At 39.1% G+C, this 144,179-nt stretch overlaps 5 protein-coding genes, 1 long non-coding RNA gene and 1 pseudogene across 8 annotated transcripts; 6 read left to right on the top strand and 1 right to left on the bottom strand.

The window, feature by feature from the left end:
- Positions 1 to 32,525: 32,525 nt before the first annotated feature.
- LOC121744888 lies at positions 32,526 to 35,531 on the top strand. 3 transcript variants are annotated; one of them, XM_042138571.1, is made up of 2 exons: positions 32,526 to 34,818; positions 35,136 to 35,531. In XM_042138571.1, the coding sequence occupies exons 1-2, from the start codon at positions 32,784 to 32,786 to the stop codon at positions 35,168 to 35,170; spliced, it is 2,070 nt and encodes a 689-aa protein (XP_041994505.1). In that variant the 5' UTR covers positions 32,526 to 32,783; the 3' UTR covers positions 35,171 to 35,531. The 3 variants fall into 3 exon arrangements, with proteins under 3 accessions (XP_041994505.1, XP_041994504.1, XP_041994503.1); XM_042138570.1 differs by having other exon boundaries at positions 32,526 to 34,864; positions 35,139 to 35,531; XM_042138569.1 differs by having other exon boundaries at positions 32,526 to 34,864.
- A 14,448-nt stretch (positions 35,532 to 49,979) lies between these two features.
- LOC121744931 (peroxisome biogenesis protein 19-2-like) lies at positions 49,980 to 53,938 on the top strand. Its single transcript, XM_042138644.1, has 5 exons — positions 49,980 to 50,154; positions 50,272 to 50,320; positions 50,469 to 50,790; positions 52,490 to 52,806; positions 53,392 to 53,938. The coding sequence occupies exons 1-5, from the start codon at positions 50,115 to 50,117 to the stop codon at positions 53,435 to 53,437; spliced, it is 774 nt and encodes a 257-aa protein (XP_041994578.1). The 5' UTR covers positions 49,980 to 50,114; the 3' UTR covers positions 53,438 to 53,938.
- A 3,043-nt stretch (positions 53,939 to 56,981) lies between these two features.
- LOC121745982 lies at positions 56,982 to 79,892 on the top strand (annotated as a pseudogene).
- Positions 79,893 to 86,765: 6,873 nt separating this feature from the next.
- Positions 86,766 to 89,138, top strand: LOC121745981 (protein FAR1-RELATED SEQUENCE 5-like). Its single transcript, XM_042139928.1, has 2 exons — positions 86,766 to 87,499; positions 87,683 to 89,138. The coding sequence occupies exons 1-2, from the start codon at positions 86,766 to 86,768 to the stop codon at positions 89,136 to 89,138; spliced, it is 2,190 nt and encodes a 729-aa protein (XP_041995862.1).
- A 26,999-nt stretch (positions 89,139 to 116,137) lies between these two features.
- LOC121744954 lies at positions 116,138 to 117,224 on the top strand. Its single transcript, XR_006038728.1, has 3 exons — positions 116,138 to 116,441; positions 116,521 to 116,577; positions 116,932 to 117,224. It is a non-coding gene; the product is annotated as an uncharacterized LOC121744954 (long non-coding RNA).
- A 3,247-nt stretch (positions 117,225 to 120,471) lies between these two features.
- Positions 120,472 to 123,170, top strand: LOC121744898 (putative pentatricopeptide repeat-containing protein At5g43820). Its single transcript, XM_042138587.1, has 2 exons — positions 120,472 to 120,613; positions 121,326 to 123,170. Exon 2 carries the CDS (start codon positions 121,378 to 121,380, stop codon positions 123,082 to 123,084), a length of 1,707 nt encoding a protein of 568 aa, XP_041994521.1. The 5' UTR covers positions 120,472 to 120,613; positions 121,326 to 121,377; the 3' UTR covers positions 123,085 to 123,170.
- Positions 123,133 to 125,668, bottom strand: LOC121744892 (probable leucine-rich repeat receptor-like protein kinase At5g63930). Its single transcript, XM_042138578.1, has 4 exons — positions 125,140 to 125,668; positions 124,803 to 125,063; positions 123,926 to 124,708; positions 123,133 to 123,715 (listed from the first exon to the last, which is right to left on the bottom strand). The coding sequence occupies exons 1-4, from the start codon at positions 125,555 to 125,557 to the stop codon at positions 123,222 to 123,224; spliced, it is 1,956 nt and encodes a 651-aa protein (XP_041994512.1). The 5' UTR covers positions 125,558 to 125,668; the 3' UTR covers positions 123,133 to 123,221.
- Positions 125,669 to 144,179: the final 18,511 nt, after the last annotated feature.

The following is a 144,179-nucleotide window of genomic DNA, read 5'->3' as shown; positions in this document are numbered from 1 at the left end:
CATATCTTATGTGATGTAATAACAAATGAAATGTAGCCGGGTTTTTTAGTTGGTGGAAAAAATTCAACAACTATTTAAATTTGTGATATTATATGCCAAGTTTAATATTTGTAGAAAAAACAAATTTTTGGGAAATTTCAAAATACTTAGGTACCAATATCCCAATTTTTTTTGTAACATCCTAAGTTTTACAAATGTAAAAATAATTTGAATATGAATATGAATATTAATATTGAAAATTTTAATTATAAAATCAAAATTAGAAGAAATTAAGAAGTATTTATTTTATATTTATTGAAGTATGTGTTTAAGTTAAATAAAATGATATATTGATATATAAAAAATAAATTTAACCTTAAATGAAATTATTAGATGAGACATATTTTCTAAAGAACTAATACAAATAAAGAAAGAAAAATTCAAAGCCTATTTTACAATCAAATACACATAATTCAAGTTATTTAATCTATTAGTAGGAGTATTAATTTTAATCAAATACAGGTAATTCTATATGCTATAGTATTCAATTATATATAGCTTGCTAGGAGTAAATAATAATACAGGGAATAGAAATCAATAATGAGCAGAAAGACTTTTTGTATTCACCATCTTCAACTTGTCTCCTCAACCACTGCGCTAAACCCATTTCCGTTTCACTTTCTCAAACCTCTCCATCTCTTCCTTCTCGGCAACCGCCTCCCACTGCCTCACTTCTTTTCTCTATGCTAGTCTCCTCACAATCTCACTGCGTTGGGTCGGAGGCTGATGAAAGGAGCTTTCCAGCGGAACTCCGAGGCCGATGGTGGGGTCGGCCGACCCCGCCCGACCCCACCTGGATCCGCCGATGGTATTGAGTCATAGTAGTACTCTATTTTTTAGATTATTACTCCTTCCATCCCAGTTAAAATGACTCTTTTATTTTTTACGTGTATTAAGAAAATGATAATAAATAATTAAAGTGAAGAGAAAACAAAGTAGGAGAGAAAATAATATAGAGGAGAGTCTCTTCTATATTATTCTCTCTCGTACTTTAATTTCTCTCCACTTTAACTATTTATTATTATTTTTCCAAAACAAGTGCAAAGAAAGGGTCATCTTAATTGGGACAAATGAAATATATTATAAATGAGTTATTTTATATTTAGCAAAATTTAGCATAGTTAAGAAAACAAACTAAACTAAGTGTAATACCTTAATAACACAACACAAAAAAAAAACTAAATGCGTCGTTTGCATATTTATTATATTGAAAAAATAAATCAAATTTCTATTTTTCAGCATTGAAATCTGTTTCTTAATAATTCAAATATAATGACAGAAATATCAGAGCATCCGCCCAATGCCTCGGGGGCGGGTGACACGGACGATGCAATACGTTTTTTATCATAATTAAATTAAAAATGCGTTTGTCGGGAGTCGAACCCAGGTCTATTGCTTGAAAGGCGCTAGTTGAGATATCTTGAAAACTAAGTTGTTTTATTCGTATGAGAATGATATGACAAAAATAAAAATTCACATCACTTATGATTGAATATGGTGTGATAATTTATGATTAAAAAATAGAATTTGGTGAAACAAGAATTTGCTTCTTCGAGTTATTAAGATGATTATGTTGTGTGATTGAAATGAAATTTTTTCCAATTTTTGTAGTGTTTTACTAATTCAAATAAAGAAATGCTTAGGGCGGCCTATAGTGCCCCCCACTGCAGGTGGAAGGGTAGGAGGATAAAATGATGATGTGGCGGTGCATAGGGCGCCTTATAGGGCGCCCCATTGCTAATGCTCTCATGATGAATATACTCTTGTAATGCTTTAAATTCGAAAAGAAATATCACCTATACAAAGTAAATATAAATAAATAATGTTCCAATGAATTAAATTTGATCTTTAATTATACACTATATGAACAATTTGTCATATTACAACCTTATACATATAACTTAGATCCTAATTTACCATTTCAAAAAGAAATATCCTAGTATATTAATTATTATTATTATTATTATTATTATTATTATTATTATTACAAATAATTACAACCTTATACATATAACTTAGATCCTAATTTACCATTTCAAAAAGAAATATCCTAGTATATTAATTATTATTATTATTATTATTATTATTATTATTATTATTATTATTACAAATAAAGAGTACAATTAAATATCTACTGGTACTAGCTGGTAGTACTAGTATTATTTAGTCTTCCAATAACATGAATAGAAAGTGATTTCCAGGTTGTCATGTTAGAAAGGGGAAAAGATTGGCATATTTCACGTGTTATCTCTAGTTTAGTGTTTTTAATTAAAGCAAATGTCACAATAAACAACGCAACAAAAACAATGATATACTATTGCACTGTATTGCTTCTATATGAGACTAGTATATAATATGGTGTATTATACGCAAGAGATTGGAGTACTATTTTTATGATAACATACTGAAATTGAAAATCATGAAAATGTGAAAGAGACTAGTAGATTCGGACAGCTATATTTATTATAGCGTACTCATTAGCCCATTTACTTTTAAGAAAAGTGATTAATTATTTAAATGACTTTCTCATAATTTCATCATATAGACTTTATAGGTTTCCTTTTCCAGAGCATCTTGTGGAAAATTATTGACATCTAAATCCATACCATACCCTTAACCTATATTCTGGCACCCGTCCTTCAGTGGATACTATCTAAATACTAAGCATACGAATTATATACTACTCATTCTATCCCATAAGAATATCCACTCTTTTCTTTTTAATCCGTCCCACAAGAACATGCACTTTCCAATTTAGAAACTCTTTTCTCTCTAATGAGGTGAGACTCATTCCCCACTGACAATACTTTAATTGATTTTTCTCTCTACTTCTCTCTTATTTTACTAATTTTGCATTAAAACTCGTGTCGAACCCAAAATGCATATTCTTTGGGGACGGAGGGAGTATAAACGTATTTTACAAGATTCACATTTCATAGGGATATTATGTTAAATTTGAAACTCCAGCCTTTAACTATTTTTGTGATTAATAGATAAGTTCTTATTTGTATTCTATATAGATTCTAGCAAATATAACAAATCAAAGTGAGCATAATATCATTTCATTAAAGCTTTTGAGTTAAATAGTACTCCCTCCGTCCCAACTAAGTAGAGCCGTATTCCTTTTTTGGATGTCCCAACAAAGTTGAGTCATTTTCTTTTTTGACAAAAACAAAACATCCAATTTCTCTTACTTTATTCTATCACCTACTTTACTTTCTCTTTATCTTTCCTACTTTATTTTCCTCTCTAACTTTTTAACACAATTTCTTAATCTCCGCGCCCAAAATTTTTGTATCAACTTAGTTGGACAGAGGGAGGGAGTACTCCATTTGCCAAGTTCTAGTGCCTAAGGACAAATGCAACCGAGAGAGAAAAGAGACGCCAGACTGCAGTCTGTGGCACCCCATGTTGCATGGGAGGTTTGGGACGGGGTGGGGTGAGAGACTGGACCCGAAGAAGGGTCTGATAACAATAAGGGTCTGTGTTGCGGAGGAGAGGAGAGGACCACTAAGGGGTGGGGGATGGTATTTTTGGGGGAGATAGGGGTATTATTGGGAAAAGGTAAAGGACTAATTAATAGTGTATTAACACTATTAACTATCCCAGAGAAGAGACAACCTTATTAAACTAGTAATATTTAATAGGAAGAGTTATTACATGTAATAATTTGGACTAAGATGGGTTGTACAGTCCATACACCCGCCCCGCCTCGTCTAGGCCGCGGACGCGAGCCTCACGCGCCACGGGCCACGCACTCCATGCTTTGCGCATCGTTCCCCGTGTGTCGTGTGCCTTGGCCTTAGATTTTGGCAATTGGTCTATAGATTGTTCTTTGGTCTAGTCGTTGGGCTTGTCCCAAGGCCAGTGCAATTCTTTTAAACCACTTGCGCACTCCAATTGAGTGAACCAAGTAGCCAGCGACGTCGTCAACATTACGCGACGAAGCCAACGTGGCTAACACGTGGCGAAATCCATGTCATGAACGAACCTAGTGTTAGCGTTTTGTATACTAGAAATCACCTTTCGAGTGATTGGATACTGTAAAACTCTACTTGTTATTTTCCAATGAATAAAACAGATTATTTTTGTCATAATGTTGTTATGTTTTACATTTAATGGTTGTTTATTGCATATTTAAATGTATAAGAACGTAACAAAGTCTAAGTCTTTGTTCTAGTAGACCGGTTGTAGGCGTCGTCCACTTTAAGGTAACACGGTCAGTTCTGAACAAAGAAAAAGAAGAATTTCACAACCCTGATAGGCCTAGACTACCTATCGTGAAAGGTTGCAATGTCAGTCCGATTCTTTCTAAGCCTTATTGAAATAAGATGACGTTGGTGTGGTATAGCACTGAATGGATCTAACAACAAGACGAGTCTTTATACTATCTACTGAAAGACGAGGTCTTGATAATAATGTCTTAATCAATGTACGTTAGCCTTCAGCATACGATATTGAGTATCTACTACTTTGACTTACCAAAGGTGCGGGTTTTTCGTAACCCAACGATCCAGGTATATTGGGTAGTGGTGATCATTATCTAGCGGTGCTAGGATTGCTATTACGTTGAATCGTGCGCGAGGAGAGTCTCGTTTGATAACATCCACAAGAGGAGCTCGAAACAAGGTTTTATTATTCGGAACCTAGCTAGTTGGAATTTGATTACTCTATGAATAATAAATAAGAGTTTCTTGCTAAGTCCACTCTTGGAGATTAAATATGTTGATTAATTAAGTCCATAGCAGGCATTAATTAATTAATTGATGTTTCTATCTTAAGCGCGGGAAATGAATTGAACGCAAATAAAGGAAACCCGGAATACTTGTAATTTCGGATTTGGAAAGGCAGTGCAATATTACTTCTGTAGTGGCTACTTGTAATATTCCAATATAAGCTTATATTAAATTGTGGGTTCAATTTAATTAGTAAAAAACTAATTGGGTGAGGCCTGATCCAATTATTCCTTAGATCCCTGACTGGGCCCAATTTGTGACTTAATATAAATAGGAGAATAAAGGAGACAGAAAACACTTTTTTCTACATAAAAAATTTCGTCCCCCTCTAGTGAGAGAGTTCGAAATTTATGCCTTCTCCGTGAGCAGTTTCTGTCTTCCATTATTCGAGTCCTAGTACGTTAGTGAGATTTGCCCACACAAATATCAGCGTATAGTCTGGGATACCAGTCAGAAGATCCGAGGTCTTGTATTGAAGATCTTCACGTGGAGACGGAGCAAGCCATCATCGATTCTTGATTGAATCAACGAGATAAATTGGCTAATTCCGTAGTAAGCATATTTTAGGGATTTTATATGCTAAAGCATGTTTTAATTCAAGTTATGAGCATCATACATGTGATAATTGCGTGAATAAAATTTGTCTGAATAATCTACTAAATAGATCAAATTCATGTGATCGGATTTTTACGCACGCTTCCGCTGCCAACCCCTTCAATTTGTATCAGAGCCAGTCTTTGGCTCTGATTATTTGGATTTAAATTTTGCGAAATTCATGTATGCATGACCAATTTGATTGTGAAGAATGTTCTTGTATTTTTGTTTAAATTTTTATGCATGTTGAACTCAAGAACTGTCGAATCAATGAACTTGAATTGCTCGAATGTACGAGACGTGCGATCCGTTGGTGCTCACACCGAGACGGATCGCACCACGCGCGATCGAGGTAGGGTTGTCGATTTAGTGGGCGCCGAGGGATCGCGGTCATAAGGCGACGCGCAGACGAGCGTGGGCTCGTGCACGTCGCCGGCCGAGACCGCAAACCCAGGCGGAACCCGCGTCGAGATCGAAACGGCGGATGGAGTGGCACGGGAGTTCGACCGAGAACGAGGTGCCGAGACGCCAGGCCGAACCCTAGGCGGAAGGTCCGGCGCCACCCGACAAAACACCTAGCCGAGAGCGTCGCGCCTGTTGGCGTGTCGCTGGTTGGGGCAGTGGAAAGAGCTGGAGTGAGATGGACCGAGATGGGCGGTCCGAGCTGGCCGAGAGCAGTCGCGCCACCGTGCGCACTGCTGGCCTAGAGCTCGAGCCACCCGACGGAACACGGAGCCAAGACGGGCGCTCGCCGCTGGCCGAGAGGAGTCGCGCATCCGAGCGCGCTCCTGGCCGAGACGGAGGCGACACCCGATGAGCCGCTTGCCGAGATGCTGGCGCGCCACCTGCGTGCCGGTGGCCGAGACGCTGCATGCGTCGTGGTCCGACGAAGAACTCGTCGGATTTTCATCGTTCATCGTTCGTGCGAACCTCGTACGATGAGATAACGATGAAGGATTATTTTAATGATTATTTAATTATTTTATTAAAAGATATCATTAAAATATTATTATTTAATGGAAATAAAATCTTCATGGAAGATTTGCCTAGATTTTAGGAATATTTTTATTATCATCTATATCTATGGAAATAAATAATATTATTTTGATTACTAGATGATATGGATGAGAATAATTTAATACTTTCCTAATATTAATCTAGATTTAAGTAATATTTTTATTATTTTCTATATCTATGGAAATAAATAATGTTATTTTGATTCCTAGATGATATGGATAAGAATAATTTAATAGTTTCCTAATATTTATATATCTAAGATCCTAATAAGGATAGATATGTATGAATACATTAAATAATAAAATATATCTTCCTAATCTTGAACAAGGAAATAATTTGAATTTATTTTTCATGTCTTATTAAGGATTAAATAATTTGTTTATTTTAGATATACCTTATAGTAGACATTAATAAGAATTAAATTCTAGAACAAAAATTTCCTAAAGGAAGATAACAACATTAATCTAAAGATTTAATTATCCAGCAAATTAAATACCAACAGAATTTAATCAAGCCTTTCTCTGCCCTAAGGCTAAGGATAATTAAAGAAAAACCATAACCCAAATATCTAAGCTATAATTACGAACTCAACGTTTGTATATGGTCTCCATCAATTGGTCTGCAATTTATGAAGCCTTTTTCTAATATTATCGCCACCTGCTCTGTGGGGACAATAATCCTAAGAAAATAGGAAATTCATGAGGGCGGACTTCTCAAATATAAATAGTATGAACTAGAATGTAGTTTCCAATATTATTGCCACCTGCTCTATGGGGATAATAATCCTAAGAAACTACGAGATTCAGAAGTTCACACAAGATTTATGAGATAGCTTGATCTTGTTAGCAGCACATGAACATTGTTATAGGAGTGTGTTGTAGAAATGAGACTCTGTAATGCTAAAGAGGTGGTCTTGCTTAGGCAACATTAGGCGGCCATGCCACTCTGTGGTCTCTGGACTATTCGTCGGTATTGTGACCAGTAAAATTGTAAGATTTTAATGCGTATTGACTTCCTCTGGAGGGTACAAAATTTTAATTTTACAGTTATAAGATTTGGAAAAGTTTTATGGTTAATCTAATCAAACTTCTTACATAAGTTTATGACAATAGTAGAATACTCTGTTTTATAGTGCAAATCAAATCATCAATATGTCGTTCAATCCTCTTTCTGCAATACTCAAAGAAAACAAACTCGAGGGCTAAAATTACATAGAATGGAAACAAAATTTGGACATCGTTCTTACGGCTGAAGAGTACAACTTTGTACTCACAACCCCGCGACCTCCAGTGCCAGCGGCTACCGCTGCGGCAGGAGTCAGAGATGCACACAGACGGTGGCATAAGGCGAATAAGATGGCTAAGTGCTACATGTTGACATCTATGTCATCAGTACTCAAGCATCAACATTCTGCTATGGAAACTGCCGCTGAGATTATGCAGAATCTCAAGAATCTTTTTGGTACTCAGAATCGAACGGCTAAGTCTCAAGCCTTTCGGAGTATCATCTCGAATACAATGAAGGAATGCTCGTCTGTGAGGGACCATTTCCTCGAGATGATGGGCCACCTCAACCAGATTGAGGTGTTGGGAGGGACGATCGATCCCGAGTCCCAGGTAACAATCATCCTTCAAAGTCTTCCCCCTAGCTTGCAGTAGTTCAAGCTCAACTTCGAGATGAACAAAAGGAATTACACCTTGGCAGAACTGTTGACTGAACTTCAGTCAGCAGAGGACCTTATGGTTCAGGCTAAGGCTGCCATGATGACTTCGGCACCTCGTTCCTCTGGCTTCAAGCCTAGCAAAGGATAAAGGCAGGCACCGAACTCAGAATCGGGCAAAATAGCTAAGGGAAAGAAGAAGAAGAGGGCAAACAAGAAGCCCACGAGGAAGTGTTTCAAGTGCGGAGAAAGGGGGCATTGGAAGCCAGACTGTCCTAAAAGGGGCAAGGCTACAGGTATGCACCAAGCTTTAGTAGTTGAGTCATGTTTGACTTTGACATATACTTGCACTTGGGTTATTGACACAGGAGCCACTGATCATATTTGTTTTGATCCTGACTTAATGCAGGTGACAAGACGGTTACATGATAGTGAGATCGAAGTCCAGCTGGACGACGCTACAAAAGTGGCGGCTGTTGCAGTAGGAGACATTTATTTGCGTTTTAGTAGTGACAGATTTTTGAATTTGAAGAATGTTTTGTTGATACCTTCTTTTAGAAGAAATTTAATTTCAGTTTCTAAATTGGTTTTTGATAGATATTCGATTTCTTTTAATGACAATTGTGTTATTAAGAAAGATGGTTCTTATATCTGTCGTGGTATCATGGAAAACAATCTATACACAATCACATCTACACAGTTTAATAATCGCAAATCAGAACTCAATACAACATCGAAAATTTCAAAGAAACGAAAGGAACCTTCAAGTTCAATGAACGAAACGTACTTATGGCACCTTAGACTTGGTCATGCCAATGAAAGGAGGATCCATTCTCTTATTCAATAAGATCTTATTAAAGGTCTAGAGGAGGAAACTTTTCATAAGTGTGAGTCATGCTTAGAAGGCAGATGACCAAGAGACCTTTTAAGGCTAAGGGCAATAGGGCCAAGGAAGTACTTGAGCTCGTTCATTCCGATGTATGTGGACCAATGTCTATAGAGGCAATGGGTGGTTTTCGATACTTCATCACTTTTATTGATGACTTCTCGAAAATTGGATATGTCTATTTGATGCGTCACAAGTCAGAGTCTTTTGACAAGTTTAAAGAGTTTAAGACTCTTGTGGAGAAGTATCATGGAAAGAATATCAAATGCCTACGATCTGATCGTGGAGGCGAATACCTCAGTGCCGAATTTTTAGACTACTTATCGGAGTCGGGAATTGAATCCCAACTGACTGCGCCGGGCACGCCCCAGCAGAACGGCATGGATGAAAGAAGGAACAAGACCTTGTTAAACATGGTTTGATCGATGATGAGTTATGCACGTCTGCCTATTTCGTTTTGGGGACATGCCTTGCTTTCTGCAAGCCATATTTTAGACAATTTACCATCGAAATCCGTACCTACTACTCCTTATGAGTTGTGGACTGGGCGTAAGCCCAATCTAGCACATCTCAAGATTTGGGGTTGCCCGGCTCATGTATTGGAAAATGATCCAACTAAGCTAGGATCAAGGACGGAGGTATGTTTATTTATAGGATACCCCAAAGGCACGAAAGGTTATGAATTCTTTAGTCTCCGAGACAAGAAAGTCATTGTGAGTACTCACGCGACATTCTTAGAGGAAGACTATGTAATGAATCATAAACCCAACAGTGAAGTGGCTCTCGATGAACTGACTTCTGTCACAAGTTCCATTAACCAAGAACAAGTACCAAGTGTACAATCAATTCCCGAAACTTCAACTTCTACTCAAAATATTGTAGTGCCGCGCCGTAGTGGGAGGGTCTTGCATGAGCCCGACAGATACATTGGTTTGGGGGAATCTATAGATCACTCTTCGGACAGCAATGTATTAGATCCCTGGAACTTTGCGGAGGCGCTGACAAATGTCGATCATTGCGAATGGGTGAAAGCAATGGTTTTGGAACTACAATCTATGATAGACAAAGACGTCTACGATTTGTCCGTCCTACCCGAAGGCTATACTCCTATTGGGAGCAAGTGGATATATAAACGTAAACGTGGACCCGATGGACGAGTTAAAGTCTTTAAGGCAAGACTAGTGGCCAAGGGGTATACCCAAAGGAAGGCGTCGATTATGACTAGACCTTCTCCCCAGTGGCCATGCTCAAATCGATCCGGATACTATTGTCTATTGCAGCATATATGGATTGGGATGTATGGCAGATGGACGTTAAGACTGCGTTTCTAAACGGCGGTCTTGAGGAGACCATCTACATGGAACAACCCGAAGGATATGCCATAAAGGGCAAAGAACACATGGTTTGGAAGCTTAAGAAGGCCATTTATGGCCTCAAGCAAGCATCTAGATCGTGGAACCAATGTTTCGATCAAACTGTTCGCAAGTTTGGATTCGAAAAGTGCCCAAGTGAAAGCTGTGTGTATAAGAAAGTTGATAAGGGGAATGTGGTGTTCTTAGTTTTATATGTAGATGACATTCTTCTAATTGGAAACAATAAAAATATGTTGTCATCAGTACGAACTTGGTTGTCGAACCAGTTCGAGATGATGGATATGGGAGACGCGGGACACATCCTCGGGATCAAGGTTCTTCGGTATCGAGAAAAGAAGATGTTGTGCTTATCTCAAGAACCTTACATTGACACAGTACTTAGTCGTTTTAGCATGCAGGACGCCAAGAAAGGTTTCTTACCTTTTAGACATGGCATTCATTTATCTCAAGAGATGTGCCCTAAAACGCCATCTGAGATACAGGAAATGAGAATGATTCCATATGCTTCGGCAGTTGGAAGTCTCATGTATGATATGCTTTGTACTAGACCTGATATTTGCTTTGCTGTTGGCATGGTGGCAAGATATCAGTCGAATCTGGGCTAAGGACATTGGATTGTCGTAAAGAACGTACTCAAGTACCTTAAACGGACTAAGGACTATGCTCTAGTTTACAATGCAGTCGAGCTCTGTCCTTTGGGATATACTGACTCAAACTTTCAAGCTGATCAGGACTCGAGAAAATCTACTTCAGGATATGTGTTCCCCTTAGGAGGTGGAGCCGTAATTTGGAAGAGTGTGAAGCAGAAATGCATCGCGGACTCGACCATGGAAGCCGAGTATGTGGCCGCTTCGGAGGCTGCAAAAGAGGCAGTATGGTTCAAGAACTTCCTTATGGATTTAGGTGTGGTTTGGAATCTGCTCAAGAGCATCACCATTTATTGTGACAATTCTGGTGCTGTGGCAAACTCGAAAGAACCAAGAGCTCACAAAGCGAGCAAACACATAGAGTGGAAGTATCATATCATTAGAGTTATAGTGCAGAGAGGAGACATACAAGTGGTCAAGATTGCGTCAGAAAACAACCTGGCAGATCCTTTTACAAAGGCTTTGGCGGTGAAACCGTTCGAATGCCACGTTGAAGGGATGTGAGTTCGACTCATTCAAGACCTCAACTCGCTTTTAGTATAAATGGGAGAAATTTAGACGTGTGCACTTTTTTTTGTATACTCGAAAGCTGTTTTGAGTATAAGTGGGAGATTGTTAGGGTTTTGTATACTAGAAATCACCTTTCGAGTGATTGGATACTGTAAAACTCTACTTGTTATTTTCCAATGAATAAAACAGATTATTTTTGTCATAATGTTGTTATGTTTTACATTTAATGGTTGTTTATTGCATATTTAAATGTATAAGAACGTAACAAAGTCTAAGTCTTTGTTCTAGTAGACCGGTTGTGGGCGTCGTCCACTTTAAGGTAACACGGTCAGTTCTGAACAAAGAAAAAGAAGAATTTCCCAACCCAGATAGGCCTAGACTACCTATCGTGAAAGGTTGCAATGTCAGTCCGATTATTTCTAATCCTTATTGAAATAAGATGACGTTGGTGTGGTATAGAACTGAATGGATCTAACAACAAGACGAGTCTTTATGCTATCTACTGAAAGACGAGGTCTTGATAATAATTTCTTAATCAATGTACGTTAGCCTTGAGCATACGATATTGAGTATCTACTACTTTGACTTACCAAAGGTGCGGGTTTTTCGTAACCCAACGATCCAGGTATATTGGGTAGTGGTGATCATTATCTAGCGATGCTAGGATTGCTATTACGTTGAATCGTGCGCGAGGAGAGTCTCGTTTGATAACATCCACAAGAGGAGCTCGAAACAAGGTTTTATTATTCGGAACCTAGCTAGTTGGAGTTTGATTACTCTATGAATAATAAATAAGAGTTTCTTGCTAAGTCCAGTCTTGAAGATTAAATATGTTGATTAATTAAGTCCATAGCAGACATTAATTAATTATTGGATGTTTCTATCTTAAGCGCGGGAAATGAATTGAACGCAAATAAAGGAAACTCGGAATACTTGTAATTTCGGATTTGGAAAGGCAGTGCAATATTACTTCTGTAGTGGCTGCTTGTAATATTCCAATATAAGCTTATATTAAATTGTGGGTTCAATTTAATTAGTAAAAAGCTAATTGGGTGAGGTCTGATCCAATTATTCCTTAGATCCCTGACTGGGCCCAATTTGTGACTTAATATAAATAGGAGAATAAAGGAAACAGAAAACCCTTTTTTCTACATAAAAAATTTCGTCCCTCTCTAGAGAGAGAGTTCGAAATTTGTGCCTTCTCCGTGAGCAGTTTCTGTCTTCCATTATTCGAGTCCTAGTACGTTGGTGAGATTTGCCCACACAAATATCAGCGTATAGTCTGGGACACCAGTCAGAAGATCCGAGGTCTTGTATTGAAGATCTTCACGTGGAGACGGAGCAAGCCATCATCGATTCTTGATTGAATCAACCAGGTAAATTGGCTAATTCCGTCGTAAACATGTTTTAGGGACTTTATATGCTAAAGCATGTTTTAATTCAAGTTATGAGCATCATACATGTGATAATTGCGCGAATAGAATTTATCTAAATAATCTGTTAAATAGATCAAATTCATGTGATCGGATTTTTACGCACGCTTCCACTGCCAACCCCTTCACCTAGACGCGCAGCGTGTCCAGATACATCCGTCCAGGTTTAGCCTCCAACTTATTCACTGGCACTCGTAACGGTTTGTAACCCTCGGCGATTACAACCCAGCCATCATGACAGACCTATTCTGTGTTGACCCCTGCAGTGAACTGAGCATATAAACAAGCTAGTTATTTCATGCATTCCACACAACTCTGTTTGCTTAAGCTCTCTCTCTCTCTCTGTGCATTGTTCTTCTATTGAAGCCCTTCCCTCGACTACATCCAGTTCGTCGGAGCTCTGCTGATAGCAGTGTTGCTACATCAGAGACGAAAAGCCGTTTGTCTTTGGAAACGACGTGCCAAACCGAGAGCACTCTTTGGACGTATCTTGTCTTGTCTCCTCGACTCGGCTTATTACTACTTTACGGTTTTATTCTTTCGAGTTTGTTATTGTATTTCCATTTCGGTCTTTTATGTATTCTTTCTTCTGGGTTGTATTACGCCCGGTTAGTTTTCTTGTATCCAGAATCAAGAATATCGACATATCGGAAGACATAATCCTAGAGAACAACCAAAAGGTCAAAATCTGTTGGGATAAGATTGTCATGGAGTACCACAAGACTGATTCGACTCATTCATCCTGACGTGATTATGATCACCTGCATAATCACTGGATCTGAGTGCAAAAGTGGTGAGGTCGAGATCGACGGATTGGAATTGGATCAAGTTATATGGAAGATAACCGAACCGTTCGGATCAGTTAGCAAATTACCATTGCCACTTAATCAAATCAATCCTCAAACCGACTCACGCAAGACAAATATTTATAACTCCCAATTTTGCACAACTTTAACAGTAAAGCGGCAAGTTCGGTCGATCCCACATAGAAGATGGTGTGTCGAGCGTGTGAGTAGTGAAAAGGTGGGGTTGGCTGATGCCATGCTTTAACTTGGGAGTTTTTAATTACTATTTTTAATCTAGGCAGAATTAAACTAGCTAGCTTGATCAATGGAACTTTAACTACTGGGTCAAGTAAATTGCAGGTAACAGCGGAAAAGTAAATGCGACGATGTAAACGAAAAATAACTTCGATTAAACTAAAAACTGAGTACAGCGTGAATTTAAACTAAGCTAACACTTCGGAAACTAAGAAAGCGGTAAAAACTGAGAAGAATCTCAGCGGGAAACTTAAGATAACGCTAACAGAAATCAATATTCTGCAGCGCTCCCTTCGGTCGCCATTTTAACTAAGCTATCTAAACTAAGCTAGAGAACTGAACTAAACTAAGCTAGAGAGCTGAACTAAACTAGATAACTAAGCTAAGCTAAACTAGATGGAAAGTAAATTGTCGGATCTCTATTTTCTTGTGGTGGCACACCCTCTATTTATAAGCTCGATTTGGCCTCCAGCTGGATAACAATCTTGACAGGGAATATTCGCTAATGCTAATAATGAGCGACTCATTTATTGCTACGTGCCCTTTCTTCTAGAATGATGACACTTTTGAGTAACAGATTCCTGACTCAGCTCCGTCACGTGTCCCCTTCTAGAACGTCATCCTTGATAATAGAATGGTGCGCCAAATCCAGCTCATTTCCTCACGTGTTCTTCTTCTAGAAGCCAGCAGTCCCCGCCTAACTACTTGATCACTCCCCCTTGATCAACTCCCCCGATTCCTGTCCTTTTATCGCCTTTTGTACTTGCTTGATCAGTTCGGCCTTGCTGCCTTGGTCAAGTGGCATTTCTGCACATTTAACACTTGTTTTGCGTGATAAACCGATCAAGTAGCATACATTTTACCCTTAAACTGATGCATGAAATGAGCCTTATCAAACTGCTCACACTTAAAACATACTTGTCCTCAAGTATAAAGAAAAAGAAAAGAAAAAGATAAGGCAAATTTTAGGCATGGTTTACTTATTTCTCAAGTAAAGAAAAACGAAAAGAAAAAACAAGAAATCAAGATAAAAAAACATGTATTCACATGTATCCATTAGACCGAATAATTTTCCAACAATCATACCCGAGGTCGAGGTCAATCCAATCTTCAGTAGCTTATGTTTCTTCCCTTTTGCCTTCGCTTGATCAAGGTGTCAGCTTGTCAAGATTGCTCAATTCAAAAACCACTGTTGGATTCACTCAGTCACTCATTTCTCACCAGAGATGTTAGGACTGTTCACTCGGTGTTGCCACAAATTTAATACTTTGAATCGGACTGCACAAGATAGTTCCTTAAGGTCTTTATTTTGGGTTGTAACGGGGCTCAAGGGTAGTAACATATTAGGGTAGGGTCCTAGGGGTTCTAAGTTCAAATATAAAATTTTAAAGAAAAATCACATGAGTCGAAAAGCCAAAGATTTGACTAAACTCGCTGGATTAGAATTGGGATATTTATTTCTTCCTCTTCTTGATGCTCCTTCTCGATCAAATTTTGACCTTTAGCCTTGTAACTTTCGGCTTATTTGTTTACTTTAGATTTTCTGGGTCAGGTTACAACCATTTCCTGCCCTTTTCTTTTTTTTCTCAAACCTTTTCATCATTTTTTATATGATCAACCCGATTGTCTAACTTGATCAACCTGGTTACCCTTATTTCGATAATTCTACTGTTATTCCCTTTTGTTTCCCTTGACAAACTTCATCTCTTCGATCTTCTTTTCTCATGTGATATGAAACTTGTATTTGGTCTTAAGGCTTCAAAGAATGGGTAAGGGTGTCTGGGCTCAAAGTGGTTAACTAAGGGGTGTCTTGATTAATGAGGCGGGGTTGTGGAATCGAAGGAAGAAAACGGCTCAAAAGGCTAAGTCCTAATGCCTTTAGTCCTTACTGCTTGTGCAATTTTCATCTCAATATTAAAAGTCAGCCTCTCGTAAAAAAAATTTCTTTTGTAAAAAATAGTAGAAAGTGTTCTACTTTTGGCTTATAACTCACATATAGAGAGGCTTCACAATTGGTTTAGAAATTGAGCGTTTCCATCATACTTGCGTTGTTCAAATTGATCAAGTTTTTGCAATCAAGTTCTTCATGTGAGCATACTGAATCCTTTTTCCAACTCTCCCAAAAAGTAATCAAGTCTTCCATTTATCTAATTTCACGCATACTGCTTATTTAATTACTAACTGGAATTTTGAAAATTTTTAGCATTGAAAATTTTTAGCATGTATGATTCTACTGTAACTAACCCGTCCCCCCTCCCCACTGCATATGAACTCGTCCTCGAGGGACTGAATGCAATGGAAAAAAGGGTTAGGCACAAGCGACGGCACCACAACAAGAGAAACTTCTCACACTTAGACCAGATACTGGGCTAAGTGTGAGACAGTGCACACATGCTAATATAGAAAAAAAACATAACACATAGACAAAACAAAACACAACTCCCATAAACTTCTCACACTTAGTCCAGACACAGGACTAAGTGTGAGAACGGAGTCAAAAACACAATTTACACAAAGAAACAAGGTTAAGGTTGATACCACTGCATTCTAGATTTTTGAATCAGGATAATGTTGCGCGTCTTCCTTATCGCCTCCATTACACGGGCCTTCCTTATTGCCTCTAAGGCGTTCGCATTTATTGGAGCTCCTCCTCCTTGGTATTTTTTATTCTTTTTCTCTTTCGGGGGGGGGGGAAGAAGCATGCTGGCAGCGTTAGTAAGCCCCATACCTTGGTCGGTATGGTGGCCCATATTAGGGGGAGGAAGGATACTTTCTTCCCCCTTCCTCTTGCTCTCTTCCTTTGCTCTCACCTAGTTGCTCTCCATAGTCTTGGTTGCTTCAATGACTGCTCTGATCCCTTGGTTTTCTCCTCTTCCGCTTGCTGCCTTGAACCCTCAGCTTCAGAAAGCAGCTGGTTCATTGTCTGGTGGTGCGTCCTTCTCGGGATGGAGTCTTCCACTGTAGTTGAAGAAAGGTTAAATTCTTCCTCCTTTCGTCGTAGAAGGAGATATCTGGGAAGAGGCAGCCGTTCTGTTGGTGGTGGCGAAGCAGGGTCCTCAGACCGAGAAATTCTTAGGCGAGCTTTTAGGGCGGTGTAAATCTCCACGGGGTCAGCGATGGCGGGAAAACTTCTGAGTAAGGAGTTCACACGCCTTATGTCAGCCGGGTCCACATATTGGAGTGGGCCGATGAATCTAGGAGGCAATAATGGGGCTGTGGTGGTTGGTGGTCTTGGTGGTAACAAGGACCTCTGGTTATCACTGTTGATGCCGGCTCCTGGAGAAAACGAGGAAGTATTGGAAGTCTTGAGTTGATTGCCCTGCATTTCTTTCTGATTATGTTTGCTGGTGATTTGAATTTAGATGAGGATAGCACAAAGGTTCTGAACGTAGTTGATGGAAGGTGAGATCCGGAAGACCCCCTTTTATACTCAAACTCCGACTGTTGAGATTTCCGCCTGTTGAGATCTTTACGACTTTTTGCGTACCGGCGCGCCTTTTCAGAATGCCAGATGGCAAAGCTTTTCTGATACGCTTCATTCCTCTCTCCAGGACGTCCTTTCATTTCAATCAGTCGGCGCCGCCTGACACCTCTCTAACTACTGCGCACGTCTTATTATCACCTGCTCTTATCAACTCACTCACTGCACCACCAATTAAATTCAAATTGCACTTATCACGTGGACCATTAAATCCCGATGACAACTCACATAATTCCACTTGATCAGTCTCTTTCCTCCACTTCCGTCTTTTTAATTATCTAAAAAGAAAACTAAAATATTTACACTACGCTATCTAGGGAGTGATTGGTGTCCTTAGGATGTCACTTGATCAGACCGAAGATTAGATTTATGTTACTTGATCAAGCAGACACCCAAGAATACGCAGTTGCTCCCTATACCTGTTTACTGGATAAGATTGGGCAGGGTCAGTGGAGTTTCTTCCACTATACCTGCTTCGGCCTTGTCTCTATAGGGATTGACCCTATTACCTTTTATCACAAAAGAGAACGAATTGGAAGGGTCTCCCTTGTACATGTTTGCCTCCATTGTGTGTGTCGTCGTGGTGATATGGGGGTCTGCCCATGCAGAATCCTGCTCCCTGGATATCAGTTTGATTTGACTCTGGAATGATAGCTCTTTCTGTTCACCGATGGGTTCTTCCTTTCTCGAGGAGAAGTTGGTCACTCTTTTTTTGTGGCTGGGTGCTTGCACAGATTTGGATTTATTTCCATCGGGTTTGTCGTTTTCCACTTTACGCCTCCTTCACCCAGCCTCAGTTTTTTTCATGATTGTCTCCTGTGTCCATGCAGACTTGGTTCAACTGGATTGTGATACGCCTGGTCAGGCATGTCCTTGAGGGTACTTGGCGATTCAGGTAGTTACCTTGTTGGCGTGGGATTATTCTCCCGCACCCTTCTCAGTAGGGCAGCTTGGTCAGGTGGTTTTTCATTCCGATCCAGTTGAGTGATCTCTCTTGACTTGGCTGGTTGTGATGGCTGGCAGAATTCCATAATTGCCTTTTCAGTGGCTTCATAATCCATTTCCCCAGTCATTGTTGTATCAAACCATTCTGTTGCCTCTCTCTTGAGCTGTTCACCTTCAGCGGAACCAGAGGGTGGCTCTTCGAAGGATTCCTTTTTCGGATACTTTTGTTTCCGAGGGCTGATAGCGTCTACTGTTTGTATGCTCTCTTTGTCCTGTGGCCTTCTTGCAGCTTTATTAATGCCGGCTGTAAATCGCTCTCCTTTAAACTCCAGATTAATTGTCTCATGGCGGACGTCAATGACTGTGTTGGCGGTGGATAGGAAAGGTCTCCCCAAAATGATTCCAATAGACTCCTCCGCTCCTGGTTCCATCATTTTTATAACAAAGAAGTCGGCGGGATACATAAATTTGTTCACCTTGACGATTTCATCTTCCAGAACTCCCTCGGGATAAATGCAAGACTCGTCTGCTAGTTGTATCTCCATATTGGTTTTGACGAGCTTAGCATTCCCCAGCTTCTCGTATATAGAATATGGCATAATATTGATGGAAGCCCCTAGGTCGCACATTGCGTGCTCCATTTGAACGTCTCTGATGGAAATCGGGAGCGTAAATACCCCTGGGTCAGTTCTCTTGGGGGGGAGATCACCAGGTTGGATCATACCGGTCACTTTTTCTGCTTCGACCTTCCTGCTCTTTTCAGCAACCTGTTCACGGATGTTAGACTCTTCTTTCGCTGTAACTTGATCAAGGGCGCTGGGTTCAAAGTTTTTATTATGACTGGTCCTGGGTGCTGGAAAACTTGCTGTTGAGCTTTGATAAACTCCTTCTGATTTCAGAGAGACTGTGTTGACATTCTCTCGCCCCGCAGGTGGTTGTACTGTAGCTGGAATCTTTCCTTCATTACCTCTCAGCTCGCCCAGTGACATGGCGACCTGAGATAACTGCTTCGTAAGCATTTCTAATGCAGCTCTCTGTTCCCTCTGGGCTTCCTGTATTTCTCGCACAACATCATGAGGCTGATGCGGGATCATCGCATCTCCTGGGCCTTCATTTTGCTGCCTGTTATTCCTCTGATTAAATCGGTCTCCTCCATGACCTTGCTGGTAGTAGTCGGAAGATCCATACTGCTCTGGCTGGTTTTGGGGGAAATAATTTTGCTGGTTCCCTTAGAAATACTGTGAGTTCCCTTGTTGGTTTCCTCTTTGGTACTGCGGGACATAACTCACCATTTGATTACTTGGTTGTCTCCCCTGGTTGCTATACTGAGGGCCTTGGTGTTGGTACTCCCATTCTTCTTCCTGTTGTCGGCTTGACCAGTTAGACTGTCCTCCACTTGACCAGTTCCCTTGAGGTCCACTTGACCACCCTGCTTGACCTCCATGCATTCTATTCCCTCCAGTGTTTGGTCTATCCAAGATTCGAGCAGGCTAGTTGGACTGCCCGTCAGAGGATTGTACATGATGTGTCGCGGTTAGTTGTGGTTGGCTTTGATTCTGATCAGTCCATCTGAAGTTGGGGTGGTCCCTCCATGGAGCATCTCTCTGTCTCCCTTGGATCCAGTTGCCATTTGTGTTCCAATGGCCTACGACATTTACTTGTTCTACCTCAGGGGGAAACTCACAATAATAGTAGTGATGCTCTTCTGGTGGTGGCGGCTGCGGCGCATACTGTGTCTCCTTCGGTGTAGGTGGTGGTAGCGGCCTGGTCTTTTCTACTGCCTCAAGCAGCTTCTTCTCCATCTGCTCGAATCGAGCCTCCAACTTTTAATCGTTGCACGCCTCTGCTGCGTGCACTGCTCCTCTCCTGTACTGCCCTTGAGATGTTTCGTACGAATGCTTAGCCTCAATCAGCCTCTCCAAAATATTCTTAGCTTGGCTAAAAAGGGTTTTTGAGAAATCCCCTTGTGCTGCGAGGTTTAGGTCGTTCTTGCTCTCCACAGTGAGTCCGCCATAGAAGATCGAGTAGATCTCCTTCTCTCCCAGCTTGTGGTTAGGGCATGCTTGAAGCAGCCCTTGGAACCTATCCCAATACTGGCCGAGGGGCTCGTCATACTCCTGTCTGGCTTCTGTAATTTCCCTTTTCAGGGCACTTATTTTTTATGCTGGAAAAAAATGATCGAGGAATATCATGCGGAATTCGGCCCAAGTCCTGATGGATCCTTCTGGCAGCCTAGACAGCCAGACACCCGCGTCGCCCTTCAAAACGAAGGGAATAGCCTTAAGCCTGTAATCTTCGGATGTGGATCCAGCTGGCACGGGCTGAATATCACAGTATCGGCAGAATTCCTCCAGAAAAGCATACGGACATTCCTTCGAAAGCCCGTAGAAGTGGGACAAAACGGCCAGTACTACTGATTTGATTGTGATGGTCCGCATCCCAGGAGTAGCGGCGATGGCATGTGTGGGCTCTCTCTCATCATGAGCGTGTAGAGAGCCGATTCCCGAGTCGTCAGGGACAAGGGCCATTTTTACTTCTGCTTGCTCAGGCGGTAGTGGGTTTGTGTTCTGCTCAGTGGCTGTTGCTGCTTGTGCGGCTCTGTAACGAGTGGTAACTACGCCGGCTTCCTGGATTCTCCACTGAGTGTTAGTTCTTCTGTATATCAAGGGATGATTCCAGTACTCGCCTTGGTGGTACATTCTCATCAACAGCAGGAAAAACAAATGGGAAAAGAAAGAAATAAAACTATTTACTCCTACACACTACACACAAACATAAAATAACACCATGCTTCCCCGGAAACGGCGCCATTTTGGTGAGGTCGAGATCGACGGATTGGAATTGGATCCAGTTATATGGAAGATAACCGAACCATTCAGATCAACTAGCAAATTATCGTTGCCACTTAATCAAATCAATCCTCAAACCGACTCACGCAAGAAAAATATTTATAACTCCCAATTTTGCACAACTTTAATAGTAAAGCGGCAAGTTCGAGGTCGATCCCACAGAGAAGATGGTGTGTCGAGTGTGTGAATAGTGAACAGGGGGGTTTGGCTGCTGCCACGCTTTAACTTAGGAGTTTTTAACTACTGTTTTTAATCTAGGCAGAATTAAACTAGCTAGCTTGATCAATGGAACTTTAACTATTGGGTCAAGTAAATTGCAGGTAACAGCGGAAAAGTAAATGCGATGATGTAAACGAAAAATAACTTCGATTAAACTAAAAACTGAGTACAGCTTGAATTTAAACTAAGCTAACACATCGGAAACTAAGAAAGCGGTAAAAACTGAGAAGAATCTCAGCGGGAAACTTAAGATAACGCTAACAGAAATAAGTATTCTGCAGCGCTCCCTTCAGTCGCCCTTTTAACTAAGCTAGAGAACTGAACTAAACTAAGCTAGAGAGCTGAACTAAACTAGATAACTAAACTAAGCTAAACTAGACGGAAAGTAAAGTGTCGGATCTCTCTTTTCTTGTGGTGGCACACCCTCTACTTATAAGCTCGATTCGACCTCCAGCTGGATAACGATCCTGACAGGGAATATTCGCTAATGCTGAGAATGAGCGACTCATTGATTGCTACGTGCCCTTTCTTCTAGAATGACGACACTTTTGAGTAACAGATTCCTGACTCAGCTCCGTCCTTGAGTCTCATAAGCTAGCACATGTCCCCTTCTAAAACGTCGTCCTTGATAACAGAATGGTGCGCCATATCCAGCTCATTTCCTCACGTGTTCTTCTTCTAGAAGCCAGCGGTCCCCGCCTAACTGCTTGATCACTCCCCCTTGATCAACTCCCCCGATTCTTGGCCTTTTATCGCCTTTTGTACTTGCTTGATCAGTTCGGCCTTGCTGTCTTGGTCAAGTGGCATTTCTGCACATTTAACACTTGTTTTGCGTGATAAACCGATCAAATAGCATACATTTTACCCTTAAACCGATGCATGAAATGAACCTTATAAAAAGGATATGGCCAAGTACACCGGACCAAATAAAATAGGATCTTCAAGTTAGAGGATATCTCGTTGATTCCCTAAAATATATAGCCCCAAATTGTGAGAGGGTTCCAATGTTTCAACTTGCGCTGCGCCACCTCAAAGAGATCCAAAGTCCCTGCATTAGGCCAATTCCACAAACACGGATAAGTCTATTGAACTGAATATGACGATGGAGGAAAATCTGAATTCCTCCTAGTCCCCTCCCCGAGCACTAAAAGCCATCCCACGGGGACTAAAGCAGCAAAGAGAAAAACGAAATGGAAGAGCCCGATGGCACAAGATGAAAGATGAAAGAGTTTCGAGAAAAACGAAATGGAAGTAAAACCCCAACTCCTCCTAGTCCCCCGCACACGCACAAGATGAAAGAGTTTCCCACGATGGCCGCCCGATATATGTCATCGATGTCCAGGGAGAATCGTTAGATGTATGAAGCTCTTACTACTTAATTTTAAGATAAGTACTGTCGAAGTAATTTAAGATTTTAATTTTTAAATTTAGGAACATAAATTAACGTAATTTTGATGAACTTTATACGAGTAATTTTTTGTTTATGATATGATTTTTTTTTATTTTACAAAGTGGATGATTATTATAAAAATAAATAAATAATAAGTTGTAGTATGAGTAGATATAGGAGGAGAGATTAGGGGTGGAAAATTCGATACAAGAAAAAATCATACCTATACATTACCAAAAATTTTGGTATAACGAATTTCGATATACCTTACTTTTGATATGACGAATTTTAATACCGATACCGTGTCTCATTTTCGATGTCTTATACCGAAATTTGGTATACCGTACTTTTGAGTTATACCTAACTTTCAACATCAATGAAAATAGAATATTTGAGTTTTAGAATATTCCCTTCGTCCCATCAAAATATGTGCACTTTCCATTTTCGTCTGTCCCACAAAAATATGTGCATTACATTTTTGGAAAGTTATATCAATTAAATAATGTAGGTCTCACTATCCACTAACTCTACTTTAACTACCATTTTTCTCATCTCTCCTACTTACCATATCATTCTCCTCCTCTCTCTTAATTTACCAATTTTATCCTAATTCTCGTGTCATACCCAATGCCCATATTTTTATGGGACGGAGGGAGTATTATTTATATTTTAAAATTTTAAAAATATATTAAATATATTTTTATATAATTATATTTATATTTTACAATAGATTTATAATTTATATATATAAAAAAGTATATTTTATACATAATTATATTTGTATTTTACGGTTTATACCGAATTTTGGCATGCCGTGGTATACTGCGATATATGAAAATTCATACAGTTACCTTACCAAAAAGTATCATACTATACTAAAAATTACGTGTATACCGAAAAATCGGTATTTTTTATATGATAAATGTTGGTATTTCGGTATTTTTTCCGAGCCCTAGGAGAGATATGTGATTGGAGGAGTTTTGGCTGCAAAAATTGAGAGGAATTATATATGATAGAGTTAGGGTATAAATTGAGGTATGAAATCATGATGTGTAGGTTGTGGTTGGCCAATCTTCCATGTCAACTTTGGTACGGTGATACATGTGAATACCTAGTGCATCCATTTTAATTAAATTGTAATTATGAAGACACCCCAGTGTTACGAAGAGTTAGATGTACAGATTTCTATCTTACCTTAATATCAAATTCTAGACGTTTGAGTTCTTGCTTAATTGCTTTTAAATGTTGTACATGAATTGAAGTCTAGCTAATCCAATTTTATGCTGGTATGTTTGGTTTTATAATCATATGTTAATTTTTCAACTCGTGATGTTATTTGTATTATTCTTGTAAATGTTTAAGAAGACAAACACACTGGAAATTAGAATTTAAATGAATATGGACAAATATAGGAAAAAAAGGGAATAAATTAGAGTTCAAATAGCTAGAGCCATGACAATGTATTACTTTTTTTTTTGCAATGTGAAATAATTACCGTAACCAAATACGACTTGAAATTTATAACAAATGTATAAATTCTAATAACTAATTACCTAAACAAATAAGTACAATAGGAAAGATTATTGAGAATTGCAAAAAGGGAAAGAGAATTGCTAACCTTAAAATCAAAACAACTACCCCTTCCTCTATAATTAATACGGTGCAATCCACAAATTTAATTTCATTATAGGATATTCACACTTTAATCAATTACATAAAAATCATATACAATTATATTATTTAGGGTTTTTGCTATAAATATATGGACTTTCAACATTTTGATTTTTCCCCTAAACTTTTATTTTTTAATGTAAATACATGAACTATGGATGTTTTTGATTCCCCTCCCCCTCCAAATATTCCGGCCAAATCAAAGCTTTTCGGCATGAGACTTTATGTAGTGTTATTTTGTGAGTTAATAAGGAGAGTATAAAGTAAGAGAGATGAAAATGTAGAAATAATGTTTTTATTTTAAGAAACGTTTTATTTTTAATGAGACTATCAAAGAGAAAAATATTTCATTTTTAATGGGATAGAGAAAATATTTGACTGATACGATACGATTTGGTTAGGTTTATGCGGACGGTGCACTACAAAAAAAACGCATATTAGTGACGGAATTAGTGACGGCAGCTGAAATTTCAAGAATTAGTGACGGATAACTGACTGAAAATCTTCAGTCACTAATTGGTGACAGAATCATCCGTCACTAATCCGAATTTTCCATGGAAGCCGCCTTATATTTCCGTCATTGTATAAATCCGTCACTAATATATCCATCACTAATACTTTTTACTAACATGCTAAATTCGTCACTAATACTTTTTACTAACATGCTTTTTATTGACGGATCTGTCAATAATTAATCTGTCACGAAATTTGTTAAGTGCCTAAATTTCACTGATTAGTGACGGATAATTCTGTCACTAAATTGCAATGTTTTTTTTTTGTAGTGGTGCAAGGCATTTATGTTTTATAGTTCGGTCAACACTGCAGTGCATAGCAACAGATGCACTCATTAAATTCCCAGGATGCCCTTTTTCTCAAATAAGATTAATCATATTCCATATTTGTGTATGACTTGAAACGGAAAAATACACAAATAGGTTCTTTAAGTATACTCCTTCGGAAGATATCATCAAAGAAGGGTAATTTGCCTGTACATTTCTAATATTTTATCAAATTATGGATTTTACATAGTAACTTTAAAATCTATATGTAAATTATTAAACTAGTTATTATTCTGAATTTGCAACCAAAATTAATTAAGATAAGTTTATTGTACTTATTGCTTGTGTAATTATTATTATATAAATAATCTGTATGTGTCTATATTGTCCTATATGTATGTAGGGACGTAATCAAATGGAGTACTATTTAATTTAATGTGTTATTTGCTAACTATTCAATATTCTCTTCAATAGGAGTCTCATTTCATTCTGACACGAGTTTAAAGAAATGTTAAGGAAAGCGGTTGGAATAAAGTTAGTGGAATATGTGTCTCACTTGTATATATTAGTTTTGAATGATATGTGAGTAGAATGAGTTGTTGGAATGTGAGGTCTCTTAACCATTTATAATAATCAACCGGGACTCCTATTCGCGGACGGACCAAAATGCAAAAAATGGTACCCCTATTCGCGTACGGAGTGAGTACATTGTATTAAAAAATATCAACATAAAATTTGTATTGACATACTCATTTCATTGTGTTGACATTTTTAATACAATGGGTTGATTAATTAGCAAGTAGTAGTACATTAAGTTAGTTAACATTCTATCGCGACCCTAGGTATGTATAAGTATAACTTTACATTACTATATCGATTGTGTATTTAGGGCATGTTTGATAAGTGATGTTAGATATACCTAGGTTAGTTAGTGATCAAGATTTAGAGCATCCCCAACGGTGCTCGTTAGGGAGGACGTCGTCCGTGCCGATGGCGCGGCACGCTGTTGTCCGCCGCTGCACTCTTGCCGACGGCACGGCGCTGCTCGATGTATCGAGCACGTCCGTGCCGCTGAACAGGGCGACGTGGCGCCCTCTCATTCGCCAACGGCTTAGCCGTTGCAATTTTTATTTTTATTTTTTTTTAAATCAAAAATAATATTAAAAAAAAATCGGATTCCCAAAAATATAGTCGTTTTATTACTGTATTTTTGAAATTTTTTTATTTTTTTAAATTTTTTTAATCCCAAAATCATCTATAAATACACACATTCATCATCCATTTTTCACATCAAATTATATCTCATTCATATTTTTTATACAACTCATCTACATCTTCCTCTCTCACTCATACCCTCTCTAAATTCAAAAATGGATTTCAGCGACATCATGGCGGAAGCGGAGCGCGAAGAACAAGAATATTATGAACAATATCATGTCGCCTATGAAGCCTATGTCACCGCCGCTACCCCCGCCCCTACTCCTCGACCAACTAGATCAAATCGCCGCTACATCCCTCGTGACCGGGAGGGAGCCCACGAAAGGCTCGTTGCCGACTATTTTTCCGACGAGACGCGGTTTCCGAAAGATTACTTCCAGCGCCGGTTTCGCATGTCAAAACGGTTGTTTATGCGTATTGTCAACACATTGTCCGCCCGTGTTGAATACTTTCAATCACGTAGAGACGCAACCGGTCGACAAAGTCTCTTGGCGTTGCAGAAGTGTACTTGTGCCATCCGACAACTTGCTACTGGGCAAACGGCTGACCTCTTCGATGAGTATTTGCATGTGGGTGAGTCAACTGGAATCGAATGCCTCAAAATTTTTTGCGACGACGTTCGTTCTGCTTTCGGTGATGAATTCCTTCGGGCACCTACCACCGAAGATTGTCAACGGTTGCTTCATCTTCACGAAACAATCCACGGATTTCCCGGTATGCTTGGCAACATTGACTGCATGCATTGGAAGTGGAAGAATTATCTGAATGCTTGGAGGGGCCAACACTTAAGCGGCCACAAAGGCGGTGGCCCAACGCTTATCCTTAAAGCAGTCGCCGACTACCGCCTATGGTTAGCATGCATATTTTGGTATGGCCGGATCCAACAACGATTTGAACGTGCTCTATTCTTCACCACTCTTCAATGATGTTTTGAATGATGTAGCACCGACGATCGACTTCACCGTCAACGGAAATCCTAACCACTGGGTTACTATCTCGCCGATGGTATCTACCCAAGGTGGTCGACTTTCGTGAAGACGCTCAACAATCCGCAAGACCCGAGATGGGTTCTTTATGCGCAGTGTCAAGAGGCTTCTCGGAAAGACGTCCAAAGAGCTTTTGGGGTCCTTCAAGGCCGATTCAACATTGTGAGGGCCCCGTCTCGGCTGTGGTACGTTAAGAATATTGCCGACATCATGTACACGTGTATTATCTTGCACAACATGATTATAGCTGACGAAGGACCGATGACGGCTAACTTTAATGACGAGGATGAAGCCGGAAGCTCAACCGCAAGGTCTCCCCCAAGCCGAGGTATGCATACGACGGTGCTCGAGAGGATCCAAACAAGACACACAATACGCGATACCAAGACCCACACTGAGCTACAAGATGACTTAATCAAACACATTTGGGCTAAATTCGGCAATGAGTTGTAGGTTTTTTAATTTTTATGAATTTAATTATGTAATTTTTTTATTTTTAGGATTTAAATTATGTAATTTTTAATTTTTAGGATTTAAATTATGTAATTTTTATTTCTAGTCTTTAATTATGAAATTTTTTATTTTTAGTAATTAGTAACAATATTTTGGATATTTTTAATGCATTTTAATGTTGTGGAAATATTTTTATTTAAATTGAATAATAGAATGGTGGGACCCTTGAGCATGTCCTTGCGGAAGATCATGGATGGGGTGTTGCGCTCTTGGGGAAGAGTAGGGAGTAAAAAATTAATAAATGTGGGGTCGGGCCCACAACCATGCTCTTTGGCATGAGCATGGTTGGGGATGCTCTTAGAGCATCGTTAACGCGGATGGTCGGGCCGCAAATCGCGATGCCCGGCCCGTCCCAAGCGTTGGAGGAGGTGGAGTCACGGCCCAGGCCGGTCCCGGGGCTGCATCTGCGGCTCGGTGATGGTCCCGCGGCCCGGCCTGGCCGGCGATGGAGATGAGGGCCGGAGGGGGTTGGGCCGCTACTGTAGGAGAATTTTCTGAATTTTTATGCATTTTTTTGAGGAAGAAGAGGGAGGGGGAGAGGAAGAAGAGGGAGGAAATGTAGAAGAGGGGAGTCGGATGCAATTTTCTAATTTTTAAATTTTTTTTTGCATTTTTTATGTTATAATTTTTAGTTTTTTTTAGTGTATAATTTATTATTTTTGAATTAAAAATGAATTTCTTGTGTTATAATTGTTCGTCGTTTTTAATTTTTACAAGTATGAATTTCTCGTGTTATAATTGTTCAACGATTTCTATGTTGTAATTTTCAATAATCGATCGAAAATTAACTTTTCCGTGTTATAAATTTCCGGTGTTTTTTATTTTATGTGTAAAATAGGTTGAAGTTGTGAATAGTGTCATTTATTAGTTGCGGCCCGGGTTGTGGCCTGCAGGGTTAGAGCAGTTGGGACCTGGGCCGCAACTGTAGAGGAACGATGACGTGGAGGGGACTTGTGGCCTGAAACCGAGCCGGTGTTATTGATGCCCTTAGGGCCAAGTTAGGGAAATATATGATTTTAATAACACATGTTTGCTACCCTAGTTAATTTTTTTTAATAAGCCAACTTTGTTTGAAGGGAACTTATGAAATCATAAATAAATATACAATGATGAATTTGAGATAATTAAATTGATTTAATTCTTAAATTGTCTTGGTTTATTTACCTAATCAAATCTTTTAAATTCCTATATACTACACTACGTGGTATGCAAAAAGAATTAGTATCTCTTCTTTTCCCTCTTATTTCTCACGGCAGATTGTTTGCTCCAAATTTCGCTCTCTTTTTCTCCCCTTAATACTCACGGCGGCTCCTTGTTCTTTTCCATTGTTCTTTGAAAGGTAAACAAACTTCAGTTACTGTCGTAAATCAGTATACACTTGTTATTGAACTATGTCTTGTAATCGTAAATCAGTTACTCTTGTTATTGAATTATGTTATATAAATAATTTTAAAAAGAAGGTTATGTACACACTTCATACATCAAATCTTCCTTAAATCTTCAAATTTTGGGTTTTTCACTATATGTGTGATTGTCGTGTCCAAACATGACGTCGTTGGTTTTTCTAGGCAACATGGATGATTTTCAAGATATTTGTAATCGACTTATTTGGAATGATAGAGAAGAAGAGGTTCTACTAGCGACAGATAATGGATTTCTCATTGGATACCTTCTTAAACTAGTAGAAGCATTGCATCGTGAGTTTCCGACAACCGATCTGAAGGTTAATCCTAATATCACATCAAAGGTTTCTGCTTGGAGAAATGGTTATAACTCTCTCAAACATATCCTTAAGCTCAGTGGTGTCAGTTTTAATCTGAATGGAGACCACAAAACTGACTGTGATGACCAGCAGTGGGCAGTAATTGTGAAGGTATGCTTGTGTTTAATGATCTAGTTTGTAGTACATGTATGACGTCTTTGTTGGAGGGAAGAAGTTAAATATATTTGGCCAATTGTTTATTCACTACAACTAGAATGTGACTTATTTTATTTCTTTTCTTTGAGAAAAATGTGATTCTATTATTCTCAATTCTTCTTTACTTCTTTACTTTTGTTTTATTACTGATAAAAACTCTTCTTAATTATTGTAAAGTCTTAATTATTGTACAGGTATGAAAAGATATGCAATGTATTAGCAGAGCCAACTACTAATATGACCTATATCCACAATAAATTTTAGATGTGGACTTAACGAGTTTTAATGCAAAATTGGTAAAATAAGAAATAAAAAGTTGAAATGGTGTTAGTGCGGAAAATGGGACCCACCTTGTCGAATAGAAAAAATACTTACAAAATAGATAGATACTCCCCCTGTCCCATAATAAATGTCACACTTTCCATTTTAGTTTGTTCCACAAAAGATATCATATTTCATTTTTTGGTAAAAGTTCTCTTTGACATTAATATAAATATAATATTTTCTATCTTCACTTAATACACAAAACAATATCTCCTAAAATCTCGTGTCAATTCTCAAGTGTGCCATCTATTATGGGACGGAGGGAGTACTAGTTTTGGTGGACGAACAATGAAAAAGCATAAATGTTTTTCATCGACGAATGTATTATACTTACTTATTAATACTCTTTCCATCCCATAAAAATATGTGCATTTGAAATGACACGGGATTTAATACACAATTGGTAAAGTAAGAGAAATGAAGAGAAGAATAGTTAAAGTAGTGTTAGTGGATAATGAGACCAACATTATTATCAGTGTTTAATGAGTTGAAATGGTGGGTTGTAGTGATATAAGTTGTAAATAAATTGATGTGTATGAGTTTGGGATAACTTTCCATAAATAGAAATGCCCATATTTTTATGAAATATACGAAAATGGAAAGTGCATATATTTTTATGGAATAGAGGGAGTCCTTTCTATTTTCCTGTAAATTAGTACTCCATTCGTCCCATGTAAGTAGAGTCAAGACTTTTGGGCAAACATATTAAGAAATTGTATTGAAAAATAAAAGAGATGAATAAAATAAGAAAAAAGAATAGAGAATAAAGTAGGAGATGAAATAACATACTCCCTTTGTTCCGCTTTAGCAGTCCCAGTTACTTTTGAGCAGTCGTTTTATAAAAATGATAATAAGTAGTTAAAATGGAGAAATGGTAAAGTAAGAGAGAGAATAATATAGAGAAGAGTCTTATCTACATTATTCTCTTTCTTGCTTTACCATTTCTCCACTTTAACTATTTATTATTATTTTTACAAAACGAGTGTTCAAAAGTAACTGGGACTGCTAGGAGTAATAGTGATTTGATGTTATGCTTTTTGTATAAAAAAATTTACTCAATTTAGTTTGGACTGAGAGAGTACAAAACTATTGTATTGATTTATTCACGTGTTGCAATCAATTTATATTTCAGCAATGACATGGCTTATTCCGGCGATGACATGACATTTTTAGTGAAATTTCGAGGAATCTTGTAAAAGAAATAACATCGTAACGTGGATTTTTTTACAAAATACTCGTTTTGTCCCTGAATAAAAGTCTTACACAGTTATAGTACGTGTTTTAATAAATGTTAAAAAAAGTGAATTGAATAAATTAGTGAAATATGAGTTTCATTTAAACATACTCTCTTTGTCCCCAAAGAATATGCACTTTGGGTTCGGCATAAATTTTAATGCAAAATGAGTAAGTAAAAGAGAGGTAGAGAAAAAGTAATAAAAGTATTGTTAGTGGAGAATGAGTCTCACCTGAGAAATGAGTTCCCAAAATTAGAAGTGTATATTCTTGTAGGACGGACTAAAAATGAAAGAGTGCATATTTTTATGGAATGAATGAAGTATTAATTTTATAATAATTTGAGTTTAATAATTTGATGGAATGTTGCTATTTCTCATTTATGGAAATATGAAATAAAACTCTTATTTCCTCCGTCCACAAAAAATAGAGCACATTTAAAAAATGAAAGTTTTCAACAACTTCTCTCTTACTAATAATATGAACCCCACATTTCACTAATACTACTTCTCTCTTACTTTACAAATTTCACATTAAAACAAGTATCATTCACAATGTATCCTATTTTTCGTGGATGGAGTGAGTATTCAGGAACATACACAAATAACAAAACATAACTCTTATTCAGAGACGAGGGAGTAACAAATTCCACTAAATTTCCTCAAAATGTCACACGATCAGCTGAGTAAATCACAAAATTATGCCATCCCTGAAAGTTAATGATTATAGTTCCCTCTTTATTCATATCCAGATTATTTGGAAACTTGGCCTGACTTAAAGAGACAAAAGATATATAGAGAACTCTGACATTTGGAGTACTATAGGCATTTCATATTTTCCATAATATCTTATTCCTATTCTACAGTAATAAGTATATTCAAGAGTCATAAGAAAAATATGATAGGAACATTAAATTAGTGTTTTGGGTTGTTAGCTCAATAATAAAAAAGAATATTAAATGAAATGGATTGAGATTCATACAAAACGTAGTTATTGTAATTTAAGAACCAAAATCGTCCATGAATAGTAGCAGGGCGCGTGTTTGCAATAATATGTTATACACTGCTTCGGTTTAGATCAAACGAAACTCAACTACACATCACACCATTTTCTTTTCTCTCTCTACAGTAACTCCATTGATCTCTCTCTCTCTCTCCCTGCAGTTGGCTATAAATTCGAAACCTCAAAACTAAGCTGAATTTCCTCACAATCATTCCTCAAACGCCGCGGCGCCACCTTCCCCGCCGCCGCCGTCCGCCATGGACCCCACTCAAAGTTAGAAGTCTAGAGCAGCTGCATTGACGATTAATCCCACACCAGCAATGGCGGCGAGCAACAACAACAACTCCGCCGCCGTCACGGCGGCGGAATCCGCTTCCTCGGACGAGCTGGCGGCGAAGCTCGCCCACAAGCGGTTCGAAGGGCTGGTGACGGTACGGACGAAGGCGATTAAGGGGAAAGGCGCCTGGTACTGGGCCCACCTCGAGCCGATCCTCGTCCACAACTCCGACACCGGCCTCCCCAAGTCCGTCAAGCTCCGCTGCTCCCTCTGCGACTCCGTCTTCTCCGCCTCCAACCCCTCCCGCACCGCCTCCGAGCACCTCAAGCGCGGCACCTGCCCTAATTTCTCCTCCAAGCGCACCTCCATTGACCACCACTCCCCTCCGTTGACCATCGTTGACCCGTCAAAATTTACGGTAGACTTATCCTACCCGCCTGCAGTGCAGCAACATCAACAGCAGCTGGTGCTGTCAGGCGGGCGGGAGGATTTGGGGGCCCTGGCAATGCTGGAGGCCAGCGTGAAGCGCCTCAAGAGCCCCAAGCCATGGCCCGCCCCAAGCCTCACCAAGGCCCAATCCGACTCCGCCTTGGATCTCCTCGCCGACTGGGTGTACGACAACTGCGGCTCCGTCGCCCTCTCCAGCATCGATCACCCCAAATTCGAGTCCTTCCTCAGCCACGTGGGCCTCCCTGCGGTCTCAAGGAAGGACCTGATCGGGCCCAGACTGGACGCCAGGTACGCCCAGGCAAAGGCCCAATCCGAGGCCAAAATCCGCGACGCCATGTTCTTCCAGATTGCAGCTGACGGCTGGAAATCCGACGACTATCCCGTCCATTTAGCGCTCAATCTCCCAAACGGCACCAACGTCTTCCGCAAGGCCGTCTTTACCGCGCCCTCCGTCTCCGCCCACGCCGAGGAGATTCTCTGGGACACCGTCGTTGAGATTTGCGGCAGCACCGTGCAGCAGTGTGTCGGGATAGTCTCCGACAGGTTCAAGACGGCTCTCAAGAATCTGGAAGATCGCCACCGTTGGATGGTCAACATCACCTGCCAGCATCACGCCTTCACCGCCTTGATCAAGGATTTCGGCAACGAGCTTCCCCTGTTCAAGACCGTCGCCGGCAATTGCCTCCAACTCGCCTCCTTCATCAACAACAACTCCCGAATCCGCCGCAGTTTCCACAAATACCAGCTCCAGGAATACGGGCACGCCGCCCTCTTCAGAGTGGAGGCCTCGGATTTGATAGAAGACATTATCGCCTCCGCAGGAGCTCTCCAGCTCCTCTTCTCCGACGAATCGTATAAAGAGGAGCCGGCAACAAGAGAAATAGAAGAAATGAGGAGAAATCCACACTTTTGGAATGAAGTAGAGGCAGTCCATTCTCTAGTGAAGATGATCAAATCAATGGCGCAAGAGATCGAAGCGGAAAAGCCGAGAATCGGGCAATGCCTCCCTCTCTGGGAGGAGCTCCGGGTGAAGCTAAAGGAATGGTGCTCCAAATTCCACATTCCTCAACCTCCCTTGGAGAGGATCGTAGAAAAAAGATTCAAGAAAAACTACCACCCATCATGGGCTGCAGCGTTCGTCCTTGATCCCCTCTACCTGATCAGAGACGCCACCGGAAAATACTTGCCACCGTTCAAATGCCTGACGAGTGACCAGGAGAAGGACGTGGACAGGCTGATCACGCGCCTGGTGTCGCGGGAGGAGGCCCACGTGGCTGTGATGGAGCTCATGAAGTGGAGGAGTCAAGGCCTGGACCCGGTGTACGCACAGGCGGTGCAGCTGAAGCAGAGGGATCCGAGTTCGGGGAAGATGAGGGTTGCCAACCCGCAGAGCAGCAGGCTCGTGTGGGAGACGTACCTCAGCGAGTTCAAGTCGCTAGGGAAGGTCGCGGTCAGGCTCATCTTCCTGCACGCGACCTCGTGCGCCCTGAAGCTCAACCGGCCCCTCGTGAGATGGGCGGGGCCGAGGGATAGGCTGCAGAAGATGATATTCATTGCTGCTCATTCCAAGATGGAGAGAATTCCCAATGAGGATGACAAGGATGGGGAGATCTTCGCCTTGGAAAATGGTGAGGATGATGTGCTCAATGAGGTTTTTGTTGATACTTCCTCTGTGTAAGATTCCCTCCTTTTGCTTATCAATATTAGTTTGAACTCAAATTAGTCATATGATTTATTAACTAACCATTTACATAATACTACTAGCTTGTGATGAGATGGGCTTAATCTGCTATAAAATCTTGCTTTATTCAAATGAGTACTCTTTGTAATGTTTAGCTTCTAATTTCTCTACCATTGGATTGAATGTTCTAGTTTCATACATGACAAAAATTCTTGTATTGTTATCAAGAGAATTATGATTGAAGTTGGATTTTTGTGGTGATAGGAGCATTTGATCCTTACATGGTGAGAACTTCATGACAGACTGATCGCCAGCTCGACGTCGTTCACTCTCTATTAGCAGAGGGCCTGATCCAATTACTATCGTCTCCAAATTCCCGTAGAGCTAGAGCCCTACCCGATCGAACAACTTAACTCAAGCCAAGCTATGATTTGGGGGTTTCAGAGATGGAAATTACCAGTAGTACATCTTTTTATTTTTGTGGTAACTGTTGTAGTTTGATCTCAAAACAAAACACAACAAAACAAATCTTATTGTTGTAGAGTTTTTACCTTAGCTTTTTTGCTTCATGTGTTACGTTTAAATTTTGTCTAGCGTATATGGATTTTATGTTACGAAAATATTTAATCAATGTTATTCGCAATGCAGGCTTAATGTCTACTAATAGTAGTATATCAATCATATTTGATATGACATATATTAAATATAAATCATTAGTAGTATTTGATATTAGGATGCATAATTACATGAACATTTTTGAACTTGAGTTATAAAAACAGTGCATTTTATATTGTTATAATTATATTATACCACATCATAATCATACACACTAGTATTAAAATACAAGAAGAATATAGAATTTGGAAAACAAGGAAAAAGAAACCATGTAATCCATCAGAGCATTCGCAGTTGGGCGGACGATAGGCCGCCCGATGCCTCGGGCGCGCCATCGTCAACCCACTGTGGGTGCGCGGACGATGCCCGATGCATCGTCCGCGCCCTATAGATCGTCCGCGGACGATAGGGCATTGCCCGCCCTATCGTCCGCCCATTGTGGGCGACGCGGACGATGCAACGCGTTTTCATTTTTTTTTTGAATTTTTGTCTATTTAAACCTCGTTTGTCATTCTATTTTTCATACGAACATTTCTCTCATCTCTCACATTACATACGAATATTTCGATAATCTCTCACAAACAAAAATGAACCACGACGACGACTGCAGTACCTCGGAGGGCGTTAGTCGGACCTTGACGCGAGCCTTATTCGATGTTGTCAATGACGCAATGGCGGATTGCTTAGCCAAAATGCAGCGCGAGGAGGAGGAGGCGGCGGCGTCGGAGCAGATCCCCAGGCCTATTCGATGTCGGACAGTTGTCCACCGCGAACATGCCGTAACTCACGAACGTCTATTTGCAGACTATTTTGCCGAGCAACCACGGTGGGGCCCGACTGTTTTTCACCGCCGGTTTAGAATGCATCGTTATCTTTTTCTCAGCATTGTCCAGACGTTGGAGTCACGTGATGAATACTTCCAGATGGTTGAAGAAGTTTGGGCACGTAACCGTCGTCGTTGAGAATGCGTATTTTTTTAATTTGTATTGTAATGTATTAATTTTAAATGAAATGAAGGTTTTTTTCCAATTTTTGTAGTTATTTAAATATTCAAATAAAGAAAATGCTTAGGGCGGCCTTTAGGGCGGCTTATAGGGCGCCCCACTGCATGTGGAATGGTAGAAAGATAAAATGCTGACGTGGCGGTGTATAGGGCGGGCTTTAGGGCGTGGCTTAGAGCAACATATTGCTAATGCTCTCATGAGCCCATGCACATAGGTAAAATTATCAGAGTATAGGTGTTTGATGATTTATGATGATGCTACTTTAGCTTTCCAATAATGGAAAGGCAAATCCTTTTCCATATTTTTGAAAAATTCCCCCCAACACCCCAACCTACTCTCCCCTTTCAATGATGGATTGTCATAACATTTTCATCCACTCACTATCTGTCACGAAAAGGGGAAATTTTGAATATCCAAAGAAATTAATTAGTAATTAGTACTTTATGGTGAGCAGAAAAAAAGTATTCGAAAATGGAGTAGAATAATATGCTTCATTTGTCTTTTCCCATCTACTAATTGCTGTTTTAGTGGAAAGACAGAAATTCTTGTCGGCAAGATTAGTACATTGGTAGTTCTGCAAACACACAAATTAAAAGATGACTATGTAAAATGACAACTTACCAACTGCAATTGACACACATAAAAAGATTAGAACATTTAGTAGTATTATTTAATTAGGTAAATAATGAGATATATTACCCTTGATCAGTGTGTTCAATTTCATGACAACCCACTTTGCAATATTGCAAAGAAAAAGATAAAGATAGAGATGTATAATGACTAATGTAGGAGGATAGATTTATCTTTTTCTTGGAGAATCTTTCTCTATTCAAGCAATGTATTTGTTCAGGTAAATTATATATGGTGCATATATAGAAGTTTTTATGTAGTGTAAGAATATACCCAAAGCCAATAAGATATTCATTGTTTATTTTAGGGAAAATAACATATATTTATTGCAATTTAAAATAGAGAAGGATGATATGCTTACCGTCAAAGTAAAGTGTCTACAAACAGACTAAAAAATTTATAGTTAAACGGTAAAAATGAGTTTCCTAGTGGGAAACAAGAGAACTATGAGGTGACATAATTCGGCCATATGCTCAACGGCTTGTTGCAATGATGTTATCTTCAACTCATTATTTTATATGTTCAAGCATGGTTTTATTTTAGTTGATAGTACTTAAGTTTAATGCTTCCAATTAACTGATTATTATTTTGATGATTTATGCATGAATACTAAATTCGAGAGATGAGTATAAATTAATTAAGTGAGAATATGATCAATTGACACATTAATTTAATAAAATTGAGATTAATGGTAAGGACTTAGGATAGTAGAATTATGAGAAGTTGCATGTTGTTAATCAAACGAATTAGTCAATTAGTTACTTAGAATCCAAGGTTTAGTAAGACTTGACTCGATAATGAACAATTGGACATGGTTTTAAGTAGTTAGACCTTAGATAGGTGGATTGATTAATGAAACCTTATCCCTATAGTGGTTTTATTCTTATTTAGTCTTCGTAGCTCCTCCAAAGTTAAAAGCTTAGTTACTACTATTTGTTTTCCTTTTCGTTAAAATAACACCATTAGAGCATCCACAACGGCGAACAGGACGACGTCCGTCCGTCCGTGCCAGCGGCACGGAGATGCTGTCCGCCGCTGGCACGACGTTGCTCGATGCATCGAGCACGTCCGTGCCAGCGAGCAGGCGACGTGGCAGCATGTGATTGGCCAACGGCATAACCGTTGGCAATTAATTTTTTTTAAAATCGGATTTTAATTAAAAAATCTGATTAAAAATAAAAAAAAATATTTTCCCACTTCCCATAAAATCATATCCGTTTTCTACCCACTTTTAATTTATTTTTCAATTTTTTTCCCTAAAAATACACATTTTCATCTATAAATACCCACACTTTCACACCAAAAATTCACAACACACTACACAATTATCATCCAAATTCTCTCATTTCCATTCTCAATTCTCATCCAATCTTTCATTCACTCTTACTCTTACAACAAAACAATGTCCGGCCACAGCGATCACCCCCGGGGCTCCCACGGTTGGAACCTCGATTTGTTCGGTTCACAACCGTTTCCTAGTCTGGAAATGGAATATTCGGCCCCTCCTCAAACCCAAGGTTCGGAAGTTCTGGGTGGCTACCGGCCTTACCCGATCGACGACCAAGATGCCCCCGAAGGGCAATACGGGTGGACACCCGAGCCTAGAGCGAGGTCGAGCGGCCCCTCCCAAACTCGGACTTCTCCTACTCGCGGTGTCCGCACACCGTATACTCCGGCGGAGATGGAGCAATTATTCAAAACGTTCTTGTCAGTCTCCGAAGATCCGGAGATTGGCACGAACTAATCCGACGATCATTATTGGTGGCGCATCTGTCGCCGGTACAATGAAAACCGGCCAGCTGGAACAATTGAGCGCAACGAGAGTATGGTGCGCGACGCCATATACAGAGCCAACGAAGAAATCCAAAAGTTCCAGGGGTATTACCTCCAGGAAGAGCGGCCGGAGCGAGGTCGACATCATCAGTTCTGCCTTGTCGACCTACCAATCCATGAACTACAAGACGTTCAAGTACCTCAACATTTGGCAGGAGACGCGGTCGCATCCGAAGTATAGGGGAGGCGTAACATCCTCCTCTAGCGGCTTGATACGGTCCCACAGCCAAGGGAACCGTCTTTACCTGCAGAACGGAGGCCGACGGAGATGGCGGAGGCAAGGCCAAGGGAAGAGGAGTCGATTGCGACAACGAAACCTAAAAGGAATGCGAGACCGCCGAAGAGGTTGGGCGACTTCGTCGCCAAATAGTTTATTCCCTTAGTTAGTTTATTTCCTTTATTTTTTCGGTCATTTAGTTTTGCCTTTTTTGAACTATTAGTTTTATTATTTATTTTGCGTCGGGTTTTCTTTGTTGATTCTTTCCCGATGAGAATAGGATTAGGTCGAATCAACCCTAGGGTCCTTAGTCTATAAATAGGGCGAATTGTTCATAAACTTGAGAGAAATAAAAACATTAACAATTGGCCGCATATTTTGTGTTGTCTTGAGAAGCAAGTTATCGAGCTTGATTGCTGACGGGAAAGACTCCCGCACACAATCCGCTCGCCGACATCGTCCGACCCTAACGCAGGGCGCCGGAGAATTAGAATCGCCGAGGCTAAGCTTGGCGCGGTTGAGAGAAAAGATCTTAACAACTGGTGCTTTCATCCAGTACTCATGAAGCGATACAACAATAACGGCAAGGCCGTGTGTGGCTCAAGCCGTCAAGAATCGTATCCACCGAACAGGTTCGGTGGCCGTGTTCCACCTTTGGGGGGCCGCCGCGATCAAGCAGGATTTTCGCGGCCTGGTCTGGAGGCTGGCGATTTCGAAGCAAGATTTAGGGAGGATACGCCCCCGGAGGATCCGGTGAGTCTCAAACTAGATCGTCTACTCGAACGTTTTGACAAATTGGATGTATGGCGGGACGAAACGGACCGTCGGTTTGACAATATAGAACCACACCTATCGCGCGACGCAGAGCCGCCGGTGGGAACCGTGGACGGTGACGACTGGGAGGATGATGGGTCCCGTTGGCGCCATTCGGGGGACAGGGCCCCGCGCTATCGGACCATGCCCACAGGTAGTCGCGAGTGCGGCTACGACAATCGCCGTCATAGAGAGGGGAGGCACCGCGCAGGGGTCGGGGGGGACCCGTACGGTGGGTTCGCACAATCAGGGGATCGGCCACCGACGTGCTGGGACCCGCCCCAACATTTTCAGACTACGGGCTATGACAAGCCGGAGCGAGTTAAGATGCAAACCCCTCGCTTTGATTGGACAGACGCGGCGACATGGATCTCGAAGGTCCAATATTATTTCAATCATCTGATGACGCCCGAGGCCCATCGCTTACACTATGCGGTCATGTTGTTCGACCAGCCAGCGGCGGAATGGGTGTTCAACTACTGCTCGAATAATGAGTTCGTGACGTGGCGGGAGTTCCTCGAGGATGTACGGCACCGCTTCAATCGACAGAGCTTCAAGAATTTCTATGGTTTGATAGCTAAATTGACGCAGACCGGGACGGTATTGGAGTATCATGACACGTTTGAACGATACTTGAATCGTGTTAAGGGCGTGCCGGAATCGGATCTATTTACGTTGTTTGTCGCGGGCCTTAAACCCGATCTGCGGGAGAGGCTGGAATTACACAGACCCTCATCATTGGCGGGAGAGGCTGGAATTACACAGACCCTCATCATTAACGGCACCGCCACTGCCACCCCAGGCGCCGGGGACTACAGTTCCGCACCAAGGGGGCTCGGGCCGCCCAGCTGTTCAATTACGGTCCCCGATGGTCCGGGTATCGCAGGCAGAGAAGGCGGAACGCGCACGATTGGGGCTCTGCTATTACTGCCCGGACAAATGGGTCATGGGTCATGTTTGCAAACAACGTTTATTGTGCTACGCCGAGGAAGAGGAGGGGCCGACCTCGGACGGCGACTTGTTGATGGAGGATAATGTGGCGATGGACATCTCCCACATCCAGGCCATGAATGGGGGACAGCGGTCAAGACCCCTCAAGGTGACCGGCTTAATTGGAGGCAAAGAGGTCTGCATTTTGATCGACACCGGCAGTGACAGGGACTTCTTACATCCAAGGATTGCGGAGGGGCTTCATCTACCCTTATCGCCAATTCGACCCTTTCGGGTGGTAGTCGGGAACGGAGAGGCACTACTCTGCACACACGTGTCGAAACAAACCAAGTTGGAAGTTCAGGGAACCGTCTTTATGGTGGACTTGCATATTCTGCCGATACACGGCCCAGATGTTATCTTGGGAATGGATTGGTTGGAATCCTTGGGGAAGGTAACAGCAGATTTCGTGGGGAAGACACTGGAGTTTGATCAAGGGGACACGATGGTCCTTTTGAGGGGTATTCAGCCCCAACCGAGACGCCTTAGCCTGCACTCGCTGCTTGCCTTGTCATCTTCGCGCACAGCGTGTGAATTCTATGAGGTCCTGCTGTTAGAACCGGAGGACCCCTCCCTGGCCGTGACCGCGAGTGATGAGTTTCCGCCAAACCTGGATCCAGGAGTGACGGCAGTTCTAGAGCGGTTTCGCCCGGTGTTTAGCATTCCGGAGGGCCTCCCCCCGGTCAGACCGTTCGATCACCACGTCCACCTACTTCCTGGGACAAAACCCGTTAATGTGCGACCCTACCGCTACCCATACTTCCAGAAAAATGAAATAGAGCGGCAGGTCAAGGAGATGTTGGAGCAGGGAATTATCCAAAGGAGCAGCAGCCCCTTTTCATCACCGGTCCTTCTAATCCTCAAGAAAGACGGCACGTTCCGTTTTTGCATTGACTATCGGGCTCTCAACAATGCCACGGTGCCGGACCATTTTCCCATTCCGACGGCTGATGAGCTCTTCGATGAGTTGGGAAAGGCAAGGGTATTCACTAAATTGGATCTGCACTCAGGATACCACCAAATTCGGATGCACGACATGGACATATTCAAGACGGCCTTTCGCACTCACGACGGCCATTTTGAATTCCTGGTCATGCCGTTCGGATTGACGAACGCACCATCGACATTCCAAGCGGCAATGAATGCGATTTTCCAACCAATGCTGCGAAAATTTGTTATTGTCTTCTTTGACGACATCTTGGTGTACAGCCCATCAATAGAATCCCATGGGGAACATTTGGCGGAGGTTTTGAAGGTGTTGCAGAGCAACAGCTTCTTTGTTAAGCTCTCGAAGTGCTCTTTCTGCAGCACAACGGTGGAGTACTTGGGCCACTTGATCGGTGAGGGCCTCCTCAAGGCGGACCCGACCAAGATCGAGGCAATGACGGCGTGGCCCCAGCCGAAATCCGTCAAACAGCTCCGCGGGTTCCTTGGCTTAACAGGATACTATCGGCGGTTTATTGCAGGGTACGCAATGATTGCTGCCCCATTGACGGAGCTGCTAAAAAAAGACGGTTTTGAGTGGTCGGTCGAGGCAGGGACAAGTTTTCTTAACCTCAAGCACGCAATGACGACGGCTCCGGTTTTACGCCTCCCGGACTTCGACCGCCCCTTTGCATAGAGACGGATGCTTCTGATCTAGGAATAGGGGCGGTCCTCCTGTAGGACAATCACCCGATAGCTTATTTTAGTAACAAGTTGGGCCCTCGACGTCGAGTGGCGTCCACTTACCACAAGGAGCTCTACGCGATAGTTGAGGCAGTCCAGAAGTGGCGGCAAAACCTATTAGGCCGCGAGTTCATCATTCGGAGTGATCAGAAAAGTTTAAAGGAACTACTACAACAAGTGGTTCAGACCCCGGATCAGCAGTTGTATGTGCGGAAACTCATGGGGTACAAATTCGCTATCGAATACAAGAAGGGGAGCGCGAACAAAGTGGCGGATGCCTTATCACGGCGCGAGGAATCATCATCGGGTGCGGAAAACCTCACCGCGACCCCGTCGACCGGGACGGAGGACGAGGCCATTCACGCCGGCGCCTTGCTGTCGGCGGCAGTACAACCGATACCCAACCTGCTCGACCTTTTGCGCAATGAGACGTCGTCCTCCCCGGAGATGAGGGAGATAACGCAGAAAATCAGAGAAGGGGCGGCGCCGCCCCATCTCACTTGGGCGGACGGGCTGGTCTATCACGGGCGCCGGATCTTTGTGGGATTGCGCTCATCAGCAAGGACACCCATCCTTACCGAATACCACAGTTCCCCGTCTGCAGGACATCCGGGGTTTGAGAGGACTCTGCGGCGTCTCAGTGGGGACTTCTATTGGCCTAACATGAAAAAGGAAGTAAAACGATTCGTGGAGGCTTGCGTCGTGTGTCAGACTACGAAGTATTCCACACAGAAACCTGCGGGACTGTTGCAGCCCTTACCTATTCCATCACAGGTTTGGGAGGACGTATCCATGGACTTCATCACGGGACTCCCACCGTCGCGGGGGTACACGGTGATAATGGTGGCCGTTGACAGACTATCAAAATACGCGCATTTCGCGCCCCTGCACACAAAGTTTGACGCTATGAGGGTGGCCCACCTTTTCGTCAATACCGTGGTACGACATCATGGTTTTCCTAAAACGTTGGTCTCCGACCGGGATTCGGTGTTCTTGAACAAGGTGTGGGAGGAGGCAATGCGGCTTAGTGGAACTAAGCTTAATTTCACTACGGCTTACCACCCGCAGTCAGATGGCCAGACGGAGGTCCGGAATCGCGGCCTGGAGCAGTATCTGCGTGCCTTCACGGCTGATCGACCCGCGAAATGGACCAATTTTCTTCCGTGGGCGGAGCTGGCCCTCAACTGTTTCCACCATGCAGGGTTGGGCGTATCTCCGTTCAAAGCTTTGTATGGCCGAGAGCCGCCGAACTTGGTGTTCACAGCGCCCTCGGCGGCTACCCCGCCATCCGTGGCAGAGATGATAGTCCAGCGGAGCGAGCTGCTCGTGGAGCTCCGGCGCACTCTCGAACGGGCTCAGCAGCGAATGCGGGACTCCGCGAATAGGCATCGCCGGCATATGGAGTACGCGGTCGGCGATAGGGTCTGCAACCTTATAGGCAACACTCTGTAGCTAGGCCATTGTCGGCAAAATTGGCACGCCGCTACTATGGTCCCTTTGAGGTAATGGAGCGCATTGGGCAGGTAGCGTATAGGTTGAAGCTACCAGAGGGAAGTCGAATCCATAATGTGTTTCACGTGAGCTTATTGCGCCCGTTTATATCGAGCGACGGCGAAGGCGGGAGCACCGATTTGCCTACAGAGTTCTTTGGGGATAGACCGTTAGTTTATCCGGTGAGAGTGTTAGACAGGAAGATGCTTTGGCTCGATGGACATCCGCAGGATCACGTGCTCGTCCGGTGGTCCGACGGGTCGGAATCGCCAACTTGGGAGCCGCTAGAGGTGATCAAACGAAAGTTTCCAAATGTGCTCCTTGAGGACAAGGATGTAGCTATCGAGGGGGGAGTTGATACGGTCCCACAGCCAAGGGAACCGTCTATACCTGCAGAACGGAGGCCGACGGAGATTGCGGAGGCAAGGCCAAGGGAAGAGGAGTCGATTGCGACAACGAAACCAAAAAGGAACGCGAGACCGCCGAAGAGGTTGGGAGACTTCGTCGCCAAATAGTTTATTCCCTTAGTTAGTTTATTTCCTTTATTTTTTCGGTCATTTAGTTTTGCCTTTTTTGAACTATTAGTTTTATTATTTATTTTGCGTCGGGTTTTCTTTGTTGATTCTTTCCCGATGAGAATAGGATTAGGTCGAATCAACCCTAGGGTCCTTAGTCTATAAATAGGGTGAATTGTTCATAAACTTGAGAGAAATAAAAACACTAACAATTGGCCGCATATTTTGTGTTGTCTTGAGAAGCAAGTTATCGAGCTTGATTGCCTGACGGGAAAGACTCCCGCACACAATCCGCTCGCCGACATCCGCCGACCCTAACGCAGGGCGCCGGAGAATTAGAATCGCCGAGGCTAATCTTGGCGCGGTTGAGAGAAAAGATCTTAACACGGCTCCTCCAAACGGTTAAGGTCGGTATCCCTATCCGACGCCGACTCCGAAGATGTGGCTAGCCAACTTGCCGGAGCTAACTTGGGTAGCCCCGACGCTAGCCCGAGCGGTTCCCAACGCCGACCACAAGGAAGGAAGAAGGCGGCGGCCAACCGCCGTCGCGCTGCGACTCCATCCGCCCCCGATCCCGAACCCGCTCCCGCTCCCGCTCCCTATGTGCCACCTCAACCCCCCACCAACTCATTGTGGGGGGTTTTGGCCCAACTCAATTTGGCCGATGGGTCAAATATGACCCCCGAGCAACTTCGATCGCATGTTGCGATGATACGGGGTCTCCAAAGAACGTTGGGGGTATTACCGGATGATGATTAGTCTTCACCGGGGGCATTTAATTTATATTTTTTAGTAGTTTAATTATGTAATTTTCATTTTTTAGGATTTTAATTATGTAATTTTTATTTTTTAGGATTTTAATTATGTCATTTTTATTTTTTAGGAATTTAATTATGTAATTTTTAATTTTATTGTAATTTGTAATATTATTCCGGGTATTTTTAATGAATTTTAATTTTGTGAAAATGTTTTTATTTAAATTGAATAATAGAATGGTGGGACCCTTGTGCTCATCCTTGCGGAAGAACACGGATGTGGGTGTTGTGCTCTTGCCTAAGAGCAGACAGAAAAAGTGGGGCCGGGCCCACATCGAGGCTCGCTGGCAAGAGTACGAATGTGAATGCTCTTATCTTAATTAATTAGTCTACATAGTACTACTACAAATTAATTAATGCCGTAGTAGTTAGGATTAGTCAACTAGTCCTTGTAGAAATTATAACCTTGCTCAAAAAGTTCATCAATAATATACACAATGTACAATACACACACAAATACAATATTGCACACGACATACTGCACAATACACACGAATAACAAAAAATACGGTGTATGTAACAATAATATAGAGATATACAATGCATATATATAAAATATATGTATATAAAAATCAATATCAAATTTAAATTATATTTTAACTATCCAAATTAAAACAATTGAAATTATAATATATAATTTTATATCAATTACCTCAATAGTAGATCATAGGAAGAAACAAGAATTGAATTAAATATTATAACTTTAAATTCAAATACAATTCAAGGGAGATGATCAATGTTTACCTAATTTTAAATGTATAACTAGAAAACAAATTTCAGCCACACATTATCTTAATCCAATGACTAAAATAAGTAAACATTTTTAGTTAATAAAAATTGCATAGGGGTATTTTAGGAAATCAACTTTGTTCTCATATTTTCACATACACACACCATTCACGCTCACACACAAACACACACTCTCTCCATCTCTCACGAAGGAGGTGGCGGAGCAGCTTGCACCTCCTCTCCGGTGACACCCTCCTCTGGCCTGCCTGCCTCTCACGGCTGTCTCCCCATCTGTGGCCCCCTCCTCCGGTCTGCCTCTCGCGGAGTACGGATCACCTCCGCGGGCACCAACAATATCTCTATCACCAGTGCCCTCGTCGCCTCTTGCTCCCGGACTCATTTGTTGTAATCTCCATCGCACATACTCATGCTCAGCAATCTCCATCGCACATACTCATGCTCAGCAATCTCCATCGCCAATTGAAGAATCTTCATCTCAAGAACTAATTTTATCCATCGTCAATTATCGATTTCACAATCTGCAAATTCACCATACTCACGCAGGTTCTATAGATTTTTATCGCTAACGCTGAGATCTCCATCACTCACGTTGATTTGTTGTGATCTCCCTAGCCAATTATACCATATACATAGCTCGCGCTCATGCTCAACAATCTCCATCATCAATTGCATATTCTTCATCACAAGAACAGATTTCTCCATTGTCAACTGTCAATTTCACGATCTGCAAATTTGCTATTTCACATGGACCACATGTCTTCAATCGATCAAACAAATCACGAATAAAATGCATCACAAACACTTCACTCTAACCATGGAATACATCACTCTAAGCATGTTTTTACTTCACTGTGATGAAAAAATAGTGCACTATAAGCAAGGATCACAGACACTTCACTCTAACCATGGAATACATCACTCTAAGCATGTTTTTACTTCATTGAGATGAAAAAACAGATCACTATAAGCATGCATCACAGACACTTCACTCTAACCATGTAATACTTCACTATAAGTATGTTTTTACTTCACTGTGATGAAAAAACAGATCACTATAAGCATGCATCACAGACACTTCATTCTAGCCATGGAATACATCACTCTAAGCATGTTTTTACTTCACTGTGATGAAAAAACAGTGCACTATAAGCAAGGATCACAGACACTTCACTCTAACCATGGAATACACCACTCTAAGCACGTTTTACTTGATATCTCACACAAATTTCTTGAATTGCAACATTTCACACCGTTTTCTTCTTTTCCAATGTAAATCATGTTCTGGCAAAAAAATTCCGCATCTCCAGCTTCATTTTCCCTTAGTCGTCGGATGGAGCAGCTGAGTGACACGATCATCGCCTTTTTCTCCTCTGTCGCTCTCCGCCTTCCCAGTTTGAAGCCATTGGTCGGAGGAAACGGTGCTGGAATGAGGAAAGCACGACAAGGAATGGAGGACACAGCGCCGGAAATTAATGGAGGAAAGCACGGTGATGAGCCCTAACTATGCGACGACGAGGAATGAAGGAAATGACGGCTGGAATGGAGGAAACATGACGAAAAATGGAGGTCACGGTGGCGGAATCCTATGTATTCGACGGAGAGAGTATGAGATTTAGAGAAGAGACAGACGTAAGTGAATTGTTCAAATGAGGGAAAGAGAAGACCCACCTCATTTTAATTCAGCAAAATGACCAATATACCGAGTGAACTAAATTATTCATATAGTGAATCAAAACCTCAATATAATACTAAAATTCTAAAAGTAATCTTAGCCCTTGATTTCTTGATCTTATGACTGAAATTTGTTCTCTAATTATATACTTAAGAGGTATTTGCCCCATATCACTACTCATTCAATTCAAATTCTATTATAATGAAATTTCATAAAAATGGTGATTTGCATTACCAATTATTGAAATGATAATTAAAAAATAGTCATTCAATTTCTTTTTCGTACCAATAACCTTGATGCTTTTCCACCCAATCCCAGCTATCTCTATATATGTATATATAATTATCAGTATTATCATCGAACATCATGCATATGTAAATAAAGATTTCTTAAAGCGTATTATTTTATTTCAAGTTGAATATTATAATCAAGATTTGATTCTTTTATACTTATGCGGCAAGATCAAGATGATGCATATATTTTATTTGCGTGTGTGCATGAAATAAACATGATGTTTTGAAAATATGGAAGCAGGAGGACTATTGCCTGCTCCAATATAAAGAAAATAATATACATTATATAAATACTTGTTTATATAAAGAGGAAACGTTTTTCATGGGCATGATTCCTATTTAGCCTGGTAGTATTTTTTATACATTTATTTTGATAATATTTTTATACGATTATTAATTTACAAATATAAAATTTTGTAAATTCAAGCAGTTCTAACTATTCACATAAATGAGTAAAACTAATGAATAAGCTTTGATTTCTATGCTAGTTATAATTTTTTAAACAATTCACTACAAAAAAATTAGCAGTTTACCAACAGAATTACCGGTAATCCCGCATGATTACCGACGGAATTACCGAGGGAATTTTAAGTCGGTAATATTTTTCCCTTTTCTATGAGTATTTGTTGTTATATGACGAATACATATTGTAAATAATCAATTTATCGTTTTTTATTGTTAATATTTTACTGACCGAATAGGATTCGTCGGGAATCATAGGAATTTAATTTAATATAACTATTAAAAAAATCGCAACGAAGGCAGAAGCCCTAATGCACAAAAAATCTTTCTTCACCGCCGTCGCCCAGCTACTCCTCCGTCGGTAAATTTGATGTTTTTTGTAGTGCAATAACAAATTTTGGAATATTATTATACAAAAAAAGTGCTAACATAGCTAAATGTGACATTCATATCATACTATATACTTAATGCTGTTTGACAATGAGGATATATATATAATAATGTGATAATGCGGCATCCAATACAAGATTTTATACACTAATTAATCAACCTTTTTAATTTACTTGCATTTTCATGGTATGGAAAAGAGAGATTACTTTGTAGCACGTGGATACATGAAAAGCTGCAGCTGGAGTCTCTCTCACTTAAATAATTAACCTTGTTTAGTACTTTGTTGGGTCCTAGCTTAAATAATTAACCTTGTTTAGTTACAACTTAGCTTTCACAACAACTCATTCTAAAAAAAGGAAACAATTTAATATAAAATAAAAATACTTTGCTTTCAAAATAGGTGCAATATAATTAGTTCACTTTCTTTTTTTTTTCTTTTCCTGCTTAAACGAATGAATGCATTTAATCAGTTGATACGAAATATTAATACTGCTTCACCTAGTAATAAACAAGTGGAATCTCAGCTATGTAGATGGTATAGTAATATTTAATTTAGAGAATTTGGATTGAACTAAGTCGTGTTTAATTTAATAGAATAATTAGAGACTCTCCTAATACTTCAAGTAGTTCCTATATTATTATTAGCCTACAATATCTAGAATCACAAATAGTCAATTCATTTTATCAACGTTAAATTTGAAGGCTATGTTCGTATTCTTCTTTCTTCTGATTTGTGGAGGCAGATAAAGTTGGTATTTTATTAAAAATGTAAATTCAAATTGAGGATATTATTTTATGAAAAGTAGGAATTAAGAATACAAACTAAAGCCCAATCCATTTAATTATTTGAGGCCCAACAAAAGACTTATGACGCAGAATTTGAAGGCCCAACTAACTTCTTCTTATCTCTAAACTGATGCTCATCAGCTCTGACAAAAATTGAAGTAAACCCTTTAATTCATTTCGTCATTTTTTTCCCTATACCCATTGCTTAATCCCCAACTCAATAGTATAGAAGATATTTTCCGCTGTTGTGTAACGCAATCGATAAAAAGGGGAGATATTAAAGTTGGAGAAAACAAGAAATGGCTGACCACTACGACGATTTAGACGAGCTTCTTGACAGTAAGAGGAATAACCCCTTTTATTTGTTCTCTTTGATTTTGTGTTTATTTTGATGAATATGGAGAGGGGCAGAATATCAGCGAGTTGATTTTGTATACTTTTTCAAACAATTTTCAGCCGCTTTGGATGATTTTCAGAGCCTTAATCTCGCATCTTCTGCTCAAAGGTACAAACTTTATCTATTTTATGTAGTATTTTTCTTTCTTGTGTGATTGGATTGTAGAGAAACAATTGGATTGAGCTTCAATTTTTGGTTCTGGGTAGTGATTGATTAAGGATTATAGGTATATTGATATTTGTTTGTGGGATTATAGATTTGAAGATGATAATGGTAATAATGGAGGGAGCAAGCTAGAGGGTTGTACATTGACTAGTGGGAATGTTCAAGGGTTAGGAATGGGGTTGCCTGATTTGAAGGCCAAGAAAAAGGGTAAACAAAAGGTGCCACTACCACCGCCGAAGCAAGAATCACACATCACGGATGCACTTGATCAGTTGAGGGAGCAAACTAGGGAGGCGGTGAAAGGCTTGGAATCGGTGTCTGGGCCTCGACCCCCGGTGGCTGGAGATGGCTTTGGTGCAGACCCAATGATGGAGGATTGGGTCAAGCAGTTCGAGGAGCTTACGGGCACACAGGTTAGTGTGGCTTGCTAAATTTGATCTGGTTTGTGGTTTTTAGTTGATGCACTTTGCCGTTTCATAAATGGAGTGTTTTTTTAATTCTCGAGTTGAATTTGGCTGCAGTCTGCTAATGGTTTATGGTGATAGAAAGAACTTAGTCCTTCACTTGAGTTGCATTGAAATTAAGAACATTTTATTGTTTAAATCAGGATATGCGTAGGTATTAGTTCTTACATTATTTCAAAATTTTCATATTTCCTACCATCAGAGCTCCCAACCTTTTAGGTAACATTTGATATCTCCTTCACGATAATTGGAAAATGCTGTAAGTAAGTTGGCACATTTATGGTTTCACACCTTGCCCTCTTAATAATGTCAATAATTTGGCAGAAGCATGCTGTTAACTTAATAAATAACTTCTACTAGGACCGATGGTGTGACCTTATTTGATGAATTCAAGCTTTTATGGTTTGTATCTTCTCCCTTTTAGACATGGATATCGACTGTGCAAGACATGAATGTTACTATAACCTTGTGATGGGAACTGTTGTTCCTAAGGTCATTGGATGGGCTTGGGAAATATGTTTAGTCGTGTAATTCTTACCTCTAGTATGCATAATCATTCACATGATGCCAATTAATTGGGTAAACATAATCATATGCACTTGGTATTCCTTGGTATGTTGGGTTAGACTATGCAGGGAGGATCTTTTGATGTTCCTTTTCCCATCAATTAAAGAATTCTATTGTTGACTTTTATAAACATTACTGGAAAAAAAACCCCAACCCAACTTAAGAGTTTTGCAGGGCTGGCTATTTGTGATCTTGTTGTGTTTTGTGTTGATACGATAACAACACAAACACAATAAAGATAGTGTTAGCAGTACAACAGTTTATATGTTAAACAATTAAAGTAAACTCAAGTACATGGCAATATATCATAACAGCCTCCAAAATCATAAAATATACAAATATTTTATTGAAAATAATTGAAATTTACTATCATGTAAAACGATAGTGACACAAACACAATAAGCCTAAGCACTAATACATTAATTTTGTGCCTTTCGGAGTTGTAGTATAGATGTATTATACTGTGTTAAGATGTGACTTCTAGAGTAGTAGAGTGACAGGGTATTGATTTTACCTGTATGGTTAAAAGAACCATACATGTCAATGAATAAATGCATAACATGTAGATAAGGTATCAACTAGTACATGTTTTAAGTAGAGCATAAAGTGTGTCCCTCAGTGTCCATCGCCACAGACTTCCGATGTATCTTGTTGTAATATTGACTCAATATTTATGCACCTGATGGACATTATGATCAATTTTTTCAAATAGCGGCCATGGCACTATGTCGTGGCAGTTTGAAATGAAAACGCCACCGCCGCGCCGGTTTATGGCATTTTTCTGTGGCGGCCGCCATGGGTGTGTGCCATGTGATATGCATAGGGCATTGTATACTGATGTGATCATTTCCTGCATAAGTTGCATTAGTTCAGTAGTTTGTTATGATTTTACTAATTATTAATTGTTAGTTTTTTATTTTGTCAAGGAGTCTATTAGTTTGTTAGAGATAAGTACTCCCTCCGTCCCACTCAAGATGGCCACTTGTATAAATACTTGATATTTCTTTTTAAACTTTCCTTCTCATTTATGTTTTAGTTCATCTAAGAGTGACACACAGTGACTTTGGCCTCTTATTTGCAGGATATGGAGTCAATTGTAGAAACCATGATGCAACAGCTCCTATCCAAGGAGATCCTTTACGAACCTATGAAAGAAATTGGTGAACGCTACCCAACATGGTTGGAAAAGAATAAATCGAAACTGACAGATGAAGAGTACGCCCGATATTCGAATCAATTCCAGTTTATCAAAGATCTGAATCAAGTGTATGAAGCCGAGCCTGAAAACTTCAACAAGATTGTTGAGCTTATGCAGAAAATGCAAGACTGTGGTCAACCACCCAATGATATCGTGCAAGAGCTTGCCCCAGACTTTGATCTATCGAATCTCGGTCAATTGTAAGTATATATTAATTTCCTGTTTGTATTCTAAATATTTTTAGGAGGAACTCATTAGTTTAGTGTAGCACTTCAAGAACATAATATTTCCTCGGTCAGCTATGTTAAATTGTTAATCATTACACTTTGAGTTAGAGTTGGCATTTCCATTTCCATACTACTGAAGTTGTAGTTTGAGTTAAGATTCTAGCTTTAATTTTGTGAAAAAAATGTTGAAGCGAATTCACGATATTTGGTATGTACCAACTACCAAAAAGCATATCATAGTGCTAGAGAGTAGAGATTTGAGACGACATGTCGAGCAAATTCAGCTGCACATAATCTGTGCAGTTGTTGCAATTAATTCTTAAACAGATAATGGGAAAAATTAGGTGTTCAACTCCTTGTTTACATTTTAGCTGGTGGATAACAGTATAGAGTTGCGAATGCACGGGCTTGTTGGTCCATACATCTGATGAAATTCCTGAAAAATTTAAATTTCTGCTCGTATCTAGTTTTTGGCTGTTGTAAAATTCTTTACCTTCACTTGGCAAATGTTTCTTGATTTTACTTAGGTGATTGAGTTATTGTGTTTTGGCATTGCAGGTCGCCAGAAATGTTCGAGTCTCAACAGAATTGTCGCATCATGTGAGAGAAGATACAAGTGTTGAGAAGTTCCAAGTTATCAAATATAGGCATGTCCTCACATTAATGTTCTTCTACACAAACTCCTTTTAAAGCGTGGCGACAACACCAACCCGAGACCTATGTTACCGTGCAGTATCTACCTGCCATTCTATGTGGGATCGACTCTGCTTGCCTTGTACACTTCAGTAATTGTGCGAGTGGGATAAATGTTTTTGACCAAAAGTTGTCTGATCAGGCAGTCACAAAGACACTGAAAACATAGAGCAATGCAATTGCCTTGGACATCCAAATCGCATCGAGTCACCTAACACTCATTTATGCTCAACCTCAAAATGAAAAGTTTCTTGGAACTGCAGTAGTTACTCGTGCCGAGTGGAATTTGTGTCGAAACTCACTCGACCTCCAAAGTGAGGTTCTTTGTATCATTAGGACTCGGCTTGCACCATAATATGCCTACAAAGTGATTAGCAAAGAATTAAATAACACATGCCAAATACTCCCTAAATGGCCGGATCCATTTTCCAATGCTCTCTTGCTTAGGGTTGCTTATGGTGTGGTAGTATGGTATACCGTATATCGTGTCAAAAATTGGTACTGCCTCCTTTTCAAGGAAAATGACCCATTCATTGGGGGCACGGGAATTTATGCAAGTTTGTTTTGTTTGTGAAGTGGAAAAAGTAAAGTAAGAGAGAGAATAAAATAAAGATAAAAGTGTTTTCATTTTTAGTAATGAGTCATCTTGGTTGGGACAAACAAAAAAGGAAAGTGGGTCATCTTTAGTGGGACGGAGGGAGTATTAAGTAAAAACCATAACCAAAATTTTTGATAATTTCAATGTGGTCAAACTCAATATTGATACTGTATTGCTTTTTCTTTTTGGTACTCCCTTCGTCTCATGTTACTCATACTTTTCATTTTAGGCCGTAAATTTGGGATTAATTTTTTAGTATAATTAAATTAGAATTTTAAGTATAATGAGACCTAACTTAATAAAGGGGCTTTTAACTTAATCTAACATATTAATTAAATACATTAATTATAAATTAAACTAAAAATAATGTAAGTAGTTTGAGACGAACCAAAATGGAATAGTGCAAGTAACATGAAACAGAAGGAGTATATCATACTGAAATTCAGTGTATCGGACATATATAGCTTACCGAATTTTGATACTATATATTGCTATATCAAATACTCCCTCCGTTCCAAGGTAGTGAGGGCACTTCTTTTGGATACGAGATTTAAAAGATTGATGTGTTAAAGGTTAAAGTGAAAAGAGTAAACTAAGAGACATAATAAAGTAAGAGATAAAGGGAGAGTATATATGATAGATGATAAGGTTTTTGCCAAAAAAGGAAATGACTTAACTACCTTGGGATAACCCAAAAAGGAATACAACACAACTACCTTGAGACGGAGGGAGTATAATGTTATAATTATAATTTATGTAATACTCTCTTCGTCCACAAAATATAGACAAGATTGTAATTGTAAATGACACAAGTTTTAATGCATAATTGGTAAAGTAAGAGATATGGTTAGTATTGGTTTAAAATTCTTCATTTTTAGAATTAGTCTAATTTTGGTGGATGACACGAAATATTAAACCTTACCTGTTTTTTTGTGGATATAAGAGTATATAAATATATTCATTAATCAGACTATATATCGTTTTTACATTATATAGCGATGTCAATATATACATAGATGGGCGATGTCAATATATACATAGATGGTATATCTCAAATTATACCATAATTTATGGTATTTAGCAATATTTTGGTATGCCGAATGTTAAAATTCTAATATCTTGTCCCACATCAGCTTGGTGATGATCCTATCTCTTCTATATAAGTGTGGATAACCCTCCCCCTTATGAGGCATTTTAAGGGGTGAGTGGCCCATTTCTAATATGGTATCAAAGCGGGCCAAAGTCGATGATGGAGTTTATTTTCTTTATCTCTTCTCTTGCCTACCCACGTGATGGAAGTCCGATGTGTCATTCCGGCCCACACGTGAGGGGGCGTGTTAAAATTCTAATATCTTGTCCCACATCGGCTTGGTGATGATCCTATCTCTTCTATATAAGTGTGGATAACTCTCCCCCTTATGAGGCATTTTAAGGGGTGAGTGGTCCATTTCTAATACCGAACCTTATATACAAAAATTCATATTGTTACGATACTTATATCTTTGGGTAAAGTATCACACATTAAAAAAATCGATGTTTTTTAGTTTAGAGCATCCACAATAGGACGGATCCCTCACAGACAAGCAATAGGACATCTCAAAAACACCTTCTGCCACGTTACTAGGACATCTCACTGCACTGCCACATCACTAGGACATCCCACTGCACAATAGTGGACAAACACTAGGACAAGTACTAGGACATCCCAACAAACCAATTCACAAATTCACAAATACGGAATTAAAATTTCGACACGAGTACGGGAAAATGCAATCATAATTTTATTAAATTATTTTTTTAAAAAAAATACAATTCAACAACAAAAAAAGAACAACGATTTTCACAAATTACATTATAAATATCAACGTGCACTCCTCCGCGCCCACAACTCTTCAATTATATCCTGCTGGAGTCGAATATGGGCTTCTTGTTGGCGCATGTCGGCAAATGCTTGGACCCATTCGGCGTCTTCATGAGGTATTCTCATTCATACATTGGCGGTGGCCACGTCGTGGCTTGGATCGGCAGCATCTTCATTGGCCCAATCAGTCAGTTCTGCACCTTCTTGTTCGACGATCCGGTTGTGCATGATAATACATGCGTACATGATATCAGCAATGCAATCGTCATACCACAAACGTGTTGGACCCTTCACCGCCGCCCATCGAGCCTTGAGCACACTAAATGCCCGCTCCACATCCTTGCGCGCTGCCTCTTGTCGTTGCGCAAAGTAGATCTTCTTTGGATCTATTAGGCATCTGATCTTCTTCACAAAAACGGGCCACCTAGAGTATATCCCATCCGCCAGATAGTAGCCCATATCATGCTGGTTGTCGTTGGCGACAAAACTGATAGCACACTGCTCGTTGAAAAGGGGCGACAACTGGAGGACGTTGATGTCGTTGTTCGACTTGACTACCCCAAAATATGTATGTCAAATCCACAGCCGGTAGTCAGCTACAACTTCGAGGATCATCGTGGGATCCTTGCCTTTGAAACCGGTCGTGTACATCCCTTTCCAGGCGGTAGAACAGTTCTTCCACTCCCAATGCATACAATCTTTACTGCCAAACATCCCGGGAAACCCGTGCATATCCATTAGATCCAGGCAGTCTTGGGGGGTAGGCTTCTGAAGATACCTCCCTGAGACAATAGCGGGTAGTCGTCTCGCCGATGTGGAGGTACTCGATGAACATGTCGGCCGCGCCTCCGTAGGCCAATTACCTGATTGCGGCAGTGCACTTCTGCATAGGCGAGTGACCGGGTTTGCCACTCGCATCCAACCTGAACCGAAAATACTTGTACCGACGCTCTAAAGCGTTCACGGTACGTATAAATAGATCCCGGTGAAACCAAAATGCCGCCTGAAAAAGTTATCTCCAAACCGCAGCCGCTCAGCGAAATAGTCGTCAAACAACCGTTGGTGGGCAGCGACGTGGTCTCGGGGTACTACAGCTCGATGCTGGATGGGGCGAGGTACCGCCGGTTGTTGCTGCTGCAAGGCCTCCTGTATCAGGCGATTTATCACTGCGGACGTATAGGCCAGCAACTCTTCGTTAATTCGCCGCCTTACGTCATCAGCATCCCCACCACTACCACCCGCACCACTACCACTAGCCATTTCAGGATGTAGAGAAATGTAGAGAGAAAGAAGAGAAACTCGTTAATACAAGAAGTGCAAATGATATGAAGTGCAATAAGCCGTATATATAGAGTTTTGAAAAAGAAAAAAAATGAAAAATGCTCTCGTCCGTCCGCTCGTCTGTCAAGCACCCACAATAGCGGACGAGCGGACGGACGATCGCATTATCCGACGGTCGACCTCTCGTCCGTCTGGCTCGTCCTTCTGTTGGTTGTCGGTCGCAATAGTGGACGAGTGGCTCGCCGATCGCTCGTCGGCGCGCTCATCCACTATTGTGGATACTCTTAGTACTCCTATTTCAGTATTTCCCCTCATTACTCTTGCTTAAACCATACTCTCTCCGTCCACGAAAAATAAGACATATTGTGAATGATACAGGTTTTAATATAGAATTGGTAAAGTAAGAGAGAAGGGAAAAAGTAGGGTAAAGGGATAAAAGTAAGAGAAAAGTAATGTTAGTGGAATGTGAGGTCCATAATATTACCAAGAGAGAAGGGAAAAAAGAAAGAGAGAAGTTGTTGAAAACTTTCAATTTTTAAATGTACTCTATTTTTCATGGACAGCCAAAAATAGTAAATATGCTCTATTTTTCGTGGACGGAGGAAGTATCTTTTATACCCACGCGCAAAGTGTATGCGTTGTTACGGAATTTGAGTATGCGTTGTTACGGAATTTGAGTATGCCTGTACTATTCTTATTTATTTTTATTGTTAGGATTATTTTAATTAATAATTAAATATATATGGGCTTTATATTTGTGATAGAAACTAATAATTCTATTTTATATAAAATTATAATAGATTTATCTATTTTTACACGTATATTTATTATATAAATTTAATATTTCGATCTATATTTTAAATACTCGTGTGAGGTATGCATATATTGTGAGAAAAGAACATGAAAATTGTATCCACAAATAACCTTAGGCCACCCGCAACGCGTTACGCGGGTGGCCCGAATTTCGTTCCTTTGTGACGAAACAGTGGCGGGACGCGTTGCAGCGTCCCGTCCCATCATCATCCCGCCGGAACGCCCGTCACGCCGAGACGCAGCGCGAGACGTCTCGCCACGCGCTCTCGCGACGTGGCGCGCTCCCAGGCCATGCGTGACGCCCACTCGCCGGTCCGCGAGTGGGTTTCGTCACGCTGACGCAATAATTAATTTTTTTAAAAAAATTTCAAATTAAATAAAAAAAATTAAAAATTCAAAAACGGTAATATTACCATTTTCGACCGTTTTTTTTTTTTTATATTTATTTTTATTTTTTACTCTATAAATACTCCTATTTCATCCTCATTTCACACATCTAAACCTCTCAAATCCTCTCTCTTTCCTCTTCAATTTTCATCTCAAATCATCTCTTTTATTTTTTCCCCAAATTTAATCGATCTAATGGATCCATATGAGCAAATGCGTCGAATAATGGAAGAATCACTTGAAGAAGATCGACGCCGGGAGGCGGAGGAAGCCGCGCCGCCCCAAAGACGCTCCCGGACTTACATCCATCGTAACCGGGAGGAAGCCGCCGCAAGGTTAGTCCGCGACTACTTCAGCGATAATCCGGTGCGGGGAGATACCTACTTCCGTCGCCGTTTCCGCATGCGGCGATCGCTATTTCTCCACATCACAAATACATTGGTGGCCCGGGAAGAGTTCTTCCAAGAAAGGTTCGACGCCATCGGCCGTCCTAGCCACACGACGTTGCAGAAATGTACTGCAGCAATCCGTCAGCTTGCGACTAGACAAACGACGGATGTGTTCAACGAATACCTCCACATTGGAGAAAGCACTGGGAGAATGTGCTTGCTCCAATTATGCAAAGGCGTCCGGGCGGCCTTCACCGACGAATTTCTCCGGAAGCCAAGCATGACAGATTGCCAGTTCCTGCTCCGCCTTCACGAAGAAGTGCACGGATTCCCCAGGATGCTTGACAGCGTCGATTGCATGCACTGGCAATGGAAGAATTGCCCAGTGGCGTGCAGGGGGTCGTACACGAGCGGCAACAAAGGCACCCTCCCCACCGTTATACTCGAGGCCGTTGCCGACTACCGGCTATGGATCTGGCATGCGTACTTCGGGGTTCCCGGCTCGAACAACGACATAAACGTGCTCCACCAATCCGACCTCTTCACCGCTAACAATCGGCGCTATAAAATGGGGTACTATCTTGCCGACGACATCTACCCGAAGTGGCCAACCTTCGTGAAGACGTGCGTGAACGCAAAGTAGACGCTTTTTGCGCAGAAGCAGGAGGCTGCTCGGAAGGATGTGGAGCGGGCGTTCGGGGTTCTCCAAGCGCGCTTAAACATTATCAAAGCCCCGGCTCGTACGTGGTTCATGGAGAGCATGGTCGACATCATGTATACGTGCATAATCTTGCACAACATGATTGTCCAAGACAAAGGACCCGAGGCGGGAAATTGGTTCGACCCTGAAGCCCCCGGAAGCTCTACCGCAAGTAGTCCGCCACGCAGTGGAGTGCATCCGTCTATACAAGAACGGTTGTCTATTCGGGCAAGGACACGTGACTCTTTCGCCCACGCCCAACTCTAAGATGATCTAATGGATCACATTTGGGCAAAATTTGGCGGAGGAGATTATTAAATTATGTATTTTTAATTTTTTAGGAAATTATTAAATTATGTTTTTTTTACGAATTTTATGTTGTAAGTTTATTTTATTTAATGAAGTGTGTTTTTATTAATTTAATTTGGTTGGAAATAAAAATAAAAAATGAAATTGAATGAATAGTAATTTAAGGGACGGTTAAGGGACATAGGGTTGCAGTTCCGTCCCTTAGTTAAGAGATAGAGTAAAAAAGTATAGTGAGACCCATGAATAGTAATTTAAGGGACGGTTAAAAGATGAATAAGTGACAGTGACTACATATGACTAATTAAAATAGATATGCTCAAAGCAGTACAATTTTTACACCTTAGAGCATCTCCAGTGGTCGGATGTCCCACTCGGACATCCACTAGGACATCCCAAAAACACCTCCTGCCACGTCACTAGGACTTCCCATCCCACTGCCACGTCACTAGGACATCCCCTTCACAATCCGCCCTTCCCATCGCCCTTCCCACTAGGACTTCCCGCAATAAAAAAAATCACAAATTCACAAATATACGTAACGGAATTATAATTTTGACACGGAATACGAGAAAATTGCAAATGCTTCATTAAAAAAAATTACATAAAAAAAGAAAAAAATTACATAATAAAAAAGAAAAAATTACATAATAAATTTTTTGACTCGGCTCACTCCTCGTCGTCCGTGCCGACATCATCATATTTGGGGTCATGCCCCCCATCCCTGCAGCCCTGGGCATCATACCACCCATCCCACCCATCCAATTGTACATATAAGGGGACATCATCCCACCCATTCCACCCATCCCCGACATTGTCGGAACTGTTGTCGCATTTCTGCTAACGTTTCCCTCCAGGTCGATGGGAAACGCCGGAGTCTGCGACTCGCTCGTGGCAGGGGAGTTCCTATCGTTCTCCATTAAATAGAAATGAAATATGTAGTAAAAGAAGAGAGAAACTTGTTAACACAAGTGGTGCGAATGAAATGAAGTTCAACGAGCCGTCTATATAGAGTTTAAAAAAAAAATTAATTACCGGACGTCCGACCCAATCCACAGTGGCGGAGATAACGTCTTACTGCTTTTATCAATTTCTGTAGCATTTACGTTCTCTTTTCAGGTAGGCATAGGATTTTTGGCACATTACATCATCAAGCCAATGTTGGGCTTTTTAGTTGCAATGGTATGTCTTGTTTTCTTACATGTCCTTAATAAACTCTATTATGGTTGTTGTTACTGGTAAGTAGTAACAGGAATTCGAGTCAGAAATTTCTCTTAATAACAATATTGTAGATATGTTTGCTATACTTATGTCTGTACTTGTCTTAATTGGCCACAAGATGTGGTGTTATTGTAACCCAGTTGCAATACATTTACGAGGAACTTGATTGTGAATCATGATTTTCTTTCACCAACTGATGCTTATCCAATTAATAATGTTATATAGACGCTGAAATTGTCTGCTCCTCTGGCCACTGGACTTATTTTGGTTTCTTGCTGCCCTGGAGGCCAGGCATCGAATGTTGCTACATACATATCTAAGGGCAACGTTGCACTCTCAGTTCTCATGACAACGTAAGCTTTAATTATGATTCTTCTACATTTTCCTATTACAATGCAATTAGGGATGCCCTTTAGCTGCCATTGTTGGTTTGTTGGGCTGTTAATTTTGGTGGACATCATTTGTGTTGTTAATAATCTGGGCCCAAGTGTTACTGGGCTTGTTACTTGCCCTAACCCGCTTACCTGTTAGGCTATATGCTTTCCTCTCCTATGCGCCGTTTCATTATCTCTCTTTTCACTCTCTCTCTTCACTCTCTGGCGATTTCCTTCCTCCGAGTGTTTTCTTCATCTTTGTGATGATTTCTTGAGTTCTTCTCTGAGATCCTTCATGTTTTAGTGGTGTTTGATCTTTGGTGAGAAGTGTGGAGGGTAACCATTTCGGTTTCCTGAGTTCTAGAAACTTAGGGTTTCCTTGTGTGAGAGTTGTAGTGAGATCCTTTCGGATAGATTGACAGATCTGGTGTGTAGGAGAGGATAGAGGCTGGTTTCTGGTGTGTGTGAGGTGATTCACGGTTGAAACCTCCTGTGCTCCCTTGGATCTGTGTTCTTGTGAATAGATCTTCGCTATTGGCGGGTGTCTGAGCCATAGTCTTCGATCTATAGTTCTTTGCAATCTATTTCTGTATTTCTTAATCTTTTTGCACTTGATCCGAGTGGATCTGTTTCCTTGTGTTTCTAACGAGGGTTTTGAATGTGCAGGTTCTTTGAAGCTTATCTTGGAGTGATTAAGTTCGAGGACTTAGTCTATAATAGCTGTTGTGTTCATTGACTGTAATAGCTAGGCTCTTTGTATATATCAGTCGCTTGGTTGTGGTTTGACTGAGCCATCTTGTAACAAGACCAAAGAGGTCTCGGTAAATAGTGAATCCAGAATTCGTCTGATCCCTACAGTGGTATCAGAGCCACGGGGGACAATTCCGGCACGCCGAGTCGCAATAAGGAGGTGGGCAAGTGGAACCTTCCCTCGAGTGAGGGTTTGCTCTGGTAAATTGGCTGTGACTCTTTTTCTGTTTATTTTCCTGTTTAGTGCCACTCTAGGTTTGGGAATTTTGCTGCTGGTAGACAGCCTTGGCAAGGCTTAAGGTTTCTCTGTGTTTCCCTGTGTGTTTTAATTGCTTCCGTGGTTTTCTTGGTGTTCTCTGATCTCTGATCTCATTTCACCTGGCCACCAAACATCTTATACTGCCTAAGTGACCCCCTGTGCCCTCCAAGAGTGAGTGATTGCGAACTGGGATAGCCTTAGCTAATGTTGCTCGTGACAGTCAGGGTATTGAGGTCTGACCTGTGTGGTTCTTGTGCTCTCTGTATTCTTGGGTGACTTCTGTGAGAATCTGTGTTTCTGACCTTGTGTGCATGTCTCTGTTCTCTCTTGTGTGCAAAGTTGTGTGTTCTTATCTTGCTCACTGTGTTCTTGCTGATTTGGTGTCCAAAATGTCTCAGCCTATTGGTTTGGTTCCATTTAATGGAAAAAATGATTTTATGATTTGGAAACAAAAATTGAAATGTATCTTGATTCAGCAAAAGGTTTTCAAATCTGTTGAGGGTACTTTGTCTGATGATGTTTCTCAAGAAAAATAATCTGAAATGAATGAGTTGGCTAGGGCTACTATAATTCTCAATTTGTCTGATTCTGTGATTAGAAAGGTTGATCATGTTGAATCTGCCTCTGAAATGTTGAAATTACTTGATACTTTGTTCACTGAAACTTCCATGTTCTCTAGAATGTATTTGCTTGAAAAGCTGTTCAAATTTAAGCTTGATCTGTCTAGGGATATTGATGACAATGTGGATAGATTTCAGAAGCTTGTTCAGGATATTAAAAGATCTGGTGATAAAACCATTGATGAATATACTAGCATTGCCCTGATGAATGCCATACCTGATTCCTATAGTGATGTAAAGGCTGCCATTAAATATGGCAGAGACTCTGCTCCTCTTGACCTGATAATTAGCTCCCTTAAATCTAAGGAACTTGAACTAAGGGAAAGGGGTTCTGATAAATCTACTGCCAACAAGGTGTTCAATGTTAGGGGTAGGTCTAACTCAAGAGGGGGATATGAATCAAATGGTGGTTCTAGCACTAGATCCAACTCCAGAAAGAAATTTAGGTCCAGATCCAGCAGTAGGGACCCTAAATCCTTCAGAAAATGTTACAACTGTGGAGAAACTGGGCATTACAAAAAAGAATGTACCAAGCCTAAGAAGAATAAGCCTCCTCACCATAATAACAATAACTCTCAGATTGAAAACATTGCCAGTGTGGCCAAATATGAAACTGACAATGAATCTGTGTTTATGGTGCATGATTTGTTGAATATCAATGCCTCCCCTATGTGCCCTTATACTTCAAATGACTGGTTATGTGATTCTGGATGTACTTATCATGCGAGTCCCTTCAAAGAAGTGTTTTCTGAAACAAAGCATGTTTCAAATACTTATGTGTCAATGGTTGATGACAAGAAGTGTGAAATTCTTGGGATTGACACTGTGTGTTTAAAATTTAATAATGGCTATGTGCTGAATTTGAAGGATGTTAGATATGTTCCAGATCTATGCTATAATTTGATGTCTTGTACTGCTCTTGAAACTTCTGGATTGAGTGGCAAGTGGGGGAAAGTTGTATGAAAATCTGTAAAGGCTCAATGTGTCTGTTTAAGGCTCAAAGAAAGTGTGGTTTGTATGTCTGTAATGCAGTTCCTCTTACTTGTGATAAAGCTTCTGCCAATGTTGTAAAATCTGACAAATTATTGTTCTGGCACAATAGGCTAGGTCACATGAGTGAAAATGGGTTGAATATTCTGAAAAAACATGCCATTCTGTCTGATTATGATGTTTGTGGTGAATTGCCTTTTTGTGACACATGTGTGCTTGGCAAACAACATAGAGTGACTTTTCCTACACCTGTTCCTGCTAATGTTAGTAAAAATGTGTTGGAATATCTGCATATGGATGTTTGGGGACCTGCTCCTGTGTCATCTCACTCTGGTTCTGTTTATTTTCTTTCTGTAATTGATGACTTCTCAAGAAAAGTGTGGTGTTTTCTGATGAAACATAAGTATGATGTGTTTGAAAAATTTACTACTTGGAAAACCTTGATTGAAAACCAAACTGGAAAGAAAATTAAAGGAATCAGAATTGACAATGGTCTTGAATTCTGTAATAAACAAATGGATGACTTGTGTGCTGGTTTTGGAATTAAGAGGCATAAAACTGTTCCTTATACTCCTCAACAGAAAGGAGTAGCTGAGAGAATGAATAGGACCTTACTTGAAAAAGTTAGATGCATGCTTTCAAAATCTGGTTTATCAAAGAAATTTTAGGGTGAAGCCTTGTTGACTGCTACTTATCTAGTAAATAGGTCTCCCTCTAAGAATGACAAATTTGATATTAGGTCTAGAAAGGGTGTTTTCTTGGGATATCCTGAGGGTGTTAAAGGATATAGAATCTGGCTAAGAGATGAGCTTGGTTTTAAGGTCATCATCAGCAGGGATGTAATCTTTAATGAGATTGAATTCCCATGTCTGAGATTGACTGATAACTCAGCTCTAGAGAATGTGGACAGTGACCCTCCAAGTGAGGTGGAGTCCACAGAAATACCCACTGATGTGGAGCATCCTGTGAATGCTTTAAGTGAGGTGAAGCAACCATTTTTGAACTCTGTGGTGGCAGACTATACTCCTAGTGGCACACCCAATGAGGGAAACTTACATGATAATGATGAGAACAATGTGGCTTTACCTCATGATAATATGCATGCTAGTCCTATTAGGGGGAATGCTCATTTACCTGCTCAGAATGTGCTAAATAGTCCTTCTGGAATTCAAAATGCTATTGATGCCTCTACTTTGAATGATTATGTGCTATCTAGGGATCGACCTAGAAGGGTGAATGGGAATAAACCTGCTAGGTATGTAGGGCTTATTGCTCTAATAAACTTGGCTTTCAATGTACATGAATCTGATGGGGATGAGCCTCAGACTTACAAACAGGCAACCAAATCTAAATTCTGGGATAAGTGGCATAATGCAATGATGGAAGAGATGAACTCTCTGAAAATAAGTCTTACCTGGATTCTTGTTCCTCTACCTCTGGGTGCTTCTGTGGTTAATTGCAGGTGGTTGTATAAGCTTAAGAATGAGGTGGAGGGCTCAGGTATAAAGCCATATTAGTGGCAAAAGGTTTTACTCAACAAGAGGGGGTAGATTATACTGAAATATTTGCTCTTGTTGTTAAATTTACTACTGTGAGACTTATGCTCACTTTGTGTGCTCATTTTGATTGGGAATTGAAACAAATGGATGTGAAAACTGCCTTCTTGCATGGTGATTTAGATAAACCTATATACATGAGACAGCGTGAAGGTTTTGTGGATCCTAAGTTTCCTAATCATGTTTGCTTGTTGAAAAAAGCTTTGTATGGTTTAAAACAGTCTCCTAGACAATGGAACATTAAGTTCAATACTTGTATGCATAAGTTGGGATTTGTAGGAGTACATTTGATACATGTTTGTATACAAAGAACCTTGGTTTTGTTCCTGTGTTTTTGCTGTTATATGTTGATGACATGCTGATTATGGGACCTTGTTTGAAAACCATAAGTGATGTGCAAGCTGCCTTAAGTGAAAATTTTGACATGAAAGACTTAGGGGATGCTCAGAAAATATTAGGAATCAATATTTTCAGGGATAGAAAGAAGTATGCTCTTGTTTTGCATCAAGAACCCTATGTGTACAAAATTCTGAAAAAATTTAACATGTATGATGCTAAGCCTGCTTCAGTGCCCTTAGCTGCTCATTTTATGTTGAGTAAAGATCTTTGCCCTCAATCTGATCATGATATCAATGCCATGAAAAATGTTCCCTATGCTAATGCTATTGGATCTGTGATGTACTTGATGGTTAGCACCAGGCCTGATATTGCATATGTTGTGTCTTGATTGAGTAGATATATGTCTAATTTTGGTCCTGTGCATTGGGAAACTTTGAAATGGTTATTGAGATACCTTAAGCATACTGCAAAGTATGGTTTATGCTATTCTAGATGTGAAGAAGGTGTAAAACTTGCTGGGTATGTTGATTCTAACTATGCTAATAACAGGGATAAGAGGAAGTCCACCACTTCCTATGTTTTTACTGTGTGTAGGTCTTGCATTAGTTGGAAATCACAGCTGCAGCATATAGTGGCTCTATCTACTACTGAGTCTGAAAACATAGCTATCACTGAAGCCATGAAAGAAGCTGTGTGGTTAAAGGGAGTGCTTTCTGAACTTAATTTTGTGAAAACTCCTCCTGTGGTATTCTCTGACTCTCAATCTGCTATCCAGTTGTGTAAAAATCCTGTTTTCCATGATATAACTAAGCATATTGATGTAAGATTTCATTACATTAGGGATATTGTAGAAAAATGTGAAGTTTTTCTTTCAAAAGTGCATACTGATAAGAACCCAGCTGACATGGGTACTAAATGCTTACCTATTGAAAAACTACTTTTCTGCATCAAATATTTGTACTTTGACCTAGGATCGGTGCATGTCCCGGGGGTAAAAGACCTCAGTCACTTAGTCTACTGTGGTAAGGGTGACTAGTGGCTGGAGGCATTAAGTCCTATAGGCTAATGGGTGTCGGCCCCTCTGGAGCCTATTAGGCAGACCTGGTGGTTTCCCTATGCATGTGAACATTGTTCTTGATGCTGTGGGAACTACCTTGTAGGCTATGATGAATTTTAACCTTAGCTAATAGTGAGATTGGTTTCCTAGAATGATGTCCAAGGTGGAGCATGTTGGTTTGTTGGGCTATGTTTGCTATACTTATGTCTGTACTTGTCATAATTGGCCACAAGATGTGGTGTTATTGTAACCCAGTTGCAATACATTTACGAGGAACTTGATTGTGAATCATGATTTTCTTTCACCAACTGATGCTTATCCAATTAATAATGTTATACAGACGCTGAAATTGTCTGCTCCTCTGGCCACTGGACTTATTTTGGTTTCTTGCTGCCCTGGAGGCCAGGCATCGAATGTTGCTACATACATATCTAAGAGCAACGTTGCACTCTCAGTTCTCATGACAACGTAAGCTTTAATTATGATTCTTCTACATTTTCCTATTACAATGCAATTAGGGATGCCCTTTAGCTGCCCATTGTTGGTTTGTTGGGCTTTTAATTTTGGTGGACATCATTTGGGCTGTTAATAATCTTGGCCCAAGTGTTACTGGGCTTGTTACTTGCCCTAGCCCGCTTACCTGTTACCTGTTAGGCTATATGCTTTCCTCTCCTATGCGCCGTTTCATTATCTCTCTTTTCACTCTCTGGCGATTTCCTTCCTCCGAGTGTTTTCTTCATCTTTGTGATGATTTCTTGAGTTCTTCTCTGAGATCCTTCATGTTTTAGTGGTGCTTGATATTTGGTGAGAAGTGTGGAGGGTAACCATTTTGGTTTCCTGAGTTTTGGAAACTTAGGGTTTCCTTGGGTGAGAGTTGTAGTGAGATCCTTTCGGATAGATTGACAGATCTGGTGTGTAGGAGAGGATAGAGGCTGGTTTCTGGTGTGTGTGAGGTGATTCACGGTTGAAACCTCCTGTGCTCCCTTGGATCTGTGTTCTTGTGAATACATCTTCACTATTGGCGGGTGTTTGAGCCATAGTCTTCGATCTATAGTTCTTTGCAATCTATTTCTGTATTTCTTAATCTTTTTGCACTTGATCCGAGTGGATCTGTTTCCTTGTGTTTCTAACGAGGGTTTTGAATGTGCAGGTTCTTTGAAGCTTATCTTGGAGTGATTAAGTTCGAGGACTTAGTCTATAATAGCTATTGTGTTCATTGACTGTAATAGCTAGGCTCTTTGTATATATCAATCGCTTGGTTGGTGGTTTGACTGAGCCATCTTGTAACAAGACCAAAGAGGTCTCGGTAATTAGTGAATCCGGAATTCGTCTGATCCCTACACCCATGAAATCCAATAACGAGCACAGTAGTTGATTTGTGGCCAGTTATGCACCTCGAGTTCATTATGTGTTTGTGCATACTTATAGGGTAATACTACCACCACCCCAGTGTATAACAAATAACACTCAATATCCATCATATCCTAAAATCAACGGTCAAGATTTCATCTCTTGTATGGCAATAGAAGCCATCTAGAATAGCAATGTAAGGGTAATTTAGTTAACACGAAAGAGTTAATTAAAATTAACCACTTTCTCTCTCTTAAAAATATCTAAAAACTTTGAACTTCACATGACTCTCTCAATTGAAATTATATTTTCACAAAACATATAGTATCAAATTAAATGTAATGTTATAAGGATTCTAATGACATTCAAATTCTATGTTTGGTTGAATAAATTTGATATGTCGTTTGTTTTCTCATAAAGTTACCTTTAATTTTTTATATATATTCGTAATTATTTTTTAAATCGAGAGAGTTATATTAATTTAAAATCCATGAACACAATTGATGATTAAACACATAAAATCTATGAACAACCAGATTAGTTGATTTGTGATTGTGTATGTGTTAGGAGTAAAGGCTACCCACACAGAATTAGCACGAGGTGTGCTAAATCAAACACCGAATTAGAGAGAAAGGAACTGGGACTTTTATTGCTGGAAATAAATGGAAGGAAAACAATCCTCACAAGGAGGCCCTATGACGGAGTCGTCCTAAATATAATCACTTTCAGAGATGATTTCTCTCATTCGGTTCTCTCTATTTATAGACTACTATATCCGCTGCTTGAAATTCAAATTACATGAAATTAGGAAATTGACTAACAACCTAACAAACTGAACAACCAGAGATATTCTTGCTAACACACCAATTCGAAATTCCCTCTACTGTTGTTGCTTGTTGCTCGGCCAGACCACTCCTCTCTCTCCCCTCTTGTAAATCTTCCATTCCTTAACTGTATCAACTGCCCCATCCGTGAAAACAGCCTTGTCCTCAAGGCTGAAAAAAGGAATCTGCCTACAAACATCAGCCTCATCCATCCAAGTCGCCTCTTCAATGTCTAGCCCATCCCATTTTAGCAGGACATGCTTGACCTGCTGCCCCTCCTGGTCAACCACCCGTCTGTCCAGTACCCGCTCCGGTAAGAATGGGGGCTCGTAATCGGTCAGTCCCTCCAACAAAGTTGGTTCAGCCCTCTCCTCCCCAATGGCTCGTTTCAACAAGGAGACATGGAAAACCTGGTGAATTCAAGCTGAGGCGGGAAGCTCCAAGCGATACGCAGAGCCGCCAATGCGCGCGCTGACCCGAAATGGGCCGAAGTAGCGAGGGGCAAGCTTCTATTTCACACCGTAAAGAGTGTGGACTGACGGTGCAGGTTACCTCAAATAGACCATGTCGCCGATATTGAAGTGGATATCGCGACGTCGCTTGTTAGCGGCGACCGTCATCCGATTTTGAGCGCGTGGAAGGTGGTGGCACAGAAGTACCAGGGCGTCGTTGCGAGACTGGAGAGTGTCGACAACTTCCTGAGCTCTGATCTCACCTGGTAGGAAATCATGGATGGTCGGGGGCGGTCGGCCGTAAACTACCTCGAATGACGTCGTCCCTGCGGATAAATGGGCACTAGTGTTATAGCAGTACTCAGCCCAAGACAACCACTTGTGCCACTGCTTCGGTCTGTCGGACGAAAAACAGTGGAGGTAAGTCTGCAGGCACCGATTTAGTACCTCTGTTTGCCCATCTGTTTGGGGGTGGTACGCTGAGCTCATTTTCAGCTTAGTTCCCATAGTGCGGAAGAGTTCTCTCGAGAAAGAGCTTAAGAACAGCGGGTCTCGATCCGACACGATGGAACAAGGGATGCCATGGAGGCGTATAATCTCATTTGTGAACGTATCAGCCACTTGTCGAGCCGGAAATGGGTGCCTCAAGCCCATGAAGTGTGCATATTTGGATAAACGGTCGACAACGAACCCCCCCGCCTTAGGTAACCCGGAGACGAAATCTATGCTGACATCCTCCCAAACACGTTCGAGGCGAGTCGGTGGTAAGTGCGATAGGCCCCGGAGTGGCCACCAGTTGGTGTGATGTGAAACTCGGCAATCAATTTTTGAATCCACGGTGATTGTGGAGGCACCACGATTCGACCCTTGTAGAAAAGAGTCATATGAATCAGCTCATAGTGGAGAGATGAAGGATGCCCTGCCTCCAAGTCAGTTTTGATTTTAGCCAGAGCTGGGTCGGCGGAAATGGTGGACTGGACGGTGGACCATTCCGGCCAGGTTGGTCGTGACACAGCCGAGAGCTCTAGTGTTGTTTCATCGCGATGCGAGAGGGCGTCGGCAGCTTTATTGAGGCGGCCTTCCTTGTAGACGATCGTAAAATCGTAGCCTAAATGTTTCGCAGCCCAGTTCTGCTGAGCCGGAGTAGCCAAGGGATGGGCCAAAAGTTAACGCAGGCTCCGTTGATCCGTGTGGACCACAAAGCGGCGGCCGAGTAAGTAAGGGCGCCAATGATGGATTTAAAAAACTAGAGCCATCAACTCTTTCTCGTAGGCTGAATTAGCGAGCCATCGGGAAGACAGTGTTTTGCTGCAGTAGGCAATTGATTGGCGCTCCTGCATTAGAACCGCGCCCAGCCCCCGACTCGAGGCATCACATTCAATGACGAATTCTTTGGTAAAATCTGGCGTTCGGAGAAGAGGTGCCGACGTCGGTGCCTCCTTAATGGCTTCGAACGCGGCTGCTGCGTCGGTTGGCCATGCCCATGCTCGTTTGGCGGATGGAGCTAGAGGCTTCTTTAGAAGGGCGGTGAGGGGGGCTGCGATCCTTCCATAATTACAAATGAATCGTCGGTAGTATCCGGTTAAACCGAGGAAACCCCTAACACTCTTCAAGTTCGAGGGAGTCGGCCACCGTAAAACTGCCGAGATCTTCGCGGGATCCATCTTCACCCCATCATAGGACACGATATGACTAAGATACTCCACGCTATGGTGTCCCAGCAAACATTTCTTGGGATTGACCACGAGGGAGTGGGCGTGGAGGGTTTGAAAAACGTGTTGTAGATGCTGCAGATGTGCCTCCCATGAGGTGCTATAAATGAGGATGTCATCAAAGAAAACCAGGACGAACTTTCGCAAGGCTGGCCGGAAGATGTCATTCATCAAACCTTGAAACGTGGCCGGGGCGTTGGTGAGGCCGAACGACATTACTAAAAACTCATAATGACCGGATTGCGTGCGAAATGCGGTCTTGTGAACGTCCCTAGCAGCCACCCGATTTGGTGGTATCCTGCCTTCAAATCAATCTTGCTGAACCATCTAGCGCCATGTAATTCGTCGAGAAGCTCATGGATGACCGGAATGGGGTATTTATCAAGGACCGTCCTCTTGTTCAATTCCCTATAATCGACGCAGAAAGCCACGAGTCGTCTTTCTTCCGGACGAGTAGGACTGGGCTGGAGTACGGGCTTGTACTTGGCTGAATCACCCCGGAAGCCAGCATTTCTGCTACTAGCTTCTCCATCTCGTCCTTCTGCAAGTGGTTATAGAGGTAAGGGCGAACCGAGACAGGTTCTGAACCTGGCAGGAGCGGAATTTGATGGTCAACACTGCGAATCGGAGGAAGACCCCCGGCTGATTTTGTAACAGATGGGAAAGCGGTCAAAAGTTGCAGCAGCTGGGACCGTGCTGCCTGCGACAGGTCCGTGCCGATGCCAAAAGAAACCGGAGCTGACTCCTTTTCCACTGATCGAAGGAACCAGCAGCAGTCCCCTTTTTCCCGGGAGCGCCGGTCTTGCGTTGAGAACGCACGCCTCATATGGGTCAGGTCGCCTTTGATTGACACAGGCCGACCATCGACCGAGAAATCCATAGAGGAATGCTGCCAATTGGCCAAGACATACCCGAGGGTCTCGAGCCATGATACCCCCAGTATGACGTCAATGTTGCGAAGAGGAAATACATAGCATTACACCACAAAGCTCTCATTCTCCAAAACCAAAGGCACCTTCTGGCAGAGCCCCTCTGCCCGACGTGACGTTCCATCGCCCAATATTACAGAATAGTGCTTAGTGGGCGTGATCGGTAACTGGAGTAGTTGTGCCAATTGCTCCGAAACAAAGCAGTGGCTAGCGCCACTATCCACAATGACTTTGATCCTGTGCGAACCAATTTCTCCAAATAGCTTCATAGTTTTGATGTGTCCAGACCATTCAGCAATAATTCAGAGAGCTGCAGCTCAACTTCCTGAGCAGGCCCCTCGAACTCCTCATCCTCAAGAACCTCATTGTCATCCTCACAGACCAGAACATTGAGAGTTTTGGGAGGACACCTATGAGTCGGTCCGAATTTCAACCCACATTTGAAACATGTACCAGCCGCGATATGCTTCCTATACTCCTCTTGTGACATGCTACGAAAGCATTTGTTGCCTGGTCCGAGAAGAGCCTGTAGAGGATAAGTGGGAGGCCGCAGGGGAGGGACCTCTGGAAGACGAACGGTTTGATTGGCCGGCCAACGTGGCCGACGGCGTGAATTACTGACCAGCTGCTGGTCTAGGGGAGTGGGCCGTAGCCAATAGGTCGATGTCGAGGGCTAGTTCAACCGCGTCCTCGTAAGTAGTGATCTTTGCTGCTTTCATCTGGAGGCGTACCTCAGGGCGAAGGGCCGCCATAAAGAAACCCAGATACTGATGGCAAGCGATATTCGAAACCTGTGTGAGGCATGCCTCGAATGCCGCGACGTAGTCAGCGAGAGAGCCGGTGTGACGAACCGCGGCAAACGCTTCATATTCATCCAACGCTCCGATTCTGCCGAATCGTTTCATCAACTCCCGCGCGAACCGAGTCCAAGAGAGGTTTGTTGACGCAATAACTGGTACCACGGCAGGGCCTGCCTAAGCTACCATTGCGACGCCCACTCGTTTCTCGGTTGGGGTCTCCGAGATTAAAAAGTACTGCTACGCCCTGGCCAGCCACGCGAGGGCATCTGTCCCGTCGAAGGTCGGCATGGGTGACTGTGATTTGCACCCCGCAACCACCGAATTAGATTCCAGATTCTCAGAAGATCTGTCATCCTCAGGCCCTGCTTGGGACTTGCGTTGGAGGGCCGCAAAACTCGCACGCATCTCCATAACCATAGCGTCGAGTTTGGACCCTAAAACTGTCACCTGCTCGTCAGTCTGCCGGAATTAGGCATTGAGTTCCTCGACTGCTGCTGATAATTTGACCCTGCTCTGTTCAAGGTCCTCGGTAGTCTTCTCCAAACCGTCCAGGCGGGAATCCGCCCGCGAGTTAACCATCGTTCACTACACCAATTGTTAGGAGTAAAGGCTACCCACACAGAATTAGCACGAGGTTTGCTAAATCAAACACTGAATTAGAGAGAAAGGAACTGGGACTTTTATTGCTGGAAATAAATGGAAGAAAAACAATCCTCACAAGGATGCCCTACGACGGAGTCGTCCTAAATATGATCACTTTCAGAGATGATTTCTCACCTTCGGTTCTCTCTATTTATAGACTACTATATCTGCTGCTTGAAATTCAAATTACATGAAAATAGGAAATTGACTAACAACCTAACAACCCAGAGATATTTTTGCTAACAAACTAATTCGAAATTCCCTCTACTGCTGTTGCTTGTTGCTCGGCCAGACCACTCCTCTCTCTCCCCTCTTGTAAATCTTCCATTCCTTAACTGTATCAGTATGTGTTACATTTGTTCATTTATCTCGAGTTCATGGATTTTATGATAGAAATAGTGGGAAGAAATTCCTAAGCCGTGTACAGGCGGTACTCTAACTAATACAACCGAAAGAAAACTTGCTACAAAAAGATGAATGAAAATTACAACGGAAAGAAAGCAAACCAAATTTATAAGTCGAGTCGAGGAAAGCCCTCTTTCCGCAAGACAAATTACGCCTCGGCTAGTGCTCACGGAATGACGTATTGCCCCCAAAGATAAAACGACTTCCTCCTAGCGTGTAGAAGCACCTCAAACCCGCTAGGCACCGGCGAACTTGATGGAGTTCCGAGAATCGAGCTAGACAATGCTCCTAAGATGCACACTATGATGTAGAGACCTTGAGAGAAAAGAGAGAATGTTTGTTGTTGGTGTTCGTATGTTTTCCATCTACCACTCCATGCCTTATATAGGCTAGAGATGGAGACATGAAAGATCAAAGCATAAAGACACTACATAAATTATTTGGGGGTGAAAGGCCAAATGACTTAGCCACATGAAAGGCCAAAAGTCTTGCCTTTATCACACGTGTATCACACGTTTTTTCCAACAATCCCCCACATTGGTTAGAGCGCTGCAAGCTCAAACCAACACCAGACATGTATGCATGTATGCAGACTCTTTGCTCAATTCTCGAGAAACAATATTGCATTTGGAATAGTAGCTTGGGGCTTTGAACTTTCCATAGTCAACACTGTCGGGCATACCGGTGGCCTGGTGGACGTAATGCCTTGAACCATTCCTCCTTGGTGTATACTGAGACAATAATATTGACACAATATTATTTACAAACTCATCAGTTCTCACGTTTGTGTCCTTTACTGGCCATGGAACACCACTATGGACTCATAAGTGATTCACATGTTGAAGCGGCCCATACTTCTTCACTTACATAGGTGATTCTTTTCCAGGTATCCTGCAATACCCACCCCCTTGAGGTTTCCAAGAATCATTAAAAGTCAAAACTTAGCCTCCTACCACATGCAGGTTACAACACTCAATGCTTTCTAAAGAATGGGCGAAGATTAAAAATCTTTCGAGTGTTACAACTAGATTCATATAGCTTCGTTTTCCCATTGAACCAAGCCTATGAGATCTCCAATCGTATGGTTGGGTTACCACTATAATCATCTTTTAAGATGTGGTTTTCAGTCCCATTCCTTTTAGCAATTTATACATTTGATCACGGTTTAAACCTTTTGTTAGCGGATCCGCTAAGTTATCAACTGACCTTACATAGTCAACTGTGATAACACCACTTGTGATCAATTGTCTGACGGTATTATGTCGCCGACGAATATGTCGAGACTTACCGTTGTATAAGCCACTATGTGCTCTCCCTATAGCTGCTTGACTATCACAGTATATCACTACTGTCGGCACTGGCTTCTTCCAATATGGAATACATTCTAGGAAATTTTTGAGCCACTCGGCTTCTTCCTCTGCTTTATCCAATGCGATAAACTCAGATTCCATGGTGGAACGAGCTGTACACGTTTGTTTCGTCGACTTCCACGACACAACACCACCCCCCACAGTGAACACATAACCACTCGTCGAGAACGAGTCTTTTGAATCAGAGATCCAATTTGCATCACAGTACCCTTCAAGTACTTGGGGATATCTTGTGTACTGCAGCTCAAAGTTAAGAGTATACTTCAAGTATCTCAAAACCCTACGCAGAGCTTTCCAATGTTCCTTGCTTGGGTTGTTGCTCGTAAATCGGCTCAGCTTATTCACCGTACACGCAAGATTTGGTCGGGTGCAGTTTGTAATAAACATCAAACTCCCTATGATCTTTGCATATTCTTCTTGAGCTATAGTCTCACCCGTGTGCTTACTCAAATGCATGTTGGGTTCCAATGGAGTCTTAGCTGGCTCACAATCGAACGAGTGAAATTTCTTTAGCACTTTCTCAATATAATGGAATTGTGTCAGAGCAATTCCCTCATGATTCCTTTTAATTTTGATTCTGAGAATCACATCAGCTAAACCCATATCTTTCATGTCGAAATTTCTCTTCAACATATTTTAGGTTTCGTTGATAATGGCACTATTGCTGCCTGTAATCAACATATCATCTATATAAAGACAAACAATAACAAAACCGTTATCTGTGTTCTTAATGTAAACACACTTATCGCACTCATTGATAGTGAATCCATTTGCCAACATCATGTTGTCAAATTTTAAATGCCAATTTAATGGTGCTTGCTTCAACCCATATAATGACTTTACCAGTTTGCATACTTTACGCTCTTGCCCAGGCACAACAAACCCTTCGGGTTGTTCCATATATATTTCTTCTTCCAGATCACCAATCAGAAACGCAGTTTTCACATCCATTTAGTGAATATCGAGATTGTGCAAAGCAGCAATCGCAAGAAGCACCCGAATGGAAGTGATTCTCGTAACAGGTGAATAGGTATAAAAAAAGTCATGCCCTTCTTTCTGCTTAAAGCCTTGGACAACTAGGCGAGCTTTGTACTTATCTATAGTACCATCGGGCTTATATTTCCTTTTCAGAATCCACTTGCACCCTAAAGCCTTACAGCCTTCAGGCAAGTCTACTAACACCCAAGTGTTATTTCTCATGATGGATTCAATTTCACTATTGATAGCTTCTTGCCACCACGCTGCGTCTGGGCCAGACAGAGCTTCCGCCAATGACTTTGGTTCGCCATCCAACATAAAAGTTATGAAGTCGGGACCAAATATTTTAGCAACTTTAACTCTTTTACCACGTCTTGGTTCAATATCCTCAAGACTTGACCTCGTCCTTTTTGGAGGATTAGAACTAGTGGATTCATCCATCATTCTTTCACTAGAACGATCCTCTTGCCTCTTGCAAGGGTAAACATTCTCAAAGAATATAGCATTCCTTGACTCAATCGTTGTTCCTTCAGCCACGCCAGGCACAGCTGATCTATGAACTAGGAAACGATAGGCACTACTATTAAGTGCATGGCCAATAAAGATGCAATCGACTGTTTTAGGGCCTATTGCAACTTGTTTTGGAGGTGGCACTTCTACCTTAGCTAAACACCCCCACACTTTGAGGTATGAATACGAAGGTTTCTTCCCTTTCCACAACTCATAAGGAGTCACATCCCTATTTTTTAGTGGAATTTTGTCCAGGATATAATGCGCTGTTAACACAGCCTCCCCCTACATGTTCTGGGATAAACCAGAATTAATCAACAGAGCGTTCATCATCTCTTTTAGTGTTCGATTTTTGCGTTCAGCAACACCATTTGATTGAGGAGAATATGGAGCTGTGGTTTGGTGAATAATTCCACTTGCATGGCATAATTCTGCAAACGGCGCTACATACTCACCACCTCTATCACTTTGAACACACTTAATTCGACAATTAAGTTGATTTTCAGCTTCATTTTTGAAGTCTTTGACCGCTTCAACTGCCTCATCTTTACTTCTTAATAAGTAAAGGTAACAATACCTTGTGCAATCATCTATAAACGTGATGAAATACTTTTTACCACCTCTTGTTTGCACAAATTTCAAATCACATACGTCTATATGGATCAATTCAAGAGGTTTTGTGCTTCGCTCTACCGAATGGAACGACAGTTTAGCCATTTTGGCTTCAACACACACACTTCCCATCTTTCTTGTGAGTTAAACTTATCTACTTTTAGTAAATTAAGATTTACTAATCTTTTTATAGCATTTAGATTTACATGCCCCAATCTATTATGCCATAAATCAGAGCTTTCAAGCAAATAAGAGGATGTGTCATCTTCCTTATTGCTTATTCCTTTTCCACGGTGAATGACCGTAACATTCAGCTCAAAAAGCCCATTCACTAGGTGACCTTCACCTATGAACTTTTCATACTTGGTCAATATAACCTTTTCACACTCAAATTCTAGTGAAAATCCATGATTTACTAGAAGTGAGCCTGACACCAAATTATTTCGGATGTCTGGGACATGCAGTACATCCCTAAGGGTAAGAACTTTTCCAGACCCTAATTTTAGGAACACATTACCCACACCAACCACCTTAGAAGAGGCTTGGTTTCCCATACGTACTTTTCTACCTCCAACAGATTTGTAGGTAGAAAAAATGCTTCTTTCAGAGCACACATGACATGTGGCACCTGTACCAACAAACCATTCATTTGGATTGTTACCATGGTTCACATCGGAGACCATTGCGACCACCTCGTGATCATTGTAGTTTATAACAACACGTTCAAATAATTTGACAATATTGTCTCCACCAGTAAGTACACAATTATATTGAACCATATGTGCATTGGTATATTCAACAATCCATGCATCTCAATTACTACTACCAAGTCTAAATTGGTCTTGCTTGTTAAATGACAAACGATAAACACAATTCTCAAGAGAGTAGATCTCAAGGAATTAACCATTTCGTAGCCCATGAACATTGGCACTGTTCGTTTCTTCATTCCAGCTTTGAAGCTCATGTTTTCTCCAACTTCGATTGATATAACCCTGTCTTAGAAGAGTACAATAATTTGTCTTGCGATTGTTAGAAATAGTGGGAAGAAATTCCCAAGCCGTGTAACATATAACATATAACTGTCCCACATCGGTGTCAAGAGAAAACTGAAACTAGTATATAAGTCTCATGGGCCCCTCCTCCTATCACCAATTGGTTTTAGGATGGAACCCATGGATTTCTATCAAGACTTTTCAGGTTGTGCTACTACCAACTATTATTGGGGGTAATCTGCTTATGTTAAAATTTTCAGCATCAGTATATGGCAAAATCTGCTTGATCTCTTCACCTTTCTAGATCTCCCCAAAGGTAGGTGTGTTTTTTAAATTGAATGAAACTTGTTCTCTGTTTTGCAGTTCTAGCAAATGAGTTTTTTTCCAAAGTTCACCTCAAAAATAATTACTGTTGCACCTTTAATTGGAGTTATCTTGACCACCCTTCTCTGCGCAAGCCCGGTAAGTTCACAAGTTAAAAACCAATGATAAGACTCTCATATTGCTTGGTAAAAAATCCTTTTGTTTCTGCACTCGTTTATTAGCTTCCTTCTCCTTTTACATGTATCTTTCGTTTTCTTGGTGTGCAACACCTATTTCTTTTGTCAGATCGGGCAAGTTGCAGAAGTCCTGAAAAGTCAGGGAGCACAATTATTATTGGCAGGGGCCTTCTTGCATGCTGCAGCATTTTTCCTTGGTTATTTGGTGTCAAAAATATCGTTTGGTGAATCAACTTCCAGGACCATTTCTATAGAATGTGGAATGCAGGTATGCGTCACATTCAATACGTATAAAGTAATGACAACTTTATTGTATGGGGTGAACTTGCATATTTTGGTCTAGAAATGAAGCTAAAGAGACCATCTTCCTCTAACATGGTCTTGATCATACAATCAGAGTTCTGCACTTGGATTTCTATTGGCCCAGAAGCACTTTACGAACCCCCTCGTCGCCGTTCCTTCAGCCGTGAGCGTTGTTTGCATGGCGGTGGGTCTTGCATTAACTACCTACACTATTTTGGCCATTAAGTGTGTGTTTTAACAGAGCTTGTGTTTTTTGCATATTACAGTTAGGTGGGAGTGCTCTTGCAGTGTATTGGAGGAACCAGCCAATTCCAGTTGATGACAACGACGATTTCAAGGAATAGCAAATTATGATTTGTATCATTCAATTAGGAACTGCAAACGCGTTTTCCTTTTTTTATGATCATCATCCCACTTCATTTTTCTTAATTGGGTGCACCAGTTTTGGCCTACTCTACTTTTATTGTCTTCTTAATTTTAGAAGTATTTGCTTAGGGGTGATGCAATTTTGACATGTTTTAATGGTTAATATAGTTTTGAGTCAGTTTGGTATCCTTCAAATGTATTTTATCTTTTGATGTATAGTTCAAGTCACGCTCTTCCCCTTAGGCCACCCGCAACGCGTCACGCGGGTGGCCGTGTTTCGTTCCGCAGTGACGGAACCGGGGCGGGACGCGTTGCAGCGTCTCGTCCCGTCACCAGCCCGTCACGCAACCCGTCCCGTCCCGCCGCGACGAAACGCGGGACGGCTCGCCACGCGCCGAGGTGACGTGGCGCGCTCCCAGGCCATGCGTGACGCCCACTCGCCTCCCCGCGAGTGGGCATCGTCACGTTGGCGCAATAATTCATTTTTTAAAAATCAGATTAAATAAAAATAAATAAATAAATGTAGGCGAGTGGGCATCGTCACGTTGGCGCAATAATTCATTTTTTAAAAATCAGATTAAATAAAAATAAATAAATAAATGTTAAACGGTAATATTACCGTTAATAGAGCTATTTTTCCTTTTTTTTAACTCTATAAATACTCTTATTTCATCCTCATTTCACACACAACTAAACATCTATTCTTCCCAATTCATCTCCATTTCCTCTCCAATTTTCATCTAACATCTCATCACAAAATATCCGGCGACGGAAACTCCAGCGGTGGCGGCTCCGTCGCGTGGGATCTCAACGCGTTCGGCGACTGGGGGAGCATGTACAACACATTGGGTGGTTCCGGTTCGTCGACACCGGGCTCGACGCCGGGGGTACCAACCACCCAATTTTGATGTTGATGCATACGCCCGTCCCTCCGCCCCGCGGTATTCGCATGGATTATCCCAGATTCGGGAGGATTATCCGGTTCAACCTACTCCGGAAGAAGGCCGAGGTAGGGGAGGAGGCCGAGGCGGGGGAGGAGGAGGAGGACATAGGCCGACATCCGTATGGCCCCAAATAAACGCTAGCGGTGTACAACGCCTGGATCAGCGTCTCGTACGATCCCATCGTCGGGAATCAACAACCCCGGAAGTGCGTCTGGGAAAAGGTCACCGAGGCCTACCACGAGATTAAGCCGAAAAAGACCCGCCGCCGCACATATAAGATGCTCCGCGCTCACTTTGACCGAGTCGACAGAGAGGTCAAATGATTCTGCGACATCTACAAGAATGAAGCGGCTCAGTACCAAAGCGGAGCCACGGGAGCCGACATTCTGAGGTCCGCTTTGCGGGTCTACTACGAAGACACCGCAAACAATTCAAATATGCCGATGTTTGGGAGGTCGCCAGGGACGAGGAAAGGTGGGCCGGCAGTGTGCGGTCCAGCTCGGGCTCGACCTCGAAGCGCACAGCGAGTGGCCAATACTCATCTGGTGAGGGCGGTTCGGGCATCGGGCCACAAGAGTTTGCCTCGCAGGAGGAGGAGACCCCGGCAGACGATGCCGGGGGTCCTCCCGTGGGCGCCGTCGGCCACAAAGGAGAAATGCGGCGAAGGCGGCTAGAGGGAGGAGGGGCTGAGCCGAATCAAGCCAGGCGGGCTCGGGCTCGGGCTCTGGGGGACCCTCGAACTCCCTTATGTCCATGTACATGACCGCCACAATGGCGGACACTTCCCGCTTTACGCCCACCCAATACGAAGTCTGGCTTAACGGAGTCCTGTTTATGGCGGCACAACTTGGTATCCCGCCTCCAAGTGGCCTCAGGGCACCTCCACTGCCTTCGGGGGATGATTCGCTGGCGGAGTAGTTTTTTTTTATTTTCTATAAAATTGTATTTTAAACTATGTCATTTTATTTTTTTAGGATTTTAATTATGTCTTTTTTTATTTTTTTGAATGTTAAGTTGTATTTTTATTTTATTTTTAATGAAGTGTGTTTTTTATTAATTGAATTTGATTGATAAAAATGAAATTGAATGAATAGTAATTTAAGGGACGATTTAAGGGCCGGTTAAGGGACGGAGGGTTGCAGGTTCCGTCCCTTAGTTAAGGGATGGAGTAAAAAAGTACAGTGGAGCTCGCAAATAGTGTTTTAAAGGACGGTATAGTGACAGCGTTGTGGATGACCTTACGTTTCATTAGAGGGTGCAGTGCAGTGGTTCCATGTTAAAGTCTTCGTAGTATTCAACATTTACCCCAGCAACATAAATAAATTGTTGTTGACCTCGTCAACACGGGTATTATTCATCTCCAACTCCCAACTCTACGGTCTATCTACTCGAATCCTAACCTTTTTGCTCAACATAACAATCGAAGCTTAATTACGGCATCCATAGCAGTGAGTATAAGACCACCCCAAAATTTGACACAACTCATTTTTCACTTACTATGCAAGCATTTTAAATTTCAGCCTCAACACCACCAATAGCGTCAGCTCTAAAATCGCCACAACTTATTTCACTATTTTTCATATTTTGTTATTTTAGTTTTTTATTTGGAAAACAAATAACATAGATTAAAGTATTATAATGATAGAAGAATGAAAATATTTATAGATAGAATAATGTATTAAAAAAATATTCCTCCCGAAGGAAACCGCCTGCAATAGCGCCCTGGAATACCCTAATCCGTGGGTGGATCGCCGCATGCGCCCAGTACCCCCTCGTCGCCCCACTTGCAACAGAGCCAATGAAAACCGCTGCACTCGGTGGGTGGGTTTTCAAGCACTATTGTGCCATGCCCTTGTACACCTCCCATCTTAGAAAAATAGAGACATTTGCAACGACACACATTTTAATGTATAATTGGTAAGACTATGTTTATCGGTTATGGAGGTCGACTTCTATATCATTTCATTAATTTAAAAAAATTCAAGTTGGGGACTATTTTTATGGAGGGCCAAAATGGAAAATGTCTCTATTTTTATGGGATGGATGAAATATTTGGATTAAGATGAAGTTCGGAATTGTTGCAATCTATTTGAGATGATAAAATTGGAATAATGTAGATGAGTATGAGTTGAGATAAAATGGAATGTGAATTGTCGATGTATTTATACACAAAATTCGACAAACAACCCCCTCAACCCACCCCATACCCTCGAACATCGGTACGGTCCAGTGGGCTGCAACAGAGCGCCAATCAAGTGCGGGTTCACATTGCCTGTGTGGCCTTGTAACCAGTCCGACCCCTCCGACCTCTCTTCCAATGTGTCGAGCTGGACTGAACCGCCATTTTTCGCGGTCTAGTCCCATTTCGTCTCGCGACGAGGAGGATACTCTGACCCTACCATGACTTTAGCACACAAGGAACTCAACTGAATTTCGACAATTATGCTTATTTGTAAAGTAGAAGCTATTCAACTTTGGTCTTCACGTCGATTATATTTTATTTTTGTGAATAACATTACTCTTTTCAAGCTTTCACCTGTAGCTTTTTGAGTTTGTCATATACTCATTTAAAGTGACACATTTTTTTACATAGCTCACTTTTGCAATGACATATTTGTAAAAGTGGAAACACCACTTTTATGATACATTGTCATCTCCATATATATATATATATATATATATATATACCCCTAAATATCGTAATAACCCTATAATCAAATCTGGACCACACATATTTCTAATCATGCGGTTGAGATTCAAACTTAGATTTACTTCATAAAAAAACGCGGGGTAAAACTGTCATTTCGCCAAATATCGCCAAATATCACGTAAAATGATAAAATAATAGGTTTATTGCATAGAATGATAGTTTTGAGATTCAAACTTAGGTTTACTTCATAAAAAAAGCGCGGGGTAAAACTGTCATTTCCCTCATTTAATTTCTGAATTTCGCCAAATATCACGTAAAATGATAAAATGATAAAATGATAGGTTTATTGCATAGAATGATAGTTTTGCCGGATATAATGATACTTTGCGTTGATAAAATGATACTTTTAACTGACTGATAAAATGATAGGTTTATTGCATAGAATGATAGTTTTGCCGGATAGAATGATACTCTGAGTTGATAAAATGATACTTTTGACTGACTGATAAAATGATAAAATTTTAGGTTTATTGCATAGAATGATAGTTTTGTCGGATAGAATGATACTCTGAGTTGATAAAATTATACTTTTGACTGACTGATAAAATGATAGGTTTATTGCATAGAATGATAGTTTTGCCGGATAGAATGATACTCCTAGTTTATAAAATGATACTTTTGACTGACTGATAAAATGATAGGTTTATTGCATAGAATGATAGTTTTGCCGGATAGAATGATACTCTGAGTTGATAAAATGATACTTTTAGCTTATAAATGTTAGGTTTACTGCATAAAATGATAGTTTTACCGGATAGAATGATAGTTTCAGCCGATAGAATGATAGTTTTGCCGGGTAGAATGATACTTTCAGCCGATAGAATGATAGGTATTTTTGGTGTATAAAATGACATTTTTGTTTAATAAAATGATACTTTTACCTGATAAAATGATAATCTAAGCGGATAAATTACAGAAACCTTATAAAAATGATAGTTTTTCCGGATAGAATGATACTCTGAGTTGATAAAATGATACTTTCAGCTTATAAATATTAGGTTTACTGCATAAAATGATAGTTTTGCCGGATAGAATGATACTTTCAGCCGATAGAATGATAGTTTTACCGGGTAGAATGATACTTTCAGCCGATAGAATGATAGGTATTTTTGGTGTATAAAATGACATTTTTGTTTAATAAAATGATACTTTTATCTGATAAAATGATAATCTAACCGGATAAAATGACAGTAACCTTATAAAAATGATAGTTTAGCTGAAGAAATTGCATATAAGCTGATAAAATGATACTTTAACGTGACAAAATGACATAAAACTGATAAAATGATAGTTTTTCCGGATAGAATGATACTTTCAGCCGATAGAATGATAAGTATTTTTGGTGTATAAAATGACATTTTGTTTAATAAAATGATACTTTTACCTGATAAAAAGATAATCTAAGGAGATAAAATGACAGTAACCTTATAAAAATGATAGTTTAGCTGAAGAAATTGCATATAAGCTGATAAAATGATACTTTAACGTGACAAAATGACATAAAACTGATAAAATGATAGTTTTGCCGCATAGAATGATACTCTGAGTTGATAAAATGATACTTTTGACTGACTGATAAAATGATATATGTTAGGTTTATTGCTTAGAATGATAGTTTTCCCGGATAGAATGATACTCTGAGTTGATAAAATGATACTTTTGACTGACTGATAAAATGATAAAATGAGCGAAATTCAGAAATTAAATGAGCGAAATTTGGATACGTAAATTTTATCATGAGCGAAATGACATATTTACCCCCCGCGCTTTTTTTTATGAAGTAAATCTAAGTTTGAATATCAACCGCGTGATTTTAAAAATGTGTGTTCCAGATTTGGTTATAGGGTTATTACGGAAATTGGGGTTATCATTATAATGCACCCCTATATATATATATATATATATAGGGATGTATTCATTTCCTTTTCACATATTTCCTCCTTTTTCCTTCTTGATCTCAGCCTTTAATTAAATTAATCGGGTGGTTGAAAAAATTCGCTGATACCATTAAATTATATTCCCTAAAAAATCGAGTAAGGGCAGATTTGGTAAATACTTATTTGTTAGTTATGGAAATTCCATGATTCTCTCATTGAGAGATAATGCGGTTTTTTCCTTCTCTCACGTCGAAGAAGGAAGTCTGAGGCGAAGGAGTTTTTGCAGCGACCTGTTTTTCGAAGGTTTCAATTATCAAAAATCTCAATTATCTCGTTAATCAATTTACGGAAGTTCAAGCTTGTCTACTTTGGCGACCGTTTTTGTTCTTAATCAATGGAAGAAGGTAAATCATACATATGCCTGATGTTGTCTATGATGCGGAGGTTTCAGGGATAGTTGTGGTAGTCTGATTATTTGAAATTTAATCAGCATTTTAGTCGTGTATTATGTGGAGCGCTTGCTGTGAAACCTTCCTCCGTCGATTCGCTCTCAGCATATCTAGGGTATTAGGTTGAGACGATACATGTAATGCATATATTGACGAAGCATAATGAACTTATGTTTCTATTTAATGCATAATTCGTGAGCGGCAATGTATAGGGTAAAAAGATTTCGTCTGTTTGTCGATGTTTGGCGCACGTTGCTTAGTATAATGAATTAATTTCGTATACTATAATGCATTAAATTAATATAGGTAATGCACTCTATTGATCGTATAATGCATAATATCTTATTTGCAATGTGTTTGTTGTACGAATTAAGATATGCATGATTTTATGTTTCATTTCCCTAGGGCTTAAATATCGGGTGTTAGCTTTGTTTTTTGGCGCCCGTTTCTTGTTTTCCCCTAAGGGTTGAATGAAGGAAGGGGTAGGGTATAGTATGTACAAATTAAAAACGACGATTAAGAATGCTTTGTGTTTGACCTATAAATAAAGTACGTAAATATCCAATGTACACAGTATACTGAATTAAGTTCGGACAACTAATGCATTAAACCAATATCCGTAATGCACTATATTGACTGTATAATGCATAATATCTTATTCGCTATGTGTGTGTTGTAAGAATTAAGATAAGCATGATTTTATGTTTCGTTTCACTAAGGCTTAAATATCGGTTGTTAGCTTTGTTTTTTGGGACACGTTTCTTGTCTTCTCCTAAGGGTTTAATAAGCCTAGGGGGTAGGGTATAGTATGTACAAATTAAAAACGACGATTTTACTATGGAGTGATATACGTATGCAAAACTCACGTATTTGTCCAACTTAAATATGTGACAGATTGAATTTGTGAAAATCGTGCATTACTTGTCAGCTTATTACATTGCAAAGCTGTTATTTTATGCTGACCCCTCTTTTAATTATGTACAGTGGTCGTTGTACCTGAATGTTCTCCCGATATGAAGCCTGTTGTAGGTCAGAAATTCCAATCCTTGGACTTCGCTTTCGCTTGCTACGAGGTATATGCTCGAGCTGTTGGCTTTGATACGCGCAAACAAGCTATGAGGAAGGTTGACGATGTCACGACGTGGTATCGTGTTGTATGCAATAGGGAAGGAAGGAAGAAGGGTGATGAAGATGACCAGTTGAATGCCCGTTCTGGTTTCACTATAAAGCGTAGGAAGTTATCTAAGCGGTGTGGTTGCACGGCTAGCATATCGTTTAGGTTTTTCTCGGAAGATTGCTTGTCAGGTTACATAATTGAGGAGTTCAACGAGATTCATAACCATCACATGGTTGAAACGGAACATCAGCAATTCATGTCGAGTAATCGCAAGTTGGATGATGTACATCATAAATTCATCCTCGACTGTTCCAAGGCTAATATAGGACCCACGGTCACATTTAAGGTGTTGAAGGAGATTCTTGGTGGGTTTGACCTAGTTGGTTGCACTGTTGGGGATATCAGGAATGCCTCACGGGACATCAAAGCATACGCACAGGGATTTGATGTACAAATGGTGTTGGATGATATGGCTAAGAAGAAGGAGTTGTCTGAGGCGTTCACCTATCACTACGAAGTTAACGAATCCGACCAGTTGGTTGCTCTGTTTTGGTGCGACGGTTTGATGAAGCAAAATTACCACATGTTTGGTGATATTGTCAGCTTCGACTCCGCGTACAACACAAACAGGTTGAACTAACTAATGTGTTGTTTACCTTTTAGTTTAGTGATATGTTCTATATGATATATGATCATACAATATTACTGTACCTCAATGCATTATTCACCACCACACTTTGCATTATTCAATCCGGCACATTGCATTATGATCTGTTTACATTCTCTGATGCCATGTTAATACGATTTATTCAGGTACTGTATGATCTTCACCCCTTTCACTGGAAAGGATAATCATGGTAGTCCTGTGACATTTGCGGCCGGATTGGTGTGCAGCGAGAAAATCGGGGCTTTTGCTTGGTTGTTCAGACATTTTGTAGATTGTATGGGTGTAGCACCCAGGATGATTATGACCGATCAAGATTTGGGTATGAGGTCAGCGATTGAAGAGGTCCTAGTTGGCACACGCCACCGTTGGTGTATGTGGCATATAATGCATAAGCTGGCTGTCAAGGTACCAAACAGATTGTTGCGGGACGGCGAGTTCAAAAAGGAATTTAACGCTTGTGTTTGGTCGGACCTACTTGAGCCGGACGAATTCGAGGAGGAGTGGAATAGATTGGTCGAACATCATCAGCTAGAGGACATCGACTGGTTCAACACATTGTATGCGTATAGGAAGTACTGGATACCGGCGTATTTCAGGGATTTTCCTATGGGATCAATGATTAGGACTACGTCCATATCTGAATCAGAGAACAGTTTTTACAAAAATTTTCTGAAGCCCCGAGCTAACATAGCCGAATTCTACTTGAATTTCAACCATGCCATAGATTTTCAGCGGAACAGTAGAACAGCTTTAGACTACCACGATGCCACTACCATACCCATACTAGCAACTACTCTGCCGTTCGAGAAACATGCTTCTACGTTGTTTACCGATAGTATGTTCAAGAAAATACAACAAGAAATTGTGGAGGGTAATGACAGATGTCGTGTGCTGGGTTTTATGTCCGGAGAAACGGTTGACACATACAAGCTTGGCGATAGCAAGCGTAATGCATACTTTGTTCGTCATGACAAGACTGATGATACTTACTCGTGCGAATGCAAACTATTTGGTCGGCATGGTTATTTGTGCAGTCATATATTTTTCTTGTTTCGGAACAATAAGGTGAAAAAAATCCCGGATAAATACTGTGACAGCCGATGGATGAAGACTCCCTTAGCCAAGGCTGTACATGGGGAGTTGCAGGATCCCGTGCATACCCATTCCTTCTCTGACGATAGGCAAACTGTGTCTAAGCAGGTGATTTCGATGTTTTATGGTTTTCTTAGACGGTTTGAGACCGACATCGATGTATTACGTGCATTTGTAGGTGGCGTTGAAGAACTTGGTAACTCTCTTCAAACTGGTACTCCGGCAACCTCAGCTGCTGAGAAGAGGCGTATGGTTGAAGAGTTTTATGGAATGGTAAGGCCTGAATCTGTTGCGGTTCATTCTCCGGATGTCGTGAAGACGAAAGGTCACGCCAGCAGCTCTGCGAGTCGTCTGATTTCAAAGAGAGAGAAGGCTATAAAGGATGCGACAAGGCCTCTTAGACGGTGTAAGGCGTGCGATGAGATGGGTCATCACGACTCCAGGAACTGTCCACTGCTCAAAGAGATGACAATGGAGAAAGATGTGCGCAAGGGTAAAAGAACAGCTTGAGTTATGTTATTTAAATAGCGCATCACAGCTTTTGTTTGGGCTCTATTAGTATTGATGTTCAAATTTGTAGACGTACTGTTATATGTCGAAACAGGTGGTTGTTGCATTAGTAGAATTTGTTGGTTAATTATTGGATTGTATATAAGTTGAGTACTGTATATATGTGTGTAGTTAACTCAATGACGCCATGGATACATTTGTTCCCTACTGCCTGCAAAATAATGAACATTTGTTGATGCATAATGCACGCTTTTAGTTACATAATGCACAAATAACCCGGATAAATGTAATTTCCCAAATACAAAAGTACGTAAGACAGTAAACAATTAGTCGCCTGTAAAGGACTACACAAAACCAACTTACGCATATAAACAGGATAAGTCTCATAATGCATAATATATTTTAAATAATGGTTTAATAAGTATTCATAATGCACTACATAAACAAACGTACTGCACATAATATATTTCTGAATAAGTGCATTATTTGTGTTATACCGTGCATTATATACTGTGTTATTTTGCATAACGTGGAATACATTAAGGATCCTAGCTTATGGTACTGTATAATGTATTTGTGCGTTGTTTGTTGTACAAGATGCACAATGTATCGTGTCATTTACATTATGTGGGATGTGATATGCATTATTACTAAATAATGCAATCATCTTTAACAATAATGCACAAAGAAATAAAAGTAATGCACGTATTATAAGTTTGAATAATTACTTGTAATCCATTCATACTACTTATTCCCAAAAACATTGTGAACTACTAACACGCATCTTAATGGTGCAACAAAACTTCAGTATCAAATTCACAAGTCAACCACCAAGTAAAGGATTTCGTTAACCCCCAGCAACCTATATGCAAAACCATCACTCGCTACAGACCATAATTTTCAACCCACTTCTCGAAATTGAACTTTGCAGGTTTCTCCTTCCAATACTTTGTCGCTTTATTTTGGTTTGCAGAACCTCGGGTATTGTGCGCACAGGTAAGGAGCGTCCGTGCAATCTTGATTCTACACATCTCTAAGCCTTTTGTTCCTTTTGCACTCAGCCCGCAATCCCAATCCTTTTCTTTCTCCCCAAAGTACGTTTCCATGTGGCGCATTACGTACACACCGTTCTCCATTGTGACCGCGTTGTTCCTCCACGGCATTGAGACCACATTAGTAGTGCAGCTTCGTACGCGATCGGCCATTTTTGTTTCTTTGCATTTGTCCAGTGCAGCACCCACGAACTTCCTCTGCAACAAATAGAAATTGTCTTTTACATTTGCATTATAGAAGTTTTTTGTGATAATATGCATCAAAACCGATTAAGCGCATTACGTACCAGCAGAGAGGGTGTGTGTCCATATTTGTCGCCGAACGATGCATGAGATTCAGCAAGGCTGTGGTCTATTATATTCATCTTTCCATCCGTGACATCAAAACAGACCACGTACTGATGTCATTCACCCCAGATGGGGAAGAATAACTATGTAATGAAGAACACATTAAAATATCTTGTATTGTGTACTATACAACTGAATATCAGCCATAAATTTTTGAAATCAAACTCACCATTTCGAGTTTATCCAACTTGTTGTATCCTGCTCCAAGTGCGTCCTCGAAAAAGATGGTCCAGAAAGAAGCAAATTGCCTCTCCTCATCCCATCCTGTGGGTGTGTCTACCACTGACTGTGTCTGCAATTTTTATTTTTAACGCAATTGCTTACTTTGCAGTTGTACGTATATTGAGTAAATGTTGTACACAAATGATAAACTCACGCATGGCCTTGTGGAGAAAAATATTCATGCAACCGTTTCTGGCGCCTTCAGTTTCTCCAATTTATTCAAATAAGAGCTCCATGTGTCTACAATGCCGGGGCTTACTGATTTGAACGGTGCTAACGACAGGAACTCACTCTGCTCGGTCTGCTTGAAATGGTCATCGTACACAATAGCTTCCCTACATGGCAATAAAACAATGAAACACAATGAAGCTCTTATATAACAAGGGTTGTTTCCCCAAGACTCATATTGTCTAACATAATGCAAAATATACTCCAAATAATGCAACCAACTAACTACGTAATGCGTGGCTCACATCAAATAATGCATTCATATTTTACAGAAATAATATAGTTTGACAGAATACCACTTTTTCCAACATGATACAAAACAAATAAACAAACCTGAAAGACGCATGCGTCTCCGCTGTGCAAAGGACCCAGTAGTAAAGTTCCTTGTCATTGAGGTTGGCCTTTGCTGTTAGTTTAACAGTCCGCTCGTTGAAAGGTGACCGCAAAGGCAGGCTGGCTTTCTTCACGCGGGCTGTGTCCACATTGCTAGCCTCCTTAAAAAAAAAACTTCTTATCTCAAATATTATTCATGACAGATAAAATGAAACACTTTTATTCCCATACCACTGTTCCAGCCTCATCAGGATTGACCTGGTTCTCCTTGGCTTTCCCACGCACAGCAGCATTAAGTACATGCACCTCTTCACCGATCGCACCCGCCCTATTCCCACCCATGACTATCCCCTTCTGCCTAGGCTGGGTAGGTGGCTGATTGTGCCAATCCAATTTAAGAATGCGACATCAATATATTATTACAGGTTATGAACAAGTCAAGACAACGAAGGTAAATCTGTCTATTAAATAATGCATACTTTACAGTAATGAAACATAAACATTGTGTAATCCACGGGATTCATAGATTGTGCACACCTTAGCTCTCTCTTCTGCCACGCCTACATTGCGTTTTGCCTTCACAGCTCTTGGTATTGCCACCTTTCCACTTCCACCTTTCCTGTTCACAGTTGGCACACGAACCGTCTCACCTATTGCAACAGTCTCCTACAGAATAAAGCCAAAAATTACAGCAAATCCGATACGTTAAAAACATGCAGCTTATAAATGGTAAAGTTATTAACTGATACTATAGTCTCGCTACGCAATCCCTCGACCCCTTCCATGTCAGTCACTGCATCTGCAGTGTTGCCTTCCGTTCGGACTTGAAGTCCGGCAGCATCACCTAATGGATTAGGCATGGCTAAGCATCCCTGATTCTCTTCAATTCGCGGCTCACCCAAAGTCGGGTCAAAACTTGCTGTAGCACCAGGTTGGGGAGCGTCACCTCCTTTGCCGCTCAAGCCTTCCACTTGTGTTGGTTGTGTTGCAAAAGGGCCAGGGCATTCAAATCCATCTAAAACAAACGATGGCCTTGTGAATTTTGTAGTTATAGTCTTCTTCTTGTCGTAAGCAGCCATCATCTTTTCCATCTCATCTATCCACTCCTGGCTGTACTCTTCCTCATCAACCCTTGCCTGGGTCAGCCTTGTTGTGATGTCGTCATCTCCAACCTCCTCTTGTTCTGGAATGCCCAATATTTTTCTGCCAATTTGGCTTCCCACGCGTAAGCAATCATCGTCAAGGAGGTCCACGGGTATACTCATGAAATCATCGACCCACGCCGAGACTGCATGGGCCAACAAAGAGCTGGAAGCGACGAACTTGTCTCGAAACCTCTTTGCTCTGTGCATGCTTCTTGAGGAGCCCTCGCCTTGAATCACTGTTACTCCCACACGTAACTCCTCGGCCGCCACCAAACTTTCCTTATCTATTCGGGGTTCTAACCTCCCAGTCCCGAATTGGTCTCGCTCAATGTCCTCCCGATGCTTAAGTGCCTTGCATGTCCACCCTTTTATTGTTGGCCACGCACGGATGACGCGCCGTCGGATGTGTACCACGCGATCAACATAACAGCACTGTCATTATTAGGAAATATAAATTAGTGGTCAGTAATGCAGTGTAGAACACATATAATGCATGATATGTATGGTTATAATGAATAAAAAATCGAACAGATTAGGTAGAGTTTATCCGAGTAGAAGTTGGATTGAATCCAAAAAGAATACAAAGGATCAGGTTTTTTAGTTTCATATTCACTTACCACAAGAAAATGTATTGGGCCGGAGAACAACAAAGATTGTCCATTTTCCCAGCTTGGGTGCGTGGCCTCAAGGACGGACAGAACGTACCCACACCAGTTCAGATTTCTAATGTCATCTACCTTGTCGATGAAATGAAGAATTTTGGGTTTGCAGTGGCCGTCACTCGGAGTCTCTATTAATGCATTTTCTAGAAGGAACATGAAGAGCTTCTTGAACTCTTCTCCCCCATCGACCTCAGCCATCATGAGTTGTGCAATGTCCTTTGGTGTCAGCTTAAAGCGACCCTTTTGACACTTCTCTGCCACGCTGTCGTTGAAGGCAAAATTTGATTGTTTATCCTCGGGCCTTGTGATTTGTTTAGGGCCTCGTGGGAACCCCAACGTCAAGTGGACATCTTCCTCGTCTAGGGTGAGGTATTCCCCGCTTGCCAGCTTAAGTTGGCATCGTGCTAGATGAAGGGCGTTCAACACCCAATAAGCAAGATACCCCGGGATCTCCTTGATGTCAAAGTCAAGAACCCCCGCAAATCCAATTTCAGTCACCGACCTTCTCTGCCTAGGATTCAACTGCTTTAAGCAGTTGAGAAATTCAGACGGCGTATGCCGACAGTAGAGTCGATCACCTTTTCGACCATTAGGTTGTTTCGGCTCTACCTCATTTCTAGACATACTTGGGCCAACATCAGCCAACATATCTCTGAATTTTTTTGCTAACGCTACTGGTATAATGTCGTCCACTGCTTCGTCTACCTCGTCCCTAAGCTGCTTGTCTGATATTACCAAACAAAACAACAAATTAGAAAAGTATCACCAATTTAAAAGTCAGCATCATATGACATGTGTAAGGTTTGAGACGTACATCAATAAAGACTCTGCTTCAGTAAGAACATATAATGCAAAAAGTATTACCTATAATGCGTTGGACAAAGCAAATAATGCACTTATTACCATAATATAACATATTTATCCATTTAATCAACAACCCGGAACTTTGTTTGTAATGTGAGTCAATTAACAAATACAATCAACACCTTTGCTGTGCTTCCTATTCTCCTCATAATACACTTTTATAATGCAAAATGTATTCGACATAATGCAACTCTAATACGACATAATGCATTTTGTACACCGAAAAATGCATACGTATTACAACAAATAACTAGTAACCAGTGTCAACAATACAACACAGCTCCAAAATGCACTACCCAAACGCAGGAGTAAACATATTGAAGCTTGTCTGAGTTTCTTAAACATCTAAGACACTTAACGTATATATGCCTGCTAAAGACCTCATAATGCACAATATATGATAAATAATGCACATTCCTAAATAAATAATGCATAACATAACCATATGCACACTTTGCCAGAGTCACAACTCGTATTAATACATAATATACCCAGAATACTGCAGCTATCATGAAACATAATGCTCTGTCCACAATAGATAATGCACAAAATTAATTGTGCCTAAGTGTAGTGCTTAACAAAAAACCACACTAAATAAAGCATCAGTTACACCACATAATGCCACTTACATGTATACATAATGCATTGAGTTCACCCAATAATGCACATGTAATACACACAAAGACTAGTATACCATATCAACACTAAAACTCAAGGTCAGGCACACACTACACCAAATGCATAAATACGGATTCATAATGCACCTCCCACACCAAACAATAACAATATGTAAACTTTGACAGAGTTGCTTAAACCACAAAATCAGTACCCGTTCAGGTACAACATATCTTGCAAAAAATACTACCTTATAATGCGTTTGATAAAGCTAATAATGCATATATCATGTAACATACTGCATAGACCACAATAAATAATGCATACACATAATTGTGCATACCTGCAACTTGGGATGGTTATGAGCGTGGTCGTCCTCGCTTAGGCATATTCGATCTGTCTGGCAGTAACGAAATCAAAATTAAAAACCCATTCGGATACAGAGCAATGTCAACACAAACTATACAACCCATTCGGTCATCAAAATTCATGCTTTTATACCCAAATCTATAAATCCCGGCTTGAATTTATTGTTCTGCCACATTTGTCACTGTTTCACGGTATAGGTATCGCGCAAACACAATCAATAAAGCACAGAAACGTACCCTGATGCCGGTAGGGTTTCGTTGTTACAAACGACGGCGGATGTGCGATGAAATTGCGGACACTTGCGGTGGATTACTCTAAAGCGTTGCAATTTTTTCACAGATCTAGGGTTTGGGGATAGGCGATAGTGGAGAGAGTGGAGAGTTGGGAGATTTGCTGTTCAGCGTTTAATGACGAGAATGAATAGCTGGAGGTTTCAAATCTCGATAATTACGGCCTTTCCAAATTCTGGCAGTATTGTGCAATTACTATTTTAGCCTTATAATGCACACACACAGGTACCATAATGCAACACGGATACACATTGGAATTGTCAATCTGGACCGTTGGTTTAGTAGATCTAACGCCTAAGAATGAGAAGAAGAAAGGATGTTTTGATTGAAAAGGAGAATAATGCTCCCCTATATATATATATATAGGTTAGTGATCAAGATATAACTAATCTTAAGTGTATAACTAGAGAACAAATCTCAGCCACACATCTTATTAGAATAAATATTATTTATTTTAATAATATAAAATATGCCAAGTGTATATTTGGCAATTACATTATGAAATTTAAATATGAAATTATGCAGTTTCAATTTCCAAATCTCGTTGGAAATTATAGTGATTATTGTCTTTCTGTTTCGTTTCCCGTCGATCGCTGCCGCAAAATCACCCTGAGCCTTGTTCACCTCCGTGTCATTCTCCGATATCTTCTTTTCCACCACCTTCTTCAGCTCCGCCGTCACTTCAGTTTACCCGATCTCGCCGATAGCTCCACGAATTCATCAGATTATGCCCGCTCCGTCGCGTCGAAAAAATTCTCCAGCCACTGCTCCTCGCGCCGGCGCTGTAGCCGAATTCCTCATTTATTCTGCTGAATCGAACTGTAGGATTTCTCGACACTGCAGAATTCATGGCTGCAACCATCTAATTTTAGATCAAATCTGGAATTCAATACAAAAAATGTTAAGGAATTTATATAAATTGGGGGGTTTTGTTGACTTGTATTTATTTTTTTCCAAGTTGGTGGGCGGAATGATAAATACGGTATTAAACTCGATTATGTCACTATAATTTGGTTTTACTAAAATTGGTCAACAAATGAACATTCCGAGAAGAAACATTTTGATATATTCGTTAAAGTCTAGAAGGGTTTCCTTGTAAATTAATTTTATTCAATATTCACACTGTGTTAGTCTTAATCAGTTGATTTTAATCTTGTGTGTAATGATTGTATTTATATAATGAAGCAATATATTGACTATTAACAGTAATTAAAGGTAGCGCTTTTACTTCACTGTTGTTTACAACTGTTGTTTACAAAACATATCACTCTTATTATGATTTTACTTCACTATTGTTTACAAAACACATCACTCTTAGTATGATTTTACTTCACTGTTGTTTACAAAACACATCAATGTTAGCATAATTTTACTTCACTCTTGTTTACAAAACACATCACTCTTAGCATGATTTTACTTCACTCTTGTTTACAAAACACATCACTCTTAGCATGATTTTACTTCACTCTTGTTTACAAAACACATCACTCTTATTATGATTTTACTTCACTGTTGTTTACAAAACACATCACTCTTAGCATGATTTTACTTCACTATTGTTTACAAAACACATCACTCTTAGCATGATTTTAATTCACTCTTGTTCACAAAACACATCACTCTTACTCTGATTTTACTTCACTCTTGTTCACAAAACACATCACTCTTACTCTGATTTTACTTCACTCTTGTTCACAAAACACATCACTCTTGCTCTGATTTTACTTCACTCTTGTTCACAAAACACATCACTCTTATTCTGATCTTACTTCACTATTGTTTACAAAACACATCACTCTTATTATGTTTTTACTTCACTGTTGTTTACAAAACACATCACTCTTAGCATGATTTTACTTCACTATTGTTTACAAAACACATCACTCTTAGCATGATTTTACTTCACTCTTGTTCACAAAACACATCACTCTTATTCTGATTTTACTTCACTCTTGTTCACAAAACACATCACTCTTACTCTGATTTTACTTCACTCTTGTTAACAAAACACATCACTCTTACTCTGATTTTACTTCACTCTTGTTCACAAAACACATCACTCTTACTCCGATTTTACTTCACTCTTGTTCACAAAACACATCACTCTTACTCTGATTTTACTTCACTCTTGTTCACAAAACACATCACTCTTAATCTGATTTTACTTCACACTTGTTCACAAAACACATCACTCTTAATCTGATTTTACTTCACTCTTGTTCACAAAACACATCACTCTTACTCTGATTTTACTTCACTCTTGTTCACAAAACACATCACTCTTATTCTGATTTTACTTCACTCTTGTTCACAAAACACATCACTCTTAATCTGATTTTACTTCACTCTTGTTCACAAAACACATCACTCTTACTCTGATTTTACTTCACTCTTGTTCACAAAACACATCACTCTTATTCTGATTTTACTTCACTCTTGTTCACAAAACACATCACTCTTAATCTGATTTTACTTCACTCTTGTTCACAAAACACATCACTCTTACTCTGATTTTACTTCACTCTTGTTCACAAAACACATCACTCTTATTCTGATTTTACTTCGCTCTTGTTCACAAAACACATCACTCTTACTGTGATTTTACTCCACTCTTGTTCACAAAACAGATCATTCTTATTCTGATTTTACTTAACTCGTGTTCACAAAACACATCACTATTACTCTGATTTTACTTCACTCTTGTTCACAAAACACATCACTGTTACTCTGATTTTAGTTCACTCTTGTTCACAAAACACATCACTCTTAATCTGATTTTACTTTACTCTTGTTTACAAAACACATCACTCTTACTCTGATTTTACTTCACTCTTGTTCACAAAACACATCACTCTTACTCTGATTTTACTTCACTCTTGTTCACAAAACACATCACTCTTAATCTGATTTTACTTCACTCCTGTTCACAAAACACATCACTCTTATTCTGATCTTACTTCACTATTGTTTACAAAACACATCACTCTTATTATGTTTTTACTTCACTGTTGTTTACAAAACACATCACTCTTAGCATGATTTTACTTCACTATTGTTTACAAAACACATCACTCTTAGCATGATTTTACTTCACTCTTGTTCACAAAACACATCACTCTTATTCTGATTTTACTTCACTCTTGTTCACAAAACACATCACTCTTACTCTGATTTTACTTCACTCTTGTTCACAAAACACATCACTCTTACTCTGATTTTACTTCACTCTTGTTCACAAAACACATCACTCTTAATCTGATTTTACTTCACACTTGTTCACAAAACACATCACTCTTACTCTGATTTTACTTCACTCTTGTTCACAAAACACATCACTCTTAATCTGATTTTACTTCACACTTGTTCACAAAACACATCACTCTTACTGTGATTTTACTCCACTCTTGTTCACAAAACAGATCATTCTTATTCTGATTTTACTTAACTCGTGTTCACAAAACACATCACTATTACTCTGATTTTACTTCACTCTTGTTTACAAAACACATCACTCTTACTCTGATTTTACTTCACTCTTGTTCACAAAACACATCACTCTTACTCTGATTTTACTTCACTCTTGTTCACAAAACACATCACTCTTAATCTGATTTTACTTCACTCTTGTTCACAAAATACATCACTCTTGCTCTGATTTTACTTCACTCTTGTTCACAAAACACATCACTCTTACTCTGATTTTACTTCACTCTTGTTAACAAAACACATCACTCTTACTCTGATTTTACTTCACTCTTGTTCACAAAACACATCACTCTTACTCTGATTTTACTTCACTCTTGTTCACAAAACACATCACTGTTACTCTGATTTTACTTCACTCTTGTTCACAATACACATCACTCTTAATCTGATTTTACTTTACTCTTGTTTACAAAACACATCACTCTTACTCTGATTTTACTTCACTCTTGTTCACAAAACACATCACTCTTACTCTGATTTTACTTCACTCTTGTTCACAAAACACATCACTCTTACTCTGATTTTACTTCACACTTGTTCACAAAACACATCACTCTTAATCTGATTTTACTTCACTCTTGTTCACAAAACACATCACTCTTACTCTGATTTTACTTCACTCTTGTTCACAAAACACATCACTCTTATTCTGATTTTACTTCACTCTTGTTCACAAAACACATCACTCTTAATCTGATTTTACTTCACTCTTGTTCACAAAATACATCACTCTTACTCTGATTTTACTTCACTCTTGTTCACAAAACACATCACTCTTATTCTGATTTTACTTCGCTCTTGTTCACAAAACACATCACTCTTACTGTGATTTTACTTCACTCTTGTTCACAAAACACATCACTCTTACTCTGATTTTACTTCACTCTTGATCACAAAACACATCACTCTTACTCTGATTTTACTACACTCTTGTTCACAAAACACATCACTCTTACTCTGATTTTACTTCACTCTTGTTTACAAAACACATCACTCTTACTCTGATTTTACTTCACTCTTGTTCACAAAACACATCACTCTTACTCTGATTTTACTTCACTCTTGTTCACAAAACACATCACTCTTAATCTGATTTTACTTCACTCTTGTTCACAAAATACATCACTCTTACTTTGATTTTACTTCACTCTTGTTCACAAAACACATCACTCTTATTCTGATTTTACTTCGCTCTTGTTCACAAAACACATCACTCTTACTGTGATTTTACTTCACTCTTGTTCACAAAACAGATCATTCTTATTCTGATTTTACTTAACTCGTGTTCACAAAACACATCACTGTTACTCTGATTTTACTTCACTCTTGATCACAAAACACATCACTCTTACTCTGATTTTACTACACTCTTGTTCACAAAACACATCACTCTTACTCTGATTTTACTTCACTCTTGTTTACAAAACACATCACTCTTACTCTGATTTTACTTCACTCTTGTTCACAAAACACATCACTCTTACTCTGATTTTACTTCACTCTTGTTCACAAAACACATCACTCTTAATCTGATTTTACTTCACTCTTGTTCACAAAATACATCACTCTTGCTCTGATTTTACTTCACTCTTGTTCACAAAACACATCACTCTTACTCTGATTTTACTTCACTCTTGTTAACAAAACACATCACTCTTACTCTGATTTTACTTCACTCTTGTTCACAAAACACATCACTCTTACTCTGATTTTACTTCACTCTTGTTCACAAAACACATCACTGTGACTCTGATTTTACTTCACTCTTGTTCACAATACACATCACTCTTAATCTGATTTTACTTTACTCTTGTTTACAAAACACATCACTCTTACTCTGATTTTACTTCACTCTTGTTCGCAAAACACATCACTCTTACTCTGATTTTACTTCACTCTTGTTCACAAAACACATCACTCTTACTCTGATTTTACTTCACACTTGTTCACAAAACACATCACTCTTAATCTGATTTTACTTCACTCTTGTTCACAAAACACATCACTCTTACTCTGATTTTACTTCACTCTTGTTCACAAAACACATCACTCTTATTCTGATTTTACTTCACTCTTGTTCACAAAACACATCACTCTTAATCTGATTTTACTTCACTCTTGTTCACAAAATACATCACTCTTACTCTGATTTTACTTCACTCTTGTTCACAAAACACATCACTCTTATTCTGATTTTACTTCGCTCTTGTTCACAAAACACATCACTCTTACTGTGATTTTACTTCACTCTTGTTCACAAAACACATCACTCTTAATCTGATTTTACTTCACTCTTGTTCACAAAACACATCACTCTTGCTCTGATTTTACTTCACTCTTGTTCACAAAACACATCACTCTTCCTCTGATTTTACTTCACTCTTGTTAACAAAACACATCACTCTTGCTCTGATTTTACTTCACTCTTGTTCACAAAACACATCACTCTTACTCTGATTTTACTTCACTCTTGTTCACAAAACACATCACTCTTACTCTGATTTTACTTCACTCTTGTTCACAAAACACATCACTCTTACTCTGATTTTACTTCACTCTTGTTCACAAAACACATCACTCTTACTCTGATTTTACTTCACTCTTGTTCACAAAACACATCACTCTTACTCTGATTTTACTTCACACTTGTTCACAAAACACATCACTCTTAATCTGATTTTACTTCACTCTTGTTCACAAAACACATCACTCTTACTCTGATTTTACTTCACTCTTGTTCACAAAACACATCACTCTTATTCTGATTTTACTTCACTCTTGTTCACAAAACACATCACTCTTAATCTGATTTTACTTCACTCTTGTTCACAAAATACATCACTCTTACTCTGATTTTACTTCACTCTTGTTCACAAAACACATCACTCTTATTCTGATTTTACTTCGCTCTTGTTCACAAAACACATCACTCTTACCGTGATTTTACTTCACTCTTGTTCACAAAACAGATCATTCTTATTCTGATTTTACTTAACTCGTGTTTACAAAACACATCACTGTTACTCTGATTTTACTTCACTCTTGTTCACAAAACACATCACTGTTACTCTGATTTTACTTCACTCTTGTACACAAAACACATCACTCTTAATCTGATTTTACTTTACTCTTGTTTACAAAACACATCACTCTTACTCTGATTTTACTTCACTCTTGTTCACAAAACACATCACTCTTACTCTGATTTTACTTCACTCTTGTTCACAAAACACATCACTCTTACTCTGATTTTACTTCACACTTGTTCACAAAACACATCACTCTTAATCTGATTTTACTTCACTCTTGTTCACAAAACACATCACTCTTACTCTGATTTTACTTCACTCTTGTTCACAAAACACATCACTCTTATTCTGATTTTACTTCACTCTTGTTCACAAAACACATCACTCTTAATCTGATTTTACTTCACTCTTGTTCACAAAATACATCACTCTTACTCTGATTTTACTTCACTCTTGTTCACAAAACACATCACTCTTATTCTGATTTTACTTCGCTCTTGTTCACAAAACACATCACTCTTACTGTGATTTTACTTCACTCTTGTTCACAAAACACATCACTCTTAATCTGATTTTACTTCACTCTTGTTCACAAAACACATCACTCTTGCTCTGATTTTACTTCACTCTTGTTCACAAAACACATCACTCTTCCTCTGATTTTACTTCACTCTTGTTAACAAAACACATCACTCTTGCTCTGATTTTACTTCACTCTTGTTCACAAAACACATCACTCTTACTCTGATTTTACTTCACTCTTGTTCACAAAACACATCACTCTTACTCTGATTTTACTTCACTCTTGTTCACAAAACACATCACTCTTACTCTGATTTTACTTCACTCTTGTTCACAAAACACATCACTCTTACTCTGATTTTACTTCACTCTTGTTCACAAAACACATCACTCTTACTCTGATTTTACTTCACACTTGTTCACAAAACACATCACTCTTAATCTGATTTTACTTCACTCTTGTTCACAAAACACATCACTCTTACTCTGATTTTACTTCACTCTTGTTCACAAAACACATCACTCTTATTCTGATTTTACTTCACTCTTGTTCACAAAACACATCACTCTTAATCTGATTTTACTTCACTCTTGTTCACAAAATACATCACTCTTACTCTGATTTACTTCACTCTTGTTCACAAAACACATCACTCTTATTCTGATTTTACTTCGCTCTTGTTCACAAAACACATCACTCTTACCGTGATTTTACTTCACTCTTGTTCACAAAACAGATCATTCTTATTCTGATTTTACTTAACTCGTGTTTACAAAACACATCACTGTTACTCTGATTTTACTTCACTCTTGTTCACAAAACACATCACTGTTACTCTGATTTTACTTCACTCTTGTACACAAAACACATCACTCTTAATCTGATTTTACTTTACTCTTGTTTACAAAACACATCACTCTTACTCTGATTTTACTTCACTCTTGTTCACAAAACACATCACTCTTACTCTGATTTTACTTCACTCTTGATCACAAAACACATCACTCTTACTCTGATTTTACTACACTCTTGTTCACAAAACACATCACTCTTACTCTGATTTTACTTCACTCTTGTTTACAAAACACATCACTCTTACTCTGATTTTACTTCACTCTTGTTCACAAAACACATCACTCTTACTCTGATTTTACTTCACTCTTGTTCACAAAACACATCACTCTTAATCTGATTTTACTTCACTCTTGTTCACAAAATACATCACTCTTACTTTGATTTTACTTCACTCTTGTTCACAAAACACATCACTCTTATTCTGATTTTACTTCGCTCTTGTTCACAAAACACATCACTCTTACTGTGATTTTACTTCACTCTTGTTCACAAAACAGATCATTCTTATTCTGATTTTACTTAACTCGTGTTTACAAAACACATCACTGTTACTCTGATTTTACTTCACTCTTGTTCACAAAACACATCACTGTTACTCTGATTTTACTTCACTCTTGTTCACAATACACATCACTCTTAATCTGATTTTACTTTACTCTTGTTTACAAAACACATCACTCTTACTCTGATTTTACTTCACTCTTGTTCACAAAACACATCACTCTTACTCAGATTTTACTTCACTCTTGATCACAAAACACATCACTCTTACTCTGATTTTACTACACTCTTGTTCACAAAACACATCACTCTTACTCTGATTTTACTTCACTCTTGTTTACAAAACACATCACTCTTACTCTGATTTTACTTCACTCTTGTTCACAAAACACATCACTCTTACTCTGATTTTACTTCACTCTTGTTCACAAAACACATCACTCTTAATCTGATTTTACTTCACTCTTGTTCACAAAATACATCACTCTTGCTCTGATTTTACTTCACTCTTGTTCACAAAACACATCACTCTGACTCTGATTTTACTTCACTCTTGTTAACAAAACACATCACTCTTACTCTGATTTTACTTCACTCTTGTTCACAAAACACATCACTCTTACTCTGATTTTACTTCACTCTTGTTCACAAAACACATCACTGTTACTCTGATTTTACTTCACTCTTGTTCACAAAACACATCACTCTTCCTCTGATTTTACTTCACTCTTGTTAACAAAACACATCACTCTTACTCTGATTTTACTTCACTCTTGTTCACAAAACACATCACTCTTACTCTGATTTTACTTCACTCTTGTTCACAAAACACATCACTCTTACTCTGATTTTACTTCACTCTTGTTCACAAAACACATCACTCTTACTCTGATTTTACTTCACACTTGTTCACAAAACACATCACTCTTAATCTGATTTTACTTCACTCTTGTTCACAAAACACATCACTCTTACTCTGATTTTACTTCACTCTTGTTCACAAAACACATCACTCTTATTCTGATTTTACTTCACTCTTGTTCACAAAACACATCACTCTTAATCTGATTTTACTTCACTCTTGTTCACAAAATACATCACTCTTACTCTGATTTTACTTCACTCTTGTTCACAAAACACATCACTCTTATTCTGATTTTACTTCGCTCTTGTTCACAAAACACATCACTCTTACTGTGATTTTACTTCACTCTTGTTCACAAAACAGATCATTCTTATTCTGATTTTACTTAACTCGTGTTTACAAAACACATCACTGTTACTCTGATTTTACTTCACTCTTGTTCACAAAACACATCACTGTTACTCTGATTTTACTTCACTCTTGTTCACAAAACACATCACTCTTACTCTGATTTTACTTTACTCTTGTTTACAAAACACATCACTCTTACTCTGATTTTACTTCACTCTTGTTCACAAAACACATCACTCTTACTCTGATTTTACTTCACTCTTGATCACAAAACACATCACTCTTACTCTGATTTTACTACACTCTTGTTCACAAAACACATCACTCTTACTCTGATTTTACTTCACTCTTGTTCACAAAACACATCACTCTTACTCTGATTTTACTTCACTCTTGTTCACAAAACACATCACTCTTACTCTGATTTTACTTCACTCTTGTTCACAAAACACATCACTCTTAATCTGATTTACTTCACTCTTGTTCACAAAATACATCACTCTTACTCTGATTTTACTTCACTCTTGTTCACAAAACACATCACTCTTATTCTGATTTTACTTCGCTCTTGTTCACAAAACACATCACTCTTACTGTGATTTTACTTCACTCTTGTTCACAAAACAGATCATTCTTATTCTGATTTTACTTAACTCGTGTTTACAAAACACATCACTGTTACTCTGATTTTACTTCACTCTTGTTCACAAAACACATCACTGTTACTCTGATTTTACTTCACTCTTGTTCACAATACACATCACTCTTAATCTGATTTTACTTTACTCTTGTTTACAAAACACATCACTCTTACTCTGATTTTACTTCACTCTTGTTCACAAAATACATCACTCTTACTCTGATTTTACTTCACTCTTGTTCACAAAACACATCACTCTTATTCTGATTTTACTTCGCTCTTGTTCACAAAACACATCACTCTTACTCTGATTTTACTTCACTCTTGTTCACAAAACACATCACTCTTACTCTGATTTTACTTCACACTTGTTCACAAAACACATCACTCTTAATCTGATTTTACTTCACTCTTGTTCACAAAACACATCACTCTTACTCTGATTTTACTTCACTCTTGTTCACAAAACACATCACTCTTATTCTGATTTTACTTCACTCTTGTTCACAAAACACATCACTCTTAATCTGATTTTACTTCACTCTTGTTCACAAAATACATCACTCTTACTCTGATTTTACTTCACTCTTGTTCACAAAACACATCACTCTTATTCTGATTTTACTTCGCTCTTGTTCACAAAACACATCACTCTTACTGTGATTTTACTTCACTCTTGTTCACAAAACAGATCATTCTTATTCTGATTTTACTTAACTCGTGTTTACAAAACACATCACTGTTACTCTGATTTTACTTCACTCTTGTTCACAAAACACATCACTGTTACTCTGATTTTACTTCACTCTTGTTCACAAAACACATCACTCTTAATCTGATTTTACTTTACTCTTGTTTACAAAACACATCACTCTTACTCTGATTTTACTTCACTCTTGTTCACAAAACACATCACTCTTACTCTGATTTTACTTTACTCTTGATCACAAAACACATCACTCTTACTCTGATTTTACTACACTCTTGTTCACAAAACACATCACTCTTACTCTGATTTTACTTCACTCTTGTTTACAAAACACATCACTCTTACTCTGATTTTACTTCACTCTTGTTCACAAAACACATCACTCTTACTCTGATTTTACTTCACTCTTGTTCACAAAACACATCACTCTTAATCTGATTTTACTTCACTCTTGTTCACAAAATACATCACTCTTACTCTGATTTTACTTCACTCTTGTTCACAAAACACATCACTCTTATTCTGATTTTACTTCGCTCTTGTTCACAAAACACATCACTCTTACTGTGATTTTACTTCACTCTTGTTCACAAAACAGATCATTCTTATTCTGATTTTACTTAACTCGTGTTTACAAAACACATCACTGTTACTCTGATTTTACTTCACTCTTGTTCACAAAACACATCACTGTTACTCTGATTTTACTTCACTCTTGTTCACAATACACATCACTCTTAATCTGATTTTACTTTACTCTTGTTTACAAAACACATCACTCTTACTCTGATTTTACTTCACTCTTGTTCACAAAACACATCACTCTTACTCTGATTTTACTTCACTCTTGATCACAAAACACATCACTCTTACTCTGATTTTACTACACTCTTGTTCACAAAACACATCACTCTTACTCTGATTTTACTTCACTCTTGTTTACAAAACACATCACTCTTACTCTGATTTTACTTCACTCTTGTTCACAAAACACATCACTTTTACTCTGATTTTACTTCACTCTTGTTCACAAAACACATCACTCTTAATCTGATTTTACTTCACTCTTGTTCACAAAATACATCACTCTTGCTCTGATTTTACTTCACTCTTGTTCACAAAACACATCACTCTTACTCTGATTTTACTTCACTCTTGTTAACAAAACACATCACTCTTACTCTGATTTTACTTCACTCTTGTTCACAAAACACATCACTCTTACTCTGATTTTACTTCACTCTTGTTCACAAAACACATCACTCTTACTCTGATTTTACTTCACTCTTGTTCACAAAACACATCACTCTTACTCTGATTTTACTTCACTCTTGTTCTCAAAACACATCACTCTTACTCTGATTTTACTTCACACTTTTTCACAAAACACATCACTCTTAATCTGATTTTACTTCACTCTTGTTCACAAAACACATCACTCTTACTCTGATTTTACTTCACTCTTGTTCACAAAACACATCACTCTTATTCTGATTTTACTTCACTCTTGTTCACAAAACACATCACTCTTAATCTGATTTTACTTCACTCTTGTTCACAAAACACATCACTCTTACTCTGATTTTACTTCACTCTTGTTCACAAAACACTTCACTCTTATTCTCATTTTACTTCGCTCTTGTTCACAAAACACATCACTCTTACTGTGATTTTACTTCACTCTTGTTCACAAAACAGATCATTCTTATTCTGATTTTACTTAACTCGTGTTTACAAAACACATCACTGTTACTTTGTTTTTACTTCACTCTTGTTCACAAAACACATCACTGTTACTCTGATTTTACTTCACTCTTGTTCACAAAACACATCACTCTTATTCTGATTTTACTTCGCTCTTGTTCACAAAACACATCACTCTTACTGTGATTTTACTTCACTCTTGTTCACAAAACAGATCATTCTTATTCTGATTTTACTTAACTCGTGTTTACAAAACACATCACTGTTACTTTGTTTTTACTTCACTCTTGTTCACAAAACACATCACTCTTACTCTGATTTTACTTCACTCTTGTTTACAAAACACATCACTCTTACTCTGATTTTACTTCACTCTTGTTCACAAAACACATCACTCTTACTCTGATTTTACTTCACTCTTGTTCACAAAACACATCACTCTTAATCTGATTTTACTTCACTCTTGTTCACAAAATACATCACTCTTACTCTGATTTTACTTCACTCTTGTTCACAAAACACATCACTCTTATTCTGATTTTACTTCGCTCTTGTTCACAAAACACATCACTCTTACTGTGATTTTACTTCACTCTTGTTCACAAAACAGATCATTCTTATTCTGATTTTACTTAACTCGTGTTTACAAAACACATCACTGTTACTCTGATTTTACTTCACTCTTGTTCACAAAACACATCACTGTTACTCTGATTTTACTTCACTCTTGTTCACAATACACATCACTCTTAATCTGATTTTACTTTACTCTTGTTTACAAAACACATCACTCTTACTCTGATTTTACTTCACTCTTGTTCACAAAACACATCACTCTTACTCTGATTTTACTTCACTCTTGATCACAAAACACATCACTCTTACTCTGATTTTACTACACTCTTGTTCACAAAACACATCACTCTTACTCTGATTTTACTTCACTCTTGTTTACAAAACACATCACTCTTACTCTGATTTTACTTCACTCTTGTTCACAAAACACATCACTTTTACTCTGATTTTACTTCACTCTTGTTCACAAAACACATCACTCTTAATCTGATTTTACTTCACTCTTGTTCACAAAATACATCACTCTTGCTCTGATTTTACTTCACTCTTGTTCACAAAACACATCACTCTTACTTTGATTTTACTTCACTCTTGTTAACAAAACACATCACTCTTACTCTGATTTTACTTCACTCTTGTTCACAAAACACATCACTCTTACTCTGATTTTACTTCACTCTTGTTCACAAAACACATCACTCTTACTCTGATTTTACTTCACTCTTGTTCACAAAACACATCACTCTTACTCTGATTTTACTTCACTCTTGTTCTCAAAACACATCACTCTTACTCTGATTTTACTTCACACTTTTTCACAAAACACATCACTCTTAATCTGATTTTACTTCACTCTTGTTCACAAAACACATCACTCTTACTCTGATTTTACTTCACTCTTGTTCACAAAACACATCACTCTTATTCTGATTTTACTTCACTCTTGTTCACAAAACACATCACTCTTAATCTGATTTTACTTCACTCTTGTTCACAAAACACATCACTCTTACTCTGATTTTACTTCACTCTTGTTCACAAAACACTTCACTCTTATTCTCATTTTACTTCGCTCTTGTTCACAAAACACATCACTCTTACTGTGATTTTACTTCACTCTTGTTCACAAAACAGATCATTCTTATTCTGATTTTACTTAACTCGTGTTTACAAAACACATCACTGTTACTTTGTTTTTACTTCACTCTTGTTCACAAAACACATCGCTGTTACTCTGATTTTACTTCACTCTTGTTCACAAAACACATCACTCTTATTCTGATTTTACTTCGCTCTTGTTCACAAAACACATCACTCTTACTGTGATTTTACTTCACTCTTGTTCACAAAACAGATCATTCTTATTCTGATTTTACTTAACTCGTGTTTACAAAACACATCACTGTTACTTTGTTTTTACTTCACTCTTGTTCACAAAACACATCACTCTTACTCTGATTTTACTTCACTCTTGTTTACAAAACACATCACTCTTACTCTGATTTTACTTCACTCTTGTTCACAAAACACATCACTCTTACTCTGATTTTACTTCACTCTTGTTCACAAAACACATCACTCTTAATCTGATTTTACTTCACTCTTGTTCACAAAATACATCACTCTTACTCTGATTTTACTTCACTCTTGTTCACAAAACACATCACTCTTATTCTGATTTTACTTCGCTCTTGTTCACAAAACACATCACTCTTACTGTGATTTTACTTCACTCTTGTTCACAAAACAGATCATTCTTATTCTGATTTTACTTAACTCGTGTTTACAAAACACATCACTGTTACTCTGATTTTACTTCACTCTTGTTCACAAAACACATCACTGTTACTCTGATTTTACTTTACTCTTGTTTACAAAACACATCACTCTTACTCTGATTTTACTTCACTCTTGTTCACAAAACACATCACTCTTACTCTGATTTTACTTCACTCTTGATCACAAAACACATCACTCTTACTCTGATTTTACTACACTCTTGTTCACAAAACACATCACTCTTACTCTGATTTTACTTCACTCTTGTTTACAAAACACATCACTCTTACTCTGATTTTACTTCACTCTTGTTCACAAAACACATCACTTTTACTCTGATTTTACTTCACTCTTGTTCACAAAACACATCACTCTTAATCTGATTTTACTTCACTCTTGTTCACAAAATACATCACTCTTGCTCTGATTTTACTTCACTCTTGTTCACAAAACACATCACTCTTACTCTGATTTTACTTCACTCTTGTTAACAAAACACATCACTCTTACTCTGATTTTACTTCACTCTTGTTCACAAAAACACATCACTCTTACTCTGATTTTACTTCACTCTTGTTCACAAAACACATCACTCTTACTCTGATTTTACTTCACTCTTGTTCACAAAACACATCACTCTTACTCTGATTTTACTTCACTCTTGTTCTCAAAACACATCACTCTTACTCTGATTTTACTTCACACTTGTTCACAAAACACATCACTCTTAATCTGATTTTACTTCACTCTTGTTCACAAAACACATCACTCTTACTCTGATTTTACTTCACTCTTGTTCACAAAACACATCACTCTTATTCTGATTTTACTTCACTCTTGTTCACAAAACACATCACTCTTAATCTGATTTTACTTCACTCTTGTTCACAAAACACATCACTCTTACTCTGATTTTACTTCACTCTTGTTCACAAAACACTTCACTCTTATTCTCATTTTACTTCGCTCTTGTTCACAAAACACATCACTCTTACTGTGATTTTACTTCACTCTTGTTCACAAAACAGATCATTCTTATTCTGATTTTACTTAACTCGTGTTTACAAAACACATCACTGTTACTTTGTTTTTACTTCACTCTTGTTCACAAAACACATCACTGTTACTCTGATTTTACTTCACTCTTGTTCACAAAACACATCACTCTTAATCTGATTTTACTTTACTCTTGTTTACAAAACACATCACTCTTACTCTGATTTTACTTCACTCTTGTTCACAAAACACATCACTCTTACTCTGATTTTACTTCACTCTTGTTCACAAAACACATCACTCTTACTCTGATTTTACTTCACTCTTGTTCACAAAACACATCACTCTTACTCTGATTTACTTCACTCTTGTTCACAAAACACATCACTCTTACTCTGATTTTACTTCACTCTTGTTCACAAAACACATCACTCTTAATCTGATTTTACTTCACTCTTGTTCACAAAACACATCACTCTTACTCTGATTTTACTTCACTCTTGTTCACAAAACACATCACTCTTATTCTGATTTTACTTCACTCTTGTTCACAAAACACATCACTCTTACTCTGATTTTACTTCACTCTTGTTCACAAAACACATCACTCTTACTCTGATTTTACTTCACTCTTGTTCACAAAACACATCACTCTTACTCTGATTTTACTTCACTCTTGTTCACAAAACACATCACTCTTACTCTGATTTTACTTCACTCTTGTTCACAAAACACATCACTCTTACTCTGATTTTACTTCACTCTTGTTCACAAAACACATCACTCTTACTCTGATTTTACTTCACTCTTGTTCACAAAACACATCACTCTTAATCTGATTTTACTTCACTCTTGTTCACAAAACACATCACTCTTACTCTGATTTTACTTCACTCTTGTTCACAAAACACATCACTCTTATTCTGATTTTACTTCACTCTTGTTCACAAAACACATCACTCTTACTCTGATTTTACTTCACTCTTGTTCACAAAACACATCACTCTTACTCTGATTTTACTTCGCTCTTGTTCACAAAACACATCACTCTTACTGTGATTTTACTTCACTCTTGTTCACAAAACAGATCATTCTTATTCTGATTTTACTTAACTCGTGTTTACAAAACACATCACTGTTACTCTGTTTTTATTTCACTCTTGTTCACAAAACACATCACTGTTACTCTGATTTACTTCACTCTTGTTCACAAAACACATCACTCTTAATCTGATTTTACTTTACTCTTGTTTACAAAACACATCACTCTTACTCTGATTTTACTTCACTCTTGTTCACAAAACACATCACTCTTACTCTGATTTTACTTCACTCTTGTTCACAAAACACATCACTCTTACTCTGATTTTACTTCACTCTTGTTCACAAAACACATCACTCTTACTCTGATTTTACTTCACTCTTGTTCACAAAACACATCACTCTTACTCTGATTTTACTTCACTCTTGTTCACAAAATACATCACTCTTAATCTGATTTTACTTCACTCCTGTTCACAAAACACACTCTTACTCTGATTTTACTTCACTCTTGTTCACAAAACACATCACTCTTATTCTGATTTTACTTCACACTTGTTCACAAAACACATCACTCTTAATCTGATTTTACTTCACTCTTGTTCATAAAACACATCACTCTTACTCTGATTTTACTTCACTCTTGTTCACAAAACACATCACTCTTATTCTGATTTTACTTCACTCTTGTTCACAAAACACATCACTCTTATTCATATTTTACTTCACTCTTGTTCACAAAACACTTCACTCTTATTCTCATTTTACTTCGCTCTTGTTCACAAAACACATCACTCTTACTGTGATTTTACTTCACTCTTGTTCACAAAACAGATCATTCTTATTCTGATTTTACTTAACTCGTGTTTACAAAACACATCACTGTTACTTTGTTTTTACTTCACTCTTGTTCACAAAACACATCACTGTTACTCTGATTTTACTTCACTCTTGTTCACAAAACACATCACTCTTAATCTGATTTTACTTTACTCTTGTTTACAAAACACATCACTCTTACTCTGATTTTACTTCACTCTTGTTCACAAAACACATCACTCTTACTCTGATTTTACTTCACTCTTGTTCACAAAACACATCACTCTTACTCTGATTTTACTTCACTCTTGTTCACAAAACACATCACTCTTACTCTGATTTACTTCACTCTTGTTCACAAAACACATCACTCTTACTCTGATTTTACTTCACTCTTGTTCACAAAACACATCACTCTTAATCTGATTTTACTTCACTCTTGTTCACAAAACACATCACTCTTACTCTGATTTTACTTCACTCTTGTTCACAAAACACATCACTCTTATTCTGATTTTACTTCACTCTTGTTCACAAAACACATCACTCTTACTCTGATTTTACTTCACTCTTGTTCACAAAACACATCACTCTTACTCTGATTTTACTTCACTCTTGTTCACAAAACACATCACTCTTACTCTGATTTTACTTCACTCTTGTTCACAAAACACATCACTCTTACTCTGATTTTACTTCACTCTTGTTCACAAAACACATCACTCTTACTCTGATTTTACTTCACTCTTGTTCACAAAACACATCACTCTTACTCTGATTTTACTTCACTCTTGTTCACAAAACACATCACTCTTAATCTGATTTTACTTCACTCTTGTTCACAAAACACATCACTCTTACTCTGATTTTACTTCACTCTTGTTCACAAAACACATCACTCTTATTCTGATTTTACTTCACTCTTGTTCACAAAACACATCACTCTTACTCTGATTTTACTTCACTCTTGTTCACAAAACACATCACTCTTACTCTGATTTTACTTCGCTCTTGTTCACAAAACACATCACTCTTACTGTGATTTTACTTCACTCTTGTTCACAAAACAGATCATTCTTATTCTGATTTTACTTAACTCGTGTTTACAAAACACATCACTGTTACTCTGTTTTTATTTCACTCTTGTTCACAAAACACATCACTGTTACTCTGATTTTACTTCACTCTTGTTCACAAAACACATCACTCTTAATCTGATTTTACTTTACTCTTGTTTACAAAACACATCACTCTTACTCTGATTTTACTTCACTCTTGTTCACAAAACACATCACTCTTACTCTGATTTTACTTCACTCTTGTTCACAAAACACATCACTCTTACTCTGATTTTACTTCACTCTTGTTCACAAAACACATCACTCTTACTCTGATTTTACTTCACTCTTGTTCACAAAACACATCACTCTTACTCTGATTTTACTTCACTCTTGTTCACAAAATACATCACTCTTAATCTGATTTTACTTCACTCCTGTTCACAAAACACACTCTTACTCTGATTTTACTTCACTCTTGTTCACAAAACACATCACTCTTATTCTGATTTTACTTCACACTTGTTCACAAAACACATCACTCTTAATCTGATTTTACTTCACTCTTGTTCATAAAACACATCACTCTTACTCTGATTTTACTTCACTCTTGTTCACAAAACACATCACTCTTATTCTGATTTTACTTCACTCTTGTTCACAAAACACATCACTCTTATTCATATTTTACTTCACTCTTGTTCACAAAACACATCACTCTTATTCTGATTTTACTTCACTTTTGTTCACAAAACACGTCACTCTTATTATGATTTTACTTCACTCTAGTTTACAAAACACTAGTTCCTTATTCAGTGAAGTAAATAGATACAACACAACAGTGATTTAAATAGTAAACAAGATATTAATGTAAAATAAATACTTGCTATTGAATTTAAATGAAGTTTTCTACAATAGTTCTTGAACGCTTGAAGTTTACAACATCAAATTTGTTCTTCTTAGCCTTTACAATTATTACGACGGGCATGATTAAACACGTAATCGGCGACGGCTTGTAGCACGACGTGCTATCGGAGTCTCCCAGCCAGGAACAGGCATTCCTCTGCTATGTCATGGCTGATGTGGACGATCCTGCAATGGGAATCTCAGTAAGTTCATCAAATTTGGCGGAGGAACCTCCGCGGATTTCGATTTTAGCGGCGGCTTTGGTGTGATGGATCAAGGGTTCGACGGGGAGCAATTTGGGGGAAGCATCTTCATGCCATCGCTCCCAATTTTCCCAAACACCAACAGATCCAGCGTTGAGAAGATTGGTTTGGTTCCCAATCCCATTTCTTCAAACACTAATTTTAAATTTCTCCCAAATTTGATGAATTCATCTTCGGTTTCAAACAATTTGGGTGCAACATGTAATATAGGCGACGACTTGAATGCGGTTTAATCGGCGATTTTACGATGGTGAACAGAGAAGAGGAGAAGAGAGAAGAAGACGCATTTTCAAATGAATTCAATTTTCGAATCTAACCTGATTTTGGAGTTAATTCGTTGTGCAATGACCATAATACCCCTAACTTGTTATTATGGAGTAAATTTGTGATTGAGGGAACTAATATCTCATTAAATTCAAAAATTAATACTAGCCCTTGATTTTTTTGATCTTGTGGCTATTATTTGTTCTCTAGTTATATAGTTAAAGGGTATTTGTCATAGATCACAATTAATCTATCAAAAGAAGCCCTTAAGTATAGAAATACAGACCAATTATGGACCGTAAGATATGGAAATGAATGGCCACGATGTGGATTTGTCAACAATTTTTGTGGGTCATAATAGGATTGATCTATGTCAAGAAAGGGCAATTTAGGTATAGAAAATATAAACAACCGCCCTTCCGTTAATTAAGACCAGATTAATTGGGATCATTACTCCACACGTTTTCTAAGTTGATTATTCGGTTCCCTCGCCATTCAATGCATCTCTCTCACCAAAATCTCAACCCCATCCCAACAAACCCTAGAATCTACACGACAAAACACCCAAATCTCAACCCCATCACCAAAATCTCTACCCAATCGCCCAAACCATACAAATCTGTAAACATTAGTCGTCTCCTCCACTATCTCAACCTCGTCTGCACCAAAAATCAAGTTTTCCAAAAAAACTGATTCCTCTACCACAAAACCTTGGCAGAATTCAAAACTTGACGAAGAAGGATAACAAAAAAGCTACTACAACCATGGTCAACACTAGAGCCTCTGGATCCGCACCTCGTGACGGAAAAGGTTAGTACGATGTTGTAACCCATGACTTAAAGTTGACAAAATCAGGTCGATTTGTAATTTAAATCTGTTGTTCACGTAGTGTATGAGAGAACATCCGCGAAGACAAAGCTACAAAAGATCCCAAAGGCTCCGAGAGGTAATACAATTGAATCATGCAAAAACAATTATTAAAAAAATAGATATGCTTTTGGGTCATACTAAACAATTATATATGTCATATCAGAATATGAGTGTATTAGGTCATATATGTAACAGTTTTGTGTCATGTTTACAAACTGTTATTGTTTCTATAGGTTGCATTCAATTTGGAATCACCTAAAATAAATGTATGGTCATTGATTAGCATTGGAATAGTTTTATGGGTTATGTAGTAGCAATATATGAATTAGGCCATGTTTGTATCACTTCTATGTCATAAGTGAAATATATGAATTAGGTCATGTTTGTATCACTTTTATGTCATAAGTGACTGCAATGTTTATTTTCTCAGATGGAAGTCAACATGGGTGAGAGAAGGCCATTGGAATTGTGGACTATCGACTAGATATAAGGGTGCGCTTAAGTATTTAAGAGCTAAAAAGTATTGTGTTGAAGTTGGCCGAAAATAATCACAGCTCCCTTTCCAATAAAACATCGACATCCAAACATTATGCAACGGACAACAAGAAAATGATGATCGACGTTGAAAAGATGATAGCAAGCTACAGAGCTTCTGTAGTGGCCATGTCATAAATTTTGGATTTAAAGTATGTTTTATTGATATAATTATGTGTGTATTTAACATATGGGTTTTCAAATATTTTATTTCATCAATGGGTGATACTTTAAAATGGCTTTGGATTTTATTGTTTCTGCAAATTAGACTTTAATATGAATTATTTTTCTGACTCTATGACCAAGGTAAAAATATAATGGTTGTTTGATCTCTTCTGAAAAGTAAAAACAAAGTATAAGATGACTCTATGTCATACTTCGTACATGTTAGAGTCATTTTGAGCAAAAAAGATAAAAATAAAATCATTAATTTGTTGTGGGAATTTTGTACAATAACCAAGCTAACTTGTGAGAAAAAATTGATTATGTAAATTAGCAGTTCATGTCATAATATATGCATGTACGAGTCATAATAAGCATAATTAGGCAAAAAAACTAATAGTATATGAGAATTCATACATTGGGTCATAATAAATGAATATTTGGGTCATAGCATCATATGCTTAATTTGTGTCATAATAAATGAATATTAGGGTCATAGCATCGTATACTACACCACAATAACTACATCGACAGAGAATTTTTGCATATCTTCAAATGATAAGACTTAGCAGAACTACAGTAAATGGAATAGGGTATGAAAATTCGACGAAAGATTAAAGGAGAAGAAATTATGGGCTGATAACCTACGCTAAAGAGCAGTTAGTGGAGAGATGAAGGAGCACAATCATAGGAAATACTATAACTAACGACAATATGCAATTTACTTAATTAACCTTTTTAGATTATAAGTAATTAAAATAATAATATCTTCCTAATAAATCTAGCCGTTAATTAATGTAATCTAAAGATTAGATTGTCTAATCCAATAGACAAAAACCCGTCGGCAATTCTTGGTTTAAGACCATTTTTGTTTTGATCAAATACCTATATATATATATATATATATATATATATATATAATATTCATTCTTTAGAGCATCCGCAATGGCGGACGTCAACGCGGAATTCTCACGGACGTGCCGGAATTCCGTAGCGGACGTCCGTCATTGTGCATACTGGGCGCGGATACGGAATTCTGAGGAGGACGTCGCAGGTCCGCGGAGTTTAGCGGAATTCCGTCCTGGCGTCCGCCATTGCGTGGACTGACATGGAATTCCCGTGTGTTGCATTAAATGTTTTTTTTATTTTCTATAAATACATCCCGTTGAACTTCATTTCATTCACACCACTTGTGACGGCGGGGACGGCGAGGGAACCGACGGCGGGGAATCCGAGGAGTGAGGAGCCGATTTTTATTTCAAAAATAATGTATTTTTTTTAATCAAGTATGTTTTTTTAAAATAAAGTGGTTGGATTTTCTCCGTATTCGTGTCGAAATTTTTAAATCCGTACATTGTTTAATTCCGGAAAGTGTTTAATTTGTTAATTTGTGAATTTTGTTTGTTGTGGGAATTCCGTCTGGAATTCCACAGGGAATTCCACCACTGTGCAGTGGGAATTCCGTATGACGTGGCAGAGCAGTGGGAAGTCCTTTTGACGTGGCAGGAGGTGTTTTTGGGAATTCCGCGGGGAATTCCGCCGGGACATCTGCACCACTGCGGATGCCCTTAGCTAACACACTCAACAACATCAACGCTTCTTAAAATCTTATAGGAGTATCAAAAAGAAATGTTTCGGATTGAATGATACAATAGAGTAATCACTCCTCGATCCTCGATGAAATGAAAGTTCAGCAACAAGAGGAAAATAATACTCTCTCCGTCTGCCACTAGGAGTCCCGGTTCACTTTACTAAAAATGATAGGTATACCGTATACCCCACTTTCCACCAACTAATTCCACTCACATTCTATTATAAAACTTATATATAAACACGGGCCCCACATTTTTTCTTTCCACTTTCCTTTATACTCACTCCATTCTAGGAAGATGACCCATTCCTTGGACGAACGAGATTTTATATAACTTTATTTTGTGTGTGAAGCGGAAAGAGTATACAAGAGAGAGAATAAAGTAGAGAGAAATGTGTTTCTATTTTTAGTAATGGGCCATCTGAGTTGGGACAAACTAAAAAGTAAAGTGTGTCATCTTCAATGGGACGGATGGAGGATTTCTTAAAGCCTGTGTGCAGTGGCGGATGCACACTGGGACAAGGGGGTACGACTGTACCCCCAAAATATTTAGGTTTAATATAGTATTAGTGGACAAAATTAGATTTGGCATCAGTAGCCTAGCGGTTGAAAGCTTCTTTGCCTCAGCCACAGACCAGGTTCGATCCCTTGTCATAACAATTTTAATATTATGTGTTTTAACTTTTGTGAAAATTCTTTGGCCTATCACGATATTTCATTGATACCCACTTATCTTATTTTTATTATGTAATTTTTATTTTTATAAATTTATTTTCGTTGCTACATAAACTTGACTTCTCCTTTTCGATTTATTTTTGTTTTCAATCATGCACTAATTTCATTTGCCTTTTCAGTTTGAATTTGTTTTCATTGATAAATACTCATATAGCTAAATGAATAATAAATGTAATTTCTTTAATTTTGTTTTCATTTGTATTTTGTTTCATTACTTTGTTTTTAACAGATATTTATGTAGCTATTATTTAATAAATAGTAATAAAGTTTATACTCCCTCCGTCCATGAAAAATAGAGCGCATTTGCCATTTTTAATTGTCCACTAAAAATAAAACATATTAAAAAAGAAAGTTTTTCAACAACTTTCCTATTTTACAATACATGTCATTTAGCATAAGAACATTTCAAAAAAACAAAATTTAATGGAGGAGTATTTATGTGCGATATTCAGATAATTTATTTTATAAAGAGTAAATGCCAAAACTGGTCCTGAATATATGTTCATTTTATGATTTTAGTTATATACTTTATCTTTTGAATTTTTGTATCCTGAACATTTCAACTCGGATCACAATTGGTCATACACTAACAATTCCGTTAATTTTTAAAAGATTTTAACCCAATTTTGAGCAATTTTTAAATGGTTTTAACTCGAATAGGACTGTTAAAACCATCAAAATCGGTCAAAATCGGGTTAAAACCGTTTAAAAATTGACGGAATTGTTAGTGTAGGACCAATTGTGATCCGAGTTGAAATGTTCAGGATGCAAAAATTCAAAAAATAAAATATATGACAAAAATCATAAAATGAGCATATGTGTCCGGCATAAATTGAGCATATGTGTCCGGCACCAGTTTTGGCCTTTCCTTTTTTATAAATTGTGTTGTGATCCGACTTGTAGTTATTCGGCCCATTTTATAAATTGTGTTGTGATCCGACTTGTAGTTATTCGGCCCATTAATAATGGATCTAGTTCCTACAGCCCCCGACTCCATTTAGATGGATTTCTTCCAATTCTCTCCGACCGACCGGCAAGTCAGCTCCCCGCCGCTGCCGCCGTCGACTGTGCTCGCCGCCCTCTTTATCAAGTTAACTTCTCGTTCTTCTTTTACTTAGTTCCATCTTATTTGTTCGAATTTATTTTGACATCTGCAAATTCGTTAACTTTTCTCAAATTGGAACTCAATTTAAAAATTGGGAGAGTAAGATTTGTGAGATGTTGATTTTCAATGTCAAACTGTTTGAGTTTTATTTACTAATAACTGGATGTTGCGTGATGTACAGAATTTGACTAGAACGAACCTATGCTTGTATATATCGAAAAAGGGTAATGCGCATAAATTAGTGAGAGACTTCCGATTTTATACTTGATTAGTTGTTTTTTACATGAGATGAGTAGTTCCAGTTAGTGCTAACTTTCAGCTCAACTGTTTGACAAAATTTGGGATTCCTTCAAAATGAATACGTGCTTGTTGATTTCAATTCATTTTTGTATAATATTCTCCAGCTGTTTGGTGAAATGTCTCAACCAAAACTGACTTCATACTTGATATGTCTCAATCAAAGCTGTAGAGTATTCATTTCTGTTCTTTGCAGTTTTTTATATTTCGTTTTAATGCCCAGATGAAAGAGACATAGTATTATCACAAATGAATTTGTTTCTATGGACAAGTTATTGTCTTCCCTTAGCAATGAATAATTTTTTATAAAGGCTGAGCTGAGCTAAGCTAAGTATTCTTTCACATTATTGCTTGAATTACAATTTATTTACATTTCACTTATTTACTTATTTTTGTTTAGGGATTAGGGTTGCAGGAATCAGATCGAAACATCCGTGCTGCCAATCGAGATAATGTTTATTAGAGGGGTTTCATGGAATAAATTCAGGTGCAGCTCTCTGCTGCTCCACCGTTCCTATCTGGTTTTTGCATCTCATTATTCGACAGATCAACTTGTTGTAAATACCACAAAAAATAATAGTTCTACCAGCAGTGAATGTCATATACTGAACCAGCTCTGTGATATTTTCCCCATATCAATTCGCAGTCCTAGTGATGTAGATTCATCTTGCAATCTATTGGATGTTAGGGCTGCCGATGATATTTCAGTCCGCAGCCCTAGTGATGTGGATTCTTCTTGCAGTGATATTAGGGCTGCCGATGATTTTCTGCCGCCTGAAGATAAGCTGCGGGGAGTTTTTCTGCAGAAGCTCCCCGGCAAAGTTGCGATTCATACCGCCTTGAGCGGGGTTGGTGTAGAATTAAATGATGAAGTATTTTCTAATGTAGTGAACATGGGAGACTTAAGTGGTGAGGCGATGTTAGTGTTCTTCAATTGGGCAATTGAGCAGCCAAATTTGTCTAAAGGTGTTGGTGCCTTCCATATAGTGCTTAAAGCATTGGGTAGGAGGAAATCATTTGTGCATATGATGGAATTAGTGAAAGATATGGGGAAGAGAGGGGTAAGCTTGAATTCTGAGACCCTTTTCATTGTTATGGATAGTTATCTTCGCGCTCACCGTGTTTCTAAAGCTACAACAATTTTTGGGGAGTTGGAGAAGTATGGGTTAGAATGCAATAAGGAAACTCTGAGTGTTGCATTGAATTGCTTGTCGCAGCGATCACATGTAGGAACAGCATGCTTGTTGTTTAATAGAATGAGAGAGAAGGTGCAGTGTGATAGTTCGATGTATAATATTATCATAGGAGGATGGTCAAAGCTTGGTAAAGTTACTGAAATTGAGAAATTTTTGAAGTTGATGGTGGATGATGGAGTTGTGCCTAACTGTGTTACTCATAGCTATGTCATTGAGGGGTTCGGCAGAGCTTGTAGATTCGATGATGCGATCAGAATTTTCAACTACTTGGAGGAGAAAGGGAGTGCACTGAGTAGTGAGGTTTACAATGCTATGATTTTCAACTGTATTGCTAATCACGACATCAGTGGGGCGTTGAAATACCACGAGGGGATGGTGCATGATGGTTTTGAGCCAAGCGTGGATACTTATGTCAGGATAATACTGTATTTCCTCAAAAGAAGAAGAGTTTCAGATGCCATCGAATTGCTCGATGTGATGCTTGGCCGAGGCGTGATTCCTTCAACGGGGGCTTTGACTGAGATCTTGAAACCTTTGTGTAGCTACGGTCCGCCATATGCTGCATTGATGGTGTACAACAAGGCAAGGAAAGCAGGGTGTAGAGTGTCGATGACGGGCTATAAGCTGCTACTGATGAGGCTATCTAGGTTTGGAAAGTGTGGAATGCTGCTGAAAATGTGGGAGGAAATGCAAGAAAGTGGGTATGGTTGTGATATGCAGGCTTATGAGTATCTCGTAAATGGTCTGTGCAACACAGGGAGGCTTGAATCTGCAGTGCTGGTAATGGAGGAATGTATTAGCAAGGGATTATTCCCTAGCAAAATCATTTCTAGCAAATTATATAATAGGTTAATGGATTCAAATAAAGTGGATGTGGCTTACAAGCTATTTCTCAAGTTGAGAAATGCTCGGCTAAATGAAAATGCCCAAAGGTATTGGAGAGCTAAAGGTTGGCATTTTTAATTTATTGTTGTGTAATCTTCTGGATTTGATTGTTCAAGGTAAATAGGATGAAGTAAAAGCTTTGGTGATGCCATATTTAGGAATTATTCTCAATCACATTAGTTCTATATTTCATACTAGCTCCTCTGAAGCATTATTTACACATTAGAGATGCTCTCAACTAACAATGAAGACAGCTCTCTAACAACCCATTCCATTGTTGGTCTACTTTGTGGATCATCATTGGTGCAATCCAAAGCCATTTTTGTGAGCCCAGCGCCCTCAGTCTCACTATACTTCCCCTCAAGTTTCGCGTCCATCAGCTCTCCCACGTTCCCGGATTCCGCTGCCGCTCTTACGGCCGTGGAGAGCACTGTCTTGCCGGAGAGCACCTGGAGGATGATGACACCATAGGCATAGACGTCGCTCTTCTCCGTGAACCGCCCCGTGCTTATGTACTCCGGCGCCATGTACCCGAGCGCCGCGCTCACTTTCAGTGCCGAGTAGACCACGTCGTCGGCCAGCAGCTTCAAGAGGCCGCAGTCCACAATCAAAGGCCTCATCTGCTCGTCCAACACAACTTTCTCCACTGATATGTTCTGATGGATGATGCCACCCTTGTTCCATTCATTTCTATGCAAATACTCCATGCCTGAAATACAAATTTTAAGGTAAAAACAATGAGTAAAATTAACATTATATTTTAGATCAAATCTTGAATATCTTTTCCCTCTAGTATGTGGACCATTATATCTCATCAATGCTACATTTATAGCAACCATTATGATGGTGTGGTGCCCCTCCTCCCAAGCAAGATATGTAATAATATAAGATATACAGTAACAGTATACCAATTAGTTACCTTTTGCAATGCCATGGATGATTGAGACTCTTGTTGGCCAATCAAGGATGGTGTGATCATCTTCCCCATCAAGATAGCGAGACAGGTTCCCTCCCGGCATGAATTCGTATATCAAGAAGCATTCCCCTCTAGCCTTGGAAGAGCAATAGCCCTTCAACTTGACAACATTCTCATGGCTAAGAGAGCTGAGCAAGCTCATCCCCTTGAAGAACTCGTCCTCATCCGTCTTGCAGCTTGTCTTGCTGATGCTCTTGATCGCCACAACCGCTCCATCCTTGAGCGTTCCCCTGTAGACCGCGGAGAACTTGCTCCTCCCCAGCAGATTCGCCTCCGAGAAATGGTGCGTAGCTGATTCCACCTCTTCAAGATTGAACTTGCTACAAGGAGATGATATCTCATCATGGTAATATTCTTGAGGAGAAGGATGGCTCATAGCCTTGTGCAAATGATCTTTAGACTTAACTTCGGAGGTGTCGGATTTATGGCTGACTTTCTGCTTTGCACGACGATACTTGACAGCACAGAGCAATGCCACCACGGTTAACGCCAGGGTCACTGCAATGGCTCCTCCAACAATACCCATCTGTGGGAGACGCGACGAGGAGCCAGAGCAGCGCGAGCAGTTCAACGGGAGAGGCGCTGACCGCGGTATGCTCGCTGTAGGTACCGTGCTCGCCTGGTTCGCGTTGTCCCAAGCAGTGCAAGCTCGAAGAGAAGGGAATCCCGAGCCGCACAAGCCAGGATTGTTTTCGAAACGAAATTCTTCATTCAAATGCCTCAGAGCTTCAGAAATTGTGAAAGAAATTAACAAACACATGATTTTGATACAACAACAACAACAAAAAAAAGGATTTGAAACAGAGCAGCTCATTCTCACCAAGAGGGACAACTCCAGAGAGAGTGTTGTTACGAACATCAAGCACTTGTAACGAGACGAGATTGGCTAATGAGATCGGAACTGAGCCAGAGAGACGATTAGAGTTCAAATACAATCTCTTCAACATCCCTAAATTTCCCAAGCTGGAAGGTATCTGCCCTGTTATCCCGTTATTCTCTAGCGCAAGCACGCTTAACTTTTTCAACAACCCCATCTCCGCGGGTATCCTTCCATTCAGATTGTTGCAGCACAGCTGCACCACTGCAAAATCATCAAAACCTCGTGGCGAAATTAATTCCAAAAAAAATACAAAATTCAAAACTAAAATTTGCCAAACCTTGAAGAGAAGCCATGCTTCCGATCTGAGGCGGAATTTCGCCGGTTAAACGATTGACGTTGAGATAGAGATCGGAGAGCTCGGTGAGATTAGCAATCTCCGGCGGAATTTCGCCGGTCAGGGAATTGTAATGGAGGTAGAGACCGGACAAGCACTTGAGCTCCGACAGAGCCGCCGGCACCTTTCCGGCGAGCTCCTTCCCCTGAAGCGAGATGTTGGCGACCTTGCGGTGCTCGTTGCAGGCGACGCCTTCAAACGCGCCTCCGCAGGGGTCGCCGTCGGCCGTCCACGACGATAGCCGCTTGTTTCCGGGATCCAAGGAGGCCTTTATCTGCATCAGCGCTCTCAGCTCGGCATTTCCGGTAACGGAAACAGAGGTGCTGAGGACAAGGAGAAGGAGAGTGAAGAGCATGTGCATTTTTTTTTGGGGGTTTGATTTTTTTGGTTTGATGAAGAAAATGTGAGGCTAATTTGAGAGAGTGGGGAAAGGGAGAGAGAGATTTGGACTTTTGGAGTATATTCACACATGCATGCACATTCTACACTACAGTTGTATTTTTGAAATATTTGTCTTGATTTCTTATATTTTTGTATTTACCTTTTTTTAGATATGCTAACTATATAGTAAGACAAATATTGATTTTGAAGGAAGACAACAAACAAATCTACTACCCAAGAAAAAGTGTTGAGATTAGGAAATAAAATATGATCTGAGACTGAATTCTTAGACTAATTTAGACCTAACTTCAACAACTCAATAGGATGTAGTTAAAAGTGAAGAGAGGGCAAAGACTCCATTAACATGTACAAAAGTAAAATTTATATTTTTCCATCTAAGATATAGTTAGTAGTAGTATAAGTGTTGATATAAAATTTATATTTTATTTCTATAGACATTCCTTTATAAATGTAATCAAATGCAAAATCTAAATATTGTACAAACTCCAAACTACGATCTGGACCATAGAAAAATGTCAATAGATGATAAAATAATAGCAACAAAATGTCAACACAGTGTCAACGGTTGATGCATGCTGTGTTGACATTTTGTTGTTGCTGTTATTTTGTCATCTGTTGATATTTACTAACGGTCCAGATCATAGTTTGGAGTCCGTAAACTATTTAGAATTTGCATTTTATCACTATCCCTATTTCTATATTAAGGGAGTATCAATTAACCCAATTTAGTAAAATTATACGCTAGTAATCATATATTGATAAAGTTCAGAAGAGAAACTTAATTAAGAGTGCTAGAGCTACAATTTGGCGATTTAGGTCTAATTACTTCGAATTGAACATTTTTAAAAATAGCACATATGATTTCTAAATATTTTTTAATTGCTAAAAATGAAATATTACCAAATTTGGAGAGATATGGGCATCAAATTTTACGACTCCCATTTTTCCAAGTAAAAAAGTAGTAGTAGTACATTGAAGTATGATTTGCTTATGTAATTACGTGGTGTGGGGATGTAAGCAGCTAAAAAGTTCACTTTCATTCTTCAGCTTTAAATTGAACTCTCAAAAATCAAAATGCAAAAGTGCACTTTCATTCTTCAGCTTTAACTCCCAAAATGCAAAAAGTGGAGACCAAGAAGGGGACCTTTTGTATAAAGTCAAATATAATATCAATTCTTCTTCACATAGGTTTGATCATTTCAAGGGGCCATGCCTTTATGAGACATCTATTTTATTCCATTATCAATAAATTTTTGTATATGCGCTTCGAGAAAATGATCGTATTCAATTTCCTTTACCGACAAAAATAGAGATATATATAGGATTGTAATTAAGTGATAACCAATTTTTATTGAAGAACTACTAATCATAAATATTTTATGTATTTGTAATAAACATATAAAGATAATTCTTATAATAAATATTTATATATATAATTTTCAGTGCAAGAGTGTAGTTTATTATATATATATATATATATATATATATATACCTACCGGGTTGCGTTAAACTCCTTTTCTCCCCTTAGATTTAAGTTCCTTCTTAATCTGGACCGTTAGATCTCATTCATCAACGGTCCAGATGATCTGCATTATTACACTATAATGATGCATTATTAGTCGGTGTGCATTATTCAACTGAAAATGTGCATTATTACACTATAACGGTGCATTATTAGTCGGTGTGCATTATTCAATTGAAAATCTGCATTATTAAATGACACGTGACATCAATCTAATCGTCGGATGACAAAATCGTGGGGCTGAGATCAAGAAGGAAATAGGAGAAAATATGAAAAAAGGATTTGAATACAATCCTATACCTATATATATATATATATATATAGTCGTGATCATATGATAACCCCTAAATATCGTAATAACCCTATAACCAAATCTGGACCACACATATTTCTAATCATGCGGTTGAGATTCAAACTTAGATTTACTTCATAAAAAAAAGTGCGGGGTAAAACTGTAATTTCCCTCATTTAATTTCTGAATTTCGCCAAATATCACGTAAAATGATAAAATGATATGTTTATTGCATAGAATGATAGTTTTGCCGGATAAAATGATACTTTTGACTGGCTGATAAAATGATACTTTTGACTGGCTGATAAAATGATAGGTTTATTGCATAGAATGATAGTTTTGCCGGATAGAATGATACTCTGAGTTGATAAAATGATAATTTTGACTAACTTATAAAATGATAAAATGATAGGTTTATTGCATAGAATGATAGTTTTGCCGGATAGAATGATACTCTGAGTTGATAAAATGATACTTTTGACTGACTGATAAAATGATATATGTTAGGTTTATTGCATAGAATGATAGTTTTTCCGGATAGAATGATACTCTGAGTTGATAAAATGATACTTTTAGCTTATAAATGTTAGGTTTACTGCATAAAATGATAGTTTTGCCGGATAGAATGATACTTTCAGCCGATAGAATGATAGTTTTGCCGGGTAGAATGATACTTTCAGCCTATAGAATGATAGGTATTTTTGGTGTATAAAATGACATTTTTGTTTAATAAAATGATACTTTTACCTGATAAAATGATAATCTAAGCGGATAAAATGACAGTAACCTTATAAAAATGATACTCTGAGTTGATAAAATGATACATTTACTGCTTTGTAGGTTTGTATATTATGTATTGTGCCGATTATATTAGGTTTATTGCATAGAATGATAGTTTTGCCGGATAGAATGATAATATGAGTTGATAAAATGATACTTTTGACTGACTGATAAAATGATAGGTTTATTGCATAGAATGATAGTTTTGCCGGATAGAATGATACTCTGAGTTGATAAAATGATACTTTTGACTGACTGATAAAATGATAGGTTTATTGCATAGAATGATAGTTTTGCCGGATAGAATGATACTCTGAGTTGATAAAATGATACTTTTGACTGATTGATAAAATGATATATGTTAGGTTTATTGCATAGAATGATAGTTTTGCCAGATAGAATGATACTCTGAGTTGATAAAATGATACTTTTGACTGACTGATAAAATGATAAAATGATAGGTTTATTGCGTAGAATGATAGTTTTGCCGGATAGAATGATACTCTGAGTTGATAAAATGATACTTTTGACTGACTGATAAAATGATAAAATGAGCGAAATTCAGAAATTAAATAAGCGAAATTTGGATACGAAAATTTTATCATGAGCGAAATGACATATTTACCCCCGCGCTTTTTTTTATGAAGTAAATCTAAGTTTGAATCTAGACCACGTGATTTTAAAAATGTGTGGTCCAGATTTAGTTATAGGGTTATTACGGAAATTGGGGTTATCATTATAATGCACCCCTATATATAGATATATATATAGGGAGGGGGATATGATCAAAACAAAAATGCCTTTAAATCAAGAAATACAGGCCGATTTTGGGCCATAGGATTAGCTGATTTGATCTTAAGATTAAAAGATCTAATGGATCCATTAATTTCTTAAGTATTATTATTTTAAACATAAAAAATCGTATAAGGATAGAAATGATATTTTGTCAACTGTCTTGTTATGGCAATCCCTACAATCTTGCATTATTCTTCTGTCAATTAAGATTCTTTATGCGTGATTAATTAGTTAACTGATTCAATATCATCAACTTCATCTTCTTCACCACTCCTCCATTTCCTACATATCCTCCATCTCCTTCATCGGCAATCCCTTCAATCTTCCATTATACTTATTCAAGAAAAAATATTGAAGATTTGTTTTTGTGATTTACTTATACGCCATAATTTTTGTGTGTTTGATATCCTTTAATACTTCGTCGTCTCATTCGTCTCCTTCATCTGCAAAAATGTTGAGATATGTCACGAGTTCACGTTGCAGCAGAAGAATGACCTAGTTTATATAATGAATGACATGTTTGTATTATTGAATGACCTAGTAGAGTCCCCTCAAGAGTGGAGAAGGCTTTGAAGCTTAAGAGCAAGCCTTTGCGTCAATGCAAGATATGTCAGGAGTGGGGTCACCATGATTCAAGGAATTGCGACAAATTCAAAGAGAAAGAAAAGCATCGGTCTAGAAGAAATTCTGAATTTTGATACCATGTATTCTCTTTTTTGAAGTAACGTCAGTTTAAGTGTTTTTTTGGACTCCATTTTATTTGCAATGTCAGGTTTTTTTAAATTACTTAGTTCGTTCAGATTTGTATGAGGCACTCTGGTACTCAGTAGTTTTATGTCATGACTCGAATATTGGATTATTATGACCCAATTTACCAATAAGTTTCCATGACCCAAATATTCGTTTAGTATGTCACAAAAAATAGATGATATTTGGGTTATTGTTTGTGTATTCTTCGGTCGTATTAATATTGATTTTTTTAATATGTCAAAAACATGAGAATAATTGTGTATTTTACTTCAGTTTGTTTGATACGAACATATCAATCAGAATTGTATGAGGCATTCTGGTACTTAGTAGTTTTATGTCATGACTCGAATGTTGGTTTATTATGACACAAATTAACCATACTATGCTATGACCCAAATATTCATTTATTATGACCCAATGTATCGAGTAATCGGCATTACATGGTATATCGTCTACAAGAAACAAGAGGAAAGCATTACAAGGTCATTGTAAGTGCAGTTTTACTCAAACGACTAATTTTTTATTCTAAAGGCCAATTTTAGGTCATTTTAAGTGCAATTTTCAGTCATAATAATATCGTTAGATAGAGAAAAGATTAGGTATTGTTTGGGTCATTATTGTTGTATTTTTCGGTCATATTAACGTGTGGTTAATCTTTAAATTTGTCGATACCAACAGAATAATTGTACAGGCGAATAGCTCTAATTGGAAATTGCAGCATAAGCTAGATTAATAGTACATATACACTCCAAAAATAAATACAGATGAAATAATATATAGTAACAATAACATCCAGTTGACATATATAAAACATGGTCTAAAAAATGAGAATTACAAGGTCTAAACATCGTTTAATTAAAATAGTGGTAATCTATAAAGAAATGAACAAAAAGTTTCAGTAGTTTTAGGTATGACATAACCACTGATTAAGATCTGTAGTTTGCTATCATCTTTTCTACGTTGATCGGTGTTTTCTTGCTCTCCTTTGCATAATGTTTGGATGCCGCCTCTTTATTCAATAATGCGCAATGATTATTTCTTGCCACCATAGTTTAGTCGAGTTTTGTGTGGAACTTTGACCTTTTGCTTATACAAAAAAAATACAATTAAATACCAGAGTTCCCAAAAAGAATCAAAACTACATTCATTCAAAACCTATAAAATGTAGTCGACATACCTTTTTGTGCTTTTGGTTTTAGCGGTACCTTCTTCTTCACTGTCGATCTTTGATATACTACGTTACATCCAACCAATTCTAGTGAAAATTTGGTTAGATTTGGTCAGATTTCAGTCAATCGGTGTACAAAATCTTACTAACCTTTTCTGTTATATGCCGCCGTTCCAGAAGCTCGCGTGTCGACCATTGTTGAAGAAGGCGTTTGGTTTATCGTCGTCGTCGATTTTAGAATCTTCAAGTAGGATTTCTTCTTCGTTGATTATGTAGATTAGGGGTTTATGTTCAAGCACCAATTTTGTGGATTTGATGGAAAGGGGATGATTTTTTGGTGAAATAGAGTGAAATTGAATGGGGAACCCAAACACCAACTTAGCGTGTGGAGTAATTACTCCCATTTAATCCGCTCTTATAAATCAGAATGACAGTTCTTTATTTTTTCGATTCCCAATTTACCCCTCACATGACACAAATCCATCTTATTATGACCCAAAAAAAATGATGAGTCAATCCAGATCGTGGCCATTAATCTCCAAATCTGACGGTCCATATATGGTCTGTATTTCTATACTTAGGGACTTATTTTGGTAGATGAAAACCCTATAGGGAGGTATTCATATCTTTTTTCCATATTTTGTTCTATTGTCTTTTTCAATCTCGGCCATTCAATATCAAGATCAGATGGCCAAAAATAATGCCACATGAATTTAATTTTATTGATTAAAAAAATCAAAAGGTCAAAATTGGGATACACAAATGAGTTTGTTATGGTAACTTCCTTGATTTTCTCTTCCAAAATCTCAGCGGTTTCTGTCAATGATTTCACGATGCAATCTGGCATTTCTCCCTTAAATTTCAGTGTCTGTTCTCCATTGAACACATGAAGGTCCTAAATTCGTTTCTGTTTTTCATAATCGAAGAAAACCGTGTGTTTATTTATTCGCTAACAACACCGATTTGAGGGAGGCCTCAGTCATCGCTTGCGTTTTACTGAACAATGGAAGAAGGTAAGTACTTTTTTGCCTGTAATGTTTTTCAATGCTAGTTGTTAACTGAAATTACGATTTGCTTGAGTAATCCATCGTATGTTATGTTTTGTTTTGTTACACAAATTCGTGAGTAATATATCGATGCACATTTCTTGTTTTTTCCAAGAGTTTAGCAATCCTTAGGGCTAGGGTGTAGTATGTAGTACGTATTAAAACCGTCGTCGAAGTCCACGAGTTTCAGTCATTCATCTAGGGTTTTGAAATTATATCGGCTAGGTAGTAGTTTTTAACGGATACACATAATGTACATATGCGATTATGTAATGGTTGTTTTATTGTAATAATGGACGATTTGTGAGCTGTAATGTAAATGTTTGTTGACCAGTTTAATTTAAGTTTGGCCGAGATTGATTGTTCGGTGCACGTTTCTTGTTTTCCCCAAGGGTTTAGTAATCCTTGGGGCTAGGGTGTAGTATGTAGTAAGTCCAAGAGTTTCAGTCATTCATCTAGGGTTTAGTATACATTAATTACTTGATTTTGTACATTATACATGTAAAAGGATGTATACACTACATTAGATTAATTACTAACGGGTAGATTTATTTATATTTATTTATTATTATTATTATTATTATTATTATTATTATTTTTTTAATCTTATATGTTCTTCGAAATTTCTCTAGTTGTATTATTAGTCAAACAAATTTTAATGTTTAAATGACATATGAACCTATGGCTACGATTGAAATATATTGTTAATAGACATGATCAAAAGGATATTTATTAAAACAAAGTTAATTCGAATCTGTAGACTCGTTCTAGATGAATTTTTTTGGTAATAAACAATAACAGTTAATCTATTCTAATAATATAAGAGAATGAATTAAACGTATTTTTCTGATCTTTGAGGGAGTAAATCAAGGAAACTACCATAACTGAATTCACTGAGAGTACAAAAAATGACCTTTTCGAAATTTTTAAATATTTTAAGTAAATACATGTGCCACTATTTTCGGCCATTAGATCTTCAAATTGTGGGGTTGAGATTTAGTTGGAAGAATGAATAATAATTAGAAAAAGAATATGAATACGTCCCTACCAGGGAGCACTATGGTGACACCATAGTTAAAATGACAACTTAACACCATTATTAGTCATTCGGTCTGTTAATTAGATGGATGAGGTTGATTTGCAGGATTAGAGTATGAATTGCTTGGCCTATCTGAAGAACATTGCTTGTATGGGTATTTTTGTCATTTTAATAAATGAAACTGATACATGATTTGAAATCACGTTAATTTGGATTGTGATTGAGAAAATTGATTTGAAATCACGTTAATTTGGATTGTGATTGAGAAAATTGTTAGAGTTTGTATACTATAAATCGCTTTTCGAGTGATTGAATACTGTAAAACTCTATAAGCTATTTTCCAATAAATAAAACAGATTATTTTTGTCATAATGTTGTTATGTTTTACATTTAATGGTTGTTTATTGCATATTTAAATGTATAAGAACGTAACAAAGTCTAAGTCTTTGTTCTAGTAGACCGGTTGTGGGCGTCGTCCAATTTAAGGTAACACGGTCAGTTCTGAACAAAGAAAAAACAGAATTTCACAACCCAGATAGGCCTAGACTACCTATCTTGAAAGGTTGCAATGTCAGTCCGATTATTTCTAAGCCCTATTGAAATAAGATGACGTTGGTGTGGTATAGCACTGAATGGATCTAACAGCAAGACATGTCTTTATGCTATCTACTGAAAGACGAGGTCTTGATAATTAATTTCTTAATCAATGTACGTTAGCATTGAGCATACGATATTGAGTATCTACTACTTTGACTTACTAAATGTGCGGGTTTTTCGTCACCCAACAATCCATGTATATTGGGTAGTGGTGATCGTTATCTAGCGGTGCTAGGATTGCTATTACGTTGAATCGTGTGCGAGGAGAGTCTCGTTTGATAACATCCACGAGAGGAGCTCGAAACAAGGTTTTATTATTCGGAACCTAGCTAGTTGGAGTTTAATTACTCTATGAATACTAAATAAGAGTTTCTTGCTGAGTCTACTCTTGGAGATTAAAATATGTTAATTAATTATGTCCATAGGAGACATTAATTAATTAATGGATGTTTCCATTTTAAGCACGGGAAATAAATTACTTACTTAAAAAGGAAACCCGGAATACTCGTAATTTCAGATTTGGAGAGGCAGTGCAATATTACTTCTATAGTGGCTGCTTGTAATATTCCAATATAAGCTTATATTAAATTGTGGGTTCAATTTAATTAGTAAAAAGCTAATTGGGTGAGGTCTGATCCAAATTCTTCCTCCCTGACTGGGCCCAATATCTGACTTAATATAAATAGGAGAATAGAGGAGACAGAAAGGTAGATGAATAATAATTATTACTCAGAATTTCGTCCCCCTCAGAAAGAGAGAGAGTTCAAAAATTGCTTCCTCCGTGAGCAGAGTTCTGTCTTCGTTATTCAAGTCCTAGTACGCTGGTGAGATTTGCCCACACAAATATCAGTGTACAGTCCGGGACACCAGTCAGAAGATCCGAGGTCGAGTACTGAAGATTTTCACGAGGAGACAGAGCAAGCCATCATCGATTCTTGATTGAATCAACGAGGTAAATTGACTAATTCCGTAGTAAGCATGTTTTAGGGATTTAATATGTTAAAGCATGTTTTAATTCAAGTTATGAGCATGATACATGTGATAATTACGCGAATAGAATTTGTCTAAATAATCTGCTAAATAAATCAAATTATGTGATCGGATTTTACGCACGCTTCCGCTGCCAACCCCTTCAAAAATTTCTCTCTCATTCCACCATAACTCTGTCCCACCTTTTTCTCTGCAATTAATTGGCGCCCTCAATCCAGAAACCCTAGGAAGAAATCGTTGCTTTCCACTAGTTCTCTTCGCCTCCATCCTAGCATCGCAGCAGTCCTCGGAATAATGAGTGTCGCTGCTGAACTCTGTCCAACCTTGCTCTCCCATCGTTTATGATTCCGTCTGGTGAAGGGCAGTGCTGTGTGATTTTTATAGCTGCTCGTTCGACGCGACTGGTTGGGTAATTGATGTGTATTCAGTTTTTTGATTTGATATTGCTATTGATGGTTGGGTAATTGATGTGTATGCAATTTTACGAATCGTTTTCAATTTGGTATTTCTCTGTATGCAATTATTTGATCGATGTATGCAAATTTTTTTATTCAACTTATGCATTAGTTGCTTGACGAGGTGTGGTGAATTGCTTGATTAAACAATATGGATTGCTTTATCCACACTTAGGCACAAAAAAGTAGTGAATTGCTTCACTACGCTTGACTAGTTGCTTGTCTACGTAATACAGATTGCTTGCATGAAATCTCATTCCAAAAACCAAAATAAATTGCTTGACTAGTGAGTGATAATTGCTTATGTTGTCCAATTTGTGTGCTTGCTCATGTTTCGGAATTGCAATAGTTGTTAACGTATGATGTGTTGGTGGTTGCCATATTATTCTCCTTGCTTTGCTGGATACAATGAAAGAAATGTGCCTACGAAAGAAGAAACATATATTCTAGACAACAACGCCACTGCTGATAGGATTGATTCTCCTTGTAATGAGTTGTCGAGAACTTCAGTTGGGATTTACAAATAACACTCCAACATTTTTTTCGTATTGTAAAATGTAAATGTGGTTGACTGTACCGGTGACCATGCCTCAGAGTTTTGGAATATTGAAAATTGAGTACAGATCCGTTTAGTATGGTTTGTTTTTTGATTGTGTCGCAATGCGTATTTGATTGCTTAATAAATGGAAAATTTCTTGAGGGGTTGTGGTGCTTTGCTTGATTAAACATTATGGATTGTTTTATCTTCACTTATGCATAAAAATAATAGTAAATTGCTTCACTGCATTTGATTAATTGCTTGTCTACATAATACATATTGCTTGCCTTGAATCTAATTCCCAAAAATCAATTGGAAATATTATCCGTAATCAATCACAAATCGATTTGCAATGTGGTAAAAAAATATATAACCAAGTACAAATTGCCAAGTGATACATTAGTACTTTAAGAGCACTACTATTACATGAGGAAACAATGAATATGAAAGCAGTAAAAACAATGTATCCAAGCAATCTGCTATCAAATCAATATTTAGATTTGATAATAAAGTAATTCCCCTAAAAAGGTAACAAAAACTGTGATATGCAATTCCTGAATCAGAGGCAAGCAACAAAACAATCATAAACAAGCAATCTTGCTCATCTTCTTCTCCACCCACTTGCCATTCTTGGAGTCACGGTGGCCCAATTCCTGAATGTTCCTACACCTATGCAATGGTTTATTTTTCAACTTAATAGCCTTCTATTTTAGCGACACCAAACCGCTGAAAATTCTGTGTGTTGAGACTAGAAGCACGGGCATAAGCGTCATAGAAAGCAATTCCGTTGTCTATGGTTTTGAATTTCTGAGCAACGAATAGTTTGAGATTGTCGGAGTAATCAGGCACACATGCAACTGTATAGCATAAGAAATAATTGACAATTAATTAACAATGAAACGGACTGAAAACACAAATATGGAATGACTATTACGATAAGCATATTATATTACATACACAAGCAACTAGGAAAATATTACTCCCTCGGTCCCGCACTACTCGCACTTATTTCCTTTTTGGGCGTCCCAAGTTACTTGCACTCTTTCCATTTTTAGTAAAAAATTTCACCTACAGCCGTCATTTTTTACTTTCCTATACACTCATTCCTTAATCTCCGAGCCGAAAAGGAAATGAGCGAGTAGCCCGGGACGGAGGGAGTACTACGCAATCAACAATACGAAGTAATGGTTGACTATTACATCACAATAAGCACACCACACCTCAGCATGTATTCATAACATTGGTGGTATAGTGTCATTTTTAAATGGGTTGTCATTTTAATACATCCCTGTCCCTATATATGTGCATTATCCTCCTTATCATCCCCTAGTATAAAACATAGGACTACTATAATCCCTTGGATCTATTAATCTAATGGCTATGGTTAAAAGCATCGCCGTACATTATTATACTATTTGCGTACATTAAAGGGTAATTTGGGTATATTACTGTTACATCATTTATATGAATTAGTACATTAACTTAATGTATACATTAATGTGTTTTAATGTATATTTCCCTTATGCTTAATGTAGATTATAATTTATTGAATGAGTGGCGAAAGTTATATCCATTCCCCAAGGGTTTAGCAATCCATGAGGATAGGGTTTAGTACCGACTCAGTAACACAATGTTTACTAGGGTAATCTTGTGGATACTATACCCTAGCCGTATGGATAAGTTAACCCTAGGGGACTGGATCTAACTTCCTCCGATTAGTGAACGTTATGTTAATATGATGGTACTACACCCTAGCCCCATGGACTACTAAACCCTTGGTGAATGATGTTAACTTTCGACCCTAAGGGAATTAATATGATGCTACATTACTGGATAAGTAATGTACGATATACCCATGATAATGTACGGTAATGTACATTATCGTGGGTATATCGTACATTTTCGTTCGATTCATGCTTTTTTGGATGGAAGCTATACTATATAGCATCTACAAATTCACTAAATCATGAGTCGGATAGTAATGTACGATATACCCATGATAATGTACGGTAATGTACATTATCATGGGTATATCGTACATTATCGTCTGACTCATGCTTTTGTGGATGGAAGCTATACTATATAGCATTTACAAATTCACAAAAGCATGAGTCGGATAGTAATGTACGATATACCTATGATAATGTGTACATTATTCAGTCACATGCGTAAATTAATGTGTGAGACTCGTACATTAAAATACCATTTTCATACATTAACATCATGTACTAATAGAACATGATGTACAAATATAACTACATCATGTAGCGAATTCATGTACGATTGTGCTTTACCATTTTTAGCCTTTTTGATTATTTTATTAATTTTTAAATTCCAAGTGGCTTCCATATCAACCATCAGATCACACATAATCAATGGATGAAATTAGTTTTCCTTTTTAACAGTTTTTTACACGTTAATCTGAATACATCCATATATATATAGGAATATAATCAAATGCAAACTCTAAATATCGTACAAACTCAAAACTGTAATCTGGAGCGTTAGAAAATGTCAACAGATGACAAAATAGTAGCAACAGAAAATATCAACACACGTCAACGGTTGATATTGTGTTGATATTTTCTGTGGCTACAATTTATTCATTTGTTGATGTATTTTAACGGAACACATTATAGTTTAGAGTTTGTACAATATATGAGTTTGCATTTTATCACTACCACATATATATATATATATATAGTTGATATATATATATATATATATATATATATATATATATATGTATATATATAGGGGCGCACTATGGTCAATAAGTGAAATTCTATTAAAAATCAAAGCAAATCTCAGCCATTGGATCTTGTGATGTAACGAGTAGTTCTGCAATAAGAATTATATTTATTTTAACGCATCTTTATATATGATGACTTCGCGCATATGATCATAATATAGAGTTAATCTTATTTATTAGATTAAGATTTTAAGTAATGACATCAAATTAAGAAGAGTTCCATTACAAAGCTTTGCGATCTCCATTATACATGGGGTATTGAAGCTCGATTTGGAAACGTGTATGCTTTTAATGCTAGGTCAAGCTTCTCAGATCCAGAGAATCCGCTAGATCACAAGGTCTAGGAACTTAGAGGATATCAGAAATCTCAGTCGTTGGACACATTGATTCTGCGTTCAAAACCCTCAACCCGCTATACTATGAATTAGTACAGGGAAACAGGGATTGATCCCACGAAGATGGACGCGTAAGAAAGCATTTAGAAGACCTTGGAAATGGTGAATGGCTGCTGCCACACAATTTTGGGTTGAGGTATAACTACTGCTAGACCTAGAAACGAATTAAACACTAGACCTAGGAAACTGAAAACATCATGCTGACATCGAACTTCCTCATAACTGCGAGATATTAAACTAACTTCTTAGACCGAGCAAACAACTTCCTAATATAGCTAGACAGAAAGTGAGTAAACAACGTGGACCATTTTCCAGAAACAGCTAATACGGAATAAAAGCTGCAAATAACAAACTAAGGATTTAACTAACAACTATCTACATTTCATTGCCTGAATCACACATGAACATGTAGAAAACAGAGCATATTTCCATATTCAAACGGAATGTAAAAGTTAGGACGTCGGAAACTTGCAATTAGCTGAAAATAAAACAGATCTACATGTACTAGACAGAATGAAACGAAAACACGAAAACTAGGCATCAACTCCGATCACTCTGTTTCAGATCCAAACATTGGATGCTTATTCCACTCCGGATCCAAGCATTCCGAACCCAATAACCAACAAAATCAACTCCATAACTTCTGATTCAACCGATCTATCCCGATCAGCACAAGCTTTCAACAATTCTGCGCAAACTCAGTAAACCAACGCAAAAATCACAGTAACTACGACAAACTCAAAACCAAATGCATCCATGATCGAAATCAACATCAGCAAAGTAAATTCAGAAATAGAAATTTACATAGAAAATGAGAATTCGACAGAAAACAGAGCCGAGCATCGAACAACGAAGCTCGGTGAAATTCGCGATAACAAACTAAAGCGAAAGCAATAAATTGTATCTTCGCTCTCTTCAAGGACGGTGTTACCCAACTACGTAACAACAATTGAAACCCGTAACCCTCAAGTTTCTGAAAAAACCCCCAGAGTGTGTAGAGTGTGTGAGTGAGCTAAGAGAGCCAAAAGTGCCGAGAGACGAGAACTCCCCCAGCCTCCAAAAAAAGTTTTTTTTTTTCTTTTTTTTCTTCCTACCCTCCTTTTTTTTCTGAAATGCATGCTCTCTTCCTTATATAGGTGCGGGTTTGATCTTCTAGAAGCTTTCGTAGAAATCTCCGTTCTACCCTTCAGCTTCTTGATCTCCTCCGTCTGGTCATTTTTCCACAATGCTCACTTTTATCGCCATTTCCTTGCGCCATGCAAACATCCTTCTCTTTTTCCTGGACCTGGCGAATTCTAAACACCTGGCTTAAAAAGATGTGTTAGACCCGTAAATGCACAAATTTAACCCTTTAACCAATGCATGAAATTAGCCTTATCAAACTGCTCACACTTAAACCATCCTTGTCCTCAAGTATGAAGACAAGAAAAATAGAAATAAGGTGAATTTCAATGCATGGTTATCCTTGACCGACTCCATAGACACAAACGAAACATAAACTCCTAGACCTAGACATAAAACAGACTCAAAGAGAAAACAACACTTAAAGAAAAACACAAAGAAAACACAAAGGCATGAACTAGGTTCAACTTTTAAGCAGTCATCCCCACAAGCTTAAGGTCTATCCGATTCGTCTATAGTCTCCAAATCCTCCCTTTTCCCTTTTCTACCTAATCGGCCTGTCAGTTCGTCAAGATAGCCTATTGACTTCCTAATTGTTGGATTCACTCGATCACTCATTTCTCACCAGGGATGTTAGGATCGAATCACTCTTCAGTCAATATTATACCACTGATGTGTCGGGTTATGAGAGTTTCTCCTTCCTACAGGCCCTTTTTATTTCCTGGGTCAGGTAACTATTGCCTCCAGCCCTTGGAAGTTTGCTATTTCTTCTCCCTTTTTATATTTCCCCTGGACTTCGTCCACCTTATACCTCCGAGTTTTTTTTTCTCTGGACTTCGTCCAGCTTATACCTCCAGAACCCATTTTTTATTTTTTTTTCTCCTTTTGACTCTACTCCCTAAGCATCAAGTGGTGGCCCCTTTTTATTCAAGTTAGCTCAAAGTGTATAGGCTTATAACTCACATTTATAGTGGGGCTTCACAACTAGGTCATCTAAGGCATCCTCTATCGTCCTTACTTCATTCAAACCGACTTCAGCTTATTATGGAAAAAGGCCTCAAAGTTGACATGCATCCTATCTTCAATTGCTCTTACTAAGGGAATCTTGTAGTATTGTATTCACTAGCTCATGCGACACACAAAAACAAAATCCTAGACCTAAGGACACCTATTCACATTAAACACAACTGTACTACTCCCCCCCCCCACTTCACTCAGGCTTGTCCCCAAGCTATCCTAGTGAAGGGGGGAACAGGGAAGTACAAACAGAACACAACAAAACACATAACAACAAACACGCACAAATGATACTAACTTCTCACACTTAGACCGAGCAACGGGCTAAGTGGGAGAAAAGACAATAGAACAAAAACCACAACATGCCCAAAAGAAACACAAACTTCTCACACTTAGATAAAAAATTGGGCTAAGTGGGAGAAGACACATATAGGCGCAGACAAATATATACAACACGCCGCATGCTGGAAAAAACAAATGCATAACACAAACAGCAAGCAAACAAACATAATAATAAAACTGAAAGAAGATAAAAGAAAACCGAAAGTAAAGTTACTTGGTCAAAGGGGGGGGTTCAATTCGGGGTTTGGCCCCCTCGGGAGCCAAACTGGGGTGGTACGTAGGGTCGGATCACTTTTACTTTCTTCCTCGCCGGCGACTCCGGCTTATCCTTCTCCTTCTCACTCGGTCTAGACACTGGCTTCTTAACTAACACGGGCTTCGTAGCAGACGGGGCTGCCAAGGGCTTGGACGTTGGTGGGGGCTACTGGATGGAAGAACTTCCTTGCCCTTGCGGCTTGGACACACCAATGGGTCCTGCGGGCAATTTCATTTGGGGCTCGGGAAATTTCTCCTTCAGCCACTTTGTCATCATCATCATCAAGTTGACGGCCTCCGCCATACGATCGTTCTGTGTAGATGACTTTCCTACCAAAACAGTGATGCGCCCTTTGAGGGCCTGCATCTCCTCCCTGACACTTCCAAGCTTCGTCCTCATCAAACCCATTTCCTTTCTAACTTCACCCAGTTCCTTGTGCATCACACCCACTTCCGTTTTCAACTCCTCGTACTCAACACTGGCAACAGCTTCGACAACATCCTGTTCTGGCTTAACTAGGGGTTCCACTCTACCGACCTCATAAAAGCAAACATCCTTCCCACACATGTATAACAAGCCTTTGTTGAAAAAGTAATCCACACTAAAAAGCTCCGGAGGCTCGCACATCATTACCTCAGGCGCAGACTTGACAATCTTTATAATCGAGTTGCGTTGGAGTTAGGCACCTAGAAGGTGACATGTGTACATGTGACGAGAGGGATTTGCTGCCATCTGATGGTAGGCCTGGGCTAACCAATAACCCAGATGCACTTTCACGCCCTTGGCCATGCACCATGTGAAGTATAGGTCGGCTGTAGTCAAAGCAGAATTGGCGGTCCCCATCAAGTTGTAGCTAATGAACGTCTGAGCAAAGCGCATGATTCGGTTGTCGATAAGGAAGGCTTTCGAGTAGCTAGTCTTGAACTGTCCCACTTTCGGATGCGTAACAAACTCCCAAGCAGATTGCGGCTTGAATCCGGGCGTGTACTTCGGTGGTCCCACCACGCGATCATTCCAAATTCCATTGTCGTCTTCGGCGCGGGTAAACAGGCCCAGCCTGAGGGACCATTCTCGGATACTCATTTCATGTTCTTCTGTAAAAAGGCGAAAAGTGATAGCATCCACATCCAAATCAGTGGTGGGCTTCAAGCGAAAAGTGGAGAAAAACTCTCGGGCAAGGACTGTTGGCACCTCCGCATCGCTATGCTTTAACAGCCACTCAAACCCTATCACGCCAATGTACTGACGAAACTCCTCATCGGAGTCTATCTCCACCAATTCCTCCCGAACATACCATTTTCTGAACTTTGCTAGCTTTCCCGAACTACATCGTTCCTTATAAGTCGCCGTTCTCTTGGGATCCTCGAACCTTCCCATGGCTTCCAACAACCCTTTCGTTATCCAGACTTCCGCTGGCCCAAAGTTCAATTCTTCCTCAGGCTCATCCGCTTCTTCCTCCTCGGATTCACTAGACGAAGGAGGCCCGACTGGTTCCTTGGCGAATGGCACGTTAGTAGGGGCTGGGAGTTGAGCTTCCACAGCTTTGTCCTCCTTTGTCCGCTTGGACTTCTTGACCCGGGAAGTAGCAGCATGTTTGCCCTTCCTTTTTCGCTCTGCCGCCAGGCGGCGCTCCTCTGCTTCGTCTTCTTCCCCTCCAGACCTAGGGGTATCCTCTTCTTGCACGCCCTCAGATCCCGGGGCTAGGCTTCCCACCTCCGTGGGTATAGTGAGATCCTCGATTTCATCCCACAAGTTTCGTCGAGCCTTACGCCTGGCCTCTTTCTTATCCACCGGTGAGTCTGCGCCCACCGGATTTTCTTCCAGATCGATCACCAACTCGAGCCTGCTCTCCTTAGGCTTCGAACCTTCATCAAGAACAGGGGCATGTACCCCCTCAAACAAACTAGGGGTTGTCCCCTCAATGTAAACAGGGGTTTCCCCCTCAATAACAGAACTGTCAGAAATTAGGGCTTCACCGCCCACTAACCTTTCAGGGGTTTCCCCCTCAACAACCTTCTCAGAAATAACAGGGGTTTCCCCCTCCGAAACACCATCAGAAGAAACAGGGGTTTCCCCCTCAATCACACCATCAACAGAAACAGGGGCTTCCCCCTCACAAACACTTGCAGAAATAACAGGGGCTTCCCCCTCAACGACAGGTGCTATCCTTTGATCACCAACCGCCATTTGTTCCAACCCTGCAACCAGATCCGCCTCCTATCTCTGTTCTTCGCCTACTGCGGCGTCTTTCTCGGAAGCGCTGGTGAATGGTTCGGCTACTGCATATACAACAGCGAGTTGGACCGTCGAATCTTCCGGCGGTGGTTGTCGACGCGGTAGGTGTTGCTTTCATCATCGTCGTGAACATGGCGAAGGCTTTCATCACCTCTTCTGGACCGCCGAATTTCTGCATTAATTATGACATAAACGTTGTTGCACTTGAATCGGTCGATGCGGTGGGATTCCCTGCATTTGGTGTGTTCTCCATGATTTAAATCTGAAAATTACACAAAGAACTTGGAAGAAAAATTCCAATTAGGGTTAAAGAAATGTGGGTATTCCGAGAGAGAGTTTTGGGGATTTTTTAGAGTGAGAGAGAACTTGGAATGGGAACGGTTGCAGCATGCGGTTGCAGGCATGAGGTCAGCAATCAGTACGCCTTCCCATAAAGTTAAATTTGAAATTCGAAACTTAACTACTTCCCTCCCAAACTAAAACTCTCTGC

This window comes from Salvia splendens, chromosome 8, assembly GCF_004379255.2.
Source record: "Salvia splendens isolate huo1 chromosome 8, SspV2, whole genome shotgun sequence".
In the NCBI taxonomy this organism is placed as follows: Eukaryota; Viridiplantae; Streptophyta; class Magnoliopsida; order Lamiales; family Lamiaceae; genus Salvia; species Salvia splendens.
The sequence above is the reverse complement of the archived record's forward strand: the minus strand, read 5'-3'. Positions and strand labels throughout refer to the sequence as shown.

Coding starts and splice junctions, on each gene's coding strand:
- LOC121744888 (XM_042138569.1), top strand. CDS start 32,784: ATGGCGGCGAGCAACAACAACAACTCCGCCGCCGTCACGGCGGCGGAA.
- LOC121744931 (XM_042138644.1), top strand. CDS start 50,115: ATGGCTGACCACTACGACGATTTAGACGAGCTTCTTGACA. Junction 50,321..50,468: donor CTCGCATCTTCTGCTCAAAG/GTACAAACTTTA, acceptor GTGGGATTATAG/ATTTGAAGATGATAATGGTA. Junction 50,791..52,489: donor AGGAGCTTACGGGCACACAG/GTTAGTGTGGCT, acceptor TCTTATTTGCAG/GATATGGAGTCAATTGTAGA.
- LOC121745981 (XM_042139928.1), top strand. CDS start 86,766: ATGAAGCCTGTTGTAGGTCAGAAATTCCAATCCTTGGACTTCGCTTTC. Junction 87,500..87,682: donor TCCGCGTACAACACAAACAG/GTTGAACTAACT, acceptor CGATTTATTCAG/GTACTGTATGATCTTCACCC.
- LOC121744898 (XM_042138587.1), top strand. CDS start 121,378: ATGTTTATTAGAGGGGTTTCATGGAATAAATTCAGGTGCAGCTCTCTG.
- LOC121744892 (XM_042138578.1), bottom strand. CDS start 125,557: ATGCACATGCTCTTCACTCTCCTTCTCCTTGTCCTCAGCACCTCTGTT. Junction 124,709..124,802: donor CTCTGGAGTTGTCCCTCTTG/GTGAGAATGAGC, acceptor CAATTTCTGAAG/CTCTGAGGCATTTGAATGAA. Junction 123,716..123,925: donor CATCCATGGCATTGCAAAAG/GTAACTAATTGG, acceptor TTTGTATTTCAG/GCATGGAGTATTTGCATAGA.